Source organism: Populus trichocarpa, chromosome 1 (genome assembly GCF_000002775.5).
Source record: "Populus trichocarpa isolate Nisqually-1 chromosome 1, P.trichocarpa_v4.1, whole genome shotgun sequence".
Lineage (NCBI taxonomy): Eukaryota > Viridiplantae > Streptophyta > Magnoliopsida > Malpighiales > Salicaceae > Populus > Populus trichocarpa.
The window spans coordinates 29,439,893-29,561,788 of record NC_037285.2 but is presented as its reverse complement, the minus strand read 5'-3'; the positions used below and the strand labels follow the sequence as shown (position 1 = coordinate 29,561,788).

The following is a 121,896-nucleotide window of genomic DNA, read 5'->3' as shown; positions in this document are numbered from 1 at the left end:
TACTTGTGATTATAGAATATGAGAATATGTTGAGTTTAATTAGAATTTGTTAATTGGAGTTATTGTGGTTTTTTGCAGGTTTTTTATTGCGAGACAAAATATTGGGTATAGTTCTTATATATAGGATATTTTGTTTAAATTTTGATAAAATTGTAAAAATCTTAACTCTATAAAATCATAAAGTAAATAAAGTTTAAAATTAACGAAAACAATGATTTTATAAATTTTTTCAGGCTTCAAACACAAAAATGATCCAAAACCTTATAGTAGCTAAAATAATCTGATCGTTTTGGCTATTGTCCAACCGTTTTATTAAATACCCAGTTGTTTCTTGAAAAGGTCTCATTGATGATGTCACGATTCTGAACCGTGATATTGAGTCAAATATCACGATATAGAAACACGACATTTTAATAAGGTCGTGGTTCAAAAATACAAAATTTGATCAAATATGGCTTTTGTGAATCGCGATAACTAATGTCACGGTTCAAACCGCAACATTCTTAAATTATGTTGTTTTATTAAAAAAAAATCATTTCAATATTTATTTATATTTTGGGTGCTTATTGGCAAGTTTTTACACACACACACACAGATATATATATATATATATATATATAGCAGGTTATAATCTCCTTGGAATTCACCATCGTTGTTCTTATTATCCATTCATATCACGCCACATCAATTCCAAGCTAGTCCTTGCAGATCATACGTTTTCTCTCTGGTCTCCGCTCACTGCCCTCTATTTTTCAAATTTCAATTGGAGCTTTTAAAAATTCCCAAAGGTATCTCCAATGGAATATATATATATATATAAAAAAAAAAAGCAATTTAGCTTTTCTCTCGTAATTTTACAGCTTCAATAAAATAACTAAATGAAAAACAAAAATATTTTTTTTTGTCAATGAAATGTAATTATTTTGTACATATTAAAAGAGCAAAAAACATTAAAATAAATTATTATTTTTTTCATCTCCATTATTTTTTTAAATATTAATATCAAATATATTAAAATATTTTTTTTATTGAAATACACATAAAAAATTATATTTATATTATTTAAAAAAATTATATTAACAAATTAGCTCTAATAAATTAATATTTTTTCTTGCCTAACTAAGTACACAGTTCTCATTGCAGTCGGACAGAAGTTCTTGATCTAAAATTATATTAACAATTATATTTAAGTGTTAATTATCATTTAATTTTCTTGATCTAAAATTAAACACCACCTTATCTTCATGATAGTGCTTAATTGCTTATGAAACAAAAATATTCATGGAAGAATACTAATAGTTTTTATTTTTACTTTTCACCGAAGTATAAAGAAGACACAGCTTCTTCTTCTTTTTTTTCCTCATTTGAACTTATCAGTTAATTGAATGCTACAAACAAGTAGTTAGCACTTGATTCCTTACCTTGATCATGTTTCAGAGAGCATAATTCCATTGAACTCTGACAACATGACAAGCAATTTTTTCTAGTTGTGAATAAACTCGATCACTGGAAAATGATTACAGCATTCAAAAACTGTTCAGTGCCTGATGCCCAGTGAAATATCCCTAATAAATGCATCAAGGTTGGTCGTAGATGATCCGCCTTCAGCAATACCTTGTTGACAAATATTTCCAAGTTCTCTTGCTCTTCTCCTCATTTCTTTCCCTTCATTGCTTTCCAAATCCATAAACTTCTGCACAAGTTCTGCAATTTCCTCTCTGGTTAACAAATTTTCTTCTCTCACGCCTCGCTTAACCTTCCAACCAATCCTCCAACCTTCTAAAATTTGGTTACTATTTGGTTCTTGATCCAAAAATAGAGGGAAAGTAAGCATTGGAACACCAGCAAAAACTGCTTCTAGAGTAGAGTTCCATCCACAATGTGTCCAAAAGCCCCCTATGGAAGAATGGCACAGCACTTTCAACTGGTCACACCAAGGCAACACTAGCCCCATATCATCACTACATATGTCCTTTAACCGAGAAGCTTCTCCGCGTGCCACCCACAAGTATCGAACACCACTATCTTGAAGCCCAGCAATAATTTCATCCATTTGGGTGCTTGAAACAGAAAGGAAACTTCCCAAAGAGATGTATAAGACAGAGTCTTTAGGTTGAGAATCTAGCCATTGTAAGTAGTCTGGGGCCATATGACTATAATTAGTTCCTGACAAATTGCCTTCAAGCTCTAAGTAAGGTATGGCAGGTCCAATAGGATAGACAGGAAATTGAAGAGTATCTTTCATAGTGTCCATGACTTGGGGCTCAAGCTCATAGATAGAAGTGAACAGAAGATATTGTGCTTGCGGCACTTTTGAAATGCATTCCAGGGCTAGCTGCAATACTCTTCGATCATTCTTTTGGAAGACCTTTTGGAGTTCTGCTAAATGTGATGAAGAAATTCCAGGGATGTAATCCACTTGTCCTGTTATATGCAAGAAAAATACCCAGTTGCTACTATCACTTTCTGTTTTGAAATATCAACTAGCATGGAAATTCAGAAAGCGTCAATCAGGAAGACATGAACCATTTTAGTTGTGATCTCTACGAATTCTTCAAGTATTTGGCTTAAACGCCCAAGCAGCTAATATCTGATCTCATCTAAGATCATGCATTCTGCCATTTGTTTAAATCTTTTTACATTAGCTTAATCTATTTATCAAACAAAGCACAGCGCAAAAAGTTCCTTTCTGAATGTTATTACCGTAGTAAAAAACCGTAGCTTCACCATATTCTGTGAGGAAAATCCCAGTTCAAAACCCTAGCCTCACCATATTATTATGTGCTGAAAATCCCACTCCATTCCTCCAAGTTGCTCTTTCACACTTCAAACAGTTAAAAAAACTTAACATATTTTTTATTTTACAATATTTTCTTGTTCTCTTTTTTATCTTGTCAGAGTGCTTAATTGATTTCAAGCTCGGACAGAACCTACTAAGCCTATACCAAACACTAATATATACAATCACGCATGATGCTAAAAAGCATTGAAATTAAGTTTAGAGTAAGATAATATGGATAGCTAAACACTTAAGATAAGCTGCAGTTTACATACCTAACAAATTAGATGGTGATTTCTGGTTCTGTTTGAAGAGATCAAAATGATACAACATTGAAAGAAATGTTGCCGACATCGTCCAAAAAGCAGCCACTGGAATATTCCTTCTGTTTCCCAAGCTGATAGCCCACCGTACCTCAATATCCCCAATTATAGCAGTCACAGGAATCTCAAACTGATCAAGCAGCTGCTCAAAGGGAGCTTCCATCTTGGTCATAACAGCTTCATAAAATCCAGGAAAATCTACTGCTTTTAGACGCTCTGGTGGGATGACATTAGGTATTGTGACCAAGCGTACAGATTCTGGCCTTGGCTCAGAGCTGATGTAGCCAAGCCACTCTTCTGTGACAACAAAAGTAATCAAAATATCATGTTTTCTTGAAGCTAATAACTTGCAGAAATTCATCATGGGGTTGATGTGGCCTCTGCCGGGAAAAGGCATCGCCACCACATGGCATACTGCTGTTGATTCCAGGCCAACAGAATTCATGTCTGATGAAAGTAGAAAGATTGTTAAGTTATTGTGCTCCTGATGCACTTTTTAGTTCTCTGAAGAAAAGTTGCAAGGTCAACAAGAATTGAGATAAGATTTTAAGAATTAAAAAGTTATTAGCTATAGAAAATAGAGCTACTTGTGTGGAAATCTGGAATCATGAGTTGGAAAATTTTGTTCTTATCCTTCTTTTGCTGGTTGCTAGGTTAAAAAAAATGGTACCTAATCTTTAAGCACAAGCTGCCCCCGTCTTCATTCTTCTTTTCTTTTTTTTCTTTTCTTTTTAACTTGTTGCTACTTTTTCAAAAGATGACCACAATCGGGAAAAGTGCTTCTCTCAGATATTATCGTGTCAGTTTCTTGGGTCTTCGAGGTCTTCACCATATTTGTTTTGGCAGTTTATAGGCCACAATATAGATAGATTTTGCAAGCATTGATTTTAAATTAACACAAGAATTTGGTCTGAAGTTTTGCTTATATGTGAGAAACCAAGATTGCTGTAATTTTCTCTCCTTTAACCAAATGTTTAGGCCCCTCATCTTTCTTCATTTGCCAACGAATTATCCACTTTTCAACTATCTGCATACATTTGGGATCCTGATTGAAAAATAAAGGGAAAGCAACCATTGGTGTCGGAGTCGAATTCCATCCACAATGTGTCCAAAATCCCCCTACAGAAGAATGGCACAAGACCTTCAATTGGTTACACCATGACACTACACTATCTCCTTTTCACCGCAACTCCCTTTTAGCCGTAAGCTTCTCTACGAGCTATCCGCATTGATGTACCTGCTGGGGCTGAACCAGAATATTCTTTGGCTAACAGCTGGAGGACACGATTTCTGCTTCACTTAAATGCGGTGTGCGTGTGGCTCAGTCATCTTCTTTCTCTAGGCGCACTGTCTGGACGTGGGCTACAGTACCAAACTTTTAGACACACGTGTGGGCAACCTCTTCCTCTGATCAGGCTGATTTTTACACTGTTGAGTTCGTATTAATGAACTCTACACTGTGAAATGATCAAAAAGTGGTGTTGACAACTTTGAAAATTCAGATATATCTCAAAAACTTCTCTGTTTTTTTTTACGAACAAGGCTCTGATACTAAGTGTTGGTGGGAGAGGCTACTGGTGGTGGCTTTGAAACACTCAGAGGGGATAAAACACATTGTTTTATTTCATAGGCAAAAGGCTTACATATACTGTTAAGCTCTCAAACACACCCTCTCTTTCTTTCTAGTATTTCTCTCATATATTTCTCACTTACAATAGTATAAACTTAGTTACTTATTTATACATAAATTAAAAGTATAAGTGGTAGTGTGAAGGCGGCTGACGGCTACGGTTGGTGGTTGCAGTTGGTGGTTGCCTTCCTTGACCTTTTGGATTGAGTTTACTACAACAAATATCTCCTTTAAACTCAATCGAGAGATTTCCTACCAAGCATGAACTTCAATCTGATAAATGTCTTTCTCTTTAATGGCTTTGTAAAGATATGTGCAACTTGATCATTTGTTTTGTAAGATATCAGTTCAACTTCTTTGTTCTCCACATGCTCTCGGATAAAATGATGACGTGTATCGATGTGTTTACTTCTTTCATGATACACTGGGTTCTTTGCTAATGCAATAGCTGATCGATTATCAACATAAATCTTTATAGGATTTTCTTGAGGAAATCCCAAATGCTTCAACATATTCCTTAACCATATTAAATGGCATACAACTGAGTTAGCAGTAATATACTTGGCTTCAGAACTTGATAATGTTACTATCGATTGCTTCTTGGATGACTATGTGAAAGATGTATCTCCTATGAAAAAGAAAAATCTTGTTGTGCTTTTCATTTCATCGAGATCTCTACCCCAATCACTATCTGAGTAGCCAACAAGATTGAAGTTATTACTTGAAGTATAAAACATACCTTCATTTATCGTTCCTTTGATGTAGCAGAGTATTCTCTTGGCTGCATTCAAGTGAGACTGATCAGGTGTCTCCATATATCTGCTGATAAGTCCTACTGCATAGAGCATATCTGGTCTAGTACATGCCAAGTATCTCAAGCTTCTTACTAAGCTTTTAAAGTAGGTTGGATCAACATTTCCTACTTTACTCTTCCTCAATTCCACTATATTTTCAACTAGAGTTGATACGTGATTGCAGCTTTCCATCTTGAACTTTTCAAGAATATCTTTGGCGTAACTACTTTGGGATACAAAAATCCCTTTTTCTTTCTGCGTCATTTCTAAGCCAAGAAAATGTGCCATTAAACCAATATCTGTTATCTCAAACTCCTATACCATGCTTTTCTTAAAGTCTTCAAACATGGTAGGATTGTTGCTGGTAAATATCAAGTCATCAACATATAGGCATGCAAATAGTGTGCTTCCATCAACTTCTTTTTTCACATACATTGCATGTTCATATGGACATTTTTCAAATCCATTTTCTTGAAAATACATGTCAATTCTAGTATTCCAAGCACGTAGAGCTTGCTTTAAACCATAGAGGGCTTTCTTTAACTTGTATACTTTGCCTTCATTATCGACTTCAACGTATCCAAGTGGTTGTTTAATATAGATCTCTTCTTCTAGAAAGCCATTTAGAAATGTTGACTTCACATCGAGTTTTTAGATCTTCCATCTATGTTGTGCATCTAGTGAGATCATTAGTCTGATTGTCTCTAACCGAGCTACATGAGCAAATACTTCTCCATAGTCAATGCCTTCTCTCTATTTGTAGCCTTTTGTCACTAATTTTATTTTCTATCTTTATACTTCACCTTTTGTATTCTTCTTTGTCTTATAGACCCATTTGACACCTGTTGCTTTCTTGTTTTCTAGTTAAATTAGTTAGCTTCCAGGTATCATTCTTCTCAATTGCATCTATTTCTTCATCCATTGCTTCTATCCATTTTTTTTATGTGACAGCTTCATTGAAAAATGGATAGAAGCAATGGATGAAGAAATATATGTCATTAAGAAGAATGATACCTGGAAGCTAACTAATCTACCAGAAAGCAAGAAAACAATAGGTGTCAAATGGGTTTATAAGACGAAGAAGAATGCAAAAGGTGAGGTATAAAGATATAAAGCAATATTAGTGGCAAAAGGCTACAAATAGAGAGAAGGCATTGACTATGGAGAAGTATTTGCTCATGTAGCCCGAGTAGAGACAATCAGACTAATGATCTCATTAGATGCACAACATAGATGGAAGATCTAACAACTCGATGTGAAGTCAACATTTCTGAATGGCTTTCTAGAAGAAGAGATCTATATTAAACAATCACTTGGATACATTGAAGTCGATAATTAAGGCAAAGTATACAAGTTAAAGAAAGTCCTTTATGGTTTGAAGCAAGCTCTACGTGCTTGGAATACCAAAATTGACAGGTATTTTCAAGAAAATGGATTTGAAAAATGTCCATATGAACATGCAATGTATGTGAAAAAAGAAGTTGATGGAAGCACACTATTTGCATGCCTATATGTTGATGACTTGATATTTACCAGCAACAATCCTACCATGTTTGAAGACTTTTAAGAAAAGCATGGTATAGGAGTTTGAGATAACAGATATTGGTTTAATGGCACATTTTCTTGGCTTAGAAATGACGCAGAAAGAAGAAGGGATTTTTGTATCCCAAAGTAGTTACGCCAAAGATATTCTTGAAAAGTTCAAGATGGAAAGTTGCAATCACATATCAACTCTAGTTGAAAATATAGTGGAATTGAGGAAGAGTAAAGTAGGAAATGTTGATCCAACCTACTTTAAAAGCTTAGTATGAAGCTTGAGATACTTGGCATGTACTAGACCAGATATACTCTATGCAGTAGGACTTATCAGCAGATATATGGAGATACCTGATCAGTCTCACTTGAATGCAGCCAAGAGAATACTCTGCTACATCAAAGAAACGATAAATGAAAGTATGTTTTATACTTCAAGTAAAAACTTCAATCTTGTTGGCTACTCAGATAGTGATTGGGGTAGAAATCTTGATGAAATGAAAAGCACAACAAGATTTTTCTTTTTTATAGGAGATACATCTTTCACATAGTCATCCAAGAAGCAATCGATAGTAACATTATCAAGTTCTGAAGCCAAGTATATTACTGCTAACTCAGTTGTATGCCATTTAATATGGTTAAGGAATATGTTGAAGCATTTGGAATTTCCTCAAGAAAATCCTATAAAAATTTATGTTAATAATCGATCAGCTATTGCATTAGCAAAGAACCCAGTGTATCATGAAAGAAGTAAACACATCGATACACGTTATCATTTTATCTGAGAGCATGTGGAGAACAAAAAGGTTGAACTGATATCTTACAAAACAAATGATCAAGTTGCATATATTTTTACAAAGCCATTAAAGTTGAAGTTGATGCTTGGGATGACATCTCTTGACACCCATGAAATGCTTTCCAACGTGAGCTGCATATATAACTCTTGCCTCGTGTCCACGGAAGATTGTTCGAAGGTCAGCTACATACTTTGAAGAAATTCCCTGGATGTGGTAAACAATCTATTCTCCATCATCAAAACATAGGAAAGCATATAAAACATATACCAATTGCCATCAGTTATTTCTATTCGTCCAGTCTCAAAGGAATAAAAAATAAAATGACAGAGTCAGAAAGAATATATTGATGTCATTCATTTCAGCCTAATGAGAGAAAAATCAGTACGAGAAGAGGCAACAAGGAAGCAATTTATGTTAAGAAACCAGATTAATAATACCTAACAATTTGGCTAGTGTCGGCAGGTTTTTTATGCAAGCAAACTGTTGGAGCATTGAAAATACAGTTGCTGACACCGTGCATGGTGTTGCCACCGGGATATTCCTCTTGTTTGCAATGGTGTTTGCCCACGGTAGCTTAGCATCAGCTATTCAGCTATGATAGCAGTCACTAGCAGGTCAATTTGATCAGGTAGCTGTTCCAACGGACCTTCCATCTTCGTCATCACAGCCTCGTAGAATCCGCTCCTCGGACTAGTTCAGATGGGATAACATTCGGTATCGAGGCAAATTGTATGGTGCTATTTTTAGTATTAGAGTCAATGAGTCCAAGCCACTCTCCAGTAACAAAAAAAAAGTTAGGAGAATATCCCGTTTCTTTGAAGACAGTAAATAACTTGCAGAGATTCATCATGGGGTTGACGTGGCCTCTACCAGGATAGGGTACAGCCATCACATGACAGCTGGTTGTTGATTGCTGGTCGACGGCGTCAATGTTAGAGTCCTACTGTGTATCTCGAATGATTTGTACGAAACGTGTCTGTGTTGATAATTTGTATTAGATCTGGAACAGTCAAATCAAGCAAGACCAGGACTTGCATATGGTGTGCTTTTAAAAGAGATTTGGAAGATGAAAGCATCACGACTCTAGTTGATTATGACAATTCTGTTTTATCTGTATGCTGCCAGCATAGTTGAGGAAATGTGACCCGTGAATGCTGACAGCCTTTGGATCCATGCTCTTTCCAAATAAAAATACGCGAATTACTTGCAGAAGTCTTTGATAGGGTTATTGTGAGGCTAGAACAAAGCTGTTGCATACTCTTGTCCTTCTCTTGTTGGATTCATGCACCAAGAAACGAGCATCTCCAGATTCATGCTATGGATTTATGCACAAAGAGAGAAGAGATTTGGTTATGAAAAATGTAACCAGTCACCACTTGGCACTTCGTAAATACAAGAGGTCACAAATTCAACTTGAATTTGTGAATATATTGCCTTCGTCCATCAATGATGTTGCAGAGGAGAGGACGGGGCTAATTTTGTATTTATCAACAACCACTCTAGAAATCACTGTATATACTGATAAAAACAAATTATGATTTTAAATAAGTTGAAGTTATTGCAGTCTTTTTTTCATATCTGATTAGTCATTACATGATTGTTCATGAGTATACACATTATTTTATTTTATTTAAATAGTAAAACAACATCAAAAATTAGAATTGTTAGATGAAATGTATTTTTATCTTTTTATTTTTTAAAAAAAAAATAAAATAAACATTTTTTTCCATCGATTCAATAAAAAATAAGTCATATGCCAAATGACTTTTTCATCTTTTCACATTTTTTTTTTAATTCCATACCAATAGAGGATATTTTGGTCTTTTTACTTTGATTAATTAATAAAAATATTCAAAAAGCTATTGGTGCATGCTCTCTATGCACCAATGCTTGGGAGATGCCCGTGCCCTTTGTGTGACGTGTTTAGCACCTCCCGGTGACCAAACATGCCCTTTCACAGTGTCGTTAAAAGTGTTGTCACATCCTCTTCCTCATAGTGTGGCGTGTGTTGGTGGAGGTGGGACGGTTTATCGCTAGTATTTTTTTTTCTTCTTCTTTTCTCTCTCATTTCCTAAAAAATACAACTTAGTCCTTTATGTTTTTTGTGTTTCAATTTCAATCGTTATTCTTTTAATTTCTAATTTTTTTTCTTGATCTTTTTATAAAATTTTTATTGTTTTTTATTCAGTTCTTCAATTTGTCATGTATTATATTTTTCAATTTAGTCCTTTTCTTTTGATTTCTAACATTTTTTCTGTTTTTTTGTAAAAGTTTTATTGGTTTTCAGTTTTATCATTTAATCTAAGTTTATATTGTATTGTTTTTTTCAATTTAGTCTTCATTCTTTTAATTTTTTTTTGTTTGTTGAATTTTTTTTTAATTTAACTCTCCAATAAAAATTTTTGGTTTGCCCTCTAATTTATTTTTTATTTTAATTTCCACTCTTATTATTTTAATTGCTATTTTTTTATTTTAAATCCTTTTGTGTAATTGATTTTTTTTTTCAATTTTATCCTTCATCATTTGATTTGTTGAGGATTGGATTTCGTGATTCTTTCATTTATAGTTTTTTTGCTTTAATAACCCGGGTTACCGGTTTGAAAAGTTTATGCGAGTTGACATTCTTTTTCTTAGTCTAATTTTTTTTTTGTTTCATCGTTTGATATTATTTTTTTAAAAAAAAATGGTTGGCTTTATGGTTTACTTAAAAAATAATTATTAGATTATCTCAGTTTTATGACCTGAACCACAAGTTATGCGGGATAACTCAAGTTGGCTCATCTTTTATTACTCAAGTTACATATCTACCACACTAACTCGAGTTAACTTAGACTGATTTATTTTTGTTTAATTTTTATCCAATTTCATACTTTCAAGGGGGTTTTTTAAAGTTATCATGGTCTTTTTTATATAATATTTTTTTATATGTTTACTATCATTGTATATGTTTTTATTGTTTCTAATTTATTAAACTCAATCAAGGATGTAACCAAGTCACTTGTTTTTTCTTTTTCTTTTTTAATACACTTAGCATTGCTTCTTCTTTTTTAATCATAATTTTGGTTTTTATTTTAATTGATATCTTTTTTATATCTTTTTTTTATATATCTTTTTATTTATGTTTTGATTATTATCATCCCTCTATGATTTTAATGTGTCTTTAAATAGATGAATTTTATTTTTTAAAATAAAAAATATTTATTTTTAAATAATATTTATAATACGTGCGGTCTTGCATGATATTTTTTCCTTTTATTTTATTTAATAGATTTTATATGTGTATCTATTTCTATTATTATTTGATTGAATAAAAATTTAATTTTAATAAATAAATTCAATAAATATAACTAAGTAAATATTTCATGTTGTGAGATCAAATATCTTAATCTAATCTATCTTTAGATGTTTTTAATTTTATTTATTTATTTACAAAGATAATTATTAATTTATTTAATTAGATTCTTGTATAAATTTTTTGATTTATGCTTATAATTGTTTTATGGAAAAACATGTATATTCAATATAAGAATCACAGTGGAGCACAAGTAAAATAAGTAGTAGAGCCTACTCAAAGACTCTGTTATTATGCAAATTTCGTTAAGAAAGCTACAAAATCACATCCATTTTCAAAAATGCATTTCACATTCATTCCCAAAAATGCATGGTCGTAGGCCTCAAATTAGCTAGAAATTTAATGCATTATTCAAGGATGAAGATTGAAGACTACTTCGATTCATAATCAACCAGCTCACTTGGCCTGGCCTTGTGAAATATCCCTTATGAAAGATTCAAGATTGGTGTCAGATGATCCACCCTTTGCAATAGCTCCACGACAAGTCTCTTGAAGTTCTTTAGCTCTCTTCCGCATTGCTTTCACCTCAATGTTCTCTACATCCATAAAACTTTTCACAAGCTTTGAAATTTCTTCTCGTGTCACCAAAATTCCACTTCCCTCCTCCCTTTTCACTCTCCATCCTATCTGCCAGTCTTCCACAATTAATTTTCTGTTTGTAATTTGATCCCAAAATATAGGAGAAGTAAGCATCGGAACTCCAGCAAAAACAGCTTCAAGAGTGGAATTCCACCCACAATGTGTCCAAAAACCTCCAACAGCAGAATGGCACAGCACCCTTATTTGGTCGCACCATGGCACAACTAGCCCCATATTACCACCACCATCTTTAAAAGGAGTTGTTTCCCCTCGGGACACCCACAAGAATCGAACACCGCTATTATGAACCCCAGCAACAATTTCATCCATTTGGGAACTTGATACTGAAAGGAAACTTCCCATTGAAACATATAGCACGGAGCCTTCAGGTTGGGAATTTAGCCATTCAATGTAGCCAGGCACATTGTGATTACTGCCAATAACTGAAGAGTTGTCTTTGATTTTGAAATAGGGTATGCTAGGGCCAATAGGGTATACAGGAAAAGGAAACTTGGGTTTTAAAGCGCTGATTACTTGGGCTTCAAGATCGTAGAAAGAAGTGAACAGAAGATACTGAGCTTTCGACACCACTGAAACAGCCTCTAGAGATCGGGGCATGATTTGTCGACCATTTCCATGAAATATATTTGGAAAATCAACTAAACGCGTTGGAGGAATTCCAGGAATGTAGTCCACTCGTTCTTCACCTCGTTCTGAAAAACACAAGAAGATTTGCGAATGAAGTGAAATTGCAATGATGAATTTTGTGGATATTATAACCTTAGACTTTCTTTCTACAGCAATATTATTTCCAAACTGTCAGATCAGAGTAAGATGACATGCTCAGCAACAAGAACCAGAGACGCAGACCACTTAATTCCGTGTATTGTTTCTAACTTCGAGCTAAACAATATTTGTATTCCCCTTTGCCATTTCGTTTTTATGAATTTTGCCATGTACATTAGTGCTTGCAGCCTAATATATTGTTTAATTATATTTTTTAAATAAAATAATATTTTAAAAAATAATTTTTATCACACTAAATAGCATTCCTGATAAAGTTAGAATAATGCAAAACAATATTAATGTATGCAAAATAATATTAATTTTTATTTTTTTCGTTTTTACCAAAATGCAGACATCGGCTGGTGGGCAGTGAAAGACAACAAGGTACCATGCGTGTGATTCTATCTCGATATTCCCGAAAGCATCAGTAACGTGTTTGTGAAAAAAATTGATTTTGGTCAAATATCGAGACAACACTGGAATAAATTGTCTTTTGTTAATTGAGATTGTAATGTATAAAATTCTTGATTTAATAAGAATGAAAAGATTTTATTGAGAAATTATAAGACTTAATAAAAAGAAAAGCAAAAGAGAAAAGGAGTCTAAAGCTTCTCTCTTACATACCCGATAGCTCGACCGGAAAATGGCCATTTTGCTCGAGTAGCTCGAAATGACGGGACAGTGAAAAAACATAGGCTGACATGGTCCAAAGAGAAGCAACAGGAATATTCCTCCGATTCCCAACATGCACCACCCAGTCCAGGTAAGTATCAGCTATAATAACATCCACCGGCAGCTCAAGCCGATCAAGGAGCTGCTCAAAAGGAGCTTCCATTTTTGTCGCAACAGCCTCCAAGAATCCCAGGAAGTCTTTGGCACGGCCTACCTCAGACGGTATGCAGTTGGGGATGGTGGCAAAGTGGATGTTGGCTGGCTTCTTAGCATCTGAGTGGATGAGGTCATACCATTCCTCTGTTACAACAAAGGTGAAGAGGATGTCTGGTTTTCTGGAAGACATGAGTTCGCAAAGATTCATCATGGGATTTACGTGGCCTCTTCCAGGATATGGCATCGCCACCACGTGAAGGGTGGTGGTTGGTTCCGTTCTGAGGGTACCCATCTTTGGGCTGTGGTTGGTGCTTGTAATTGCGGAGGTAATTGATGTAGGATTTTATTTTTTCTTCATATAATGATGGACGGGGAAAGGTCCGGGGCTGCTTTTGGAATGACATATTTAAAAAAACAAAAAAAAAATTACTTTTTCAACATAAAATAAACTAGAATTGTTGGCACGGGGCTAAAAGCGGTCCAACCATGTCCTCTCCATTAGGTTTGCTAGATCTGACGCTTGTATTGCTTCTTGGCAGTTGGCATTTGTTTGAAAATGTGGGTCGATTGATATTTTTTAAATATTTTAAATTATTTTGATGTTAAAATAATTTTTTAAAAATAAAAAATTTATTTTAATTTATTTTAATATAAAAAATAATCACAACTACAAACCTAAACTTACAAACCGGACTAATACCAGTTTTGTCCCCGCTTTAAATTTCATGGTGACTGAGATCGGAGCCCTTGGCCCAACGACATAAAGATCTCGAAAACTGTAAAATTTTAGGCCCATCTCCTTCATAATTCTGTAGAGATCAAAAGGCCATTTGAGAACAAAATGGTTCTTTAACCAGAACGATTTTTATTGATTGGTGATCATAGGCCTTAATCTGTTCCTTGAATTTTTCAAGGATGATTTCTCAAAAAACAATTACACTTCTCCAGCTTATTGACACAATCTTGAAGGGAAGAATTGATACTAGTTTATTGTTAAAATATTAAAAATTATTTTAATATATTTTAAAAAATAAATATAATCATACACTAAAATCCCTTAGCAAAGAAGTTGGAATGGAATTGGAAACTATAAAATATTTCTTTATTTTTTCTCCCACGCGCAAAATCGGTGGTTCTCCTTCTTCACTTGTCAAAATCTGACATTGTTTGGAGCCAATTTTTTTATTTTATTTTTTTCAAATATTTAAATTTTTAACTATTTAAATTTTTTAACATGTTATTATTTTCAACACTGCAACTTAAAATTTTCAGCTAAATATATTATTTTGAAAAGCATAATTTTTATATGTTAAAAAAATATACAGTCAGAGGTGGAACCACTACAGGCAAGCAGGGCCGGGCCCTACAAAATATTTTAATTTTTTATTATTATTTAGTGTTTATATATAGAATAATATAATATTATTTTATTTTAAATAAATAAATTTTCTAATAATAAATTATATCTTAAGTTTTTATCCTTTCTATTAACTAATCCCGGCTCCGCCTTGTATACCATGTCATTTTAATAGAACAAGTATAAATACATGTTATTTTTTAAAATATTTTTTAAATTATTCTGGTTTTTCAAATTTTATTTTTATTGAGTGCTATTTTAAATTAAAAAAAAATCTGTTTAAATATATTTTCCCAAAATTAGGATGCCGTCGGTTGACCACATAGATGGTGAAATTATTTATTCCTTGTTTAAAGAAGAAAATGGACTTTTCCTCTTACAAGTCTCAATAGCCAACTGCCATGGCATATACGGCGTGACTAATGAAGTGTTCGGTATCATATTTATATTTAAAAGTATTTTTTATTTGAAAATATATTAAAATAATATTTTTATATTTAAAAAATTATTTTTAATATTATTATATCAAAATAATATAAAATACTAAAAAAATACTAATTTAAAAAAATAAAAAATACTTTTCCAATATAAAAACAACTACAATTATTGGCACTGGGCTAAAAGCGGTCCAACCATGTCCTCTCTATTAGGTTTGCTAGATTTGACGCTTGTATTGCTACTCGGTAGTTGGCACCTTATAAAATATTTGGAAATGCAGGTTAATTTGTGTTTTTAAAAAAATATAAATATTTTTTTATATATTTTAGATAATTTTAATGCATTGATTTTAAAAATTATTTTTAAAAAATAAAAAAATATATCATTTTAATATATTTTAATATAAAAAATATTTTAAAAAATAATTACAAATACACTTTAAAAAATGCGATAGCTGTTTGAATGCCGAGTTTTGACCCCGCTTTAAATTTCATGATGACTGAGATCGGAGCCCCTGGCCCAACGACATAAAGATCTCGAAAACTGTAAAATTTTAGGCCCATCTCCTTCATAATTCTGTAGAGATCAGAAGGCCATTTGAGAACAAAATGGTTCTTTAACCAGAACGATTTTTATTGATTGGTGATCATAGGCCTTAATCTGTTCCTTGAATTTTTCAAGGATGATTTCTCAAAAAAAAATTACACTGCTCCAGCTTATTGACACAATCTTGAAGGGAAGAATTGATACTAGTTTAGTCACAACAAAAAAAATATTCGCGTTCTCCTGAAACTCCTTGCAAACCAGATATTATAACGTACAAGCTTCAAGTAGCCTTAGGACTCGGAGAATCTCAGTGATCTGCTTGTTTTTCTAATGGAAAGATCAAGTTTTTATTGTAATCACGAAACGTCCGATACAAGAGCACTGAGTACAAAAGCTGGGGAATCAATGCAAGAACATTGACAATAGCAGAAATATCATTGATCAGTTATCAGCTTAATTCTTGTGGTGTTGCAGGATGTCATCAATAAAGGCATCGATACTGGTATCAGATGATCCACCTTTCCGAATGGCTCGTCGACAAATCTCACTAATTTCTCTTGCTCTTCTCCTCATTTCTTTCACCTCATCGCTTTCCGAATCCATAAACCTTTTTACGAGCCCTGCAATTTCATCTCTTTTTATCAACTTGTCCACATCCAATCCACTCTTCACTCTCCAACCAATCTTCCAATCATCAACAATTATCTTACTATTCGGGGCTTGATCCAAGTATAAAGGGAAGGTAAGCAGTGGAATACCAGAAAAAGCAGCTTCTGAGGTAGAACCCCATCCACAATGTGACCAGAACCCCCCAAGAGAAGGATGGCACAATACTCTTAATTGGTCACACCATGGCACTACCAAACCCATGCCACCACAACCCTCTTTGAACAAAGAAGCTTCTGCCCTTGCCACCCACAAGTACCTAACACCACTATCGCGCAAGCCAGCAGCAATCTCATCCAATTGGGCACTTGGAGCTGAATGAGTACTGCCCTGAGAAACATACAAGACAGATCCTCTCGGTTGCATGTCGAGCCATCGGAAATAGTTAGTCGTCTCACCTGGACCTGTAACAATCTCTTCTTGCTCTAGTTTGAAGTAAGGTATGGCAGGACCAATGTGATAGATAGGTAATGAAATGCTTGCTTTCAAAGCATCGATCGCCTGAGATTCAAGCTCGTAGACTGAGCAGAATAGAAGAAACTGTGCCTTGGACACACTTGCAATGGCTTCGAATCCTCGATGCAAGATATCTCGTCCATGCCCATACACACACGTTGGAAGGTCCACGACACGCGTTGAAGAAATCCCTGGTATGTATTCCACTAGTTCCTCTCCTCTTTCTGTGAAATGCCAAGGGCAGCCAAGAATTACTTAATTAGGCATTAATATACAGTGTGGGTGCTAATTACTAGTTTGAGTGATAGATAGATTTATTGGTCAGGACCAAAACCCCTCGAAGAGTGCGCGGAATTAATTAGTTAAATAAGATGAATTAATTAAAGAATTAAATGAAGATTAAGCAATAACATTGGTCACGGAAACACGTGAGTAAAATAATTAAACAAAATTTGAATAACGCAAGGTACTAGCTAAATAAATTTTTAAAAATAGTAAAATTAAATGAATGACGGAAACACGCGAGTAAAATAAGGGATTTTGCCTGGTATGGTTTTGAAATATCTGTTCTCGAAGGTACAAAGTCTAGGCAAATATAAGGGATAACATGGCCTGCACCATAAGAAATTTTTTTAATTTTTTTAATGTATTCATATTAAAAATTAAAAATATTTTAATTAAAAATTACTTAAAAAAACTTGTAATTACCAAAATTATAATTAAGGGGTGTTTGTGAATATAATTGTGGTTATTTTTTAAAGTATTTTTTACTTGAAAATATATTAAAATAATATTTTTTAAAAATTATTTTTAATTAAAAAAAACAATTGTTATCTTCCCGAGGCTTCTCAGCCGCAGCAGTTAGTCCATTCTCATGAATTTCAGATATTAAACTTTTGAATTTTTTTAAAATATTTTTGAAATATAAAAATAAAAAATTTTAAATATCTTAACATAAAAAATAATAAGCAAAAAAGACAGTTTGGCTTTCCTTCTAAAGCAGTACTGTTTAGATATCTTTTCCTGCTAAGTCACATGGGTGTTAGAAATGTAATCAGAGATAGACCAAAGCATTATCAATAAATTATTAAATTGGAGATTTGCAGCCAGATCTTAAATAAAGTAGCGCATGCATTATTACCCACTTTTTTTTTGTTTCTGAGAGGGCCACGACTCACGTTTTAGGTCAGTGAAAAGGTGGAATTCCTGGCATATTAAGCTCACTGTATTGGAGCAATTTTAAATGATTGACTTAAAGTATGGAGTGGAGGTGTATTGCTCAAACACGTAATTGGGAAACTCTACTGGTTTCTAAAGAGGAAAAAGAAGGGAGGGGGGGAACCCAAGAATACCAAAACCACACATACCTTTCAACTCAATTGGGAAATGTCCATTTTGGACAAGGAGATCGAAATGCTGAAACACAGAATATACCGGCACCGACATTGTCCACAGCGAGGCCACCGGAATATTGTTGCGATTTGCCATCTCAAAAGCCCACATCAAATACGTGTCCGCTACGATGGTGCTCACTGGTGGCTTAAGCTGACCAAGGAGCCTCTCAACCGGCGCTTCCATCTTGGTCAAAACTTCTTGTAAGAAGGCAGGAAATTTCCCAGCTCGAGCTCTCTCAGAAGTGAGCACGTTGGGAATGGTGCCAAAGCTTATGTTGTCAGGTTTTGGCTCCGAGCCTATCAAGCCCAGCCACTCCTCAGTGACAACAAATGTTATAAGAATATCAGGTCTTTTTGAAGCCAGTGACCTGCAAAGGTTCATCATGGGATTTATATGGCCACGACCTGGAAATGGTAAGGCCATAACATGGCAAATGGTGGTTGGCTCAAGGTTTCCTAGATGATCCATCTCAAGCAAGCAAGAAATAGATTATATGAAGCCTTGAAGCTAAGCAAGAAAGGGGCTATAAAAATGAAAAATATTTCCTCTTTCCAAGACGATATTGAGGAGAAATTGCCCTTTGTAGAGGTTCTCAGGAGAGAGCTCCTCCTCCACTGACTAGATAGAAATTAATTCATTCACAGAGAGGCACTGATGACTAAACTGAAGACGAGGAGTGTACAAGAGGCTTGACAAGTGATGGGCCAATTTGCGGGCAGTCATGGCCCATTACTGTAATATTTTATGATTAATTAATTATATTACACGAGCACGATTTCTTAGCTGAATATAAAAGGTTTTATTTTTTATATAGAAAAGGCCTATTTATGTAATAATTATATTACTTTCTCATAAAAATTCATTCTCTTCCTCCTCCTGCCTCGTCCTTCGCCTAGGAATACTATAACATCTGCTCAATAAATAATTTGCCATTTGAAAAGTAATTTAACGTAAGGGTCAAAGCTTGACCGTTAGTATTAACGTTCAAACTTGATGTTAGGCCTTAGTTTATTTAACAAGTATTAATTAAGAATTCAGTAGATTAAATTGATAATTTAGGTCTTTTTTTTCCTTCTAAATCCCAATAATTTGGGAATAAAATATGCCATTAAATCACAATTAATCATAAAAGAATAAATTTCTCATTCGTAATTTTGTTGATAATAACATTTTAATAGATGCTAAATTTCTTATTGTTTTTCTGGTCTAATATTAAATTTTTTATAAAGAAAAATATTTGTAACTAAATTCTCGCTTTTTAATTCAATTTTTTTCACTTTTTACATATATAATTATATTTTACAGGGGACGATCTTATAAATCTATGCACATATTTGTTACACATGTGATATGATTTAATGGAATTAAATAGAAGGGTGAAAATCTTATTAAAACACATGGTAGAAAATCAAAACATGCCATTAACTCAAAAAAAGAAAAAAAAAAAAAAAGGAAACATTGGAGCTTATCTATGCTTGAAGTGGAGAGCCCAAGTGTTTCCCTCCCTAAATGTGTAAAGGATCCCATGTTTTGTTGATGAGAGCCCTTCTGTGGACTCTGTTGTCATCCATCATTTTCATTTAGGGCCCAGGTATAGGTTCAAGCCAACCAGTGACAATGGCTACTGTTACTGCCATAGCCATTTCTCTTGGCATCGCAGGACCACCTTATATTGAAAGAGACAATTGAAGGGAAAACACCAAAAGACGATTAAAGAATTAATAAGAAAATCTCCTGGCAAATTATCGGGACTTTAGAGAAACCAACAGCTAATTTCTTCCCCTTTTTAATGGGAAGAATTAGGTTAATGAGAAAACTACAGCATCTCTGAATTATTCACAAGTAAGTGCTTATTTCTTTGTCTTAACAATCAAGTATTTTCTATGGGCGAATCAGAATGATACGTTAACTCAAACTGCTGGGCAAACAGGGAAAAAAAATCACTGGGCGTAACTATATTTCTGTCTTAATCTCGATTAAAAATAAAAATTTTATTTTTTTCGCAGATATTATCATCATTCCATGTGCTAATGTTCAAACAATTAGTATGGCCAGCAAGATGATGCCAGCCCTGTCTTTTTTAAGTGGGGCAGTTACATTCCATTCCTATTGAAGATTTCCTGAGCTGAAACTCCTTCTAGCACTCCAGAAAACAACTCCTGACATAAACAGGTCCCATAATAGTTGGAAAACCCTAAGCATTAAAATGAGAATTACTAGTGAAAACGAACACGGAGAAGGACCACTACAATTTGCGCTGCCCAGCCTGCTGATTCGCTATCATTTTACTGTTTGATTGCTGGATCTGATAAAAGTCCATCACTAAAAGCCAGATGGGGACCAAACCATGGTATGAACAATAGGTCAATCACGCATGATGGGATTTACAAAAGAAAGTGCCCGGAAAGTCTTTAGAAAGATTACTTCAGAGATATTTTTGAAATACGGGATTTACAGATATTTTCATTTGAGACAAGCAGAGAGCATGAGCAACAAAGGGCCCAAGAATTAAGATGTTTCTTCAGATATCTCAAACCCGTTTCGAGTTTATCTTATCAGGTAACTCTCTTCACAAATCGACCCTGCAAGCAAAAATAGAATATGTACAGAAAAATAATGGGTCTCTCTAAACATTCTTGAAGATATCCTTTTCAATTTTATTTTATTTTTTCTATAAAAAAATAAGAAGAAGAAGAAGGGTACAAACCTTGAGTCTAGGCCTTTTATCTGCATTGAGCTTGCGAACTTGATATCTTATCTTCTTAGAGAACAATCTGGTCTGGCGCTTCTCTTTGTATCTAAGGACACTTGCTTCCCTTCTTGTCCTATCTTCTTCCATCACTGGCACCTCTCCCATCTGATCAGTATTTAAACTAATTCTTCAACATTAATTTCACAGCTAAATTAAACACAAGTCAAATTTTAAGAATGCTAATACGTTTATATAGTACTGGCTTGGGCATAAAAAAGGAAAAAGAAGAAACTTAAATGCTCACAACAGAAAATAAAAGTTCCACTCAAAAAATGCATCAGTCTACCCTTTCTCTTCCCTTAAACTAGCAGCCATTCACAAACAACAGTTTCTAAGCTTGAAATCATAGCGATTGAATATGCAGGTGATGAGAGATTTTCCATTTTCAAGATACAATTCAAAAGGAAGAGCGCAAAGAAAAAGGGACAGGAATAATAAGTTTGTTGAGTACTGACATAATGGCCATTGCTTGCCGTGGAAAGAGAGTGATCATCGGCCAAAAGTGGCCCACGATCAGACCATGCCTCCAAGACCTCTTGGTAGTTCAAGTTCAAGTTCAAAGACACTCCTTTCTCATCTCCATCTCCATCCCCAAACCCAATACTCTCTTCCTTTATAACCTTACCAATACTGTAATGGCTTTCTTCAAACTCAAAGAAACTGCTTCTGCTGTCACCAAACTTAAACATTTCTGATCCTTCTTCATCTTCAGCAGCTGGATACTCCTCCAAGTCCATAAAATCCCAACCAAGTTGGCCGTACATGTTATCACTTGACAACATCTCATCATGTTCAATTCCAAAAATCCCTTCCAATTCATCCACAACATCAATCTCTCCATTGCCATAGGATTCTTCTTTGATGTTGGAGAGTTGAGGAACAACGGTATCTGGGACCTCTTGCTCTTCCTTCTTTGGGCTTTTTAAGAAAGAATTGTACTTCATCCTATCTCTCTTTCGTCTGAGTGTCTTTCTCTTTTTACTCGTGTACTACGTCTGCATAGCAGGTTTGAACACTATAAGATATCTGAGAGGAGGAGGCGATGTGGATATTCATGACCATTTCTTTCTTTATAAGAACTTGTTCCGACGTGGAATCTTATCTCCTTTCTATTGGTTGGTTTCACTTCCCTCTTTGTTTTGATTGGCCCATAGGCTCCAGCCTGGAGGAGTGTGGGGCCCATTATTACCTTTTCGCAGCCTGTGAGCTGGGACCCGGTGACATGTTGAAATGTTTTCTTTGCGTCAAGAAGCATGTGACTTATTGGTTGATTAATCAACTCAGGATCTCACTATTTCCTTCTCAAGCATCGTTGCAAACTTGCAGGTTGGGTAAATTAATGTACGTTGACGTGACTTGTGTATGAAAATTATAAAAATACTTTATATTAAAAGTTGTGTTTGACAAAATAACTTCAACTAATTTCCTTGAAAAACATGAAATAGATTAATTGATAAATTAGATGCATAAGCTTGATTTACTGTCCGTAAATTCGATATTTTTTCTTTCTCATGAGGTAAAGTTCGAGTTTCAGAAATTCTAGATAAAGATTCAAGATTTTAAGACTTCTTGATAAGTTGGAAAAAAATAAAAAATAAATGTTATAACCTCTTATTAAAACAAATAATTTTTTTTATTTAAATTTAACTTATGATTTTTGGCATTAGTGACAAAAGTAAAATACAACTTAATTGCAAAACTTATATCAAGTGTAATCTTATCTTAGTTTTCCAATTGAAGGAGTCAATTCATTGGACAATCTCATCAGTTCTTAGCTAACTAATATTATTAATTACGGCCAGGATCTGCAATAATTATTTTTTTTTTGAGGACCAGTTGATTATTTTTGTTAAACTATAGGGACTATGTTACAATTGACTCTAAAAACTATGTAATTTTTTTATTATTATTGTTTCTTTATGATGTTTTTGTGTTCTTCAAATAAATAATTCTTTTTTCAAGCATTTCATTTGGTTTTAAAAGAAAATATTTGATTTCTTAAAAACGTTATTTAATTTAAGCGATGTCTTTTATGATAATTTAGATTTAGATTATTTTAATAGCAACATATCACAATAATTCATTACCAAATAATTTGATATATTTAATCCTACGGTGTAGTAAAACAAAATATAACAAATACAATGGGTGCCAAACAGACTCTAAGATTTTAAATGATCAATATTATTCTTCCTTGGTAAATAACCATAAGCATGTTATAAGAGTATTTTAGAGATATATTATATTTTAAGATGAAATACTTCTTATTTCATTTAAAAGACAAAAGTAAAATTAGATATTTTAAAGTTAATCAACTTCAATCATTTTTATTTTATACATGATAATAAAATAATATTTGATTATTTCGTTAATAACCTTAAATATTTTCAAATTAAATAACTTAAATTATTTTATTTTAAGTATATTAGCTTCCAGTTTATATGGATCTTAATTAAATTATTTTTTAGTTCTATTTAATAAAAAACTACATAATATTTTGATTAATGTTTCCTTTTTACTTGTGTTTTTTATGATATTTGTTTTACTTTTCAAATAAATAATTTATTTTTAATCATTTAGTTTTTTTAAAACTATAATAATAATTCAAGTGACTTCACTAGCAACACACCACAATAATTTATTATTAAATAGTTTGATGTATTCAATTTTATAACGCAACATAGCATAATAAACATATGAATAGATACTATCAAGATGAGAGACGAGTTATGGAGTTTGAATCTCATCTTTTCCAATCCATTGCTAAAATTTCTTTTCTTTTTCTGGGTGGCTGGAGTGGAAATGCACAAATTAAGCCAAACTGGGTTAGAGGTCAATGAAGGATGGACTTTAACCCGATCACAGTTCTGCAACCAGCCCAAATTCGGCCTAGAATGAACCAGAAGATTCCAGGCCAGGGCTGGAAGCAGGCTCGCTTAACACATGTATACCCGTAACCCAGCCCAAGGTAAGAACAGAGGTCAAAGGAAAGGCAGAGAAAAATAAATTAAATGTAAAAACAACAACAATGATGGTGAACCTGTCCCCGACATGCCTCCTAAAAGAGTGAACCAAGTCTATTACCCGGCTTTATGATGGAACTCCAGTTCCAATCAGTCACTCTGCTCCAGTGTTATTAGATGGTCTTAAAAAATTTAACAGTAAATTTTTTAAAATATTATTTTTAATATTAGTATATTAAAATAATCTAAAAGAATAATTTGATTTTAATCGATTTTTATTCGGAATGCAATATCAAACGGGGGCTTCGTGCAAAGAGTCTAGATTTTAGGTTAATTTTAAATGGAAATTTATGATCAACTGATGACTCTTAACAGTTAAACGACAATATATCGATGAATCTTCAGGTTAACTTCTTCATAGATGACAAGCCCTCAACCCAATCTTGCAACTTTTTGTTGAAGGGACACTCTTTTAGAAGCTCTTCCATTCCGGGGGCTTTCGTCTCATCGCCACCCCCTGACTCCATCTCATATCAGCAAACTAATCCTACCAGCAGACTATGAAACCAAAAAACATGAAAAATAACAGTTAAATCAAGAAGCCAATGTTCGTTTATTTTCCCCAGAGAGCACGCAGACATGATTTAGCAATATTCCAACTAACCCCAATGGCCATAAACAGGATTATATCACTGCGAAGTGCAAATAATGGCAGATGATACGAAAAAACTTGTTCAAACTGGAGACGTCAAGTTCCCGGAAGGAAAATCAATGGGCATTTTCCAAAGGGGAACATGTTAAACTAATAGCTTCTAAATCTGACTTTGAAAAATACTGGAGATAAAAAAGATTAGGATATGTTGTAGCCTTGATTATTTAAACTGCTTCAAGTTCTAAACCTTCTTAGCTTTGATATATATAAACGTAGGAGAAAAATATTTACAGCAGGTAGAATTATTAAAAACTGATTTTTTTTTTCTTTTCTTTTATCAAAATGTAATATGAAAATGGGTTTTTCAAGATTCTTCTCACAAGAACTGCGCTGTTCGTAATTACTACTCTGTAATCCCTCACGGAAATAAAATTAAAAGCAATATCAGAAAATAGCAAACCACCGACAAAAATATTATTTTGTCGGTGTTTAAAGCATAATTCTGTCAAAAGCACAATAATTGATGGCATAACAAATGAAAAAATATCATCATAAAATATATCATTTGTGATTTTTATTTTATCAGGAATATAATAATAGATAGATTTATCAATAGAATTATACACCAAACAAAAAAATTTACCTACAACAATTCTATTGATTAATTTATTGGTGATTATAACATATTACCAACAAAATTAATTCGTTAAAGAATTACATTTATATGAATGTTACTGACAGAATACACTAATGGTAAATTTATCGGTAATTATATACATATTACCTATAGAATTAATCAGTAGAAGAATTACATCTTTATGTATGTTACCTGTGGAATAAACTGATGGTAATTCCATCGGTATTATTTGTAATTATTTAAAAAAATCAAAACAAACAATACAATTAAAAAAAGAATTAAAATAAAATAACAAAGCAAATTTAAACAAAATTAATTTAAAATAAAAAGCAAATTTGTATTATTAATTTTAAAAATATTATTAAATACAATTTATTTATCTAGGTAATAGAAGATGGAGGAGGTGAAAGAGACAGATCTTCACCAGAATCAAGGCAACGACGAAGTGGAGCAAAGGTACTAGTGAGAGTTACCAACAACCACTTATATACATTCAATTTATATCTTGCTTTGGCCATCTCAGCCTTAAGTTCGTTCATCTTGGCTTGAACCTGTTCTGATATGATGACCTGGACGATTGATGATTGCTGACTCAATCTGGATTTAAGGTCCAAATGATCGAAACACTATAACCCGCCTATATATCTTTGATCGTAGTGTTAAAGATATCGTAAACCTAATTTCTACTGGGTTCACCGGTAGATCCAGCCTCCAACTACAAATCTGGATCAAGTTTTGGATGAGTTAAAGGATCGTCCATGTACCTCTTATACAATCAGGTGTTATATGTTTCATGGAAAAAAAGTCATCAAATATAAAGAAAATAACTAAAAAAATATTCAAATTCTACTTACCATAAACTTCTTGGCTCGGCTGTTTACGAGTTGTTGCACCCCTTTCTATCTATTCTCTTTTCGTATGTGTGATTTTCAACAAAGAGTTTCATCGGTCTTGAATCGCGCCCAAGCACCATAACTTGTAAAAATAGCTATAGTTAGTTAAATATTTTCATATAATAAAACAATAAAAAAATTATCATATAAAACAAAATTTTACCATTTGTTTTGCATGTGAAATGAATGGAATGGATCCATCGGTGTGCGTGCTCATAAAACCATGAATCTCCTTGGTCTAGTTCTCCAAACCTGATTGTGACTACCTCATGAAACGCTTCGACATCACGTGCTAGAGATAAACATCCTAAATACCCTTTATGATGTGCGGATGTTTGAAATCCCTCTACATAGTCACGTCTTCCCAACCTAGAAGATCTTTTTTCTTTTGCATATGTATTTGTTTTTTTCAGGCATCATACTAGAAATCACGCAACCTGATTCATAAAAAAAATCAAATAAGATACGATAAAATAAAATCTTAATATTTTTTTAAGAAAAATATCATAATTTGAATTGAATCTTACCTAATGGCATTGTGATTCTCTCACACTCTCATGGTCACGCCGTTGTCAGCCTCCTCCTAATAAAATTTCTCCTTACATGTCAATTTCATAAAATAATTAGTTTATTAAAATTAAAAAACTAATTGTTTATGTATATACTAAACTTGAACTTTCCTAACCAGACATCAAATAAGCTTCCATTCAAACGAAAGCACTCCAATCGATGATTTCATCGCCAATGTTATCGTGCGAGTAACCTCAACATTTATAAACCTGAATTTCAATTCATTCATTAAAATTAATTATTCAAACTTCATTCATTGTTGTTTAATTTTTTTTCATGTAGTAAAGGAAAATAAATTTACATATTATAATCATGCTTCCACTTAGCAATATACTTCCCAGTGTAAACATCCCGCTTAGAAGGAACACCAGCTTTGTGAGCCATACTCACACTCGACGAGCCTGCATCGAGAAAGGATGTTTGAGGTGTCTCATCATATTCAGCACCTAGTGGCATTGTTGCTTATGTTCATCAAAAACGCTGCCAGAAGAACCAACAATGCTCCTATCCAACTTTGTCTCTACTAATCTTCTCTTCCTCATCTAAACCAATTTGATAAAAAAAAATAATAATATTATCACTATATCCTATTTAAAAAAATAGCAAAACCTCTCCTATATAAAAGTTTACCTAAAATTTTAAAACCTACAAATACACATTAATAACTCATGCCGCAAATTAGTTGATTTTATTTAGACAGCCCATTAGCTACACCTTTAAGAAATCATTTGGGAACGCAGTGCAAACCGCATTCCCAAAAAATTCAAAAATTTTTTTTTGCTAAAATTTAATAAAGTTTGTATGTTTTGGATCGTTTTGATGTGCTGATGTCAAAAATAATTTTTAAAAAATAAAAAAAAAATCATTGGCATGCATTTCAGCACGAAAAGTTATTTGAAAAGCAACCGCTACCACACTGCCAAACATACTCTAAGTATTTGATGTATTTATCAAATTATTTGATTGATTATGATTAGCATAAAAAAATTACTCCTGCCACCTTTCTAAACTAACTTTTCATCCAATTTAAATAAACTCATGATTAGTCATAATTTTCATAATTTATTTCTCAAACATACTAGTTTCCATACCAAAACACTTCACACAATCTATTTCAACATTTTTTCATACATCTTGGATAAGTTTCTTAACTTCTATAATTCATGCACGCTAAAAATATTAATCCATAATTTCACTCTAATCCATTACATAATTGCACATTTAAGGTTTTTCAATGTTTCATGTTTACATTTTTCCGACACGTATTTATAACATGAAATCTACATAACCAACCACAAACATAATCCTAAAACTCAATTTATATTCTGCTCCTCTTTCTTCCAATACTACAACACAATATATAACCCCCCTCATTAACATTATTTAAAACATTAAAATGAACTCAATTTAAACAAATCTCTGATTTTTTTAAAACACTTAACATGGTTGGCCACTTATAAGTCCAAATTTTATGGTTTTTAATCTAATATATACTTAAATTTGTTATCATTCATATCATTCTCATTCCAAGCAACTAACAATTCATCAAAACAACCATTCCCCTAAAAAGTTACATAAACCCTAGAATTGAATTTTTGGGATTTTCTTCATTCTTACACCTAAAACTACTAAAACAAAGAAAAATATTAAAAAGTCTTACCAACCGAATTTGCACCCAATTTATTGATTTATTTGCAAGTTTTTCCTCTTGATCTTCTTTGTCCTTCTCAAATCGTGTCTGTCTCCCTCTAACAATCTATTCTCTCTTGTTCTTTCCATCTTAAATCATTTTTTATACAAGTTGTTCCTTTAAAAACCTCACTTCCAACCTTCCTAACTTGTCTATGCATTTATAATTAACAAAAAAAGAAGAAGAAAGAATGAGAAAAACATCTCTCTCTCTCTCTCTGTTTCCAATTGCATCATTGGCTTAAAAAAATTAATAATTTTTACAGTTTGTTGGTAATTCCATCTGTAATTAACACTGAAATTTTTTTAGAACCCCCTAAAATTTTCTAACCCCCACCATTTTTTTTTCCCGATGATATTTTGTTCCGTTTATTATTCGAATGTTCAGTGGCAAAGTCCTGTAATGTTTTTCCATTCTCTAGAATTCTTTGAGGGACTAAGTCCATTGGTTCCTATTGGTATTTCACATGTTATCGGTATTATCGTTAGTATAAAGCAATGACAAAGTCTTTTAATTTTTTTTAACTCCCTGGAACTCTCCGATGAACTAAGTCAATTTATAATTTTGTTGGTATTTCACATGCCATTGGTGTTTCTGTCGGTATAAAATATTCTTTTTCCTAATAATTTTGTATTCCATATCTATCAAACCTGCAAATAAAGTAAAATCACAATATAATAACACCAATTCTATTTAAAAACAAACACTAAAATTACAACAATAAATGTTCCAATTATGTTAATAATAGTTCATTATAAAGCAAAAACATATAAAAAAATTACATTAATATCAATTTCATTACACATCGATGTAAACTTGTTGGCATTGCTTGGCAAAAACGAAAACAACATCAATGTTATAAAGTCTAGCCTTTGTATTAATTTTGACCAAATCATGATGGAAATCTACTCTAATTCCTGTATTAGTGATATCATACTTATAGCATTTGAATAAAAAAAATTAATTTTATTTTGCTCGCTATGATATTAATGTAATTTGCTTATCTCTTATAATTTTCTATAATAATCAACTTCAAACTCATTAGAAATTGATCCCTTAACACAAACTTTATTATTATAGGCCTTTCTCCATGATCATACTTTTCAATATGAAAAACATATTTATTGATAAAATATATGTTATAATACTTGATCTTTTTTTTTCAATACCTAAACATAATAAATTCAAACTACCAATAACATTACTTCTCATTTGATACAGAAACTCGTACATTCACACATGGATGTATCCAGTAGCCTCCAGCTGCATCATATATATGGTTTTCCAGGTGTTGCCTACCAAGCTCTCTAATTAATTACAATCGAAACACAACGACCATAATTGTATGCGTGTTATTAACGTTTTCTCTGTCATTTATTGAAGGTACTACGTACGCATTTGGACTTTGAGTAATTGCACAGGCCAGTGATGTGTCATGAGCTAGACAGAAATGATCAAAGGTTAATTTACAGGTTCAATTTTGAAATCATATATGCTGAAAGAAAACTAGCTAGCTAGGGGACAGCATACCCCATAATAAGCAACGTCTTAATGAAGAAAAGAGAATCTATGTAAACCCTACTGTGCTCCTATCTCACATGCAGGCCGGTGCCTAATGTTGACCCCTTAACTCAATATCCCACATGAAGTTTTTTTTTTTTTTTTTTGTTGGTCTCGCCTACTCCTAGAAGGCAAGAGCTAAATATTTATTCATCTCTCTCTTTCACATGGACACACACACGCAAACTGTTTATACGCAATCATGCATCTGTTTCCATGAGAAATACATTGCTAGCACCAGAAAGCTAGCTAGGCCATTAATATTCAACACGAAATTAATTAATTAGCTTGAGAGAACCTTGAAACAATAGGGTACTTCATTAACAACAAACATGATTGAGTGCCTAGGTCCAAAGAGACTCTCTCTTAAGAGGGTCTTGGATTACATTGCTTGAAGAGGCAAAGTTAAAATACTGAGGAATGCTGTTGAAGTTATTGCAGCTGGCTAAAAGAAGCGACTTGTCATCTTGATCTAGCTGGGTTGGTAAGTTAGGCTCTTGTTGCATCTGGATGCATAGTATCTCTGCTTGAGCTACTGCAAGTTGCATTTGTAACTGTGATACTTGATTTTGTAAGTAAGATATTGCACCAACACATCCATAGACCGGGTCTCGCACTCTTGCATTCGCTTCATAAACTAGACTACCCACAGCATCTGCTCTCTGATGAATTGGAATCTCCTGCAAGATCATAATATTCTCATCAGTTAAAGCATCATCATTACTGTTAAAAATTGCAAATAACAACATTCTTTTCCGTAGTAACACACACAAGACAGAATCGATAGATCATATATATAAATTAATAAGGGATCGAGAGAGGAAAAAACCTGCAACATTTTGCTGACATTACTTGCACCAAAAATCTTGTGAACAATGGCAAACTTATGGGGATCATCAGAAGGGAAGTAAGGGGCAAAGATGCAGTCTTTGGCGCACCGGCGCCTTAGTAGTTTGCAGGATGCACATGGTGAAGAACCCGCCATATTAATTTCTGTCTTAAAATAACTCAAAGAAAATTCCCTCTTGACGCAGATAGGTACAAAGAAAGATTAAAGGAAATACAAACGGGAGCTCAATGTAGAGCAAGATGAGCTTCAAAAAATGTGTATTTATAATAAGTTGAGGAAGTGGCACCCCTAGTGTAGATTGGATGCACGCTATAATTAAACAAATAATAAGAAATATATATTAAATGCATGGAGAGGGCTAGCTAGGATTCCTGAGTTCGGAGGAACCGTAATCTATCATGCACATAGCTAGTGTTTTACAGTTTTGGGCTTTAACAATTAGTCAATAGTGCTGAATAGAGCATGGAGGTCAATATTCTGTAGTGTAGAGAATAGAGATTGGTATCAAGATCAAATGGAGGAGGTTGACCACCGCCAGGCGCGTGATGGGTTGGCAACGCATTGGTGTAGCAGTAATCTTATCCACGTTCTTGTTTGACTATTCGTATATATATATTTTTATGTTCTAATTGTATTACGTATGTACAGTACTGATCATGTGAGTCTTTAAAAGAAATTAATACATAGTATGATGATTATGTTACTTTACTGTTAGGTTTCAAATGTCTAAACCTCTGTCATATAGAAATGAAAGTCTAAACCTCAGAAAGTGTGAGTCATTAATTAATGTTAAGCTGGTTTAGGGTTTACCAGCTTACCTAGCTAACCAGGATCAAGACACCAAGAAAAATGGGCTCGACGTGAATGTTTGTTTGCGAAATTAAATTCACATGGAAATTTCACTCTAAATTCTCTCCTCCTCTCTCGGTCCGCCCTCTACTGCTGTTGCAAATCAAAATGCATCCCTTTTCCTTTCCTTGAATAAATTAAAGAAGGCGAAGAAAAAATAGCATAAGAATACATCGCTACCAACTCCAATGTCTAGTGTTTGTGATCAATCAAAAAAACATATAGCGTACCAACTCGGTGGATTTTCTCCTTCCAATGCCACCCAATAACACCAAAATATTTCAACAAAAGTGATTATTGTGTTCAGAGATTAATGACAACCCTACAATGATGGAGGGAGAGGCACTTGACATGAGGAAATTCTAATAAATTTCCGTACAACTTTTTTCTTGAACACCGAGTGTATTTGGCTTAGCTTGTAGGTGTGATTATCTTTTTTTTATTTATTTATAAAAATATAAACTATATCTTATAAAAATATGCTTTTTAGGCGAGTTTTATAAACAAAACCACCCACACCTTCAAGCCAAACACTCTCTGATCTCTACAACAATCAATTATTTTAACACGAGATATATAGGTCAGTAGTTAATCGTAGTGACTAATACACTTCAAATTAATGTATGTTTTGCTGCTTTTTCCTTTTTAGTTTTTTAAAGTGTTTTTTATATAGAAATGTATTAAAATAATATATATATTTTTACTTTTTAATATTTATTTTTGACATCAGCACATCAAAACAATTTCAAAACACAAAAAAAATAATCAATTTGAAGCAAAGAAATAAAAATTTTTTAATTTTTTTAAAATCGCTTTTAAATACAAAAACAAAAGAAATAAAAATTTTTTAATTTTTTTAAAATCGCTTTTAAATACAAAAACAAAAAGGCTCTTAGCTAGCATTTCTAGCCTCGTTTTCTTTCTTTCACGGTTAAATTTAACCAAGCATAGGAACGCGGTTAACATCTAGCCTTGAGGGGGGTTGACGGGCATAATCAACCGTAAGAGGTTAACATTTGTCATTAATTTGCTGTTTTAATTATATAATTTGCTATTCTTTATTGTTTGACATACTTTGAATGCCTTACAAACATTGCATTCCACATGAATGTCATTGAACAATGTCTAGTTATGATTATGGTTCCACGGTAAAAAAAACTTATAACTCATATTGACTATAGTCGCATTATTCTAAGCCATCAAATCATCCAAAGACTGTCTCTTATGATAAACAGACATCAATTGAACTCCTAATTTACTCCATAAAATAATACGACGATGATAGATAACCCACCAAGTAATTAATGCGAACCATTAAATGAGATCCGACATAGAGCTAAGGTCGAGCTTCTAAGGCATTAAAAAAACCCCAATTCCAGAGACACTGAAACGGAAAACATAAGAGTTGTGGAACCCTAAGACCTATTCTTTTTCTCTTGCATTTAATGCTCACCACATGATTCCAATTCCAGGCTTCTAAGCTTCTCTTCCGAGAAAAACAAACTCTCGTTCCCTAGCTAGTTGTCATGGCGTTTCTATTACCTTTCCCCCCCCTTTATATCTATATATGTTATTTAACCAAGTATATATGTTATTTTAGACTCGTATCTCAACCATGGGGCCACCTGCGACATTTCTTTTTATTGAACTGCATCGAAAAACGCGTTTCACTTCTAAGTTTCAAACCCCTAGGCTCTAGGAAGAAGAAAAAGGAGCCATACTTCAGAAAGTGAGAACCTTGTATTCTGTTTTACTTAGGTATTTTTAAACACATGAATAAAATAGAGGAAAAACAGACATCTTTCCCCCCTTGGAGAAAAATAAAACATGCGAGCTCCAATGCAAGCATTTAATGTGCCTGGTGATAGGGAAGATTCGATTCTTGAAATTTGCATATGGTTTATTTTCAAATCTAAAGAGGTGAAGATTAGAGGCATTGTTTGACTTGAGCAACATGGACTTGAAATTCAGTTGCTTGAACAGGGTCCATGTTGGGTTTCCAAGGCCAAGGCGACCAATTCTATTCGAGCGGCAAGGTCTGCATTATAAATTCGGTGCAAAATTAAGAAAAATATAGGCCTGAACAAGAGGTAAGCACGTGAGCATGCACACGAACATGGGCCATGTTAATTTGTTACTGCAGAGCTACGTTTTGCCCTCAAAATGAAGTCGTTTATGGTTTAATACTTCAAAAATTGAGGTCATCTTCAATCTAGAGTTCAAATATCTATTCTAACGTGACGAGTACTTCCCATACCATGTGGTCATAAATGAATCTCTTTTGGCAACGCTGACAAGAGTACTCGAGAGGCGCCAGAAGAGTAGCCTTTCCTGACGACATACACTACAATAGATTGAAGAACGCACAAGTAGAAAGATAATTCATTTTTCTTGCAGGTTATCATGCCCTCTAAAATTATTCAATGATTAGTGAAAGCTCATTTTCATTATTGTCTTGTTATTCTACCGTAAAATACAATGATAATGCATTGACAGGAACATAAATGCTCTAGCCGTGCTAATTGTTTTTATTGGTTGGCACATATAATTTTTTTTTTTTATTTAACGTGGGTGTTCGGACCAGCTTTCGCGCAACTCGACTAATCCCACGGGCCCTGAAGTTAACGACCATGTAAACTTTCAGTGGCCATCATATGAGCAACCACAGGGCTCGAACCTGAGACCACAGAGGGAGCAAACCTCTTGGTCCCAAGCTCTTGCCACTGGGCCACCACCTAAATGGTTATGGGGACATACAATCTTGATATGGCTAATCCATGCCAAGCCAGCAGAGCATGTCATGCAGACCACTATCCTACCAGCCTGTCCTTTATTCAGATCCAGCACAGTAGTATCAGCCTCTATAGAACATGAATAAATAAATAAAAACTCCTAACCCATCATATTATTTCATATGAAAAGACCCAAAATGATCAGATAATCAGAGCATACCTTGATGTTCTTTCGATTGAATGGAATAGCAAAGCGTTCTCTTTGTCTTCAGTATCGTTACAGTTGAGGGGGGAAGTGATTTTAATTAACAAGGGGAGACTTCATACAACTTTCCAGTCATGTGAATGAATTCGGTGAGGGCAAATAAAATTGGCAACAAAGTTAAAATTCAATGTTCTGCTGCAAACTTTGGTGTTTGCGCAATTCACGCGCATGCCGCTTCTTGATTCCATTTCTAAACACAGTGCTAGCAGCACTCTTTGTTTCTGTACGAAATGAAGAACATGTTCTGCTCTTCTCGACAACTTTCCTTTTCAAATACTCTGCCGCCTGTGCCTGGACTGGAATGAGCAAACAGAATATGCAACCATAAAATGAAAAGGAGTGTTTGAAAGAGTTCAGCATGAATCTTATTTACCAATCCTTAGTCACTTGGAAAAACGAGAACCACATATAAACATTCAACAAAATAGTTGCACTAAATCCAAAGTAGCTAGTTCTGAGGTCCAACATTAATTAGTCTATATGCCAAAGATGATGAGGTTATAATATACAATTAGCTTCTATTTACAGAATGGAAGATATACAGTTCTTCAATATTTCCTCACGACTATTTATGGATTAAAGCAAACATCAGGTAAATAAAGTGATGGCTAACCCTGATATAATCAAAGCAAGGTCAGATTCGGATTTGGCATAAAATTTTATATCTTCCAGTTTTACGCTATTGAGCATAACTCCAAATCAAACCATTGGATCAAGCTAAAACTTTACCAGAAGATTCCATAGGTATTTTTCTATATTGAAATAAAATTTCAAGTGAATCGGAGTTTGGAAAGGCCTTGTAATATAGGTCAGAACAGACTATACAAATTTTTTTATTTACTTCATTTTGACTTATAGACTTTCTATTTGGCAAAGATCATTTTCCTACAAAGATGTGGTAGCTTGTTTTGAAAATTTTCTAGGTCTACAAGAATCTTTAATGAGCTGCAACATAATTTTCAAATGTGACAAGGATTCATTAATATTCCAAAATATTTTTTCTTACAAGGATTTCTTATTCATCTTAGCTATACAAAAAAAAAAAAAGAGCTAGTGGTATTTAATAACAGATTGGTTTCTATGATCATTGGGCGCATTGTAGGCTATAAATAAGCCTTATATCAGACTTGTATTGTTTTCTTTCCTTTTCTTCTCACAGCAACATAAGGAATTAACTTGTGGGTTTTATTTTTATTATTTTAGCTATAGCTCAAGGCTTGTTTCAGCTTAATTAATATTTTGTTTTTAGCTAGGATCTAAAGCTTGTTTGGATCAGGGCTTAGGCTTTACTAGAATAGGTATTGGGTCAGTTTTGTAAGTGGATCAATTCAGCCCACAAGGGTAGATCCATTAGAGTTAATTTTTCAGAAGTACTTCAATTCTTGCAAGCCTAAGTTTCGGCAACCTTTTAATCAATAATAATTCTGAAGTTTTCTCAACTTAACATGTAAGAGTGATTCTTGCATCCTTTGATTCTTGAAAAAACTAAAACTGACTTATTGAAGATTAATTGGCTTCATGGTATCATTCGATTCAATTCCAATAATGTTTGTGCATTAGGACATGTTTAAATTGTGTCACAGTTCTATCAGTCCTCTTTCGGCTTTTCATGATCAAATTTCAATCTTAATTGTGGATTGCGTGACCACGAGGTTCGCATCAGTTGGTATCAGAGCTTGGATCCATTAATCAGGTTATATCCTTTTGTTAATTTTGTTTTTTTTCTCTTGTTTTGCGTCAAATCTACTTGTTTCTATCAATGTTTTTGTTTCGGGTTTGTTTTCTCTAATCCTAAGTGTCTTCTTACTTTCTTTATTATCATTAGCATTGTTTTAGGGTCTGTTATAAAAAAATAAAAAGGATTGGTTGAATTTTTTGTTTTTTGTCCAGTTTGAAAACTTATAGTAGAAAAAAAATGCAAAATGAGTATTACAATCAAGATTACATGTATTTTGATGAGGTATTATGATAAAGAAAAATGAGGTATCAAAAAGAAAAGTGGCATAAAAAAGAGAGGAACAAACAAATTGGTGTTTTTGATGAAGAATGCAAAAATCTATCCCGTAAGTTTAAGGTTTTAATGAAAGAATTTGATAAGTTAAACGAACTATTCTATGAATGACAAGCTTCAGAGAGAGGAGCAACAACGCAGAAAGGATAAAAGACAAAAGATAAAGGCTGCTACTTTCATATAAAATTGTTAGAGGTGAGTGTTGACAAGAAAAGAGCTTTGAAGGCTTAAACAAGGCCTTATAAAACATCCATTATACCTATTGGTGATTCAAGAATGAATCATCTTGAAGAGAGAGGGAATAATACAATCCAAAAAATGGCTGAATAAGAAAATTCGGATTCTAGCATAATTGTGTCTGTTGTCCAGTTTTACAATAGCAATCATTCTTTAAAATCCAATTGTTGGATTAAGTTGAAAATTTACCTAGAGTTTCCCAGAATATTGTTCTATATTGGGGTAAAATTTCAGGTCAATCGGAGTTTGGGAAGGCCTTGGGATATACGTCAGAATAGGCTATATGGATTTTGTTATTTATTTCTTTTTGACTTATGGACTTCTTATTTGGCAATGATCCTTTTCTAACAAGGACATGACAACTTGTTTTGAGAATTTCCTAATTCTACAAAAATCTTTAATGAAATGCAATATAATTTTCAAGGGTGGCAAAGATTCATTAATGTTCCAAAATCCTTTTTTCACAAGGATTCATTATTCATCCTAACTACACAAGGAAAGAAAAGCTTGTGGTATTTAATGACAGATTAGTTAGCTTATTTTAGGGAATTTCCTAATCCTAAAATGAAGGTTAAAGGAAGGCAATGAGAATTTCTATGTTTTGAGAGGATTCTTTAACGTTACAGTTAATTATCCTAGACAAACAAGGAAACTAAAAGAAAAGCAACTTTAGCAAACAATTGTTTAGCTTATTTTGGATATCTAAAGGTGGTAACAAAAACCCTAGTGTTTCTAGCATGAGAATTTCGTTCATGATATGATTTAAATTAGAAAGATTATCTATCTTAGGTTATTTTGTTTAATTAGGTACAACTTTAATTCTTATGTTAGATATGTTATTTTCATTATTTTATTCATGTTTGGGCTTAGTTAATATACTTTGAATTTATTTTAAGTGGTTAAATATTAGCCCACGAGTTTTGGGTCCATTAGGGTTACTTTTTGAAATATTATTAAGATTTTATAAGCTAAGATTTTCAGCAGCCATGAATTTATAAAATAAACTTGTGTTTTGCGTGATGCGACACATTTTCTTTGCTGGGACAAAAAATGAATTGACTTATCCTGACCTTGTGATGTCTTCCTTGTACTTCTCGTTCGCAAATTAGTATTCATTGAGTGAAGGTTTCTTATTCCAATAGTGTTGATGCCTTGAAACAGGTTTTCATTGTGTCACAATCCTACCAAACCTAATTTATTGGCTTTCCAAGAATTATATCATCTTCGTTGTGGGTTACTTGACCACGTGATCAAGAAGCATGCATTCACCATAAATCTTATTTACCAATCCTTAGTCACTTGGAGAAATGAGAACCAAATATAAACATTCAACAAAATAGTTGCACTAAATCCAAAGTGTCTAGTTCTGATGTCCAACATTAATTAGTCTATATGCCAAAGATGATGAGGTTATCATAAACAATTAGCATCTATTTACAGAATGGAAGATATATAGTTCTTCAATATTTCCTCACGGCTAAAACGAGTATTAGAAAGATTTATGGATTAAAGCAAACATCAGGTAAATAAAGTAATGACTAACCACATGTAGAATCTGAGATTATAGGTACATGAAAAGTAAAAGAACCATATATAACCTAGAAACATCATTTGCAGCCTTGAGTGGCAATTGCTAATGTAGATCATTTAGTCTTAAAATTTTCAATCCATCTGAATGACCCACAGGCGTGAATTCTGCTAAATTGAGAATATGAGACACCAAATTAGCAGAATATACTACACCAGAAATGGCGAAACTTCTTTGATCACTTATATCCTTGCCTTTTGAACTAAAAAAACACAAAAAGAAATGCTGCATGCCACGCCCTACTTATTATCTATCTTAAAGCAATCTCGTAGCTTATGTTAAGTACCCTTCATTCACTGAATAATGAAACTCCACGAAAAACCTTTAAACAAGGATATAACGATATATAAAGAGTTGTTCTGTATACTCCTATAAAAAGCTAAGTTAAAGCCAACAAAGACATCTTGGAAGAACTCCTTCAGATGGTTGCAGCCTATCTTCCTAAGTCATTCTTAAACTCTGTGGCGCAGCACAAATTATCATAAAGTTTCACCAATATATGCATAAAAAACTGGCAAAACATAAATGAAGGTCTCTTTTCACATGAATTAGCTTTTGAAGTGAGAACTTGCAATCTCATCATCGGCGTCAAAATAAATTTTATCAATCTATTACATCCACGACCTCTACAAGCTTGATTTTCATTTCACTGCAGCTCATGAATTTCGAACATCTATTTTGACGAACGAAAAGGGCCGGTGTGCTTTCTTCCATATAACAACGATTAAAGTGTCCAACAGAACACTTTATGCTTTGCTTTCTTATTCTTTTTCTTCTTCTTTTTTTTGTTAACAATACCAGGCTAGCTTATGCGTATTTTAACTAATCTCCCAAGATCCTAAAGTTAATGATTATGTAAGCTTCCAGTGGCTCTTTAAAGTTTTGCGGCATTCAAACTATAATTTCTGGAAACAAATCCAGAATCCGAACAATTGAGCTAACTCTTTTCTGCTTTGCTTTCTTGTTAACATCATTTCGTGCACAAATTCATATCCCAACTCTGTTGTCTTTAGCAATAAAGTATAGCCATTTGAGATTATATAATTAATAACCATCGTGAAAGCTAAAATATAAGTCGTACAACACAACACACGATATATCACCGAAGTTTGCATTAGCTGATCAGATACTGTACATGCATATTAAAGGATTAAAAACATACCAGAGCCTGAAGCTGCAGACCTCATGGCACGGTCCTTAAGCCTCTTTATATCTTCAATAACGCGCGCATTTTCGAAGAAGTCGCCTGTTTTGGCATCTGCGACATCCTTCTTTTGAAAGCATGCTAGGGCTTTTTCACTTGCCTGCATGAGCAAAAACAATGAAAGTGAAGGCTTGGACCAGAGATGATGATGGTGATGATGATGATGATGAAAAAAAACTTAACCTGTGTAGCAATAGAATAGAAGCCCTGATCGAGCGAATGGTGAGCAAAATTTAGCCATTCCAAATACGAAACATGTAGTGATTGGTCACTGCTAGACTTGACATCACGAAAAAGCAATGCCTCGTATTTCAGCGCCAAACAACTCTGCACATATAGAAGACACAATAAGAAGGCACAGATTGCTAGTTTAAATTTAATTGATTGAAGGAGAAGATTTTGGGGCTGCCTCGGTGTCGCCTATGAGAGCGAAAGCGCGAACGAAGAATTGGAGAATGAAAAGCTTCTGATAAACTGTTTTATATTTGATTTCGTGGAAAATAGAGAGAGATTCGAGTCTCAAGAACTGTTTCAAGTCCGATCGAGTCTCGATCTGCGACTTCACGTCTTTGAAGACCAGAAGTGATTCGAGAATTCGCAACGATTCGTCGTTGAATCTGCAAGAGAAAGAAAGAGAGAAGAGATTGAGTGAGTGAGTGATTATTCTCATTAGAATATATGTGAGGGCTGAAAATTGGAACCTTCTGGTTGTGATTTGAGAGCGGAAGAGGGAGATCTGGTGAGGAGCTCCTGTGTCTCCTGCCATTTTGGGAGGGAAATCGCCGTGGGCGGGAGGGAGCTTATGAGGTGAGTCTGGGCTTGGGTTTTCCTTTGGTTTAAAAGATTTCTATAGGTTGGATGTTAGACCCGGTCCAATAGTGACCACATCCACATATGTGAATTCCTACTAGGATTGTACGAGCTAGGCCTTGTTTTAATTTTTTGTTTTGTTTTACTTTTTCTTATGTTTTGATAAACTTTTTAACCCTTGCCGTTAAAATTGTCACACGGGTTTCTGCGAGGCTCCCCTGCCCACGACTTGGCTGGAAACTTTCCTACCGGGGGCAACCAACCCCCCCTTGATGCTCCGCCCTTGAAATCTTTCCAGTCGCACCTCCATCTGACACTCCAGCAAATTATTGAAAAAAAAAACGCCTATCGCGCGGAACCAAAAGAAAAGGAACAATGGCAGGACGCAACCATCTCCAACTCCGAGAAATCCCTTTATCTCGAGCCGCCCTCCTTCCACACCCAACCACCGACCCACACCGCCTCCATGCCCGCCCTCACCACCTCCTCCTCGAAGACCGTATAACAATCCAGCACCGTGAGATCCAATCCCTTCTTTTAGAAAATGAACGACTCGCAGCCGCACACTTTGCATTAAAACAAGAACTCTCTTTATCACAACAAGACCTTCGTCACTTATCAACACTTGCTGCTGATGTCAAAGCCGAGAGAGACAATCAAGTTCGTGAAGTCTATGAAAGATCGTTGAAATCGGACGCTGAGTTACGGTCTATTGATGCTATGAGTGCTGAGCTTGTTCAGGTGAGGACGAATGTACAGAAACTTACTGCGCAACGCCAGGATATGACTGCACAATTGAAGGGGATGAATAATGAAATTGTTAAAGCTAAAACGGAAACGCAGCAGGTGGGTGTTCTTAAAGCGGAGATTGAGACTGTACAGCAAGAGATTCAAAGAGGAAGGTAAGACAAAAAAAAAAAAAAAAAAAAGAGCTTTATAATTAAGGGACAATTCGAGGTTAGAATTTAAAAAGTGAAGAAAAATGCGATGTTGATTTTTTTTCTTGGGTGTGATTAGGGCTGCTATTGCATATGAGAAGAAGACACGGGCGATTAATCTTGAGCAAGAAAAGGTATTGGAGAAAAATATGAATCTTGTGATTCGAGAAATTGAGAAACTTCGCGGTGAGTTTGCTAATGCAGAGAAAAGAGCAAGGGCAGCAGCTGCAGCAGCAAACCCAAGTAACTTACTATTGTGCCTGCCAAATGCAACATATTCTTGAAGTTTTGTGAAATTTAGATATTGACCTTTTGACCCGTGTGTATAGGTCCTGGATATGGTGGAAACTATGGCAGTGCTGAAGTGGGATGTGGAGGAAGTTCATATCCTGATCCTTATGGCTTGCAGCAGGTGTGTGCTCACTATCCTTGTGTCTTTTTAATATGTTGAACTTCAGTGTGCCGTTTCTGACAGATGTGGATCCGATAACAATATGTTGGCTGTATCAATAGGTGCCTTAGCACATATGTTTGCAGAATCGTGATTGTTGTAAAACACAGAGAAAAAATCGTGAATTAATAGCAGAAAGTTGCATTGGTTAACAAGTTACAAAATTCTCCATAAAGAATTCACCTTCTTTATCGATTAGTTCTAAGTAACCAAAACGTCATAGCTCAAGTGGGTAGGGGGTGGGGGACAGAGAGAACCCATGTTCAAACCCGGGTGCTCTTCAGAAATATGACTCATCACTTATAGTTGAAAACCAGTTTTATACAGTGTCACGATGTATTCATGGAAAGGCATCGGTGCTCAGTACCATCGCTTAACCTAAGCAAATGCCGATTGATCCATGTAGAGACTATATATAAAACTTACTGTGTTTTTGTAATGCAATTGATATTAGAATGTTACTTCTGAGCTCCGTTTTGAAGACATTTTGAATTTGATATTAATCAAAATTAATACTGTATGGATTCCACTTGAACTCATTACAGGGTGAACCTCGAAATTTGAGAGAAACAACCCATCTTCTCTATGCATAAAAAACCATACAAGTCAATTTTATACTGAGCACTCGCCATTGGAAACAGAGCTCTCACTGAACTGCCTGCTTGTATAAGAAATGACACCTGCTTGGACCTCATACAATTTGTGATCTTTGACCTCCAAGAAAAGATGGGCACACGAATAACTTGTAAATATGCTTTATGTTTCAGGTTCAGGTTGGTAGTGATTCTGGTCCTACCTTTGCATCTGGAGTAATGTCTAATGGTCCCTATGACACTGCACATGGATGAGGTTCTCTCACCATGATCATCCAAAATGTTGAAATCATAATGTTGTTTCACTGTGTGAAGCGTTATAAATTCTGTAGGAAATTTTCTTCTGTCAAGGATACAGGTGTTTTGCCTTCATTTATGAATCTGGTATTCTGTTCACTTCGTGGTATTTTTTTCTCCGAGGAATGCCTCATCATGCAATGAATGATGAATGAACAGGATCGCTTTACCAGGCCAGAGGAAACTGTGAACGATTTCTCTTTCAATTGCCCCTCCCAACAGCATTTTACATGTGCCTGTTGTGAATTTCTGCGTAAACAGGTGAAGAAAAGTAGCTTGTATGATACAAGTACGTAGCTCTTTTATACATCGACGAAGAAAAAAAAAGGAACAAAGAAGGTTAGCTTATTCACCACTAAACATTAAGGTGAAGAAGGTTGCATCAAATCCTATTATTATCCACGTCTTTGAATGCAATAAAGAAGATGTCCAAGAACCATATATTCCAGATAGAAACAATAAAGAAAAAGCTTATATTTTAGTCTTTGAAAGATCAGGTGAGGATTCACATGTTTTAGTGTTTGAAAGACTAGGTGACCAAATATCCACTTCTACCAAACTATAGAGCTCGAGGCAGAAAGCTTATATTTTCTCCAGATTTGGCCTTAAAGTGATAAAGGAGACGATCCTGATTAAGAAAGCAAAAGCTTTAAAAAGGTGAAAAAACACCAGAAAAGGTAGAGATTCAATCGCCCAAACCAAAGATTATACAACAGTAAACCGTATCACCATTGAGGAAGCATTAAAGAACAACTCAAATCCATTAAGGATGAGTCAGCTCTAGAAACCTTTGAAGAATAAGGGGCAAATAATAGAGCATACAAGATTATTGACAATGATGAAAATCATATCCATTAATGGGAAGTTCCTGAAGCAATTTTATTCTTGAAGGTCTTTTAAGCTCCACATCACATGATCTTAAATTATTACACATAAAACAATGTAATACTCCTAGCCCACAAGAGTATAAATTGTGAATATAAGAAAAAATTTATTTTAAAATACGTCATGACTTGATCCTTTAATTATTTATGGAGATATGTAGATAACCTAAGATTCATCCTAAGTTCAATCATAAAAAAAAAAAAATCAAATTAAATCAAGAACAAGTTATGTTCTATTGTACTACTACTGGTATGCAATAGTATTAATTATAAACAACTAAATAAAAAAATCATTTTTTTCATATTTTATTTTATATCCTTGATATTAAAATGCTTTCAAGTCTAATTCAAGATACAAAAAAATAAATGAAAAGAAACATTCATCTAGGTGCTTATAATCATTTTTATCCAAAAACAATTCTTAAAAAATAAAAAAAACTAAATATTTTATCAAACCAAATGTAAAGTGAATAAAAGAATAAAAATAATACTAAATCAAAGGTAACTACACAATCTTTGTCCAACTTGTAATTGTCATTCCAAGCAAAGTTTTCTCTAAGTGCTGCCTGGTTTGGTCTATATTTTTCCATATTATTGGCACTTTGAGTCCTGGATGCTTCTAACTTTAAAAGTTCTTCCTTTTTAAACTTAATTTCATCATTTGTCTTCCATTACTAATCATAAATCAAGTTAATCAAGGATGCTAACACTATTTTATGTTGTTGCAACCTTAAAATTTGCTTCTCTATGGATTTTATTTGATTGGTGGTCTAATATAATTTAAGTTGCAATGAGTTACTTCTACCTTTAAATAAGGTTACGTGATTTTGACAAGTAATGATTTTGTCATTCTTTTGTGCATCACTTATACATTAGCTAATTTCATAATGATATGATAAATAAGAGTACACATCCCTTACAAAATCTTCATCACATCCATTAAAGGTGGAGGATCAACATAAAAGCACTTTAAGTTTTCAATAAGTTTGGATGACTTAAATGGCCAATAACCTCTAAAAGAGGAGAACCTACTCAATAAAACATGTTTGAATTCTTTCTCCAAAAACTTTGATAGTCCAGCTAACATGATAGATCTTATAATATCATCATAAATAAAAAAAGATAGAGGTTGGCCAAACATGGAAGAAAAATAGGTATTGACTTGGGTTTAGAAACATATGTAGACCTTTGAGATAAAATATCATGTGTATAAAGCTCAGAAGTCACCTCTTCTTCACCATCATCTTTGTCATAACCTAATTTTAGGTGAAAGAAAAAATAGGTATTGATTTAGGTTTAGAAACATATGTAAACCTTTGAGACACAATATCACGTGTATGAAGCTTATAAGTCACCTCTTCTTCACCATCATCTTTGTCATAACCCAATTTTGGGTTCCCTAAAATTATCATTTTCTTTTATAAAAAATAATAATATAAAAGAAAGAATGTTGAAAAATCAAAAATAAATGTAAGAGGACAAGCGATTTAGCTGGTAAGAACAGGCTGAAGAGAGATCTAAATGCATAAATGAGAGATAGAGGTACCAAACTAGATCTTTGACAATATTGGAAACTCAATTGCACCTTTGAATGACCTAAATATGAAAGATAATGCAAATTTAAGGTTAACTTAAGTGAATATTTGATGAATTTGATAAAAATTAAGTTTCGGGACTTAATTAGAGTTTTAATAAGCTGATTTGATTTAATCATGAGCTTAATTAAATATGTAACTAAGTTTTAAAAATTTAGGCCAAAAATTAAAAGAATTAATTAAGTGTAAGAATTTAATTAGACGTTTAATAGGTCAAATTAATTGTATAAAAGAATTAATTGGTGAAAATTAAGTTTGAAAGCCTAATTTGGACTTAATTGAGAATATTAGAATTTTGAAGAACCAAATTTAATTTTTACAAGCTTAATCGGATAAAATCATGGATGAAATTCCAATAAAATCAAAATTTATGGGTTAATTAAGGGTCAAACTGAAGAAACTCGAGATCAAGGATCTTTCTTCAAAATGTGAGCAACATTGGAGGTTGTACCGAACATTTTCAGGGACTAAATTGAAAAAAATCAAATATTAAGATTTAATTAGGGGCTAAATTAAACAAATTAAAAACCAAGGACTACTTTGAAAAAGGTGTTGGACTTGAGAGATCTCAATTGATGTTCAATAAGGGCCTAATTACATAATAATAATCAATTTTATCTCAATTAAGGACATTTGAACTTAAATCAAAAGATTATAGACTAAATTGGAGATTGCCTAATCCCAATTACCAAAACCGTAATTCTAATTCTAAGGGTTTAAGGAAAATGACATCATTTTGGTAAGGGTTCTCCCATTTTGGCTGATCGTGAACCACTTTCCTGGGCAATAATCATGGCAACTGTGACCACCATTGAATGAACAGCAACCATCATTCAATAGATGAGCATCCTCTTTACAAGGCTATACCCCTCTTTTTTTTATGTTTGTGCTCTACTTACCACGTGTAAACCCCCAACATCTTGTCACAAGGCAACTTTGTCTGGTTCAATAAGATTTGATAATGTTACACCTAAATTTGGATCAATGGTGGGAAGGCTACATGCCATTGAATCAAACATGGTTTGATCCTAGTTGAAGACTAGCATCCCCTCTACAAGATTTATGGTTTGGTTGGCTTCAATGACCTTCTATTTGCCACGATTAATTCATGAAAGGTGCACCCTCAATCAACCATTTTCGGTCAAGTTTCAGCTATAAAGTCCCCAACTTGTTTTAGAAGTTCCAAGAGTTTGTTAGACATTCAGGAAGAGAAGAAACAAAAGAAAAAGAGGGAGAGTGGTCCCCTAATATATCAAAGGCAAAATGGGAAGAAATCCCTTATTATCTAGTTTTAGAAAACTACCTTCAAACCCATAAATGGTTTTACAACCACCTTCCTTTTAGGTTATAAAAGAGGTGTCTTTTGAGGTTTGAAAAGGAGATCGAAGAGGATAAAAAGCCATGAAAAAAAAAAAGGGAGAAAGGAAAAAGATATTGTGAAAAAGAAGATCAAAAGTTGCTTGGAATGGGTCACTAGTATCTGTTTAAATCAAGAAAAAAAGGCAAAAACTAGTTACAATCGTCTCTTGAAATTATATTACTCAACTTGATGAAGGGGTAGAACTCATTGAGAATGCCCCTCCCCTCTGCATTTTAAGCTTTGATTTATTTATTCAAGTGTTGTTCATGATTTTTTTGAATTGATTCGACAATGTTTTAAGTTGTTTTTGCATATATGTTCAAGTTGCTTTGAATGCAAGTTATAATATGATTGTTTGTTCTTGTTGTTAATTTGGTATTTTATGATGTTTAATATATTGTTAATGATATGTTTTTTATGTTTGAATACTTGTTCTTGATGCATGGAAAGTATGTGTTATGGTTTGATGATTGTATGCAAAAATATGACATATTGTAATGTTTGGCCATTCTGGAGTTTTCATTCAATATTGAAAGTTCATATAGATCATTTTGATGTTGTTTTTTTTTATGTTGAATGAGCTTTTGGATTGATAAAAACAATATATATATATATATATTCATGCTTGTATGTTAATAGTAGGTTATAAGTTTTGAATCCTATATATTTTAAGGTTTACATGTTTATTATTGTTTCTGAAGGTTTAAGCATGTGTACATGAGTGAATGTGACTTGTATGAATAGGCCTTAAGCCTTTGTTCTGGGTTTGGTGCATTTTCTGGATTAACATACTCTAGGTTTCTAAGTTTATTGTTTTTGGTCCATGATTTTCATGTTATTTTAATCAATTGTTGATTCTTACAATTGCATATAAGCTTGTTGATCATTAGTTTAGGATTTTTAAGTTCTCAATGATCCTCTAAAAAGATTTATCAAAGTTTCAAGTCTTCAAGGGATTCTCTTTTAAAAGGTTTCTGTGTCAGCAAAGATTATCTAAAAAATCACCACCTAATCTTTAAGTTTTCAAGGATCATTTTTAAGAAGGTTCAACGAATCTCCAAACCTTGCCTAAATCTTTAAGTTCATTAGCCGTGAAGTGTCACAAGATACTTTCAAATCTTTGAATCCTATAAAATACATAAATGTAAAAGTAAAAAATTAAGAGAGAAAAAGATTTTTAAAAAAATGAGAAAAAGCTTTAAAGAGAAAGGAGTGAAATAATAATTCTCCCTGAAAAAACAAACTAAACTTTTCTTCTCAGTCATCGTACCATTACTCACTTTGTTTTTGTCTATGTATTAATAGGGAGACAAGAAAGTGAAGCACTAAAACATTGGGAGTTCAAAGTCTATCTAATTTGGTTCGTGATGCTAGCTGCTGGCAGCGTGAGCATGAATGGCGACAGGATATAGTAAGTAGTTGCTAAATGGCTATCTGGTGTCTCTCCATATAGGTGGCTTTCATCAAAGTCCAGTACTGCCACAAACTAAGAATCATGGTACCAAATCAAACCCAGGTACTGTCAAACTTTCGGTGCGTGGACATGCTTATATTTGCAATAAAAAAAGAGAGAAAAGTTCCCTTCCAACCCTTGGCCAAAAACAATTGAGAGAGATTATACCTGATTTTCTTTTTAAAGCTACGGTAGTTGTTGCTACGATCTCTCCAAACTAATAAAACAGTGTTTTCAGCACAATTTAGACACATTGATGAGATATATATAAAAGAAGTGTCCTGGGAAATAAACTTCTTTTTTGAAGTAATTATATGAATTGGACACACTTTTAATCTCATCACAATTCCAAATCCAAAAGGATAATTATTGGATGGAATTTTCTGCATTATAGAAGTTCAAGTCTATGCAAATCACGTTCATTATTGCATAATTTAAGCTTCCAACAAGAACCGATCGTCGTGAGTCTTGAAAAGACTCGAGACATATAGACACTGATGGTATAGTCCAGCTAAAGGGAAGAGCAATCTGCTTAATAGACACAGGAGATGAATTACTTGTTACAGAACTAATGTTCAACGGTTCTTTTAACAATCTTGATCATCAACAAGCTGTTGTCCAAGCTGTGGGTGAAGGTCAATTTAGAGAGTAAAGTTGCAACTGCGAGTGAAAGCCTTCGTCGAGATCCACTATAGACAAGATTGGGCATGAAAAAATATATCCAGAGTTAAATATTTTTGACAAGGGCGTTTGGTAACGAGATTGCGTCTTCGTTTTAAACAAAACGCAGATGCAACCCGTTTGGTGAAGGAAAAAAACAGTTTACTATTTATAGATCCCACAGTATTTTTGCGTCTGAAACGCAGGGAAAAGAAAAGCAGAATGCGCAGCTTCCTGCGCACTGTTCATGCTAATTAATTAGCATGAACAGTGGAGTTGGATACACTGTCCACGCTTAATTAATCAGCATGAACAGTGTAGCATGGCTACACTGTTAACGTGAACAATGTAGCCAGCTCCACTGTTACGGTCGGACCGGTTCCGGTTCAAAGCCCAAAATGCATTAAACCAGGTCCGACTCAGTAAAATAAAAAATATTTTTTATTTTTTAATTGTGTTTTATTCAAAAAAAACTAGTGTTTAACTTTATTCAATGCACTACATAAATTAAACAGAGATCGCTTGATGACGTAGCATTTGCAGAATTTGATCGCAATCCCAATTTTGTTCCAGATTATATTTTACCTGATGTTGTTGCGCGCTTAAGAAACTAAAAAAACTATAATCCTTGTCGGATGTATTTCATTCGTGATGGAATTGTAGATAGTTTAATGGAACAATAAAAAATATTTTATATAAAATATTATTTATTTTATGATGTAATAACAATAGTTAAATCTACAATATTTAAATTAAAAACCATCAATATTAATATATATTTTTTAAAATTATTTTATAACCTCAATTTCAAAAGCATTATTAACCAAACACATTAAATTACTTTTTATTCGACCTCAATTTCAACCACAGTTTTAACTAAATATATATTTTTTCAAACCAACCTCAACTAAAAATAATTTTTATAAAATAATTTTTTTCAAATTATAACCACAAGAACAACTGGAATACCAAGGATAACAGAGGAGGTTGCGTCCATGCTAAAGTTAAAAGGTACAAGATATTCTAGCGCATCTGAAAGCCTTCAGAGAACTATCGTTGCATTTAACAGTTTGTGGCGTGTATAAAATTTAACAGTTCTGGTGTTCTTGTTGATGACACCATTGAACCATGTTAGGTTTCACGTGCTAACATTGAAATATAAAAAATATGAGAATTTGCTTCCATGTATGGCGAGGCTGCAGGTTGGTCCATACAAAATCCACGTGAACTATTGCTCATTTTCATTAACAAAAATTCAAGATAAATTTAATTACTGCACTAAAATTGTAAAAGTAAATTAATCTTGAGGAGCATTTGTAAATGTTAAAATTTCTACAAGTCCAACTCATTACTCAAGTTTTCTATAACAAAATAAATTAAATTTATTGAAGTTTGAATCTAAATTAAATTTGTTGAGTTTGGGCTCAAATTAAATTAAAAAAACTCAATTTAAATACATTTCATCATTTTTACTTTAATATCCTTCTAACTAAGGATATTTTAAGTATTTTTCACATCAATTTTTCTAAAATATTCTTTAGGTAAAAAATATTTAAAGTAAATTGCATCTCATCTGTTTATAAATAGACAATAAAACTATCAAATTAAAAAAACAAGAAAAGAAACATCAAGCATATATGCAGAGAAGACACATAACACATGAGAGAGAGAAAGAGAGAGAGAGAGAGAGAGAATTCAAGTCTATCAAGAAAGAAAATTATTAAAGTTTTTTCTTTTATCAAATCAAACCAAGAAATAAAGGTTTGCGATCCTTTCCTTCATTAAATCAAATGAAGTTAAGATTTCATACAATTAAAGCTTTTAGACTCGTGTAAATACTTTTATTTTCATCAAATGAAATCAAGTTAAGATCTCACATGGTTAAAGGTTTCAAGATCGTGTAAATAATTTTTATCTTCATCGAATCAAATCAAATTAAAATCTCACATGGTTAAAACTTTCAAACTCATATAATAATTCTTATTTTTATCAAATCAAATCGAGTTAAAATCTCATACAATAAAAACTTTCAAACTCGTGTAAATATCTTCTCATCCAAAGTAAAATCTAGATCTACCCATTAATTAGATGATTGGTACATATAAAAAGCTCTAAGAGATACTTTTTTATATAATCAAATTCATTATTTTAATTCTAACACTATTTTTAATGTTTTAATATGAGATTTTATGTGTACATTAACTTCAAAATTTATATACTATATTGTTTTTTAAAATAAAACCTAATATGTTATTTGAAATAATCTAATGGTAATCAATGAGGAACTAAAACCACGGAAAAACCTATTTTTTACCTTCATAAAATTTATTTTTTAAAATATTTTTTAATTAAAAATAGATGGAAATAATATTTTTAAAATAATTTAAAAATAAATAAATCTATAAAAAAATTCAAAAATTTTAAAAAACACAATTGGATAAAACAAACAGGGCCTTTGCCCATTGAAAACGTGCAACTACGGTTTCAATTCCTAGAGTAGCGCTACATCCAACGGTTTACAACCAGTTGATCAAATATATTTGCAGTGTTATAATTTATTGTCATTTTGAACTTCACAATCATTCGATTACGATTCGAGAATCCACTTCGCATAACAAGAGCAACAAATAAATCAACTCACCCAAAATCCATACAACATGATTTGGAACCTCATTAGTTTTACATGAATAACAACAATTTGTCAATGAAACACAACTCTAAACCAGTCAATCTACTTGCAATGCAATAACAATGTCTAATACTGCCTAAACTTTTGCTTTGTGAAACACCGAAATGGTAGAAGACTAATGCCAGGAACAGCAAAGATATCCGATTGCCAGAGGTCGCGTGGGAACACTAACGAAGCAGTCAATTTTGTCTCAGATAAACAATGGCAATTGTCTCAATAACAAGCCACCAGCGGCCACACACGCCAAAAACAGGGAGTTTCTTTGCAGAATTCGAGCGGCTTCCATGTTACTGCAGGTTAACGATTTGGAAGCCGAGACACTAGAGATGAACAGTTTCAAGATGCAGGACGCCACCCTTTGATGGCATGTGGTCAGTCGAACTGATTTGCTCTCTCGAACACTGGCGGACCCAAGAGACCCAGAAATTATTCAATGATCTCTCGTGTTATAGAAACAAGATACAAAGTGCATCTAACCAGCATTCCTATACAATTACTATAACCCAACTAACAAGAAAATTTCCATAGATTATAGCCCTTTGAGATCTTGAAATCAACATGTTCATGGTTTGTTTGAGGTGATACTGTGCTCATACTAACCGCTAATATATATCCCTATGAAATACAATATATGGAGAGAGAAAAAAGGCAGATGCGAAACAATAATGCAAGTAATTTCTACATACACGCGAGCATATTCTTTCAAGCATAAAAAGATTTAGGTGAACAACTAGGGTAGGTATATCATATAAACCTAGTTTAACTCTGGAAATTAACAAAAATACATGAATAGAAATGGGATTCTCCTTCATGGCACTACCGCCCTGACCAGATTTTGAACATTGCCTAATTCTATTTTGTATGTAAAGTATAAACTACCAACAACAAACTAGAGCAGAAAAAGGGGAAAGGCTACAAAACAGATTGTTGTGGAATTGCTATCTACCAACCGGTATGACAAACCAGGCTTGAAATGCTCTTCAATGATCAACCGTTTTTTAACTTATTTGCCATGTTAGCTAGGGCGGATGCATGCACCAAATCCAAATTCCCATGCCACATTAAAGAGGTAGTTCTATAATGCACCACGATGTGCATCCTAAAACAAGTATAAAGCGTGATTTTGAAAGAGGTGCGACTCACCTGAAAATATCAACCTACCTTAGCAGCAAGCAATTTGGAGATTATCCACTTGCCTCTATAAAAACATTCACACAATTAAATCAATCCGATGCCTAAAGCAGAAACCCCTCCAGGTACCAACAGATAACAAGTAAAGGAGAAAAAGGGGTACTGCTCAGTGCAAGTGAACAACCTACCTCTTAGTCTCCAGTTCAAGAACAACCCCAGGAAAAGGAATATAATTAAATCCCTCAGATCATAATTCTTAGTACATAAACAGCTCAGATGACACTCTCAGTAAGGACGTGATCGATTTCCACCATGTTGATGCCTGTCTGGACCAGAATTCCCACCATCTCGGTAATTATCCCTGCGTCGACCTCCACCACCATAGCCACCTCTACCACCACTGTTACACGGTGAATAATTAAAAATTGCAGCCTCTACATAACCACTAATACATGCCACATTACATTTAACAAAATGAGATGTCATAATTAAAAATTTGTTCCAGCATTGGGGAAAGTACTCGTGAAAAGCTAAAATAGATACAAATTCAATAAAAGAACAGCTAATATAAACCACTTCCAAAAAAACAAGCTTTCAAACTCTCAACCTATTTGAAAATAAACTGTCGACAAACATGACAAACTTTGCAGTTCACAGCCATAATAAGAGCTAAAAGATTTATTTAATTAAAAATTTAATCCTATATGTGCCGAATATGAAAAGCATCAAAGAGTCAATACAGAAATACATTATGCATAAAAATAAAGCACCAAGTGCAAATGAATACTTAATAAATATATATATATATGGGTTTTAATGACCTGGGGGCATTGTTGTTGCAATAAAAAATGTGTCAAATGGAAGTCCCCCCAACCAAAAAAAACGAAGAAGAAAAGATAGTCAATTTTGTAAGGTTTACAATGTCAGAGTTTCAAAGAGTTATAGCTGAGATCACAGAAATGAAAATCTAAAAGATAACAGAGAAGTAACTACCAAACAAGTTGTTTATAACTTTGAAGGGCCGAAGCTAATTTCACTACGATTATTTCAGCTTTGTTTTGTTTCATAATCCCATTTAAAAAGCTCAAAAAAGGAAGCACTGAATATTTAACCAGGAAAAGAAGGAGAAAACTTCTAAAGAAGAGTAAATAATTGACAGAAACTAGTTGATATGTACAAGCTGACACTAAGGCCTATTAAAATAGGTCAACTCAATAGATACCACCTAGATTGCTATTGCTAATTGTAGTTAACGGTTCAACAAACACAATATAAACTTTGAAGTATCGCAAGGCATTAAACCTTCCTATCCATGTGGTAAGCATGTTGAACAATATCAGTTTTGTTTTATTACTATTTACAGGGAAATGACGAGTTAAAAGAGCTAGATAAACCCTGGGAATGTATAGAAACCCCAATAAGAAATAAAAATGCACGTGCAATTTCAAAGTACCACCACTCGGATTAGAAATAATAGGGACACGCCTCAGAACCTCCGCAAATCACAGCTGAAAAGAACTTTTGCTAGTCAAAACAGAGGCAGTATAGTTAGTGGAGATACCCATGGTCATGTGCAGGTTGCCTCGGAGCTGACTTTTCTGCCATTGCAACATTGATTTTATAGCCCCTGAAATCATAATCTGGAAAACCAACACAAAAATACAAAGTAAAACAAAAGTTCTCCACAGCATTTACCAGGTAACTTATTTAAGAATACAGTACTAAACAGAAAACTGAGAAACAGTTGCATGATCAATACTGTTGTAAAAACCGCCAGCAGAGTGAGCAGCAGATGGGTCTTCATATGCCAAACAGGCATCACCTTTGTTGTTTCCATTCTCATCAGTGTATATCTTTATATTCCAGGGCCATTGATCTTTATAGCCCCGCTTCTGCTTAATCCTTCCAACCTGCAATGACAGAGTTTTCACATTAATTTGAGCACTTTAAGCACAACAAAGGCATAATACATAAGCAGTTTAGGGCATCTCCAGATTTTGTCCTTAATGAAATCCTTCAACACTATATCAAGGGAATGAGCTTCAAGGATTGTTCGCATAGGTACACGAGATGGAATTTTATACAATGAAGTTTGGTAAGCACTATGAACATAGCACATGAGTTCTAGGAGCATAATTCCCCACACCAAAAGAAAAAGCTATTACAAAAGCAACACCAAATTGAAATTCTTTCCCAGAAACAATGGCATTAAATAATTTGTTTTCATTCATTTCGGGTAAAAATCAGAATGCACACCCTTTGAAAGATAAAACTCATAAAATTTAACAGTAATTAGATAAAGAAGAAAAATAACTAACTCAATCACAGCAGTTAAATGTCATTTACAGCAAAGACAGGCAATTATGTTGTCGATACAAAATCAAAATTTTCTGCCAAACAACATGCATCTTCAGCACAATTCCCCAATCCGAAATTCATAAATATAAATCAAAAGAAAAGGTATGGAATTACTTGTCCAATGCCGCCAAAAAGTTCTCTCAGTTCTTCAATGGTCACATCAGGTGGCAAATTAGATATATATATTCTTGCATTGTCACAAGTATCGCCACAATTATCATCGCACTGCTTAATTTTAGCCGGGGCATCAGCAGGAGCAGCCCCATAACCACTACCTCCCTGATTTCGAGAACCACCACCACCACGTCCACCTTCATACCCACCAGGTTGACCACCTCGTCCACCACTCCTCACCTCACCTGTAGCATCACCCCCATAACCACTAGCAGGACCACCATAAGATGGAGGGTATGATGTGGGTCCACCAGTATAGCTTGTAGGTGGAGGAACTGCTTCCATTCCGTAGTTAGCATTCCCACCATATGAGTTCGGAGCCGGTGGATAATTACCTCCACCACCACCATATGAAGGGAGAGATGGTGGTGGAGCTTGATTGTATCCACTATCATCTCTTCCTTGATTACCACTGTAAGACCCACCTCTATTCCCACTTCTATTATCATAACCACCTCCTCTGCTTCCATCGTTATAATTACTACTTCTATTACCATCATAACTATCACCACCTCTTCCTCCTCTATTACCACCATATCCTCCACCACTTCCTCCTCTATAACCACCATCACCATCACTGCGATCATTTTGGCCAGCAGCAGGAGCAGGAGTACCGCATTTATTACAAGCAACTCTTCTTGCAAAGTTCAAATTCCCACAACTACATCCACATATATACCAGTTTCCATTACAAAATCTCACACATGCTATAACACAGCAATTGAATTTTAAATATAATGATTTTCAATTATTAGTCATAAAAAAGCACTAAAACCTAACTAAATCACAGATCAGAGAGATTACCCTGGTTTAGGGCAAGGCCAATCACCTTCCCTGCCGCTTCCACCTCGGCCACCACCTCTTCCGCCGCCTCCTCTGCCTCCCCGATCTCCTCCTTGGTATCCACCTCCTACAGATCAGATCCAATAACAATTAACAATTAAACACTCAAAATCACAAGAACGGATCTCAAGACCCTGACAATTATCGGTTAAAACTAATAAAAAAACATTTAATTACTTAATTACCTCGACTTTGCGAAGGACCACCATATCCTCCTCCTCCGCCTCTTCCCCCGCCTCCACCACCACCTCGACCACCATATCCACCACGTCCGCCACCATCGCCTCCGTAACCTCCATATCCACCTCCGCCGCCGTAAGACGGAGGACCAGAATCACCGTCTTGACCATACATACCAGACATGACCTAGTTCCTGTATAGCTCCTTTTACTTGTATTTTCGTTTCTCTCGGTTCTTGCTTTGTTTCTCACCGAGACGCGGTGTAGACAGAGAGATTAGGGTAACGATATTATCTATTGTGTTTCCGTGAGTGTAACTTGATTATATAGGGTCTGGCCTTGACTTGACTCTTGAGACGCAGATATTTTCCTCGACTATACTATGGATTTACCTTATTTACACATTAGTACTTAAACAATTAGATTCCTCAATTTAGTGCCCATTATTTAAACTCTCCAGTGACTTGCTGATACGAAACGTCAAATTATATTAAAAAATGGGTTCTTTTATTTCATAAAATAAAAAAACTCGAAATATTAATAGAAATGGATGGAAATGACCGGTTCAGGAATACCTAAGACTTTAGAGATTCAATTGAAACGGTTTTAGTTTAGGAGTCCAATTGAGAATTGGTGGATATGCTGAGGACTAATTTAATGTTTTCACCGACTGGGAGATGTACAAGTGGCAAGTGCTGATTCGAATGATTAATTTGATTTAACTGCTACAGAAAATGTTACCGCTTGGTCGTTGGATGGGCGGAGTGGTCTGATTAATCAGATTTGATTGATTAAACTAAAAATATTTACAAAAACCAAAGCTTGTTATTGGATATTACTTGTTAAGGAAAAGGTACGGAATTACTTGTCCAGTGCCGCAAAAAAGTTCTCTCAGTTCTTCAATGGTCACATCAGGTGGCAAATTAGATATATTTATTCTTTTAAATGTTAATATATGTTTTTTAATTCATGTACTCATAAGTTTTGTGTCGTAGCATGAATAATTAATGCATGAAACGTCAAGGGTTTGAAGTCTAGGAGTGCATGTTTTTTTCTCTAACTAAAAGAGTGATTAATATATTATTTTAAACGTTTTAGAATAAAGTGATATCTTATCTCATTTGATTGAAGAACCTACAAGATTGCGGATTTTAGCGACGCTAGGCATGATATTATACAATATTCGGAGGAAATTAGTGTTTCACTGTTATAATCCATAAGATGCAGATTATTATGGATTATAACAGTATGATGATATAATTATTCTTATTAAAAAAACTTGTTAATCATGCAGTTAGAGTGAAATTGTCTTTTTCATATGATACATTTGTTATTAAAAGAATGATTGGGAATATTATAGTTTTGGGTTTTTTAGGCTACAGTATAGATATTGAATAGCCCTTCAAGACATAAAAATATTACCTTTAGGTTAGGGGCATAGTAAAGATACATTCATACCTCTGAGGAGAGGGGAAATATATGTTTTTGTTGAGAGGATTCACCATCTTTTTATTTTATTGAAACAGTTCAAATACAAAATTATCTTTGGGTTTTAACAAAAACAAGGCTGCATGTAGAGACATTTTCGTTGTTTTCATTTGGTTGCCACACCCAAACGCCTTAGGGCAATAGCAGACATTGGGGCGTGGCAAGGTTGTCAGACCCCAGGTGTTGAGGCATGACATGGTTGTCAAACACTTGATACTAGAGTCAAGCATGTCTGCCAGACCCAGAGTGCTCGGGTCAAGCATGGTTTCCAGACCCCAACATCTTGGGTCTGGAAATGTTGGCAGACCCAAGCGTCATGGGTCTAGTAGGGGCGTCAAACCCATGTTAATTGAGTCTGGCCAAAGAATATAGGTCTGACACCAATAGATCAAAGTAACTTGGGTCTGGAAGGTGATGTCATATTCAAGGAACTTGGGTCTAACTCGGTCAAAGGCTAAAAACTTGGGTGTGGCACGACTAAACCCCAGGAGCTAGGGTCTGGCAAGGACGTTATACCCAAGTTACTTGGGTTTGAAAGGGGATGTCATATCTAAGAAACGTATGTCTTATTATTATTATTATTATTATTATTATTATTAAAAATATATATATTATTAATATTGAAGAAAAATCATAGATTTGATTTGAAAGGTAAAAATATCATGGTTGTTAGACATCTGGCACTAGGGTCAGACATGTCTGCTAAACCCCAAGTACTCGGGTTTAGCAAGGCAGCTAGACCTCGGACGCTCGGGTCAAGCATGATTGTCAGATCGTAGTGCCTGGGGTCTAGAAAGACTGTCAGACTCATGCATCATGGTTCTGGTAGGGGCATCAAGCCCATGTTAATTGGGTCTGATAAGGGATGTCATACCCAAGGAATTTAGGTTTGGTTCCAACAAACTCAAGTTACTTGGGTCTATAATGGATGTCATACCTAAGAAAACATGGGTCTTATTGTTATTATTATTATTATTATTAAATTTTAAAAAATATATATGTTATTACTATTAAAGAAAAACTATACATTTGATTCGAATGGTAAAATTAAAAATTATTGTTGTTGTTGTTGTTGTTTTTTTGTTGTTGTTATTGTTATTATTATTATTATTTTCATTATTGTTAATATTATTTATATAATTATTGATAAATTTGAAAAAAATATTATTATTATTAAAAAATAGTAATAAGATCACACTTGGGGTTAACACAGCCACATCCCAAGAACTAGGGTCAAGCAGGGGCACCAGGCCCAAAAAACTTAGGTCTTGCAGGGCATGTCATACCCAAGTAACTTGAATCTAGTAGGTGATGCCAGATCTGGATCTGGTAGGGGATGCCATACCCAAAGAATATGGATTTGACACCAATAGACCCAAGTAATTTGGGTTTGCAAAGTGATGTCAGACCCAAGGAACTTTGGTGTGGCACGACCGAACCCCATGAGTTAGGGTCTGGCACCCCTGCCAGACCCAAGTAACTTGAGTTTGGAAGGAAATGTTATATCCAAGGAACGTAAGTTTTATCATTGTTATTTTTTATATTATTATTATTATTAAATTTGAAAAAAAAGTATTATTACTATTGAAGAAAAACCATAGATTTGATTTGAATGGTGAAATTGTTGTTGTTGTTGTTATTCTTTTCATTATTATTAATATTATTTATATAATTATTAAGTATTACTATTGGAAAAAAATAGTAATAAGGTCACGCCTAGGGTGATTGACATGTCCACACCCCAAGAACTAGAGTATGGCATGACCTCTAGACCCATGGCTTTTGAGTCTGGCATTTTGGTCAAGCCCAAGTTGCTTGGGTCTAGCATGACCGACAGCCCCAAGTTGTTTGAATCTAGCATGACCGCCAGACTCAATAGGCTTAAAACATTCTCTATACTTTTAATATTTTTTTAAAAAAATTTATATTGACCCGCTGCGGAGCATAGACCAATATACTAGTTTTATTTAAAATGAGTTGTTTTTTTTTTTTTTTGAAAAAAAGGTGGACAACCCTTATACAAGACAAAAAAAAATATTTTTTATACAATATTAATGAAGAGACATCACTTACACAATATTAATGTTGATGAAAACATGATAGATTCTTATAAGACTTTTATATATATAGAGGCATGGAGAGATAATTATTCTTGACTTTTAACTTTTTTATATAAAGAGCCGTAAAAATGAACAAACAAAACCTCGTAAGCAAACATTGGGCCTATAGTGATCTCGAGGCTCATACCTAATTGGATCTGGAAAGTTGTCAAGCTCAAAGGTGATGGGTCTGGTGGATTATCATACCCATGTCTATTTGGGCTCAACGCGTAACTAGACCAAGGATGTTGGGTTTGACAGTTTGGCAGACCTATATCTGTTTGGGTTCAACGCATAGCTGAACCCAATAATATTAGGTCTGACCATTTACCAGACGTATACGTACCTAAGCTTAGTATGTAATTGACCTCAAGAATGTTAGGTCTTGTGGCTTGCTAGATTTATGTCTGTTTGGGCTTAGCACACAACTGATTCTAAGAATATCAGGTCTGACAGCTTGCCAGATCCATATATACCTAAACTTAGTACATAGCTGAACCAAAAAAATATTAAACATGAAAGCAAGCCAGATCTTTATTAGACTTAACATTTTACCAAACTTAAATATAGTAGCTTATTACCATGTTTTTGTCTCTATCAAATATGTAATTAGGCTAAAAATAAAAATTTGAAAATGCGCTGATGCATCCATCAGGTACATAGGTTAATTAATTAATAGTTGATATTACCTTAATATAAGTAAAATTGGTCCATGGTTTTAATATCTGTTTAAAAAAATTGGGGTTGTGGCACACTGTCGAGCATAGGTACCAAACTTGAATTAGCATGGTGGGTTGATTTAGTGGCTAGACTGGTCCAAGTAAGATAAAGGATCAGGATAAGCAAAAACTCGACAAAATCTGGTTGATTCGTGACCCGGATGACCTGGCAAAACACGGTTGAGATTTTTTTTTCAAATGTGTTTTTTCCTCCCAACCAAAGATTTTTTTTAATATTTTTTAGTTGATTATTAAACATTTTTAAAGTTCACTATATAGATCCTAGAAGAATGTTTTATTTTTTCAATGTAGGATTTGAAGTCTTTTAGTATGTATACTCTATGTTCACAAGAAAAAAATTATGTTTTTTTTAATATAGGATAAAAAATATTTTTGATTTAAATACTTTAATTTAGAAGAATAACATCCTAACATTGCATTTAATGTGAGATAAAAAAAATATTTTAAAATAATCTTTTAAATTTTATTATTAATAATATGTATAATTCACATAAATTATTTTTTAATTTTTTTATATAAAATATTAAAATTTCATATATTTTTAAATTAATTTAGGTTAATGCACGTAAATCCGTACAACTCTACGCGTAGCTTCTTATCTAGATCAACTTCCAAATTGGATCTGATAAATATATTGTCGAGGTTTTTTTTTTTGTTTTTTTTACCACGAAACAGAAATATTCCAATCGAAAGTCATTTTGCTAAAGCACGCCTGACGGTGAGTTACAACCTCACACAAGGTATACACCTAAGCAATTTCTTGCAGCCAACGAATAAACCTCGGAACTTTCCTCTTCCTGTGGCTTCCCTAAAACCTCAGCTGAACCCAACACCGTTCATTAAATGGCCGCTAAGCCCCAAACCCATTTTAACCTCCATGATATATAAATTTTAATTATTTTTTAGCCTTTAATTTTTTTTTTTCACTTTGGTGGGTTCTTGTTTGTATGATTTTTTATCCATGGCTAGCAATGAGAATCCAGGAAGTGAATCCAATAATAATGGCGGTGCTGCTTCTTCTTCTTCGACTTCAAAAGATGGAGAAACACCCACGCAAATTCAACCTTTTAGAATGCCTACAATAGAAGAGGTTCGTGCCCAAGACGTTTGGAATAACTGTGCTGTTCGCAGTGTTGCTAGTGGAGTCATGGGTGAGGATTGATTGGTTAAATTACCTTCCTTCTTGTTTTTTCAAGACATTGAAATTAATGGGTTTTGTTTTGTTCGTGCTTTCGATAATCAGCTCTTATATGGTTATAGTGGTAATAGATGAATTGAATATCTAACAATTCTAGCCTCTGAATGAGAAATTTTAAATTTTTTTGGGTGGCTTTATGATTGATTGGGTCGAGATACTTTCGGTAGTATAGCAATTATTAGGAAATAATTGAGTTTGCACCGTAGCTTTGAATTCAACAGTGGTGATTGACACAGGAGCTCCCCTAAGTTTTCCAGTCGGCGGGGCGACTCTAGGATGAATTTTCAAGGGGCTTGGAGAACCTATTATTCTGTTACAAAAATTCATTTTTTTGCTAATGATCCAATCAAGGAACAACTGAACTGTTATAACTGGTTTCCGTAGTACGATTTTTTTATCATTTGACTCCATACCACCAAAAGGTTTAGTTGTACATTTGAGCTTGAAAGATAGCCTAATAAGGGGAAGGAATCATCCTTTTAGAAACTTCACCTTCAATAAAAGTAGAGTGTTTTCAAATCCGTGGTTTCAAGTAATATGATAATGTGTTTTGTGTAATGGAAATGTTTATTTGTAGGAGGTGGGCTGGGGTTGTTCATGGGACTGTTTCTAGGTGCATTGGATAATCCTATCATGCAAGATGAGATGACAGGAAGGCAGCAATTTATTTATACTGCGAAGCAAATGGGACGGAGGAGTTGGAGTTCTTGTAAAACATTTGCAATTATGGGCTTGGTTTTCTCAGCTGCTGAGTGTGTCACTGAGAAGGTAGTATACCAAGGAGACTTTATTAATAAAAACGTTGATTTTTATGTACCTTTGAAATTTAAAAATCCATAGGAGTTTAATTTGTTGATTGTTTTTAGGCCCGGGCAAAACATGACACCACTAATACGGTTGTTGCTGGGTGTGTCACTGGAGGTACAATGTCAGCAAAAGGTGATCTCTTACTTTGCTGCTGTTCAATGCTTTTTTCATATTAACTGCATTCAGTTTGAGATTAGTAGTCAAGATGATGGGTTAATTTATAAAACTCAGCACTTGCTTGTCGTAGAGCTTTCAAATATGTCAGCTCATGGTTCCTGATACCATCCTATCAATCCACTTCCTCCTCACAGCTTATAAAAGATGTTCCTTAAATCTCCTTTGTGCTAACTTTTTTGAATCCATGTGCTTTATCATAGCTTGCAATTCATGTGGCCAAAAGGATAAAATCACATGTCATATTAAAGTTTGATGAAATTAACCTATTTTGCATATGAAAATCCTGACTAAATTTGCCTATAGTTTCTTGTTAGTGAAACTGAACAACATCTGCGGTGAACATGCATACACTTTCAAACCAATTTCAAAGAAACAAAGGAAATTTATCTGTTAGGAAACCAGAGGGACAAGTTCAGGAAAATGTGGAAAATTTTATACCAGTGCAATAGTAGTGATGACATATTCTAGGTATTTTGACCATTCACTATGTTCATTAGGGTGGAAATGAAGGAGAGTGGATGGGGTGTATACTGTTGAGGGAGGGAAGAGGTGCTCACCTTGTTTGGTAGGATAGATGCATTCTTGAGAAAGGAACAGAAGAATACCTTCCTTCCATCAATCTTCAGTTTTCCAATCCTTCCAAATTGGAAATATTGAAAAAGAGACACGAGTGAGATGAAATTTTTTCCTGATTTTACATCATTTGGATCTTTTTGATTACCTTTTTCCCGCATTTAAACTACTAGAAGGATGGATTCGTTTTCATTCTTCACCTATCCAATGTTTCCTTATGCACCGTATTGTCCCTATACTCCCGACTAAGTAGTGTTTTAATATGGCGGTAGAAGGGCATAACCTCATGATGCGGACAACAAAAGAAGCAAGATTGGTGACTTTTTATAGACAAGGGTATCTCTGTAATTTCTCTATTTGCTGGAAATTCTGGGAAAACTTCGATGATGCACGAAAAAAGAATAAGATTTATGTGGTCTATTTCAACTATAGAATACAAGGGTGTTTTAGTAATTTTCAGATGTGGAAAATCTGAAAATTATAGTTATTTATATCTATTCATTGTTTCAAAATATGTTCCAAATATCTAAGAAAACAAGAAATTAAAAAAATATGTTTTTGATGCATTTCATCTATTCACACGTCCTTTTTGTAATTCTCAATTATTCTCTCTTGTTGATGTCTTATAAAAAAAAATCAAATTCAAAGAAATATGTTTTTGACGCGTTCGTGTTCATTTCGTATTTCTTGATTACTTTTCTTATCAAATTAACATTAATGTTGTTTTTTTTTAAAAAAAAACTAAAATGAGAAAAAAAAAAATAGGGAGCAAAATAGACAAGGGACTAAAGTGCAAAAAAAATAAGGCATCAAGATATAATGGAGTTGCTTGGGGGACCAAGTAATTAAAAAAGCTATAAAACAAGAGAAATGAGAGACCAAAACAAAATAAATTGGGTTATGTGCATTTTCCGTGTCGTGTCAAAAAAAGGTTTTTGACAGCCTTTCCCATCTCCCTCTTCATCATTTTCCAGCACCACTTCCTCCATTTTCCAGCCCTGAAACCAGCCTCCAAACCTCACCATACAACCTAAAAAACTATAGCTGTAACCCCCACGTAACAGCCTTGAAAACTCCATCCAAATCATTGCTTGGTTTCTGGATTATAATTGGAGCTACACTCCTCGATTTTAGATGTTTTTTGGCTTGATGGAAAGATAAGACATAGGCCTAAACTCTTATGATGAGTTTAAGACTCAATCCTGCTGTTTTGATGCTCAAAACATGGACGAAACAGAAAAGTCAGAATCTGTCAAGAAGTTCATTTCAGCTTAGACTTTGTTTGGGTTTTTGGCCTCTATCTAGAGTTATAGATGTCAGGAAAAAGCAAACTTAGATGTGTTGAAAAGCTTAGAAGAAGATCTAAAACTTTTGTGAGGTGTACAACTCCAAATTGTGTAGTTTCGATACTCTAAATCCAGCGGAATATTGTGGAAGAAACAACAATAGTACTACGTAGCAACAACAACAACATCAACAACAACAACACTATCTAGCACCACCCCTGACTATTCTAGCAGCTTTTCAAACCTCATCCCATTCCTTGAAGATCAATTTCAAATTCCAAAGATCTTTTGAATGACTATTTTGATTTATGTTGATTTTGATATGTATCAATGAGGTTTTTAATTGAATAATTTTCACTATCGGGTTGATATTTTTGTTTGCATTTCAGTCAAATCCTTGAAGTTGTGTCTTGCTAGTTTATGTGTATTGGTCATATCATAGTCATCTCAAACATTCTAGTATCATTTTCTTTATGTGTGAGAAGCATATTCACATTGTTATTCGATTCAAATAACATAATTTTTTTTTCTTATTCATGCATGTATATTCATATCCGATGAGTTTTGTATCTTGGTTACAAAATTCATTAAAGGTTTCAGCCTACATTAAAAGGCTGACATTCCAATATTTTCATAAATACTTCTTTTCCAAAATCATTTGTTTAATCTTCAATAAAAAAATTCAATGTTATTCACCTATAATGTTTTAGGCAAATGAACTTATAATAAGTCATACTTTGAATGTTGATTGGGAGTAGCACCTTCAACTTATAATTTAATTTTCAAAAATAAAAATCTTTTTTTAAAATGCATTAAAATTTTTAGATCAGTCATCCATCAACGATTCCTAATATAATGAACTCTTAAAGGTTGTTACTCTCAGGTGTCAATTGGAGATGACAAGGTGATTCATTAATGTGTGATGTGAATATCTTGATTTTGAATAAATTGTCTACTTGTTGTGGTTGTACATACACGAGTCATAACACAGATGTATGCTGACATTGATGAGGGGCAACCAATAAAAAACTGAAAATAACACATCGCATGAAAAATAAACCCCAAAAGGGTTATTGTCAAAACAATTTAGTCCACAAGGGATCTTCTTATTAGTAGATCCTATTCCAAATAAATATACCCATGATAGTCATTGCTTAGGTAGAACTGAGGCGTACAATCTTTCATTCATTTAACAAATATTGCGAATGAATCTTAACAAAGCATTATCCATGGATCATTTTTAAGATTTGGGTTGGGTTCTATGAGTCTAACATAAGCCCATTGGTTATTATTCATTGGCACAAATTGATAGACTATTGGTCATAGGTCATGATTAAAAGTCACCAACTGTAGACATGTCAATTCACCAAGTATTATTAAAATATTATAAATGAGAATGACAAAGATGTATCGGGCTTGTGAATGATTAGGCTTAAACCAACCACTCAAGGTTTAACTCATTACAATAGATTCACTATCACCTATATATATATATATACACACCACTAGTAGATTAGGCATGACAAACTGTTAGGAATAAAAAACAAGAGTAACAATGCAACTTATCTTAGGTGGAATGTTTTAGGATGATAGCATCTTCCCTATAGCATATCTAATCCTTTACCTTAAAACTTTGTAAACTAGTTGAGGTTTTCTATAATCATAATACTAGGCGATACTTTTTTTTTAACATAAAATCTTTTCCCCCTCTATAACAAAAAATCCTTCCTCATCCTTGAGAAAGAAGGTCATGGTTGCCGCAATATTGGGTGCGGAAAGTGTTTTATTTTATTAGTCCTAAAGTTATTAGGTTTTCCTACTCTAAAGAGGAATACTTATGTTAGGGGCTTAGCAATCCATGTCCTTGATGGAACTGGCTGCTCTCTTTCAATAAGCAGCAATTTTGCTTTGATTGCGGGACTGAATCAGAACCTTAGGCGTGACTCTTAAGAACCTTAGGTGCAACTCCTAGCATCTATCAAAATCCTTCTTCATATTCCATCACAAATCAACATTAGTACAGTTTTAACAGCCCTAAAACAGCATTTAAAAGTCAGATTTGGAACATCCCCTAGGCTGTCCTGCATCACCTCACTGTCTTTTTTTGTTGTTACATGGTTAATGAAAGGAGCTGCTTCGCCTTTTGCTGTTCCTGCTAGGAGCTTTCCTCTTTTATTCATTGATTTCGAACTTCTGTTAATTTGTTATGTTTTGATGGCTTCAGTTAATTACCCATGCAAGAGCCTGGTTGTTTTGGTCTTTGTTAGTCTCTTAGAGTGTGAACGGACTAATTAGAGTGGCCATACAGTTTTAATTTCATCATCAATTATTATCATAGTTTTGGTTTATTTTGAGTCATGCGTATTAATCAACTTAATCCTGGCAGTGTGACTACCTGCTGATAACAAACATATTTTAGGTTCAGAATTACATGTTAGAACCTTTCAATCATCTGCTTTTCATTCTCTTCAACTATTTTATGATATCCAGTGCCAGTTCCTTTTAGTTTTCTGAGATGGAGTTGGAATATCAATATATAAAAGCTTCTCTGTTTTGGCATCACCGGACTATCCAACTATGCTATCCTTGAATAAATTGAAGGCATGGATAATTAAACTGTGGAAGTTTCTGCTTGTGGATTTTGAGTTTTATTAGCTTTGGCAATGACATTCGGTGATGTTGAGAAATTATCAATCTTGCACTGACACTGTTTAGTTGTGCCCTCTACTGTTCCAGTTGCAGTTTGGTGTTGAATTATTTAGGGAAACGGTGTGAGTTTTGAGTTTTCAAGCTGCTAATTTTGCAACCATCTCTAAAATGGTCTGCCAATGGCTACTTGGCTTTAAGCTATCCACTTCTGCTCTAAAAACCAATAATGTGATTTCGCTGTGTTCTTGCCTTTTTCTGTTTAATTCATGTAGAGACTGTCGTTCCTTACCTGACCTAATGGCAGTTTGCCTTGCTCAACCTGACCTATCTTACCCTTCTGCCATGTTTTTTAGGTGGCCCGAAAGCAGCATGTGTTGGCTGTGCTGGGTTTGCTGCATTCTCAGTTTTGATAGAGAAGTTCCTAGACAGACATACTTGAGTGGACAAGTACCCGGTTCCAGTTTTGCAGACCTTAGATCATCTGGATTTGGATTAGAGAACTAGCAGTCTAGCAGCTTGCAGTGAAATTGTAGTTTTTCCTTGCATTCGTTTTCAATCGATTTTAATTTGCCCCCGCTATGAAGCGGAACGACATTGAATATACATACATGTCTCGTATAATCGTTTCATTTTTCCATTTAGCCGATGCATCACATATAGAATATCCAGTGCGATCGTATAAATTCCATATCTGCTACAGTTTCTAATAACGAGTGACTAGTGCTCACTTGTCTTGTCTAGACTTGAGAGATTATCCTTCAAGAGCATGTATTCAACTCTGTCAGTGTGTAGACTTTTGCTGGTTCAATTATGGGTGCTGTTATCTTTATAACTCTGATTTGAATTGCTAAAATTACCCTTAAAAGAAAATGTAGCAGAGGACTTGGCTTCTCTCCCTTCCAAACTATTAAGCTTTTCATTTCGGTGAAATCACAATGTTTCAAAGCGGCCACCAATATTCACGCCATCATGCATCAAGCATCAACATCAGTTCGAAGACGTAAATTAGGTCACCAATCTTCATCACAAATTGGACAAGGTGAAACATAGAATTACAAAAAAAAAAGTGTCAGTCGAAGAGTTTTTGGGAACAAAATGTGAATTCGGGGAAAAAAAAGAGATGTTGATTCAAATTAGTAGTGCTTGCTTGATTGGTCTCTGGTGTTTTCTTCTCTTATGAGTGCAGCTAGCAGCTCCTTTCAAATATCTGTGCTCTGTGTTGTCATGTCGAGTTATTACCCTCTTTTTCTTAACAAAACCAAGTTATTACTTCAAACTCTTTCTTTAATCCAATGGGATTTTGATAAAAAAACAAAAAAACTTTTTCTTTCATTGATTTAGAACTGAACAGAGCAATCTTTAAGCAAGGAATTACAATGTTACTGCTTTGTTCAATATAAAAGAAAAAAAAAACAAGGAATTTACTAGTGATGACATAAAAAAAAAAATTCTTTTTATATTTGAGTGGGGAATTTGGGAGTACCCTCCTGTTCATACTTTGCAATATATTGACTTCTCAAATGAACTAGATTATAACAGTGTAAATTAGATTTTACAAACAAACAATCAAGTAAAACACATACATCAATCACAAAAGTACAATTACAAAAAATACTAATTCTTAAACAATCCATTATATCAAGAAAATAATAGTGGTAGACAATATATTGGTAAATACGTTTTACTCAAGTTTAACAATAATTTGATAAATTAAAAAAATATTGGTAGTGATATAAGTTATGCATATTGCTAAATATGTTTTACCATCATAATCCAAGAATTTCCAAATTCTCCATACATATGCAAAGTGATGAGGCCCAGGGAGTCTAGTAGCTTAGAAATATAATTTATATATTGAATAATCGGTTAATTTTTTAGTTTTAGTAATCTGATCATTTTTTCTAGTCAAGGTGACTGATAGTTTATACCTGATAACTAGTATGTTAAGGTGGTTGGTACCTGCAAAAGGTCTTCTTTTGTAAATTTTAGAACTCTTAGATGCTTTAGTAAATATCTTCTTAAAGAGATAAAGTAAAATGATATTTTAGAGAGATAGACTTTAAAAATATATATACTAAAAATATCGAGAATAAAGAGATTGTGAACCTTGGATTTGAAGGATTTATGGTGTATTTATAACTCATGAGTCTCCTTCTATGGAGGAAAAGGGCTGGAGTGTAATTTCACTCTTGTAATATCTTGAGTTGTATTCAAATCAAAATAATATATATTGAATCAATATAAAATATTGAGGGATCTGTGTGGGGTCCTAGAAAAATTCTCAATGGAGTGTTGGGCTCGGACAAAGTGTTTGAGTCCATTAAAGGTGAAAAATAAATCCAAGCGTGTTGTCTGAACCCAAACATGTTAAAATTGAACGTGATAACTGGAGCCCATGTGGATGTTGGGGTGTTAGGCAGCATGAGCATGCCACGCCTTGCTGGGCTTGCGCCTAGCATGGGAGTGGGCTACCATGCCCAAGCCCATGTAACTTGGGCCCAAATAGTTTTCATGTTTTTAGGCATTTTGAATGTTTTTTTTTTTTTGGTATTTTAGAGGGTTTTGTGGGCATTTTAAATTTCAATTTATCACAAAGTATATTATAATTGTGAGAGTTTACCTTAAATGTCACCTTTTGTAATAATTATAATGCCGAAGAATAATCCCAAGAGAACATTTGACGTCCACAAACCTTGCTTTTTTTCTTTTACTACTAAGAATACAACAGTAAAATAGAACCAAGAAAGAATTTTCCCCTTTTCTTTCTTTCTCCCATCACGCTATCGGGTGATCAACACATGAAAGAAAGACCAACTCTCGCTAACAGTAACCATTTTCATGAAGAGAGTATTTGATACTGTCATTGTTTTTTAAAATTATTTTTTAGAAATGTATTAAAATATTATTTTTATTTTTTAAAATTTATTTTTTATATTAACATATCAAAACAATCCAAAAATAAAAATAAATAAATTTTAAACAAAAAAATAAATAAATTTTAGCTCAACTCAATTTAACCCAACAACTTTATATCAAACACCACCCAGAAAGTGGATCAAGCATGGATATTTAACCCATATAGAAGGTGTGGGTCATTCCATGCATAAGATCGGAGGTTAGAATGAAGTGTGTGTTTAGTAATACATTATATAATATTTTTTTAAAGTATTTTTTAATTAAAAATATATTAAAATAAATATTTTTTTATTTTTAATATCAACATATCAAAATCATAAAAAAATCTAAAAATATTAATATATATTTTTTAAAAGTAAAAAACAATTTGAATAGCTAGTTAAACCACATTACCAAATACATTCTAAATTAACTTAAATCAACCTAATCTTTTTTCTTTTAAAAAAATAAAAAATATTATTTTAAAATAAAAATGTTTTGAAAAATAATCCATACAAACGACTGATTAGATATATTGTGAATTCAGCAGCCAGGCCGGGTCTTAAAAAAACATTGAATCTTCGTCGGATAACATAAATGGACCGTTTTGACTAATGGCAGGGATAGCCAACAAAAACTTGTAAATTCCATCATTCTTGTCACCGAAAAAAATCTCGTGGCACTGCTCCAGCTTCACATCCAAAAACGTCGTAACTGTCTCATTTCTCTTCCTCTTCTTCGAATTAAAGCAAACAATAAAGCAGCAAATATCAAAAGCTTTCAGTGATGGTTTCTCGTCTAACAACAACCCTCTCTTTCCTCACTTACCTCTTGGTTCTCTTCATCTTCTACAACAATTCTCCCTTCAAATTCTGATAAACTCTTCCTGGCACTGTACTATGAATCTCTATGTCCATATAGCGCTAATTCCATAGTGAGTTACCTTAACAAGCTCGTTGAAGATGACGAGCTTCTCTCAATCGTTGATCTTTACCTCTCTCCTTGGGGTAATGCCAAAATCAGAGGAAACGACACCTTTGTTTGCCAGGTTCTTTTTAAAAAAACTTTTGAGCTTTTACTTCATTGACTATTATCCTATTGAAAAACCAAATCTTTTTATCAGTAAGGAATTGCTAAGCTAATAAAGTTTGTTTCTTTGATGTTTAAATCGCAGCATGGTCCATATGAATGCTTATTGAGTACAGTGGAAGCTTGTGCAATTCATCCCTGGCCTAAATTGGTTAGACTCGTTAGCTTCTTCAAGTGTGTTTTGATTTGGTTTCGAATAAGTTCATGTGATAATTAAGGTGCCCAGCATTTCTAATTGTGTGTTTCGCTTGTCTTTGTCTTAAAACTGTGATGTTTATGATGCAGGAAGACCATTTTCCTTTTGTTTATTGTGTCGAGAGATTGGTTTATGAGAGGAAGTACCCAGAATGGGAGTCTTGCTTCGAGGATTTGGGTTTGGATCCAAAGGCTGTTTCTGAGTGCTATACTGGTGGATATGGCGATGAGGTTAGTTTACTGTTAGATTTACTTTGCTTTTGTAGTCGGTTAATTCAAGTCGTGGGAGGTGATTTTCTGAAACCGTTTTCTCTACGAACTAACAAATGAAGTTTCCAAGAACAGATCTCTAAATGTGGTGATTACTCTTAGTTTACAGTAACCAACAGCTGGTGTTTTTAATAGATCATTGAAATGTACTGACTTCGTATCTGGTTGATGAAGCTGATATTGTATATTGCGTATTAACTGAAGGTGTTTTATATAGACATGATGAAGTTAAGGCTTTGATTTCATGACTGTCAGATGTTAGGAAGCTCCAATAAAGTGTTGACTGTGATTTGTTATAGATGCTGATTAGGATTAAGATTTGTTACTGATTATTTGTCTTAACTTTCTATTTTCTGGGGCACTATTAGGGAAAGACCTTTGATTGAAGCAAATGTATTAAGAAGGTAGATTTAATCTTGTGATTCTTGCTACTGTGAGTTTATCTCCTGAATTGATTTTATGTGGGTAAGGAAATCGTTTCTGTTTTCTTTACCCTGCTAGGAATATATTGCCTATAGATTATAGGCCTACTAAACCCGGAAGCTTGGATAAGAGAAGTTAAAATCATGCTCATTAGATATCAGAAGAACAGTTATACTGTTTAAAAGAAAGGATAATTAGGCTAGACAGGAAACAGACAGCGAGGCGAAAGTGAACTGGAACAGAAGTACTGAAAATGCTGTGGTGATTTTAATTGCTTTAGAACTCTTTAAAGTTTGTCTGGCAACAGCGAGGAAAGCCTGAAGCAATGCTTACTTGAATGAAATGGTCTTGAGAGAAAAGATCATGCAACTAGAAACCTATAGCTCAGGTTCTGAAATTTAAGTGTATGGTGATGATGCCATCTTTGGTGTGTTTCTCCCACTTGTTGCGTGGTTCTCTGTATTTCAGTTTGGCCCTCCACCTAAATGTTCGATGTCTTATGTTCTGCTGACTTCCTAATGTTTCTTTTCCTCGTGTTATTATGGTATTTTTTGGTGGGACAAAAATTGTGATCCATGCATAACTGATTGGATCTATACTTGGTACCTCTGTGCAGCTTGAAAAATATGCAACTGAAACAAATGCCCTTCAGCCTCCACATAAATATGTGCCATGGGTGGTGGTTGATGGGCAGCCACTTTATGAGGTTTGTTCTTTTAACTGTGACCTTAAGAAATGGTTATTGATTGTGGACTTCGTATTTTTGCCACCAGGACTTTCTGCGATTTTACATGCAATTTTGCTATTTGTGATGATCCCAACTTATGAACAATTGATGGTTGTTCACAAGTTATTTATTTCTTTCCATTTCTTTTTCTACTTTTAAAAGATTACTTGGTGCAATTCAGGAATTACTCTGTTGTTTTTTGGATTATGAAGACTTCATAACATACATCTGCAAGGCCTACAAAGGCACTGCCACACCCAAAGCTTGCAGCAAACCATCTGGTTATTCCATCCAAAGGCCAAAAGCAAAATCAATCCCTCCAGTTTGCTATAGGGATACGATTATATCAACGCTATTGGAACAAATTTAATCAGCAATATCATTGTGGATGCTGTAGAAGGAGATCAGAGCTGCTTCAGCATGGATGCATCTCAACTCCAAATACTTTCTAGTTTGATTGCTTTGCTGTCGGCACGCTATTTATGTTGTCAAGTCAGCAGTACTCAGCTAAGTGCATGTCTGAAGTTGCCACCCCCTTTTCTCGACTGAAAACAATTAATGTTGTCATTTACTACCAGATAACGTTGTTTTGTGATTGGGGGATTGGGGTTCTGTTAGATAATATGTTGTCTGTGTATATTTATCAATTCAGCAACAAGTATGTGTCTCGATGAATACTTGTAGTAGCCTGTATTGTGCTTGATAATAGGCGGTCCTGTGGTTTGTTGCAGTGATCTAATATGACACCTAATAGAGATGTACCCACTTGAGCAGAACAGTGGATAGCTGATGCTAAGAACGGTGCTGATAGACTAGATGACCTGCACGGCATACATCAGGTGGAGATGTATCCACCTGAGTGGGATGGTCCAGCGGTTTAGTTTTCATCCTCGGGATCCTATCCTCCGCTAGAAAGACTCGGTTGTCACCAGGGGCGGAGCTAGAATTATTTGTTAGAGGGGGTCATAATTAATATAATAAAATATAATATTTATTTTACTTTATTGTACATGAGTTGTAAAAAAAACATGTATAATGTAGTTTTATTCAAATAACTTATTATAAACATATAATGATCTTTGTATAAGGTAAAAGGTTCGAAGAAATACCAAATTGAGTCAAAGTAACGAAGTTAATTTCATCTTCATAATATATTCATCACTTTAATGTTGTTGGTCTTTATAAACATACAAAGTATATAAGAAACATTAGCTAAAACGAAGCATTATTTATGTTCGATAAACTTTGAAATAAAGCAAAAAATAATAAAGAACTATTCTCACTAATCAACGCGGGTTCTTTGTAAACTGAGGCGCATTGGAGTTGCTCAACCATAACTTTATCATTACACATTGGAGTTGGTTCACTAGGCTGCGAGTTATCAATATTTTTTTTGAAAAAAAATCAAATTCTTCTTATTTTGTTCATGGTTCAACCTAAAATCAAAACATATATCGTGAGAAAAAGTTGATAATTTTGGTGATTCTGCTAAAAACAAAACATAAAAAAATCAAAGTATAATCAAAACAAACCAATAAAATATATCTAATTAATTAAAAAAAAGCACTATAACAAGAATTCAAAAAACAATTGGTAAAATTAGCAGATCTAAGAAAACAATGAAGCAAAAATGGTAGAATTATAAAAAAAAACCTCATCAAATTATTAACAAACATCTCAAAACAAAATAAAAATAGATTTTAAATTTAAGTGACCTTGTTTTGTTTGATGAAAAATAAATTAATTGATGGCTATGCTTCAATCTTTCCGTTGAAAAATTTTACTTATGATTTATATTTATATTTTTGTTTTTGACCGGTTGCAGAATTTATTGCGCAAAATAATAATTTTATATTTATAGGATTTATATTAGGGCTACGTAAATTAATTTTAAAAAAATCAAATTGAAAAATCACACTTAATTACAGTAAAAAAACTCATTTTTGTAGAATAAAAAACCTCCTACACACTTAATTACCTAATATATATATATATGGCGGAATATTTTAGGAGGAGCCCGGGCCCTGCTTGCCTTCCCTTCATTCCGCCCCTGGTTGTCACTGTTATGGAGGATAGATTAATTTAAAACTGAGAACCTTTGTCTGGGTGTCCTATCACACCTCAATCATGCTAGAGCTAAATTTTACCTGAAGCAATTATCAACTAAACTATTTAATCTCCTAGAATATTAGCTAGGTTTTAAAAATGAGGGAAGCAATGACAGCGATTTCAGGAATACATGTGGGCAAATGTCTAAAAAGGGATGAACAATTGGAATCACAAAAAGGCTACCGAGTACTAAAATGAATATTCTGAGTAATTTAAGGAACGCAATTCTTTCCCGCACCATATAAGTCCTCTCTTAGAGGGGCCCAAATTTAAGGTGGGCCCCGTTATTTTTTATTTCATCAATATATATTTTTTTTGGTAACACGGTAAAGGCTAGTCGATATGTCCGAGTGGTTAAGGAGACAGACTCGAAATCTGTTGGGCTATGCCTGCGCAGGTTCGAATCCTGCTGTCGACGATTTTTTAGCTTTTAATTAATCATTCTATTTCGTTATCACTCCGGCTATTGTTTGATATTTGATTGGTTTTTAAATTTTTTATTTAAAAAAATATTAAAATAATTTTTTTATATTTTTTACATTAATACAAAAAAACGATAAAAACACAAAAAAAAATTATATTTTTAAAAAATCACGTGTGATGTAAGTAAACAAAACACCCTAAGTTTTTTAATTTACAAATGACAAATATTATCTTTTATAGATAAATAAATATTTTATATTAATTGTTTGAGCCAACCCTTCTTAAAAAACAGCGATATTAAGTGCTTAACAACTAGATCACTGACTAATTATTGATCTCAATAATTTATTTATTTAATATTGTAATACCTGTGATTACAAGACATTTGTTCAATTTAATGCTCAGTTTATTTATTGTTTATTTATTTATAAGAGATAATATGATATATATATATATATATATATATATATATATATAGATATATATATATATTGCATGATAATTAACATGTTTTAAATTTGACAAAGTACGAATAAAAAATATAATCATCTTGGAACAACAATATTTGACTTTCAATTAAAAAAATAATTATGTTCTTATTATAATTACCACGTCTATTTTTTACTGAGGTATACAAATAAAGCATTGTTTTTTTTAACTAAATTATAAGAAAAGATATTATCATCAATAATTATATAATTTAATATATAATTATAGAATATAATTACATTTTATATATATTCTTATATTCTTACTATAATTAATATTCTTATATTTTATCATCAAATATAAGAAAAGATATTTATTGCAAAATATATCATATATATTACATTTAATAAATAAATAAAGCATTGAGATCAATAATAGGGTACAGCAATTGTTATTTTATTGCTAAAAGTTAAGGGGTCGACGACAACAATTGCCATCGATATTGTATGTAGTTTTAAACTGGAATAAAGCTAGACTCATCAACAGAAAAGGCTTGGCTTTTATGAAATCAAAATTATCCGTGCGATTACAAATTATATTATCATAGTTGCTAACACGTTGGAAATACCTGAATCGATAATTTTTTAAAAATAAAAAAAATTTTATTTTAATATATTTTTAAATAAAAAATACTTTAAATCATTACATTAAATTCCAAACACACTCGAAAAAATAATATTAACGGTGGAGGCTGTGGAGCCACTCCAATAAAAGTTCAACAGTCCTTTCCCGGCAAGGCAGACCGCTCAAAGGGTACTCTCATATGGACATGGTCCCACCCAAGCCTATCAATACAGAGATTTTCATGTCCCCCAGTGGATTCACATTTGGATCTTAACTCTCTCAAGTCTCTAGCACGAGCCAGAAGAGGTGAAGGCAATTTCGAAGTTGGAAAATGATAGGTGGCGGTGGCTGTGGCTGTGGCTGTGGCTGTGGGCTAATATTCTTTCGGAGGAAGGGTTTCGATACGAAAGTGAGAGGAGAAGAAGACCACCAGGCACCGTCTGTCAGTAAATTTTACCATCCAGTTATCATGTCGGCGACCAAAACTACAGATTGTCAAACTATACAGGACCCACCATATTGCGACATATCAAAGAGAGAAAAAACAGTGATGTCCGGGCATTGTTCTTCTCCCTCGGCCCTCTGTTTTTACCAAAACCACCTTGTCTCTCCACTTCTGGGGGCCACCGACTATTTCTTACTCTCTACTCTCTAGCCAGTGAAAAACCCTAGCCAATCGATTTCTGAGATTTAAAGAGTTCATGGCAAAAAGAAAAACAATTCGAACTGCAGGTTGCACTGCTCGGAGCTAAACAATTCAAAGAGCTAGGTTGCACTGCTCGCAGCTTATACGTAAGAGTTCCATACTGCTTGCTTCTCCTTTGAGATTTTATAGCATAGAAATACGCCATGGACAACGAGTCTTAATGATCAGTCCTTTCATCTCTTTACTGTATAAAAAATCATATCAAGAGAAGCAATTTTAATTGAAATCATTTAAATATCAGAGTTAATGTGTGTGATATGTGGATTGCATTGACTAGTTTTTTATATTATTAACATGATTAAATCCTATAAATAAATAAATAAAAGTATCGTAAATTAATGAAGAGCGCAAAAAAAAGAAAAAGATAATAAATATAAATTCAACAAATCCAAAAAAGAAGAAGAAATAAATATATTAATGGTTAAAAAATTGGGTTTTTTTTCCTACATTGCATGCGGACTATTTGAGTAATTAAGGATATAACATATACGGTCATCATAATTAAATCTTACCAAAAAGAGATGAAAATACCATCAGGAAAAAGAGCACACAAAAACATGAAATAATAAATTTGAATTTAACAAATTAAAAAAATATTAACTGACAATAATTTGTGGGTTGCGAGATCAATAAAATAAAATATTATTAAATTTTCAGCATATATTATTTCCTTATTTTTTTGACAAACGTTGTATTGTTTTCAAAATATTGTTTGTTGTATTTTTAAGAAAATATAATTTTCTAAAACAATAAAAAAATATATAACACAAGCCCCGCGTAACAACAGGACATCGGTATTGTATAAATTAAATGCATGAATTGTAAAATTTCGAGGCTATATCGCATTATGTTTCAACTTGTGCTTTAAAAATGTCTTTATCATTAAATTATTGGACATTTATATTTGTGATTTTTTTGGTTTTTTGTTTGATTTATCTTGAATACAAGATAATCAAGTTAATTATAATTAATTAACTCGGTTTTGTGTAATATTTCTTTATTTAAATTTAGTGAGCATTTTACCATATTATCTTGTTAGCTGTAAACCTTTAATATATATATTAAAAAAATTAAGTTTTTTTAACTTTAAATTATTATTATTATTGTATTTTATATAGTTTTGATATGCTAATATAAAAATAAATTTAAAATAATTATATTTTAATATATTTCTACATAAAAAAAACTTTTAAAAAAATCTCTACCCACAGTTATTCACCATCGATTTATTTATTTTAAATGCAGGAAACAAGCAGAGAAATTAAACGACACTGTCGTTGTTTTTGTTTACAAACGTAAACTGTTTTTTGTCTGTTCGGTATCTTCGCATTATATTGGTGGTTTGGGATTTTTCATTTTCTACGTTTAGGTTAAAATATTTATTTTATTTTTAATTAATTAGTAGTTGTCACTGTGCATAAGTTTTGAGAGATTAAATAGATTAAATAAAAACTGAGGAGATAAATTAAAAGTGTGGCAGTGTACGTACGTAATACCATGTGTTTAATTAAAAAAGAAAAAAAGTTATCAGTAAAACATTGTCGCCATATATACTTTTTACTAACAGTGAAATGACATTTACGCTCCTAGATAAAAAAAAACTTAAGAAACTTGTATTTAGGGGTAATATTGTTTTTTTTTTTTTAATTTATTAGTTATTATAAAATTAATTGGGACAAATTGGTCATGATATTTTTTTAATCAAGAGTAAAATAACTATTTTGTCCTTAAAGCAAAAAAACAATGTTAAGCATATGTTATCAGCTGGATATGAACTCTTTTGTCTTTCAAAGTAAACGTGCACAGATGAAATTCTTTATTTTTTTTTATTTTTTAAATAGTTAAATTACAAAATTATCCATGAATTAAAAAAAATAAGGCTGGTTTCAAGAGTGTTTAAGTCTTTTCATTCTATTTTTTTTTTCATTTTTTGCATTTGATTAGGGGTTATTTGGTAATTTTAAGTAATTAAATATTATTTTTTAAAAACAATTGACGTGTCAGTGCGTGACAACTCTCGCATTATTTGGGCAGCTCGTGCAGGCCATACAATTGCCAAAATCCTTTATTTGCAGCGGAGAATCATCTTTTTCTAACAATGTGGCTTGTGCTCGCGGCGAAAGTCAATTTGAACTATGATGAATTTTTTTTCTTTCCTTTTTTTTTCTCTTCCATGTCTTTGAAATTCATATCAACTCTATTAAAAAATAATTGTATCTTTCAATTTGTAATTTTATCTATTTTGGTTCTTATTCTCTTAATCACTATTTATTTTGCTTTTGAAGCTTTTTAAAGTTTAGGTTTATTTTTTTCAATTTCATCCTTGGATATTTTATTCCATTTGATTTTTATTTTCACTTGGTCCTCCTAATTTTAATTGCTCTTCTATGTTTTATATATTTTTCTTGATTTTTTTTTCAATTTTTTTCTCTTGCTATTTTATTGCATTTGTTTTTTCAATCCAATTTTGATCCTCATTCTTTTGATTATATTTTCTTATCCTTTTCTTGATTTATCTTTTTTTTTTGTCCCTCGATATTTTATTTCATTTTTTTATCCAATTTTGGTCCTCATTCTTTCAATTATGTTTTTTTATTCTCTTAATTTATTTTATTTTTCAATTAGCCCCTAATTATTTTCTTTCACTTTGTTTTTATACCATATTTGGTCCATATTGTTTAATTTTTAAAATTTTCTACGGTTAGATATTCTACTTTGTTATTTTTTTATGATTGTCTTCCTATTGAGTAATCCTTATCTCATGACCTAACCCAATTAAGTTTGACTCTTTTTGTGGGTTGTTTATTAAAAGTTAATTTTTTTTCAAATTCATCATTTAACATTTGATTATTAGGCCATTGACTTCATTGTTTGTTCTACTTTTTTTTTTGTTAAGTTATCTTGATCTCATATCTCAAGTAACAGGTTAGTCGAGTTAACTCAAGTTAACTCAGATTCTTTTTCCTAGATTTTTTATGAGGTTGATTTTTTTAAAAAATTTCATTATTTAGCATTAAATTACTAACTCTTGAGCTTTATGATTTTTTTAGTTTTCTTTTAGTTGGGTTATCGTGAGAGCAAGTTAGTCAAGTTAGTTAGGGTTAGATTGACCTTTCTTTTTCAATATTTTTTTTATTTAAATTTGGTTTTTTTTCTAGGTCTTTATTTGGAAGTTCTTTTTTTTTATCTTGATCTCATATCGTGGGTGACGGGTTAGTCGAGTTAAGTCGGGTTGACTCAGGTTTTTTTCCCTTGACCTTTTTTTATGACATTGATTGTTTTTTCAATTTTTACATTTGGCATTAAATTATTGTTCCTTGACCTTTTTCATTTTTAGCTTTTTTTTTATTAGGCTATCCTGAGATAGAGTAAATTAATAAAGTTAATTCGAATTAGCTCGAGTTTTTTTTTTATTATTATTGAACTTGGGCTTTTACTGGGCTCTTCTTTTGAATTTTTTTTTAATCTCAATCTCAGATCATGAAGCATGGGTTAGTTAAGTGGATAGGGTTGATTCAAGTTTTTTTTTCAATATTATATTTATTTTTTAATTTTTAATATTTGGTTATTAGAACTTGAATTTTTAATTTATTTTTATATAATTATTTTAATTTCATATCCTAAATCGTGTATTGGTAAAATTAACTTGAAATTACTAGAATTATCGCCATCCGGCCACATATCTAATTTTATCTTCGAGAATGAGATTTCACCAAATAACAGATAATAACTTAAGCTAACAGCCAGTCGCCTGCTTGAGCTTGGGCCACATTTTTATTTTTTTTATGTCTCCATTTCTTTTATTTTCTATTATAAATTCCTAATTGGAACATGCAAGTTCCAAATTATTATTATTATTATTATTAATAAATGATAGTTTTTTTTTTAAGTTGCAATTATTTTGTTTAGCTGATACAGATTTTTTATCACTTGTAAATTTCTTTGATATTATATTTTTTTAATTGTTTTTTTTATTCTTTAGTATTTGATTATTATAACTTGAACTTTATAATTTTTTTTTATATGATTATTTAAATTTTATATCCCAAATCGCATATCGGTAAAATTAACTTGAATTTGCTTGCCATCGGGCCAGATATCTAATTTTATCTTCGAGAATGAGACTTCACCAAATAACAGATAAAATCTTAAGCTAACAGCCAGTCCCCTTCTTGAGCTTGGGCCACATTTTTATTTTTTTATGTCTCCATTTCTTTTATTTTCTAATATAAATGCCTAATTGGAACATGCAAGTTCCAAACTATTATTATTATTATTATTAAATGATAGTCTATTTTTTAAGTTGCAATTATTTTGTTTAGCTGATACAGATTTTTTATCACTTGTAAATTTCTTGGTTTTTTTTCATTGAAAACTAACCACCGGCTATAGAGTGAAAGGTAAAAACGTCTCACTTGTACTTTCTTATTCTTGATTCAATTAAGCAACATTTCGCATTGAACTTTTATATAGATTTAGTGAATAAATCAGCACATCACAAAATTTTGAATTGTATAATAATCAAATATTAAAGAATTAAAAGCGTAACTCGACTAATCCCACGGGCCCTGAAGTTAACGACCATGTAAGCCTTCAATGACCATCATATGAGCAATCACAGGGCTCGAACCTGAGACCATAAGGGAAGCAAACCTCTTGGTCCCAAACTTTTACCACTGGGCCACCATCTAGATGGTTAAGCTTCTCACATTTTCTTTTGACATGAAAGCGATAACTGATCCAAGCTATTAGCGTTATATGGTCATTACTGGGCACATGACATTCCAAGTATGAAAGAATTTTTTTTATTTCACTGTATTGTGTATTTTTAAGGATATAAACTTATCTCATGTTCAGCTACGAACTGAGTGTAATTTATCGTGAATCTGGTAAGATATTAGATTTAATATAATTAAATTCAGTTATAAGTTGAATCTAAATTATCTTAAATCTGATAATTTATTAAATCTCATTGTACCTATAACATTAAATTTTTAAATTTTTATGTTTTATATAAAAAGGTGGACACCGGGCCTAATTGCAACACTACTTGGAAAGAGCACGTTGGTGCCACGACGGGCCACCAGTAGTGCGGTTCGAAAATGGTTGATTCCTCTTTTTTGGATAGTCCAACTATCTATTTCCGACCAAATTTCCAAGGTGGATCCAGCACACTACTCCATCGATGCCTTCGTTGCTCGGTATATTTCTCTCAGCATCCCATGCATCATGTCATTTGCACTCTATAGATATGGGAACTAGACAGGCTTTAAACTAGAACGGAAATTGTAAATGTTGTTTTTAAACAGTCTCTGTGGCTGTATCGCAGACATTGCTAAAAAAGCAATCCCAATATCACCAAATGACCATCGCGTTTATGATATTCTATCGTGCTAGCATGTTTAGAAATATAATTACGGTTGTTTTTTAAAGTATTTTTTATTTATAAATATATTAAAATGATATTTTTTTTTATTTTTTAAAAATTATTTTTAATGTATCAAAATAATCTAAAAATATTAAAAAAATATTAATTTAATATAAAAAAATAAAAACATTTTAATTTTTTTAAAAAATACTTTTAAAAACAAACATGCCATCGAAGTGCAGGAAAGAAGGTCTGGACCCTCAGAAAATTGGGCTCCGAACATCCACACGTGTGACGACCTGTATATTACTCTCAAACCAAAATCAACCACTACTGTAAATACATGGTGCATCGCCTCATGGGCGACTGCTTTGTCCATTATTTTCGTGCCTCTGAGTAGAGGGCACGTGGTGCCTCCTTTGGATGCAAATATTAAGTAATAATATATTCCTCACAGCAATGCATACGTCAATATTAACACTGGCTGTGGAGTGAGACAAGACTAGTCGTCGATATAAGGTGTTTTTGCCTTAGCAAATCCACCCCCTCCCAAGCCCTCACCTCCCCTGCTCCTCTATTACTCCTTAAATGAGGTACTCCTTAGGCCCCAACGACAACCATAAATGCTAGTGTTACGACAAAAAAAAAAAAAAAAAGTCTCCTAACATTTTGCTCCTTTTTGCACCTAACTTCCCCGTTAGGCCATAACCCTCCTCCTTACGGAGTATGAACCGTTCTAACTAGATCCAAAGATGACCACATAAAGGGATTTAGCGTCCGGTTCGTATCGGATTGTGATATTCTCGGGTTGGAGGAAACATTTTCTATACGAGGAGAACGGCATTGATGAATTAATTACACTTTCTTTGAACTTTGTCCCCGGGAATCCACAGCAGCGATGAAATTAATATACAGATCAGTACTGTCCTCTTTTTTTTGTAGTTATTTGTCTTGGCAGGAATAATTATGGATCAAACTAGAAGAAGAAGCGATGTGTTAAAGCAGGGACAGATCTATCTTATGACTTCTTAAGGACTCGATCGCTTCGGTTGAAGTTACAGAGCAACAGAAAGAAAAAAATAAAGTATATATTGTAATCAAAATGATTTGATTCTACAAAAAAGACAGAAAGAGGAGGAAAAGTTCTGCTGCTATATCAAAAACGATTTGGAATATATTAAGATTTAAAAGCTAATAGTAATAGTAACAATAAAAGAAAATGAAAACCAGGAAAGGAAGAATAATACAGGAAAAAACAGTATATTATACTAGATTTCCAAATTATTTAAGAATTTGAGAACATCAAGAGTAGAGAAATACGTGCTGCATCATTTTAATATCGGATAGGGGAAGAAATGGGGTTTGTTTGCGGGTCTGTGGTAATAATTAACAAAATATATAGAATACCATATGGTATATATAGTAAGATATGCATTAATTAATGATATAACAATGAAATGGAAACTAAAGGTTGGCTCCTGGTCATTTTCACACTGAGGTAGTAGTGGTTACCAAAATAAAATAAGAGCAGTAATCACAAGGACTACTCTTATTCCATTTCATTGATAAATGCTTGTAGCTTTAGCCTATTATCTTTTTTTGGTGTAGCTGTGGTTATCATAGGAAAGAGATGTTGTTTACATCGGGATCCGGAGAAGGATAGAAACGAGCACTCCCTTGAAAGCCCGGAACCAGAGACCTTAAAAATCTCTGGAAAAAAATCTAAGATCAAGATGGATAGCTAGATAGCATAGTGAAGAAAGCACCTGAAACTGTAAGTACAAAATGGGGTGTAAATTAGTAGTGCACGTGCGCATCACCATAGAAACATTACCCCATGGTGGGGAGCCCGAGCCTGGATCATGAAGCCACAGTGGTTGCTAGGGAATTAAAAGATTGGGTAAAAACTGATGTTGTCCTTCTTGCCAACATGCCCACAACCTCCCGAAATTCGAGTAGTTTGATGCTAGCTAGAAACAAATCACAAAAAACAGTGCAGCTATACAAAACAAAGAAAATAAGATAGGAACAAAGAATCTATACCAGGTAATTATATTAATATTAACCAATAGCAATCAGTAGAGTAATCAAATTGTTTAAGCAGACTAGTTTAATTAAGATATAATGGTCAATCTTATCAGCAAGTGGGGAAGTAGGGAGAGATAATTATGATCTTAGTAAGCAATAAGATACCATGGAATTCTTTCTCTTGCATTTTCTTCCTCGCAATAAATTTCTTATTAACAGGTCAAAACAAGAAAGAACCTCGAACTGAAATAGAAACTGAAACTGAAATAACGCGGTCGTAATTAAGACATATTAATTGGTCTGTTTCCTAGAGAGTAGATAGTACAAGTGAGTTAGACTAGCTAGCTAGGTAGGTACTTTTGGTTCCAGAAAAACAAGGGTTTTAGGCCTCTTCGTTCTTGCTGAACGCTACCTTTCTTTCTTCAAATATGGCCAAGAAGGAGAATAGAAATATGGTCACACTAAGGATTTATACTTCTCAACCAACCTCATTCTCTATGTTGTAGCAAATTTTCAAATAATTGAATTATTGATCAGTCACTATAATAATCTCACAAGTAAATACTACAATGCTGAGATAGTTTAGTACTAGCTATAGCTACCATTGAAGAAGCAGCATAGGAAGAAGAACCGATTTTTTTAAACTAGATTTCTAGCTATATTTTGCTCAATGGCTCGACAGTCGACCCGTTTATAAAATCGTCAGAGATCATATATATCTCTTAATAATCACAATTAAGATAGGACATTGAAATTAGAAGAGAGAAAAAATTACACTATACGGTAGTTGTAGCAGCAGCCGCAGCAGCACTTGTAGCGGCGGCACTACTATCACCACCACCACCACTTTCTTCTCCACCGCCACTATTAGAGCCACCAGCAGCTGCCTTCACCGACACACTCGCTACGGAAACAGCAACATTAGGCCTTTTTCGCTTCTTCTTCTTCTCATAAGGAATCCCTCTGGCTTTAGCTTGACCTTCTCGAACTTCCCTCAAATAAATCCTAACAGCTCTAGCCCCAAAAGGGTTTGATTCTGGCAGTCCACCGTTTTCTTCATAAGCAGCTCTAAGCCGTCCGATTAGCGCATCAAGACTACCCCAAGCCTGCTTTAGTGGACAAGAACAAGGTGCTGGCGGGTTCGGGTGCCCAAAATAAGGACAACCCGTTATGTGGACTTTAGTCTTACCAAATGGATCCAAGTATTTCAAGAACTCAATCACATGTGCACCACTGCAACGAGCTAGGGTTAAAGGTGGCTTGTGGTTCTTTATGTACTGTAAGAAAGTGTTCCAGTCTCTCCTCTTCTGTGACTCGTATCTACTTGGTGGTGCTGGCGGTGATGATCCCTCCGGTTGCTGTTGTGGCTGCGATGCTGAAGACGATCCTGCTGTTGCTGCTGATGGACAAGGTTCTCCACTATTCGGGCCGGGTGCAGTGGCTCCTCCAGATGTCGAGTCCATGAGAGTGATGATTGGTAGTATTTTTGCCAATTATTTGACCGAGTAATCAGAAGGGTTCTTACCTTGAAAACTTCCTACGGCACGGTTTTTTATTGGGCTGATAAGAGTGTAGTAGCGATAGTAGTACAAATTGGTGTTACGTTTCTTGTCAAAAAGAGAGGGCGGTGCTGAGTTATTGTTATTGTATGAGTTTGTGAATATCTTTTCATGGGAAATAGATTGCGTGCTGAGTTTCTTTATTCGTGAGAATGAGAGGGTTTTCAGGAGGAAGAAAGGAGAGAGAAGAGAGAGAGTTTGTGTTTGATGATGGGACGTAAAAAGAGATGAACAAATGAATGAGACTCTTCTTACTTAGGGAGATATAGAGTAGAAATAGATAGAGAGAGAGAATAAAAATAAAAATAAAAATAAGTTCAAAAAAGAAAGAAAGGAAATACTGTACGAGAAAAATAAAAAGAGAATAAATAAGTATAGAGATTAGAGAGAGTTATGGAGCTATGGTGGTGGTCTTTTGAGGATTTTATTCACAATTTCACATGGTGGCCCCAATAGACAAGACATGTTTACTATTCGCCACGGCGGCCCCTCCACCCTCCCTCCCTCCCTCCTTCCTTTCTCTCTCTCTCTCTCTCTACTAGAAGTATTTCAATTCTTTTAAACTAAATATATACCACGACTCACGTGCTAATCAGGTGCGTGGAGCTTACATGTACACCGACGGACCCACAAAGCAACGTGACTGAAGGGGACTAAACTAGAAGAGAGAGCGTGGTGGCCACTGTAGCTGTAAGGAGCGTTGATTCGGTTGTTGTAAGGTAGTGGTGGATCGGATGGGGCAATTAATGAGGTCTCATGAAGGTCAGGCGAATATTTCTGGAGGCCAAGGCAGTGTTATAGCACTGGTCACGGTGGAATGTAGACGACTGCTGCATTGGATTTTGTATACTGTTTTGTTTCCTCCACCTCAAAATGGAATTCTTGCTTCGATATCCAGAAATTCTTGTCATTAATTAATGATTAATTTACCCTTTCAATATATTGAATAGTGTGCTATTCACTGATTATGATAAAAGTGAGTGTTAATGACCCTCCTAGATTACTGTCTGTGTCTTCCTTTTCTCGCATCCCAACAGAATTACCAGGATTTTATATATATATATATATATATATATATATATATATATATATAAAAGCGTGTTCTTCTAAATCCATGTTGACGGCATTTCAAGTGATCGCTTTTATTACACATACGGTGACGTTTATTTCAAAATTGAGGAATCCAAGTATTAATTTTATAATTTGAATAATATATGGAGGAAAAGTTGTTTTTTAAAATATTTTTTATTTAAAAATATATTAAAATAATATTTTTTTATTTTTTAAAATTAATTTTTAATATGAATATAATATTAAAACGATTAGAAACATAAAAAAAATTAATTTGAAAAAAAAATCAAAATTTAATTTTTTTAAAACTGTAATCCCAAACAAGACGTTATATTGTAATTGATATTTATTAATATTATATTCAACAAACTCAAGCTCCCCATCAAAAAAAAAAAAAAAAAAAACAACATCCAGCTACATTTCACTGGATTTTAATGGAGTTTAACATGAATGTAACGCAGTCATAGAATTCCCAACAAGATTAACATAAATACGGTTCAATTTATAAAACAGTGGCAGTTATGAGATATATTTACCATAGCATTTTTTTTAAATACAAATATTGGGAAATTAATGCTATTAAATATCAATTTTGCTGTACCGGAAAGAGTTAAACTATACACTCCAGTTATGATAGTGCTCAATTAATTTGACTAATCATCCTCGATCGATACTCTTTGAATTTACTCAAGATGAACCCCTTTTTCTTTCAATTGTTGATGGAAAAGAAAAGGGAATGCGGTTAAAAAATAAGCCATACCTTCGAACTATATCTTGATAATTTCTCGTACAATGACATTTTTAATGATATAATTCTAAACCTTTTCTTTCTATTTCAACGAAACCATGTAAAAGTATGTCATTAGAACCATCTAATAGGTGGTCCAATGGTAAAAATTTGAGATTAAATGATTTGCTCTCATGTGATCTCAAGTTCAAGTCTTGTAGTTGCTAATATGATGGCCACATGAGACTTACATGATCGTTAATTTTAGAGTCCGTGAAATTAGTTGAGGTACGCCCAAACTAACCCGGACACCCACGTTAAAAAAAAAAAGAGTATGTTATTAATCAAAATCTAATTTGATTTTTTTTTCAAAAAAAATATGGCTCTAGCATTTTTTTAAAAAATCTTAAAATAATAATATATTAAATTAATGTTAATTAACTATCAAATCTGAACCTAGGATGCATGTACATCTCATGTGTTGAATTTGAAACTGTCATGTTGAGAGTTCTGAATGTTGAATTTTCACTTGAAAACATCGGATTCTGTCTCTTTCGAAACTTCTTCAGCTAGTTTATTAATTTTCTTGCCTCTTGAATTTTCTCGACATGATTGCACAAATTGTTTCATGACGTACGTGAGTGAACTTTTTTGCACGAGTTTCTATTTGTTTACGGCGTTTCAAAATGATTTTTAAATCAAAAGGTGTTTTTTTTATATATATATATTTTTTTTACTTGCATTGTAGATTCCGGGTAAATCTAACTATCTAGACCGTAGATTTTTTTTATTTTTTTTCTGACTTGTAGCAAGAAAGATTCGGAGATGAAAAACCGATGGGCAATCCGATACTTAAAAAATGAATTAGAACTTCTAGAAAAATAAACTATAAAAACGGGTCCGCGTGTGAATATATCATTGGTGATGATGTTCTTTTTCTTTAACATGCTAGTCCAGTGGTCCTGCCTTTCCCTTGCTTGCTCTCCTAACATCTCCCTTGTATCAAGGATATATTCTCTTACAAATGCTGAGGTAAATTAATTACGTTTTTTTTTCTTTGTCGGAAGGAAAATGCTCAAATTCAAGATTTCTCCAGGATCAGCCATTGATTCACAAGGCTCCCGAGCTACACAAATTAATTGTTGAATGCCATACATATCGTGTTTCGAGGGATCATTTCAAGTTCATAACTCTGAAAAATAACGTCTTCGGTTTCAGAAACTCTGAAAAATAACGTATTCTTGAACCCAAAGGGATTTATTATCTCCTAATAATCTCCGCCACGGCTACCCATCTAAATATAGAAAACCATCTGTCCCTAACCTTCTAGCTACAACCTACAATCTACATGGTCTAAATTGATAAAAAAAAAAAAAATCCCACATTTCTCATTCGTGAGCGTCACGGTGAAGTTAGCTAGGGGAAGAGGGAGCCAGTGTATTTGCGTGGGGATCTTGCCATGCGTGCTTGACACACACTCTCTCTCCTCTCCTGTATATATTTTTGCCATAAAACATCCTCTCAGTTATAAGACCAGCATCCTGTTGTTTTCCTACGAGCTTTGCGTCTGAGTTGTGTGGATTCGGAAACTGACTAGGCAGAGTACTGGGGGGTCCAAAAATTTGAGAATTTATAGCCTATAAAGCAATTACACATATTTAGCCAGAGACCTTGTGTGCACGACTATGCATGCCCAGGCCCTGGCATCAGTTTTACAGCCTCGATTGCTTAGCCAGGTAAATGAAAGCCAGATCGGTCCTTGTACATTACGTATCATGGTTCTTATGCTTCCGCGATATGTCAAAAAATATTATAGCTAGTACGTTCCAAAGGCAGTATTTTTTTAATATATAAATGAATAATAATAGAATCTAAAGGATTATATTATTTTCAATAAAAGAAAAGGATATTTAAAACGTGTAATCAGGCCCAAACCCAACAAACTCCAAGTCTAAAAAAGATGACCAAAATCCAGAGGGCCTTCGTTAAATCTTTTTTTTTTTTTTGGTCCTAAATGAAGGGCCTAATTAAACTCAAAATAAAGAGACAGTAACAACGAAAATAATGATCTTGTGGGAAGCATATGTCATTGTAGCGTTCTTGTAGCTAAGCTACAGATCGAGTTTGATCATTTTACATCAAGGACATAGGAGTGTGTGAGAGAGTAGGCAGATCACCGAAAACCAAAAGGGGAGAAAAGAGCATTTTCTACATCCATCATGTGGCTTAAAACCATCCAGAACGCCAGATGATCAAAGCATTCCCCACGTATCCGAAGGCATTTCACGGCAGATATCAGTGGGAGATAATTTGACTGCAGACTGCTTAGGATTCTGAATAATGTTTCACAAGTTGGGCTTATTGGTTATTATAATATGATTCCGAGGTACGAATCCATTTTCAATCAACTTGATTCAAGGCGTCCACAGGTGGCTCAGTGCATGATTCCCGTGATACATTGTCGAGAATGAAATTGCTCATAATCCCTTGCTCTCCGTGATTATATTCCATTTTTTGGTCTGGTAGTAATATCCATGTGTTCGTCTTTTGTTTTTGTTTTCATGTGGGTAGGATTAGCTCACATGATGGAGCAGATATGTCATCTATATATATAATGAAGGATATGATTTCTTTAATTTAATTTTTTTTTTTTTTTGCATTTTCTCCCTTCAATTCTCATCATTCTTTTCTCAATTTATCCTTCCATTTTTTCTTGGTTTTGAATTTATCTTCATGAATTGTTTTAATTTACTTTCTATAAAGTTATCACGGTCTCAACAAATATTTTGATATTTTGTATCTATTTGATTTTACGAATATCTATTATTTTGTTATTGTATACTTGAGTAAAAAATAGTTTTTTAAAAATAAATTAAACACAATGAAGTTTATTATCTAAATCATGAATTTGGCAAATTAAGCCGTGAAAACTTGATCAATCTAATATGTCGACGTCTCAATATTTTTTTAAAAAAGGTTATATTGAGTGGTTTTTTTTAAGTCAAACCATGTTTTTTTACTGAATGCTCAAGTTATTTTTGGATTCATTAAGTCAACCGGGTTATATTAGTGTAACTTTTACATATTTAATTTTAAACCTAAATTAAACAAAAGAGTTAGATAAAAAAATTTCAAAATTAACCTACTAAGCAAGGTTTAATGAATAATGTTAAATACTTTTTTATTATTTAAATAATGTTTTTTGTTTGAGTCTCAATATAGCGCTGCCATGTAAACTAACATAATTATAGAAAAATATTCATGATTCTTTCAAAAATAAATAGTGTAACAGAGCACCCTCAACGCTATATATATAGCTTTAAGTTCATGTAACCTATTGTCATTTCTATGGATGTTTAAAAAACTGAGTATATGTAATATTTATATTAATTGGCCTGACCTACCTGACCTGACCTGATGAAGTTAATTAATATAGATATTATAAATAATATGTAAAAAAACCAAATAAATTGATATTATAAGTCAAATACAAGTTGAGATTTTTAAAAATTATTTAACCCACGTAACCTATTTAATTAGTGAATAACCCCAATACTCAATATAAATATTTCTTTGCCATTCTATCTTTTTATTTTATTTTATTTTTATATATCATTTTTTTATATATTTAGCGCTAACTATACTTACACTGGATTTATGTAAAAATGTTCTTGAGAGATTTGTCTCCTATCAATAATAATTTGTATCTTGATAATGCTGAAAAGTCATAACTTTTGTATATTATGATCTATAATCTAAACCATTTGAAAAAACATATTGTGCAAGAACACAATGTTTTCCCCATTTTTCCTTTTATATATAATCTAAAGCATATTTTACTGCAGACAACCCTGGTTATTATTTTTTTTTTTAATATTTTGCTATAAATTTAAAGAGAAAATATATGAAACGAACATTGTGCAGCCCACAAGTTTTATTGTGGACAACACTGTTTATTTTTATTTTTTAAAAAAAAAATATTTTATTTTTTTTCTATATTTTTTAAATTAATTTTAATCTTATTTTTATTTTTATTTATAATATTTAGATTAATATGCCTTTTCTCTTTTATGTTATTTAGAAAGCCTATTTGAAATGATGATTATTTTTTAATTGTGTATTTAATTTTTGAGGAGATTTTTATGATTAATCTATATTTTTTTAATCTTTTGTATAGACAAACTTTATTTTTAAAAATAAAAATAAATTTATTTTCAAATAATATTTCCAATATGAGCAGTCTTACATATATTTTTTTTTATTCAATCAATTTAATATGTGTGTCTATTTTTATTATCGTTTGATTGAATAAAAAAATTATTTTAATTAAAAAATTAAACAAATATAACCGTGTAAATGTCAAGTCATACAAAATTAAATATTTTAATCTACATTCATCTCTCTTAATTTTTCCAGTTTTTATTTTTAGTCATTGTTTATGGTTTTTTTTCACTTATTAATACACATAGTTTTCAATTTATTTGATTAAATTATTGCATATATTTTTTTATTTTCACTTAGAATTTTTTAAATATAAAAACTTGTTAAAAAAATCTATATATAAATTATGTTTTGTTAAAAAAAAATATGTCTGACCTGCGATACATACATCTAGTAGATGTTTATTACATGTGATATTTGTTTTTGATAGGTGGCAACCAACAAGTCTTGACTGACCGCTGCTAGAAGACGTTTCATGATCAGAAAAAACAGATTTAGATGGTCGAGTAAATTTTTTAACTCCTATCAAAAGTGAAATTTTTTATTTTTATGGTTGAAATTGAGGTTTGTGTATAGAATTTCTAAAAAAAAAAAAACTAGAAAAAATAAGAAAAATTAATTTTTATAGTTAAATTTTATACATAATTAATTTGTATCCAACCCCAACATCAATTTTAACCACAAAAACATACATTGTATTGTCATTTAATTGTCACTATCTTGTCTGATTGGAGGGTCAAAAAATAGTGAAAACATTTTTTTCATTTAATGGCATCAATGTCATTTTACTATACAATTAAAAAGTAAAATAATCATCTTGTCCTTGATCAATTTTAAAATGCCAAAATGATCCTATTAATTGCAAAAATAATTCTACCCTCAACCATTATCCTGTCAATATTTTTCTTTTAAAGCACAATATAATAAAAATAATATTCCCATCCAAAATACTTTGTATCCAGAGGAACAATGTTTTTACCATCCCTTCAGTGTTTACCACTTTACCCTATTGCAAAGTTAAATTTCAGTTTCTCTTCTTTTCCTCCAAGTTTTAACTTGTAGCTATTTAAAAATATAAAATTTATTTAATATCATGTTTTTTTATATATTTAATTTTAAAACTGTGATAAATATAAACTATATTATTTTACCCAAAAACATTTACAACTATATTATTAATTTCACTAAAAATTTAAATTTTCTATGCTAGCAAAAAAGAAAAAAGAAAAAAGAAGCCAATATTGTTTCAAAGGCAAGATAAATCTTTGAACTTTTATTTTTCTCAAAATAATAGTGAACTTTTGAGGAAAAAGTAAACAGATGGCGACAGGTTACACGTTACACTGCTGTTAGAATCTGTGTCCACCATGCAGAGAGTTAAGATCTTAGACTATTTGTCATTACTTTGGAGAAATCCCTTCTCCTTCTTGGCTGGCAGTGGGATTCCCAGTGTCAGTGGCGAGCAAGAATTCATGCGAGAGAGAGAGAGGAAAGGGTCAGCAAAATTGATTTTTTGAGTGACAACAACGGGAATACGTACGAGGGCGGCTTCTTTTCTTTCCAGCCTACTGCACACGTAAGGGATCTGTTTTTATGAGAACTGGACATGATGTATTTTTGGATGCCTCAGATTAGGAGTGCATGTCGAGCGATTTTGTTTTCCGTGATGTTATTTATTTTATATTGAGATTATGATATCTTTCCTATAATATTTAATAGTTTTATTGACAGAATTTTTTTATCAACATAAAACATATATTCTATCGGTAATTAATTTACCAACGAAATCACCAATGAAAATGCTCCGTCGTTGAATTTTTCATCAGTAATTTTTTGTCCGTCGGTAATAAAAAAATATTATTACCAACGGATTTACTGACGGAACAGTCGTGTCGGTAATAATATTTTTTTATCAACTAAAAATTGACCTCATATGAAGAAAAAATCTCACAACAACATTTATACAATTATTAAGAACAAAAACAATTAAAAATAAAATAAAAAACAAATATAGTGAAAACAATCATGAAAAAAGAAGGAAAAAAAAAATCTTACCTTAATGTAGTTGCAAGTGAAGCTAAGGAGAGAGAAATTTTTTTTGTAAAGCATATTAATTAAAAAAAAGCTAAGAGGATAAAAGAAGAAAGAAGAAGAAGACATAGTCGAGCATGGAGAAAAAAAAAAGGAGATGAGAAGAAAAAATAAGAGAAAGAAATAGATATTGATGTTTTTTACATATTGTGAAGAAGAAGATATTAATAAGCAATGAGTCTGTCTTTTGTAAAATAAGGAGATTCAGGCTTTTTATTAGGGCGTGTTAGCGACGGATTTACCGACAGATAATTGAATATTAATATTTTTTAATTATTCCGTCGGTAAATCCATCGGTAATTTTTAATTTAAATTTTCAATTTCGTAAAAAGTTTTCAGAAACCGCCAACAATTACCGACGATTTTTCAATCCGTCGGTGATTCCGTCTATAATATTTAAATGAAAATTTTAAATTAATTGAATTTTTTCAGAAAACCGCCAAATAACACCGACGACTTTTCAATCCGTCAGTGATTTTGTTCGTAAAGAACAACAATTAACAGTGCAATTGGAAAGTGAACAGTCCTGGAGCTCTCTGGAAAATACCGACGGAAAATTCTGTCGGTAATTCCCTTTGTAATTGACATGATGAACAGTGTTCACAGTTTACCAACGAATTTACCGATGGATTTTATTCCGTTGGTAACATCATTTTTTTTTGCTTTGTTTTAATTTTGTTTCCCACGGTAATTCTCTCGGTATATACCGAGAGAATATTTCCGTCCGTAAAATATCTCGAAAATTTACCGACGGAAATATTCTCTCGGTATTTCCGTTTATATTTATCGATTTTCTGATAGTGTTTGTATTATTAGCCTATATATACAACTATATATCCCATATTAATTCTTTACTAGATGATGTTAGTGTATCATTAATACATTAATTCGATATACATTTAAAATTTGTTACTAGCAACCTCCCTCCCTTTCCTTGCTCATCTGCTGGTAATTAATTTTAAATTACCACATAATAGGAATTAGATTATTCTCCTATGTACCTTTTTAAATAAAAGTTTTTTGAACTTGAAACTCAAATTTGTATAAGCTTATATTATTTTATATTATTAATTAGATTTTAATTTTTAAAAAGAAAGGAGGTGATGAGATTCTAACTCTTAACCGCTTTTTAATCATTAAAACTCTGATATTATGTCAAAACCATCTCAACCCAAATATTAAAGTTATTAAGTGAAATCCTGATATATAATTTATATTATTATTCAACATAATGAAAATATTATATGTTTATATGGAAAGGCATATATATAGTAATTAAAAAGGCCATGGTTCTAATCCATATCTCTTGATGAAACAAAAATAGGGTCAAATTCTACAGACGGTTTTATTGCGTTGATGGTATTAGTTACATGCGGGTTATCTTCTATCTGGAGTGCACACGTCTTTGTTTTATATATATATATATATATATATATATATGTGTGTGTGTGTGTGTGTGGATCCTTGTAGACTACAACAGCTAGTGCAAAGACTTGACCCTATGATGGCCTTCACAACAGAATGGCTTCTTAGAAATCATTCTATGGCATTTTTCTGGAAGCCATGCATCTGATCATAGCCATTGCAGCCATGGTGAAGGAAATTGTGAGAATCCACCAAGAAAGCATTAGCCTAAGAACAATAATTGCAACGCCAAATAAAATTCACATTACTCCATTGATAAAATTCAAAAGAATTATGGATATTGAATCAATACAAGCAAGAACAGGTAATATGCACAACATAAAATGTTTAGTCACACGAGGTAACAGAAAGCGCTACATGAAGATCATCTAGGTTCCACATATATACATCCGATATGTCTCTAGTTCTTGATGAAAACCTCTTGGATTGTGAGCTGCATGATGATTATTGCTCAAGCTATCACGCACTGAAAATATAATCTCCCTGACAATAGGTTCATATGACCATTTAGAAGATTGCTCGTGCTCAACAATTTTCTCCATGACTGATTCTTAGAAGTAGGTGGGGAGATCATATTCGACACACTGTTTCTCACGTGTCATTACTTGATGTTTGATATCAGGTGAAGACACCAGATCCACACCATATCAGTCCAAGTTAAAATTAAACCACCAGGGTGCCTACATTATAAAAGTCCACGGCCATTTTATCGCCGAGGATCTTGATCCCAGTCAATAAAATACAAGATACTCGCTGTAGACAATTCCACAGTGGTTCCATTTTAAGTCTATCATGTGTAAGCATCTACTTCAAGCCTATACGATATGGTCAGTATTTTCCCATTCCACAACGATTCCATATCACACATGATAGCCTGGGCCAAATCAAAATCATTTTGTAGGGTGCATTACCAATACTGCTAGATATTCAAATATACTTTCATTTCAGTTTTAACTCGTTTCATAATTCGAAGCCAACTCTACCAAATCAGATTGATGCATTAACAGGAAACAGGTTTTAATGGCAAGAAGACAGTTTTACCTTTTCATCAACATCAAGCAAGCCTGTTGATCCTGTTCCCATTCTTGGAAGATAAAAGTTGTGGTAGTCAGTGAAAATTGCTTCAGAAAGGCATGGAGCCTGCATGAACTTCCGATGAAGAGAAACTGCAAGAGTAAGCAACTTCTCAACATGTTCAAAGATGACACACAGGCGTCTAAGGTCTTCAGTGGTCTCGCTGTTGCCAGATATATGATTTGCTGCTACAAAGACAAGATTCGCAAACTTCTAAGCACTCACATGCCAAGATGAGCAAGAAAAAGGCAAGATGAGCAAGAAAAAGGAAGATAAGATATACTTTGCAGAGGCTTCAATGTGGAAGCAATAGTATGGTACAGTTGCTCCTCCATTTTTGTTGTCATCAGCTACAAGCCTCCAAAATTAGGCTGGTGTAATGTATCTGCTGATGCTCTGAAGGCTGTACAAACCATCTGCTCAAGCAGTTGATGAGGCCGCAATGTCTCCAAGTAATGAAGGATCTATGGAATTCAAGTATCTTTTAATTGGTCATAACAATAAAGGAGATAATAGAGTAACTAGAAAGACACAAGAAAGCACCCTGACCAAGATATAAGATATCAGTCAAGACATTGATCTTTGTTTTATTCTTATTTTTTCCTGAAAGAGCCAAAGAGGCCCGTGAATTTGCAATCTGCTTCCTCATTTACTAAAAAAATGCAATGATCTTGCATGTAAGCAACCTCTTCATTGACTAGCCGATCAGATCACTGTTTGCAATTAGTAGAGCTAGTGAAGTGGATTGTGGAGATAATTAGCAAAAAATTCAAACAAATCACGGGTATGAATCAACTGACCTGATCACAAAATTAAAATTTAGTAAAATTTCAAATAACTGGCTTTGCAGCTTCAGCGATTTGAACCGTCTTCTGTTCAAAAGCTGGGTCATGTGACCCATGACATAAGTGTCAAAAGGTTTGAATGTAAACATCATAACTTCTGATTCCGTTTAGTTAAATGAAAGTAACAAGTTCGTAGTACAATCAGAATAATAAGACACAAAGTTAGAGATGAATGTTTTTGGTGAACTTCTACTAGTCCTTTAATCGACTAAGTTTAATTTCCCTAATCTTTTCAGGACAGAAACGATACACATACACAAACCACAAACATAGCATAACATAGAAGTTAGGCTTGATGGTACAAGGTACAAGTGAACATAACATTAAGATTGCAATAAAAAGTTTATCGGACCTTCTATCCTTTCCGAAAGGGGTCTAGTAGAGGTTTCTGCTCATATGCTGGCAAAGCAGGAGCATCATTCCAAATCTTTTGCCATAAATTCCCTTGCTCAGACATCTGTTGTGAAAGTCGGCCTCGTGGTGGCAAATCATCCTTCAAACCCTTTTTCCCTGGACTTTTAGATGGTCTACTTTCCTTGCTATCATCATTCTCCCAATCCCCCCGGTGAATGCCACCGAATAAAATCTTCAAAAACAGCATCTGGATTTGCTGCTTTGAATGCTGACATGTCCAGTTCAAATTTTTCCAAAGATTGCAATATAAAATCTTCGGAAATTCAAAAGGAAAATGTGCTTGCATTTGAAAATGAAAGCATTTGGCAACAAACAAAATAGAGATGGTGAATAAAATAGGCTTCTCTTCTATTACAATGTAAACCATTGTTGTTTTCTATAATTCTTAAGAAGAAGAAAAAAACGTTTTGCTTGTTATTCAAGCCCCTCCCCTGATTTAATTTTGTTATGTTATTGAAATAATATTTTGGATGTGGATACAGAAAGGCAACAATAAATGAACAGCAAAAGTAGCTGACAATACCAAGGACTTAAAAAGAATAAAACGGAAGCTTATTTAGTGCCTGATGATAAGATATCCTTCCTAACTGAGCAGAGAAGTTCTGCAATAAAATAGTATAAAGCTTCCTCGTTAAATAAATTTACACAAAATAAAAAAATTACACCCCCTTGATTAATAAACAGAAAATTTTGGAAAAATTACTCTGCTCGTCACATGTTAGATTCCATAATCCAGATTATAAGATGATCTTTCAAGAGTAACAAGGATACTCATTTTAAAATTGCATATGGAGGTGTTTGAAATCTGTTTCACTTCTTGAGGCAGATAATATTTGAAAAACTTGCTCAGTTTTACTGAACAGAACTAGGGTTTAGCACTTCCTTTTTCCTCTCTAATGATGGTGAACTAAGGGATAGTCAATACCCGTGCTTTATTGAACAGGTTGAATCCCAACTAGGATCAGCCAGTGCTGCCTGTCCTACCGTGATGAAAATTTTTAGTTGAATCAGGGACAACACCACTATCAGATATTAAGAAAAACTTCTGTACATCTTTTGAGACTTAACTACCTGGTGCCAAAGAAATCCTTCCCACTCAAAAACTAGTGGAAAGTTTTTAGATTAGATCATTGATCATCCCATTCACAAGACACAGCTCCTCGTGACTGATGTGATAAGTAATATATGGATACAGCCACAGCAATAATCAACTGACCAGGGAAAAAGGTCGTGGATAAATAAATAATTTGAGCTTACAAAAGAATTCCCAGAAGCTTCAACTGCCTGCAGTCTTTCTTCATGCATGTCTTCTGTAATAAGTGGAGCTTCCTATAATATTTAACAAACAAATATAAATAATCTTTATCCATTGAAGTTAGTTTATAACAATCATGTGATAAGAATGTCAGTCTAGACACAAAGATATAGAAAAACCTGTGTGAAAGGGGCATGCATGCTCTGATACGACTTCAGAAGCTTCATAGAACCCACAACACCAGCTGAGCCCCTCCTGTTATGATCAGAAGATTTCAAAAGATCAGATACAGTGTCCACATGCTTCATGCTAGGCCTTGATGTCGTCGTTCCAGTCCCATGCAAACCATCCTGTGTCAAAGGGCTGCCACATAGACAACAAAGTCATGTGCCAGTGATATGCATGGGATAAAATGAATCATATTCTTGAAGGAAGAAGGTCAAAGGTTGTACTGTCCAATGGTGTATTCTTCATTTCAAAGTAATGTAAATACATTTCTAACAAAAAGAAAAAACAGTCCAGTTCAAACTACACATCCATCAGATACCATTTCTATACTAACAACTTTTGAGCTCTAGAAATTTACTTCATTAACATTTTTAAGAGTAGTAAACCATATATTCCAAAAAAAAGAAAAACTTTGAAGGTTCTTCAAGTACTGGAAAATTAAGCATCCAAACTCTCTTATCTTATCTACGTAAAATTTCACATAACCAACAGCACAATGAGCAAACAACTATGTATCATATGTAATTTAAAAGGCACAAAAGCATAATACAATAGAACAAATCATGGCAGGAAAAGGATTGATGAAGATGAATGCCAACATTCTAATAAGCGAGTTATTTTTTATTCTAACTGAAATATATATTACTGAACATTAATCCATGAGATCCATTGGGCAGCTCTTCTCCTAACACACACACAAAAAGGCATGCAAACAACCTTGGCACAATTATAAGGAAGAAACACAGTTGGAATATGTTGTCACATGAATATGATGCCCATATTGGTTGTTTACAGGAACCTATCTACCAATATGATCAGCCTCGCATCTTCTAGTAAAAACAGTTCCCATATTTTGAATTCCAATAGAAGCCTTCCTAGAAGGATCATGAACTGGAACAAAAGCTGGCCACAAGCTGCATTTTCCAAGTACAAGGCATTAGAAGCCAATTCAATGTGCTCACATTCTAAATTCTAATGCAACAGAGTTACAGAAATTAGTTATTTAGTGTGGGCAATCCTTCGTGGCAAACCTATTGAAACTTCAGTTTTATTTTAATAAGAAAGGAAACAAGACTGGTATTACATTAGCCCAAACAACAAACGTGATGTTGCTACTAATAAAATGTAAGCCTATAAACCAACACATTAAACTAACATCTAGAATCTTTGATTTGAAACTCACCTGGAGCAATATGTCAAAGCAATTGCAAACGCACTTCAGAGTTTACAAGCCTTAGGTGAATCAAGAACCACACCACTAGCACTTTGAGGAGCAATAACCTGGTGATCCAAAAACATATTAGCTATGACTACAACAAAACATCAAATAGAGCAGAGCAAACTGCAACACAGCGACTTTGCAAATACCAAAAAAATCTCCCTCCAAAGCATAACTGCAAACCATGCAACATACTATTCCCATCCATAATTTTTCCTGCATCATCTAAAAATTAAATAAACAAAAAAGATTCCATAAAAATCTACCGCGATAAGTAATACAATTTTAGAACAAAATGCTTCAAGTACCACCGCCGTTGGTTTCAAAATAGTACTCCATGTTATAGCTTTTCGTCGTGTGTTTCGGGTCGAATTTAACCTTATATAGCTTCTGCGAAAAATTCAACTTAACTGCACCCTTTTCCTACAGTCAAATAATCAACAAAATCCATAATGGACCACCCTATTTGCCGCCTCATTCATTCCCATAAACCAGTAAATTTACTTGTAAATTGAGCAAAATTACTCGTAAATTTTTTGGACCATCGGCAAGCCACTGCCTACAAACTGCCTCTGTTTCAGAAATAAACCTACAAATTAAAGAACCGAAAAGGAAAATAAAACAGTAATCATCCCCCTTGCATTTGCTTCTTATATAAAAAATCCATATAGTAAACGTATTATCATAATAATAGTAAAAGTACCTTTCCCAAGCAGAGGCGAGTGTAAAATCATCAAATCTTTCGAGCTGCATATCCAGTAAATGAAACACGATTAATCAATTGAGATAAATAAGGAGGATTGATCGTATGAATTTGAAAATTCGAAATTATAACTGTACCTCCTCTTCGTCATCTCCAGATAGGCCCATTTTGCTGGTCGATGCCATTAAAGATGACGGCATGTTATGCTGGAAATGTAGTTCCAATTATTTTTTAAAGTATATTTTATGTTAAAATGTATTAATTAATTAAGATAAATAAGGAGCATTTTAGTTATTATTAGTTTAATTTTATGTGTTAAGTTAAAATTTATGTTAAAGTAGCTATTAAATAGAAAGCAATTCAAAAATGTTGGGTTAAAATTATTTTTAAAGATAAAATAACTAGAAATTAATATATAAAAAAATGTGTTTTTTGTTGCTAGCGTGAAGTACACAATAAGATCCTTCTATAAAAAGTCTTTAAACCTTATAGGGATGATTTGTGTAGATTCAATAGAGTGTTTGTTGTAGGCAAAATCAAATTTTTGTTTCTTCAGGCACACGTTGGAGTGTTTAAATTGCAAAAGTTAAAATGATCCTTAAATTTTTCAATGATAAAAAAAAAAAATTATAGTAAAGGAGAAGAACGAAAAAATAGCTTTACCATAAATGAGGTTAGACCTCATTTATAAACCACACTTTTATTCGATAATTAAACATTATAGAATCCGTTTGTTTTTGTGGTTGCTTCCATGTTTTGGGTGAACCCTATATACTACTTGTTTGGTTACAAACTTTCAGCAGTGTTGGTAGGCCCCACAAATTAAACCACACTTTTATTCGATAATTAAACATTATAGAATCCGTTTGTTTTTGTGGTTGCTTCCATGTTTTGGGTGAACCTTAAATACTACTTGTTTGGTTACAAACTTTCAGCAGTGTTTTTATTAATAGGACCCATCAACTAAGGTCCAACCTTGGTTCACCTTTAACCTTTTTTTTTTTTTAATCGTGTTCATATAAGTGTGTAGTACCATTATTTTTTTGTTAACCATTGAAAACATAAACAAACTATTATAACATTCTTCTCTTCCTTCTCTTTAACTGCAACACCAGAACAAATCAAGCTAACAATTACTCTAACAAACCATCCATATTACTGCGACAAAAAACCCTGGTACATAAATCAAACTCTAGCATTTTATTGATTGTAAATTGTGCTTCGTGCCAGCAGCAAAGTTGCAATTTCTTTCCAGATAGTTTCAATTAATTTATAACTGATGTGATTCCACGTTCACAAACCCATAAAAACTAGAGGCTTTTCTGTATGGATTATACTCGTGATAGGATTGTAGCAAGTGTAATGAGACAATGAAGCCGATGTTATAATTCACATGACTATTTTTACATTGTATTGGTAGTGAAATGCATATCAATGTAATTGTAAAATAAGAAATTGATCCATGTACTTTTAGGTCACTTAATTACCAACATCAATTTCAACCACAATTTTAACTAAGCACATTGAACTTGTTTTTTTTTTTTTTTCTAAGTAGCAACTTCAACCATAGTTTGATGCAAATCAGGAAGATGAAGGTGTCATTTAATTCATAGAGTCTGTTAGACAAATCTATTAGGCAAAGAAGATGTGTCATGGAATCTACTGGACAAAAGAGACATGCAGAACAAAGAAGTTCTTGGAAGCATTTATAATTTATTAGATGTTAGTTATTTTATTCTAGCTAGTTGTTAGTTTCCTAGTCAAGTTAGTATTTGTTTCTTAATTATCTCCTAGATTGTAATCCTTTAGATCAACAATATATAAGGGATTGAAAAAAAAAACAAAGAATGAGAGTTTTTTTGTTTGCAATTATTGTTTTTTTTTTAAACCATAATATATAGCTTGGAGTGATTCCTTTGTAGAGAGATTCTGTATTTATTAGTTAATTGTTACTCTTCATAGATCAACATGAGGTTAAACCTAGAATTATTACATCAATTTGGTATCAAAGCCTTCCATAACCGTAACCCGGAATGGTAACTCAGATAATATGCCGAACACTCATATTCCTAATAATTCCACTCGTGAACAGACCGACCTACAACAGTAGATCACCCATATCACTACTGTGTTGGAACAACTTTCTCACCGAATGGATGTTATAAATGAACGTTGGGCTCAATAAAGGCTAAGATAACCTAATAAGAAGGGATGTGGTCAATTTCATAAGGAGTCACTTAATGAAAATCACAAGGCTAGCGAAGATGATTTAGAAACTGAGTTTGCCAGGGATTTTAAACCTCATCACCACCAATCTCGGCATCACAGAGATTAATTTCCTCATAACCGTGATGGGCGTGGTTTGGAGAATCAATCTCTTGATGAACTCACCAGGAGAATGAAGATAGATGTGTCTGATTTTTATGGCAAATTAAAACCATATGCTTTTGAGGATTGGTTAATAGCCATTAAGGGTTATTTCGATTTATTCGCTGTCTAAAAGGACCGAAAAGTTTGTTATGCTAAAATAAAATTGAAGGGGCATGCACGTAGAAACTGAGTTTGCCAGGGATTTCAAATCTCATCACCACCAATCTCGGCATCACAGAGATTAATTTCCTCATAACCATGATGGGCGTGGTTTGGAGAATCAATCTCTTGATGAACTCACCAGGAGAATGAAGGTAGATGTGCTTGATTTTTATGGCAAATTAGAACCACATGCTTTTGAGGATTGGTTAATAGCCATTAAGGGTGATTTCGATTTATTCGTTGTTTAAAAAGACCAAAAATTTTGTTATGCTAAAATAAAATTGAAGGGGCATGCACGTATTTGGTGGGGAAGTATAAAAGAACATTTACATTGTACTCGGCGCCCATCAATTTCAAACTAGGAGGAAATGAATGACATAAAGATTGATGGAAAAATATTTACCTATTAATTATGAGCAAATGATGTTCGAAGAAATGCTATAATTGAGGCATAGGTCCTTAACAATGGATCAATACACAGACCGCTTCTATGAATTGACTATTTGTAATAGAATTGTAGAGATTAACCAACAAACATTAGCCCGATACTGCAATGGCTTGCATGGTAAGCTACGCAAGGAAATGTTGATTGCACATTTAATAAATGTGAAGGAAGCATATCAACTAGTATTGCGTATTAAAAAATATATGGAATATGAGTGGAAATAATACCATGTCAATGGATTTGAAGTCAGGACATACAATAAGTTTTTCTATACAAAGGTCATAATTGATGCATGACAAACTAGGGGGTTCATTGATAGGAGATCATAAAAGAAAACCAAAAGTTACAAGTGATGGTCCATAATGTTATAAATACAATGAGTTTGGACACTATGTTGTAGTGTGTCCCACTAAAGATAAGAAACTTACCTTTATATGTGAAAAGAAATTGACAGTAATGGATGAAACAGAGGGAAAAGAAACCGAAAGGTCAGCAACTGATAGGAGGAACACTTGAATGTTTTACTACCAAGTTGTGTTATTCATTGAGTATCTTTAAAATAATAGTAAAATGATTGGGCTTATAAATTAAAAAACATTCATCTCCTTATCGAAAAAGCTAGGTCAATGAAGATAATTCAATCTTAGTGAAGCATTGGTCTTTAGTGAGGTTTTTATTAGGAAAGGAATATATGGATGAGGCATGGTGCGATATCATCCACATGATTGTTTGTCATTTATTATTGGGACGATCTTGGCTATATGACCAAAGAATCTCCTATGATGATTACATCTATACGTATTCTTTTATGTTTAAGGGCAAGAAGCTTGTTTTCTCAAAACAGTTCCAGTATTGAACATAATTTAAAATTTGAGGCAACCAAAAACAATTCCAATATTGAACATGCATTAGTTTTCTCAAGATTTAAATGGAAAACAAATGTTGCTATTTATAGTAAGACATGGAGTAAAGTAAAATGACGGCATAATACCCAAAGAACTGGCAGCAATACTCAAGAAATTCCAAGATGAAATACCATACTAACTTTCACCAATATAATATGTACAATATGTTATTGATCTCATTCCAGAATCATCCTTACTCAGCCTACCTCATTATCGAATGGGTCCTACTGATAATGAGGAGCTTAACTGGCAGGTTTAATAGTTATTGGATATGAGTTTCATCCAATAAAACATTGGTCCTTGTGCTGTTCTAATATTACTTATAAAAAAAAGATGGGAGCTAAAAGATGTGCATAGACAGCCGAGCAATTAATAAGATAACAGTGAAATACTGATTTCCAATCTTATGGCTTGATGACACGTTGGATTTGCTAAGTGTTGCCTCTATTTTTACAAACATTGATCTTCACAGCGGGTATTATCAAATTCATATTTGTCCTGGTGATGAATGAAAGATGGCTTTTAAAACAAATGAAAGTTTATTTGAATGGCTAGTTATGCCATTTTGATTAACTAACACACTAGGTACTTTCATGCGTGTTATAACATAAATTCTCAAACAAATCTTGAGTAAATATGTTATTGTGTATTTAGATAACATATTAATTTTCAGTTACTGTTTCTAGGACAATTTAGCTCACGTTGAACAGTTGTTGACAACCTTAAAGGCTGAACAACTTTATATTAATCATCCCACATGTTTATTCTTGAAGAAGAAAGTCTAATTTTTAGGCTTTATAATCTCTAATCAAGGTGTTGAATTTGATCACGCTAAAGTGCAAGCTATTTAGAATTAGCCTACACCTCAAACTTTTTTTAAGGTCTAAACCTTTCATGGTATAGCTGTATTTTATTAGCAATTTATTTGAAATTTCAACATTGTAATAGCCCTAATAACCAAATGTTTAAAGGGAAAACACTTCTCTTGGATTGCAACATCCACCAAGGCTTTGGAATTTAGGAGAAGCTGGGGTAAACACCGGTTCTAAAGTTGCCATACTTTTTCTAAAGTTTTTGAAGTGGCTTATGATGCTTTACATGTAGGAATTTAAGGTGTCTTAATCCAAGAAGATCATCTTATTACTTTTAATAGTGAGAAGCGAAATGATACTCGTTGAAGTATTTAATGTATGATATATAATTTTATGTTTTAATTCAAACTATTAAACATTGACGTCCCTACTTGATCTATAGAGAGTTTATTTCTTATATTGATCATGACTTTTTAAAACACCTTGGCTCTCAGAGTAAACTCAATACTAAGCATTCTCGTTGGATGAATTATTTACAGCAATTTGAATTTGTTATTAACCACAAGCTAGGAACTAAGAATAAAGTGGTTGGCGCCTTAAATCGACAACCTCACTCAATACTAAGCATTCTCGTTGCACCTTTTCTCAGTTCATTCTACTGGGTTTAAAGACATTAAAATGCAGTATGTTGGTGATAACAACTTTAGCAACATACGAGGTAACTTCAATTCCAAAATTACATAATTGGTGGTAAATGCTCTATGAAGGACGAGTACTTATTTTATGGTACTAGGATGTGCATTCCCAAGGGTTCTCTCCATAAATTCATCATAACAGAACTATATAATGACGGGTTAGCCATATATTTTAGTTCTGACAAAACTTATACCATGGTTATTGATTGGTTTTATTGGCCTCGGATGTGTAAATATGTGTATAAGATAGTCAATCATTGTAAAGTCTCACAACTAAATAAGGGAACTAAAAGCCAAGTTGGACTCTATACACCTCTTCCAATTCTAGATAAGTTGTGGCAGCATATTAGCATGGATTTTGTTTTGGGACTACCCAGGACTATTCGACAGTATGATTCAATTATGGTGGTAGTAGATCAATTTTCAAAAATGTATCATTTCATTCCCTGTAACAAAACCTTTGATGCTTTTAAGGTAGCTATTTTATTTTTACATGGTGTGCCACTCTTTATTATCTCTGACAGGGATGTCAAATTTGTAAGTTATTTATGAAATACCGTATGGATAAAAATGAGGACAAAATTAATATTTTCTAGTGCATTCCATCCTTAAATGGATGGTTAGACCGAAGTGCTCAATTAGAGTTTGGAAAATTTATTATACTGATTTGTCGCTAATCATGCAACCAGTTGGGATCTTATACTTTCACAAGTAGAATTTGCTATCAATAATTCTGCAAACAGGTCCACAGGGCGGACACCTTTTGATGTGGTATATAAGAGTCAATCTTACACTCTCTTGGATCTTAAATCTTTGCCAATACCTCCCAAACCAAGTGAAGTTAGTCTTGATTTTTCAGAATATATGAAAGATATACATGCAGAGGTTAAACGATGTCTATCTCTTAATACTGAATCATATGCAGCTTTTGCCAATGCTAAATGCAAGGATAGATAATTTAACATTGGTGATATGGTCCTTATTCATTTAAGACCATAATGTTTTCCTTTAGGGAATTTCAACATGATATATGCACGACGCGCTGATCCTTTTCAAATCACCAATAAGTTGGGTAGCAGTGCATATGTCATAGACTTGCCTTCATAATTTCGTAGTAGTCTAGTTTTTAATATTGAAGATATTACTGCGTTTAAAGGTGATGCAAATGATCAAATTTCTATTTCAAGTACAAATGACATGGCAGCCTCTCTACCTCAAGTCTCTGCACCCGTTACATCACATTATAAAGTTGCCTCAATCATTGATCAGTAGTTTGTTTCTATTTAACGTGGGGGATATTACAAATTTTTAGTCCAATAGAAACATCGACCGACATTAGATTCAACTTGGATAAAGGGTATTGAACTCCAGCGACTGCATCCAAATTTATTTGTTGCATGTGTTTATCATAACTTGTTGGGGTCAAGTTTTTCAAGGAGCCGATAATTAATGCAAATCAGGAAGATGAAGGTGTCCTTTAATTCATGGAGTCTGGTGGCTGCTGGGCAAAGAAAACGGGCTATGGAATATACTAGACAAATAAGATGAGTCGGACAAAGAAGCTCTTTGAAGCATTTATATTTTATTAGTTGTAAGTTATTTTATTAGTTGTAAGTTATTTTATTCTAGTTAGCTGATAGTTTTCTAATCAAGTTAGTATTCGTTTCTTAATTATAGCATAGATTGTAGTCCTTTAGTTGGACAATATATAAAAGATGAAAAAAATAAAATAAAAAAAGATGTTTTTATGTTTGCAATTGATTTTAAAAAAAAACATAGTGTATAGCTTAAAGTGATTCCTCTGCAGAGAGATTTTGTATTTATTAGTTAACTGTCACTCTTCTTATATTCAAAGTGAGGTTGAAACTAGGAGTATTATATTATAATTTTAACCAAACACATATTTTAATCAAATCAACCACAACTAAAAGTGATTTTTTAATTTTATTTTTTCATACCACAACCACAAAAGCTACTACAATACCAAATACACTCTATATTGTTGTGGTTGGGAAATCTCAATTCCAAACAAGCTTTTGCCTCGGGAACTTGGGCTTTTGAGATAATGAGGTCAGAGGTCCTTTTAATTTTGATTTTTTTTCATGACAATCTCTTTACAAAAATAATTTTTAATACAATCCTTATGTTTGTTCCTCCATCGCATTCATGTGATTTGGCTATTAACTTTGAAATATATTTTTTATGCTTTAAATAACATAAAAAAATTGGATAAAATATAAATATTTTAAAAAAACAAAAAAATAAGTCTTATCAATGTCAATTTCCACTCACATATAATTAACCATTTTTAAATTTAAGAAATTGAAAAAAGAAAGTAATAAAATTATAAAACTAACGGGATTATCAATTCCCATTAAAAAAAAAATTAATAACAAAACTAAAATCAAACAGATAAAAAATAAATACCCATGTTTTCTCTATCTTAATTTTAATAATAAAAAAAATCGACTCCATTCAAACCACGGATATTTTCTTCATGGACAGGGCCAGGCAGAAAAGCGCCTAGACACTCTGTTCGAGAGATCCTCTTCATGGAATGGGCCTGGGCTATTTAAAAAGGGGACCAAGGGGCCCAACCAGAAAGGACAAACTTCGTTAGGTAGTGATGAATATATTATAATAAAACATTCCGTACAAATTTTATACTTCGTGTAGGAACCATAAAGATTAAAGATTCTCTTCCTTTTTCTTTTTTTGTTAAAAAAAAAAGATTCTCTTCGTTTTAAAGAGAAGCAAACATGAGTACGTGGGCCCTCCACGTAATGTAAAGTAGCCACTAGCGTCACCATTCATAAGTATCGTAGCTGGTACGGTTCCCACCAGTTTTGCCAAGAAAAACGGCCCATGCATCACCGTTTCACGTGATTTTGCTTTGTAGGGTCACTTTGCTGACCGTTAGATCAACATTGGACCCCACCAAACCCGTCAAATCGACCCCTCTTGGTCCTATCATCAAATGCTCGATCCACACCAAGTTGCGGATGGTATACTTGGAAAATGGATGTCTGGCGGCTTAAGAATATGAGAAATTTTATGATATTCATATAGTGATTATTAGTTGTTTTTTTTTAAATAATAAATATGGGTGAAATAAAAGAAATTTTAGATGAATTTATTTTTATTAATTTTTATGGGTTTTATTTTATTTTTTATTTTTATGTTTGTCTTTTTTTTTCAATACATGTCTAAATAATAATTATTAGTATATCACCCGTTATTTATTAAGTTCCGTAAGAAAATTTCAGTAGTAGTTGGAACAACTATTAAAATATAAATTAATTTGAAAAACCTTCAAAATGAAGAGCTTCCCAAGTTTTTTTATTTTATTTTCTTGAGTTTTAAGACATGACACATGCATGAACTTTGCAACCATTCTTTAATTATAAAAAGAGTTTGCATTGGTTTACTATTCAAGACACACAATAAAAAAAAAAACCAGCCTCCCCGGAACAAATTGTAAGTATATTTGTTATTGATATTATCATCTGACTTTTATTTGAAATAGAAATTTATGATATTTTTATCGTGCACTATGTTGCAGATTAAGTTAAATTTTTCTTGAATATAAAAAAAATATTTAGATATTACTAATGTCTTTTTAGTTGAGAAAAAATTTAAATCATGTGGGGGGTTGACCCGATATAACCCGGTTAACTATATTGTCAAAAAAAACCTCGGACGACCCGTAAAAATATAGTTTGGCTAAAAAACATTTCAAGATAACATCTTTCTTTAATATTAAGATAACAACATATTGGGTTGACTTTGATCAACCTGGGTTAATATGTCAAATATATAACTCGGGTTATGAAACTATAATAATCTCACAGAAAGTAAATCAAAATAAATTATAAAATCTAATTTTCAATTAATTCAATGTTGAAGGATGAAATTGAAAAAAATATCAATTAAAGAAAGCATTTAGAAAAGCAACTTGAGTTAACCTGTCAAACTCGCAACTCGAGTTATAAGATCGAGATAACTCTATAGAAAGAATATCAAAATAAATTACGAAGTTTAATTCCCTATCAGTTCAATATTGAAGTATGAGACTAAAAAAGAAATCAAATAGAAAAATAACATAAAAAAATGACTCAAGCTAAATCCGTGATTCTAATCATGAAATCAAGATAACTCCGTAAAGAGTGAATTAAAATAAATTATAAAACTCAATTCTAAATCGATCCTATTAGACCCAATGCTAAACAATGAAATCTAAAAAAAAAAATTAAAAATGACATAAAAAATAAACAAAGTCAATATGGTTTAACCCGTTAAGTATTATTCTTGAGTTATGAGATCGGAATAATCTCATAAAAATCAAATCAAAATAAATCATGAAATATAATTCTCAATCAAACACAAGATTAAATTATGAAATTGGGGAAAGTCAATTAGAAAAAAAACAAATTGAGTCAACTGGATTAACCTGTCAAACCCACAACCCGAGTCATGAAACGAGGATAACTTAATAAAAAAAAATCAATGTTGAATGACACGAGACCGAGATAACCTTTTAGAAAAAAAAAGACCTGATTTAACCAGGGTTAAAATACCAAAACTCAAGCCCTAATCATGAGACCAATATATCCTTATAAAAAACAAAGCAAAACAGATTACGAAGCTCAATTCTCAACTAACCCAATATTAAATGATAAAATTTGAAAAACTCTCATTTAAAAAAACAAAAAACAATAACTCAGGTTAATTCAGGTGAACTCGTTGAATATTATTCCCAAATTATGAGACTAGAATAACTCAATAGAAACAAATAAAACAAATCATGAAGTCTAATTATCAATTAACTCAATATTAAAGGATAAAATTGAGAAAAGAACAAAAAAATCCCAACCAACTAGGTTAACCTGTCGAACCCGCAATTCATGTCATGAGAGTGAGATAACCCAATAAAAAACAAATCTAATATTAGAAGATAATTGAAAAAAAATAATTGAAAAAAAATCAAAGAACAAAAAAAAAAACAAAGAAAAATGTTTTTTTTTGTAGGGTCACACTAAAACATGTGGGGAAAGAATTATTCATTATTAGAGTACTTTCCCCGTTTGTTTTAATGTATTGTTAACTATTCTTAGTGCTTGCGCTTCACCCCTGGCTTATGTTTTTTTGTATAAAATTTTATGTTTAGATGTTTAAATGGGGTAAAAAAAGGGCATAAAAAACCAATAATAAAATACATATCACCACACTAATTAGAGCTGACTAACCTGGAATACCCTATCAAACTAGCGGCTCAAATCATGTGATTTGAATAACCCGGTAAAAACAAAAAAAAGAATTATAAATCTCTTTTGTTTTTTGTATAAAACATGTTAACTTTTCAAACTCGTGACCTAATTCATTGGACCCAAAACACCCAATATAGAAAAATCATGAAGTTCAATTCTCAATCAATTAAATATTGAATGATGAAATTGAAAAAAGAATTTTGATTATACAAAAGATTTTTTAAAAATAGCAATTAAAAAAATATAAATCAAAATTAAAATACAAATAAATTTAATATTTAATTGAAGGGTGCGATTGAGAAAAAGAAATTTAGTAGAAGGACAAAAAAAATAAAAATAACAAGGATTGAAATCAACATAATAAATAAAAACAATGTTGTAGTTAAATAATAAAATAAAAAAGGAGTAATAACTTTTACAAAATAGTTGAGAAAAATATAAAAACAAAAAACAACTAGAACTAAGTTAGAAAACATAATACCATCAATTTGAATTGAATGATGAAGTTGAAAACCTTTAAAACTTTTACAAAAAGGAAAATCAAAAAATCAAAAATCAAAAGAACAAGGATAACATTAGAGAATATAATATTTGATAAATTGAGATTAAATGATGAAACTAAAAATAAATAAAAGGGTTAAGATAAAAAAAATATAAATCAAAAGAACAAGAACTGAAGTTGAAATACTAACAACCAATAAGGTCAAGTTCTAATCTATAGGGGAGGAGAGAGAGAATAATGAAAAAAGGCCAATCGACGCCGAATTGGATCACTATCAGTGATGCACATTGCACCAACAGGAAGAGAAAATAATGACGCTTCTAATAACACGATGAAAAGATATTTATAGATGCCGGGAAGCGCCATACGTGCCTCTGGGTACGCAACACATATGCTCGTTTTTTTTTCCAGATACAAAATTGCTCCTGGGCTGATTTTGCTATTAAAAAAAAACATTGTGAAAAGATAGAAACACCCTGGGTATTTTGTTCATTTCACTGTGCATTTTAATTGTTTATTTATATATATATATATATATATATATATATATGCAAATACCAAATTGCCCTTCATCTTAAATTTTAATAACCAAAAAAATATTTTGAAAAATACGAAAATAAGATTAACTAGATTAAAAAAATTGGATGCTAGATTAAATTAATTTGTTATAGAATAATGAGATTAAAAACAGGGACCAGATTGAAAATACAAAAAAAATTAAATGCTTTTTTAAATTTAGGTGAGATGCTCATTGTAGACCTAAACTCTCCAAATTATATATATTAGATCCCTTCAATTTTTAAATTATAAATATTGGGATCTTGATTATAAAATCTAAAATCCATTTCTCATGGGCTTATGGTACAAAAGTTTAAAAAACTCAAAGAATCCAAACACATTGTTTTACAAATTATATTGGAGCCTCGATTCAATTATTTATTCCTTAATTTCAATTTTACGTTGCCATGTAGATCATTGAAATGGATAAACTTCAGTGCCATGTAGATAAGGAAAAAAAAGTTGTAGTTCAGGGTACTGTAATCACTAACAAGACTATGTTTACAATGCAACAAGTATAGATATGTATTATTTCATAATAAATTATGTTTTTTCTATAATCCCTGTATATAATTTGAAAACTAATATCTAAATAACATATCAATTTTAGGGCTTTATAGTTCCAAGTTTTTAAAATCATGTAACCACCTAATAACTTAAAAATGGTGTCTTTATAATTTAAATAGTATTTTTATTTTATTTTATTCTTCAAGGTAATAATAAACTTTTATTTGATTGAAGCTATACTTAATTGTTTATACCTATTACACTCACAAAATAATTAGCTAAATTATAAAAAGATGATGATGTTATAAAATAAAAAATATGTAAATAATAGGTTATTTAGTGTTCTGAGTAGTAGTTAATCAACATGTTAAAGTATTTGGATTTCATCTCTTTAATTTTAAGAATTCTAGACTTATGATAAAAAACACTTAAGTACTTGTAAAGATAGTCCCACTCAAAATGATTTAAAACCCTCTATTAATAAAGTTAGTATATATGAGAAATGAAATAAATATCTTAAAAAAACATTAAATTCAAGGAACAAAAATATTTGTTTTTGAGTTTTAAGTGAATTAATGCTCTGAAATCTATAAGTGTTCATCTTATGGAATAAAAAGTTATCTATCCTTACCTGGATGGTTTAGGGGGTATTTATACCCTCTAAAACTTATCGTTTTTAGTGAAGGAAAGAACTGGAAAATCATTTGTTTTTGGCGACATTAATGAGCGACCAATATTTTTTACATATATTAATAAAACAACAAGTATGGTAGATCCTTTAAGAGACATTGTATACACATGTGAGTATAAAAAAATCATTACATCAATATGAATAATTATTTTAGATGGAGAGACATAGTAGTTTATCATACCTTCAATACTTTTATTTTAGGGGAATCATTTAGGATCAGATACATAGTCTTAAAACTTAGTAGTGGTCGATCCAAATGCTTTGGGTGTGATATATTTGCTAGACCCATGTTTTCTTGGGCTTGACTGTCTGCGAAACCCAAGCTCTTTGAGCTTGACATGTTTGCTAGACTCACACTACCTTGAGGTTGGTTAAATGCCAAGTCCAGGCTCTTTAAATCTGATATGTTTACTAGATGCATGCTGTCTTGGACTTGACTGACTATCAAATCCAATTTTTTTTTTATTTTACATGCTTGCCAGATTTACACTGCCTTGAATTTAGCTGACTATCAAACCCATATTTCTTTATATTTATCATGGTTAACAGATCTATTTGATGTTGCTAAGATTTTTTCTATTTATAAAAATTTTAATAAAATATTTTAACTTATCAAAAAATAAGTTTTTTTTTAATAAATAAAGTGGATCTATATAGCCGTTCACAATCATTTGTTACGAAATGAATAGTATTTATTTATTTAAATAACAATGTACATGCATCTTAATCGTACTTGTACAATAATACCAATAACTAAGTACAATCATGAGATAATCAATCAATTGAATGATAAAATAAATAAAAAATACTAAATAGTTTGTAACTTGAAACATCACAATTACAATGTCTTTAAATAACTGTAGCAATTCACATAATTAATACGAATAGATGCACTAAAAGGGAAGTCCCTTTCTAATTAAAACATCCAATCCATACACAATTATCTCTAATATACGTGTTTTTTTTTTAATTAAAACATCCAGACACGATTTTCTTTAATATATCTGTTACTGATTTTTTAAGGAAAAAAAGTTTTGTTTTTCAAAACCAAGCACAGTGGAGAATCTTTCTTTTTCTAAACCAGTACAATTAAAAAAATAATTTTAAATTAGTACAATCTGACTGGTTACACAAATGTGCTATGAGCAACGTCGACTCTGTTTGGGATTATTAATTTTTTTTTATATATAAAAATTAATTATTATTTTTGTGTTTTGAATTGTTTTGATGCGTTGATCTTAAAAATAATTTTTTAAAAATAAAAAAATATTATTTTAATTTATTTTAATATGAAAAACATTTTGAAAAAAACTATAAAATACCATCGATGTCTCACATTAATTTTTTTTTAACAATTTGATAATTATTTCCCTTTTTATTTTCTATTCAAAACGCATACGATGCCTCAATTTTTATTTCTAAGTTAACTTTAGTTCCATTATCATGATCATTTTATCCATTGTTTTTTGCATAAAAAAAACTTGTTTTTATTTAAGACGAGCAAGAAATAACTATTTCTTATTTTTTTTAGAAGATTATTCCATTATTTTTAGCAAAATCTGTTTAACTCACAATAATAAAACTAAAGTTAATTAAATAAAAGAATTGAGGCGCCAAATGAAATCTGTAAAGAAGAAGAAATGAGTTGGCACAGTAATTGAATTAGAAGATAGAAAAATAGAAAAGAAATAGAAATAGAAAGAAAATAAAATAACATGCTAGGGAAATAAAAAATTACAATAATAACACTTCTAAAATCATTAAAAGATTTTGATGAGATAAATTTATAAAATAAAATTAATTTTAAAATTAAAGGTGAGTCAAATGCATTATTTAAAAACAACAATATATTCATTTGCGCACATATAATATATGTTAAACATATTTTTTTGTTTTTACGTATAATATCTATGTGTCTCAATTAATTAAATTGTAATAGTTTGAAAATTAATTTTTTATTTATATTAGTTGATTTTTTTTTCATTTCAAGAGAAAAAAAAAGTAAAGATAATTATCTAGTAGGGGATCCAGTAGTAAGAACTTGAGACTAAGGGGTTTGCTTTCCCTATAGTCTCAGGTTCGAGCTATATGATTATTAATATAATGGCCACTGGAGACTTACATGGTCATTAACTTTAGAACCCGTAGGATTAGTTGAGATACGCGCAATCTGACCCATACAATTATTTTAATAATAATAATAAAAACCAATGGTTTAATTACACATCACCTGCCCTCTTAAAAGTTAAAAAACAATGTCTTTCGGTGGAGTCCGTCAGAGTTAAAATTAAAACATTATTTTTCTATATTAAAGCCTATGTGTTTCTTAAAAAGGAAAAGAAAGAAAGAAAGAATAAATGAAAGCCCGTGCCAACACTAACACACCTAGTTTGAATTTGAGATTGAATCTATTTTTTAAAAAAAATTGATTTTTTTTATTTTAAATTGATTTTTTAAATATTTTTGGATTGTTTTTGATATATTAATATTAAAAATAAATTTTAAAAAATAAAAAAATATATTATAAGAAATCTCTACGCTACCAAACACGACTGTTATTTTCATGATACCCCCCTCCCATTATTTATTGCACTTCACCCTCTAAACAAACCACCCCAACAGCCCCCACGCCTCTCCATTTTCCTGCAGCCAGTACTTATACAATGACCAAACTTCGAATCTGAACCCAAACACAAAACAACCCTTCATTTTCTCCCTCTATAACCTTAACTAATCACCCTGGTCTTGTCTCAAGACCGACCAGCAAGAACCCATGGCAGCGGCACTAGAGTGCTGGTCGAGCAGAGCCAGCACAGACGAGGACATGGTAGAACAAGTCTTGATGAGAACACAAGACAGATCAGAAACCTCATCATCTTCAATCACCACAACAGCAACATCCTTACAATTATCTGATAAAATCACAAATCTTTCACAAAAAGACACTATTTCGTCGTCATCTGCAATGCAAAAAAGGCTTCAAAGATTGAGTCGAAATGTGTCTGAAGCCATTGCTTCACTTAAAAACTCATTGAATCTTGATTCACCACGTGACTCACTAGTGCAGCTAACGAGCTCCCAACAGGGTAATGCAAATGGTAATAAGAGCGAGAGATGTAGAAAGGTTGTGTGGGCGAGTGTTGTAAGGAACCTCACTCAGCTGTATCCGGGGAGCCAGTTGCCCGAGAAGCTTGTGTCCAATATCAGGAAGCACTATGATTCTTTGCCACTCAGGTTTGGTTTTTATTGGTGATCCAATCTTGCTTTACTTTATAATTTTGCACTGGGTTTTGTTTGATTGCCACGAAAATGGAGGAAAATTAGACAAAGACACTTTTTTTGAGGAGTAACACTGCCACTCTATTTTGCAAAGAAAGCGCACCATTTTGATTTTTTTTTGGTGGTCCACTAATAGAAAGATAACATTAGTGCTAGAATTTGAGATTTAATACTGAAAAAAGCTAAAAGCTTTTACAGGAATTTACCTTTTGTCTACAAAGTTTCCGGTTGTTCTTGCGTTATATGCATAATTGTTGCCCTTTCTTCTTTTTGGTAAATTTGGGTGTTTTTGACAGTTATGCTCAGGCAGGGTTTGATATGAAAGAAGTGTTTTTGCACATTAAGTTGATAGAGCAGACATCAGTTGACGAGCAACCAGCAATAATGATACAAGAAGTGTCTGATGATGAGGTACAGGGCTGTGTATACAAACTCACATTTGCTTGCAACTCGTCCATTTCGTGGCCCGCAATGTCTGGTGCATTGGATAGCGCTTCCATTTGTTGCAAGAAGATTCAGATCTTTGAAAAGAAAGGGTTTACTCTTGGGGTTGTTCTTCTTTTAGTCCAAGCTGGACAAGAGAAATCATTTAGAGCTCGGATAGAAAGCGCTTTAAAATCTTCTGTAAAGAAGTCCAAATCCACCACTGTGAAGCTTCCCTTCGGGCTTTGTGGGTGTCAAGAAGAGAATACTAAAGGAAACTTTGGTGAAATTGAAGAGGATTCTTGTGAACAGAATTGTAGGAATGCCATTGAGAATTCAAATGTGAATATTCAGCTTGAGATGCCCTTACCCACTTCGTCGATTGTTGTATCCGTCGATGAGTGGCAAACAGTTAATTCTGGCAGGGATGAGATAGGAAAATGGCTTTTGAACTCTGATAATCTTGAGTTCATTGATCAGATTGGACCAAATTCCTTTAAGGGAGTTCACAAGGGCAAAAGGGTGGGAATTGAGAAGCTTAAAGGGTGTGATAAAGGGAATTCTTATGAGTTCGAGCTCCGTAAAGATCTTTTGGAACTGATGACTTGCGGGCATAAGAACATTCTTCAATTTTATGGAATTTGTGTTGATGAAAATCATGGATTGTGTGTGGTGACCAAATTGATGGAAGGTGGATCTGTTAATGAGCTAATGCTAAAGAATAAAAAGCTTCAAACTAAGGAAATAGTAAGAATTGCTACAGATGTAGCAGAAGGGATAAAGTTTATGAATGATCATGGTGTTGCATATAGAGACCTTAACACGCAACGAATTATGTTGGACCGGCACGGGAATGCTTGCTTAGGAGACATGGGCATAGTTACTGCTTGCAAGAGCATGGGTGAGGCGATGGAGTATGAAACAGATGGTTATCGTTGGCTAGCTCCAGAGGTTTGTTCCCTATCTTTCTTCACAAGTTTCAAAATTCATGTCTTTGAAAGAAGTCAATTCTGATCACAACTATCCATTGGATAAGCACTTGTCACGGTCATGAACCTAGCAATGATCAAAGCGTGTTTTACATAGATGGACAATGAAACCAGTCGATTAGCATGCATTTGAAATTTTGTTTTGATTATCATAATTTTTGGTACGTAATCGCAATTCCATGCCATGCATCAATGCCCTGTAGGATATCGAGTTATTGTGTTGTTTTGATGTTGGGATATTTTAGTTCTTAAGGGATCTTTGGTGTATTTTGAGCTAGTTTGCATAGAGGTGCTGCACCTTTTGTTGTGTAGCTGGGTTCAAAGTTAATTATTTGGCTACGAATACATTTAAGCACCTTTTAACTGTCACCGTGAAATATTATGCCATTCTTATCTTTAATTGCCTACCTGTTACTGTAAATTTAACCAGGAGAATACTGTAAATTTAATTGCCTATCTTTAGTAGGAGTATCTTTTTGTGATAAACGATGTTACCCGTGTTCAAGAACATTGCTTAGAATCAATGTATGAAGGCACTATCTGGTTCACTCAAATATGCTTAAAGAGACTTTATACCACTCATCCCAACATAATTGCTTGAGCATGCGCAACATGTCTTCATAATTGTTCTTGCTTTACATCTCAACATAACATTTATCTTTGCATAAACACCCTTATATTCTCCATTAGACAAATCATCCCAGCCATTACAATATTGTTTTGGTGCCACTTTTAGCAAAATGGTTTAGTTAGTGGAGCCCGCTGATTTGATCTCATGAACTTTAAGCATGATTAGCGGTCCTTTTCAATACCTAATTTGTAAGCCAATACGTGGGCACAAACTTTTTTCAATTCCATTTGCCTATAGGAGCAATATACATATGATGATAATATTCAACTCGATGTAACTCCTGAAAGGAGATTCAACTAGGTAAGTTGCAGCTATCCAATCCAAGTGCTGTGGCCATAATGATACATAAATTTCCCTCCCTAAACAGGAACACAGATAAATTGATGATCCACCATTTCTGGTTGAAAACAGATTATTGCAGGTGATCCAGAGAATATTACCGAGACATGGATGAGTAATGCATATAGTTTCGGGATGGTGGTTTGGGAGATGGTGACTGGCGAGGCTGCTTATGCTGCATATTCACCTGTGCAGGCAGCAGTTGGTATAGCTGCTTGTGGCCTAAGACCTGAGATCCCTAAGGACTGCCCGCAACTCCTGAAATCTCTGATGACCAAGTGCTGGAACAATTCCCCATCAAAGCGCCCTAAGTTCTCTGAAATTCTATCAATTTTGTTGCGGCCTAGCAACAATATCAATAGGTAAAATGTCTTCAAGCCCGTGGTATGCAGTCGGATTATTGCTGAGTTTTGTGCTAAAAAAAGTCCCATATCAAGTTAGTAGGAACAGGGTCCTATCATGCATAGTTGAAGATTTTGGAAGTTGATATAGCAGAAACGAAGGTATATTTCTTCTTGTACCTTGTGGAATCAATCTCGCAAATCAGAGAAAAGAAGATGAAAAACGTGCCTTGATTGGCCGATTGCATTTTTTAGATTGTCTGCCATGGTATATATTTATTCCATATCTCATCATGTTTGCAGCGTGAGTGATGGAAATATCAAGTAACTTTCTCTATGTGCGCGTCATGAATAACTATGCATCGGCCATTGATTGCGAAATGCTAGGGTTATTAGATCAGAGAAAAGATGGAAGAAAACAAAAGGAAACCAAGATCATGTGGTCCTTTGGGCGTACAAATTTTGAGTGATACTAGGAATTTTGAGTGTCCCATGTTCTCTTTTCGTTTATGTGGTGGCCATCGGAGGGACCTGAAAGAGGCCTCTCATGTTTTTATGTCTCCCGGGAAATTAGAGTTGTAAAACACCCTTCTTTTAAGGGTCTAATAGCATAGTTTAACTTTTGAACATATAACCAGTCCCAAGGGGCCACGTATTGGAAAATGGATTTGGCTGTAGAAATTTCTGCATCTATTGCTTAATGCTCCCATGTTGTCGTTTTGTTTGTCTAATCCATTGACCAGTGATACAAAGAATCCCTAGAGACTTGTGAAACTAGAAAAAAGGCAGCTTCAGGCATTACTCCTGATCTAGACCTGCCGTGGTCAAGAATAAGAGAGACCGTTCTCTCCTCTCCAGCTCTCTAGCATGCTGGAGGAAACGTGGCTATGGACAAAATCTAATAATGTACTGTGTAGACGTTGAAGGATGCTGGGGTTTCCGGTGATACTATAGCAATCGAATCCCATCGCTAGGAACTAATCATGTCATCTGAAAAGAGCACATGCATAGCATGTGCATCTGTTATTCAGGCCTGAGAAAAACTCCAAAGGACACGTTCTGTAGAGTTTCAAGATCTCACTTCCAACAACTCTAGCTACATTAATTAATCGAATCCTTAACTGGTTACACTGCTCTCGGTTCATACATGATCAGTCAAGGACTCCGATATAATATACTACTTCACATGTAAAGCCTGCAGCACTGTAACCATACACAGCAGCATTGAGTTTTTCTCAGGAGAGGGATTAGCCAGTCATTAACGGGGTGCTAGCTGTCTTAATCTAAAGAACAACATGGCATAGCATCTAGGATCAAACTTTAGGTGCCGCTGTTATAGGATGAATCTCAATGAACCAGAAGAGCTACATAAGTTGTCTGGCAGAAACAAAGAGTGTGTGTCTGGGGACCAAAATCAAGGCACCCACTTGTTTGTGCCTCCGGGAAGCAGAGAAGCAGACTGTTCAATGCCACCATAATAATCTTCGTAATGAAGCGTGAAAGCATGATGTCCCGCAGGTGCAATAATGACACATCAACTTTGTTCCTTCTACCTGCTAATTCCGATCAATGTTTGCATTTAAGCCCGTCACTAGTCACTGCTAGCCCGTGACGAGCATGAATGCACTAGAGGCTGGTTCTTGTTCATATATAAACGGGGAAGTATGCCTATAAGTTGCTCAACGGCTGTTCTGGGCTTTGTTTGTTTTCTGGTTAAA

General features: G+C 33.1%; 12 protein-coding genes, 1 long non-coding RNA gene, 1 other non-coding gene and 1 pseudogene across 21 annotated transcripts; 5 read left to right on the top strand and 10 right to left on the bottom strand.

The window, feature by feature from the left end:
- Window positions 1–1,278: 1,278 nt before the first annotated feature.
- On the bottom strand, window positions 1,279–4,164 carry LOC7496805 (UDP-glycosyltransferase 87A1). The gene is made up of 2 exons (XM_024593989.2): window positions 3,055–4,164; window positions 1,279–2,424 (listed from the first exon to the last, which is right to left on the bottom strand). Exons 1-2 carry the CDS (start codon window positions 3,545–3,547, stop codon window positions 1,538–1,540), a joined length of 1,380 nt encoding a protein of 459 aa, XP_024449757.1. The 5' UTR covers window positions 3,548–4,164; the 3' UTR covers window positions 1,279–1,537.
- Window positions 4,165–7,796: 3,632 nt separating this feature from the next.
- On the bottom strand, window positions 7,797–9,223 carry LOC7496804 (uncharacterized). Its single transcript, XR_002979944.2, has 2 exons — window positions 8,294–9,223; window positions 7,797–8,060 (listed from the first exon to the last, which is right to left on the bottom strand). It is a non-coding gene; the product is annotated as an uncharacterized LOC7496804 (long non-coding RNA).
- A 2,179-nt stretch (window positions 9,224–11,402) lies between these two features.
- LOC7496803 (UDP-glycosyltransferase 87A1) lies at window positions 11,403–13,812 on the bottom strand. The gene is made up of 2 exons (XM_002298465.4): window positions 13,198–13,812; window positions 11,403–12,500 (listed from the first exon to the last, which is right to left on the bottom strand). The coding sequence occupies exons 1-2, from the start codon at window positions 13,691–13,693 to the stop codon at window positions 11,605–11,607; spliced, it is 1,392 nt and encodes a 463-aa protein (XP_002298501.4). The 5' UTR covers window positions 13,694–13,812; the 3' UTR covers window positions 11,403–11,604.
- A 2,114-nt stretch (window positions 13,813–15,926) lies between these two features.
- LOC18095137 (UDP-glycosyltransferase 87A1) lies at window positions 15,927–18,927 on the bottom strand. Its single transcript, XM_006369615.3, has 2 exons — window positions 18,232–18,927; window positions 15,927–17,088 (listed from the first exon to the last, which is right to left on the bottom strand). The coding sequence occupies exons 1-2, from the start codon at window positions 18,725–18,727 to the stop codon at window positions 16,196–16,198; spliced, it is 1,389 nt and encodes a 462-aa protein (XP_006369677.1). The 5' UTR covers window positions 18,728–18,927; the 3' UTR covers window positions 15,927–16,195.
- Window positions 18,928–20,231: 1,304 nt separating this feature from the next.
- On the bottom strand, window positions 20,232–22,061 carry LOC7496802 (zinc finger protein CONSTANS-LIKE 16). The gene is made up of 3 exons (XM_024593620.2): window positions 21,467–22,061; window positions 20,967–21,116; window positions 20,232–20,841 (listed from the first exon to the last, which is right to left on the bottom strand). Exons 1-3 carry the CDS (start codon window positions 21,953–21,955, stop codon window positions 20,815–20,817), a joined length of 666 nt encoding a protein of 221 aa, XP_024449388.1. The 5' UTR covers window positions 21,956–22,061; the 3' UTR covers window positions 20,232–20,814.
- An 8,214-nt stretch (window positions 22,062–30,275) lies between these two features.
- Window positions 30,276–31,258, bottom strand: LOC7496801 (LOB domain-containing protein 12). Its single transcript, XM_002298463.3, has 2 exons — window positions 30,806–31,258; window positions 30,276–30,656 (listed from the first exon to the last, which is right to left on the bottom strand). Exons 1-2 carry the CDS (start codon window positions 30,959–30,961, stop codon window positions 30,321–30,323), a joined length of 492 nt encoding a protein of 163 aa, XP_002298499.1. The 5' UTR covers window positions 30,962–31,258; the 3' UTR covers window positions 30,276–30,320.
- Window positions 31,259–34,605: 3,347 nt separating this feature from the next.
- LOC7487823 (protein DOUBLE-STRAND BREAK FORMATION) lies at window positions 34,606–40,601 on the bottom strand. 2 transcript variants are annotated; one of them, XM_024593843.2, is made up of 5 exons: window positions 40,414–40,601; window positions 40,122–40,329; window positions 39,896–40,039; window positions 39,671–39,812; window positions 34,606–34,968 (listed from the first exon to the last, which is right to left on the bottom strand). In XM_024593843.2, exons 1-5 carry the CDS (start codon window positions 40,476–40,478, stop codon window positions 34,790–34,792), a joined length of 738 nt encoding a protein of 245 aa, XP_024449611.2. In that variant the 5' UTR covers window positions 40,479–40,601; the 3' UTR covers window positions 34,606–34,789. The 2 variants fall into 2 exon arrangements, with proteins under 2 accessions (XP_024449611.2, XP_024449612.2); XM_024593844.2 differs by having other exon boundaries at window positions 34,606–34,963.
- Window positions 40,602–40,709: 108 nt separating this feature from the next.
- LOC7496800 (protein FLC EXPRESSOR) lies at window positions 40,710–42,900 on the top strand. Its single transcript, XM_002299968.4, has 4 exons — window positions 40,710–41,424; window positions 41,540–41,703; window positions 41,790–41,872; window positions 42,679–42,900. The coding sequence occupies exons 1-4, from the start codon at window positions 40,898–40,900 to the stop codon at window positions 42,757–42,759; spliced, it is 855 nt and encodes a 284-aa protein (XP_002300004.3). The 5' UTR covers window positions 40,710–40,897; the 3' UTR covers window positions 42,760–42,900.
- An 8,459-nt stretch (window positions 42,901–51,359) lies between these two features.
- LOC18095136 (transcription initiation factor TFIID subunit 15b) lies at window positions 51,360–56,433 on the bottom strand. Of its 6 annotated transcripts, none has more exons than XR_002977131.2 (8): window positions 56,134–56,433; window positions 55,910–56,015; window positions 55,046–55,766; window positions 54,333–54,483; window positions 54,135–54,213; window positions 52,762–52,973; window positions 52,586–52,640; window positions 51,360–51,843 (listed from the first exon to the last, which is right to left on the bottom strand). XR_002977131.2 is itself a non-coding variant. In XM_024582684.2 (6 exons), the coding sequence occupies exons 1-6, from the start codon at window positions 56,309–56,311 to the stop codon at window positions 52,859–52,861; spliced, it is 1,350 nt and encodes a 449-aa protein (XP_024438452.1). In that variant the 5' UTR covers window positions 56,312–56,433; the 3' UTR covers window positions 51,360–52,858. The 6 variants fall into 6 exon arrangements, 1 of the variants encoding a protein (XP_024438452.1); XR_002977132.2 differs by having other exon boundaries at window positions 52,604–52,640; XR_002977127.2 differs by having other exon boundaries at window positions 52,586–52,973.
- Window positions 56,434–61,125: 4,692 nt separating this feature from the next.
- LOC18095134 (mitochondrial import inner membrane translocase subunit TIM22-4) lies at window positions 61,126–67,976 on the top strand. Of its 2 annotated transcripts, none has more exons than XM_024600484.2 (4): window positions 61,126–61,605; window positions 62,230–62,420; window positions 62,519–62,591; window positions 63,134–67,057. In XM_024600484.2, exons 1-4 carry the CDS (start codon window positions 61,416–61,418, stop codon window positions 63,142–63,144), a joined length of 465 nt encoding a protein of 154 aa, XP_024456252.1. In that variant the 5' UTR covers window positions 61,126–61,415; the 3' UTR covers window positions 63,145–67,057. The 2 variants fall into 2 exon arrangements, with proteins under 2 accessions (XP_024456252.1, XP_024456246.1); XM_024600478.2 differs by lacking the exon at window positions 63,134–67,057 and adding an exon at window positions 67,498–67,976 and having other exon boundaries at window positions 61,129–61,605.
- Window positions 67,977–70,841: 2,865 nt separating this feature from the next.
- Window positions 70,842–73,519, top strand: LOC7496799 (gamma-interferon-responsive lysosomal thiol protein; the record flags this gene model as incomplete). Its single annotated transcript, XM_024583574.2, has 5 exons — window positions 70,842–71,087; window positions 71,214–71,279; window positions 71,414–71,554; window positions 72,633–72,722; window positions 72,925–73,519. Coding segments are annotated over 5 exons (732 nt in total), but the record flags the coding sequence as incomplete, so codon positions are not given.
- Window positions 73,520–75,188: 1,669 nt separating this feature from the next.
- Window positions 75,189–75,270, top strand: TRNAS-CGA (transfer RNA serine (anticodon CGA)). The gene has a single exon. It is a non-coding gene; the product is annotated as a tRNA-Ser (tRNA).
- Window positions 75,271–84,948: 9,678 nt separating this feature from the next.
- Window positions 84,949–86,330, bottom strand: LOC7496798 (protein LIGHT-DEPENDENT SHORT HYPOCOTYLS 6). Its single transcript, XM_024609091.2, has one exon. It carries the CDS (start codon window positions 85,891–85,893, stop codon window positions 85,207–85,209), a length of 687 nt encoding a protein of 228 aa, XP_024464859.2. The 5' UTR covers window positions 85,894–86,330; the 3' UTR covers window positions 84,949–85,206.
- A 9,427-nt stretch (window positions 86,331–95,757) lies between these two features.
- On the bottom strand, window positions 95,758–101,470 carry LOC18095133 (uncharacterized; annotated as a pseudogene).
- A 15,301-nt stretch (window positions 101,471–116,771) lies between these two features.
- Window positions 116,772–120,432, top strand: LOC7487819 (uncharacterized). The gene is made up of 3 exons (XM_002299965.4): window positions 116,772–117,410; window positions 117,752–118,829; window positions 119,910–120,432. The coding sequence occupies exons 1-3, from the start codon at window positions 116,950–116,952 to the stop codon at window positions 120,201–120,203; spliced, it is 1,833 nt and encodes a 610-aa protein (XP_002300001.2). The 5' UTR covers window positions 116,772–116,949; the 3' UTR covers window positions 120,204–120,432.
- The last annotated feature ends 1,464 nt before the right edge of the window (window positions 120,433–121,896 follow it).

Bases quoted from the DNA above. Each gene is read 5' to 3' on its own strand.
- LOC7496805 (XM_024593989.2), bottom strand. From the start codon at position 3,547: ATGAATTCTGTTGGCCTGGAATCAACAGCAGTATGCCATGTGGTGGCG. The intron at 2,425-3,054 runs GTATGTAAACTG...TGCATATAACAG, and splicing joins ATCACCATCTAATTTGTTAG to GACAAGTGGATTACATCCCT.
- LOC7496803 (XM_002298465.4), bottom strand. From the start codon at position 13,693: ATGGGTACCCTCAGAACGGAACCAACCACCACCCTTCACGTGGTGGCG. The intron at 12,501-13,197 runs GTATGTAAGAGA...TGTGTTTTTCAG, and splicing joins TTTTCCGGTCGAGCTATCGG to AACGAGGTGAAGAACGAGTG.
- LOC18095137 (XM_006369615.3), bottom strand. From the start codon at position 18,727: ATGGATCATCTAGGAAACCTTGAGCCAACCACCATTTGCCATGTTATG. The intron at 17,089-18,231 runs GTATGTGTGGTT...GGCATTTCACAG, and splicing joins TTTCCCAATTGAGTTGAAAG to AAAGAGGAGAGGAACTAGTG.
- LOC7496802 (XM_024593620.2), bottom strand. From the start codon at position 21,955: ATGAAGTACAATTCTTTCTTAAAAAGCCCAAAGAAGGAAGAGCAAGAG. The intron at 21,117-21,466 runs GTCAGTACTCAA...AATACTGATCAG, and splicing joins CGGCAAGCAATGGCCATTAT to ATGGGAGAGGTGCCAGTGAT. The intron at 20,842-20,966 runs GTTTGTACCCTT...TTTTGCTTGCAG, and splicing joins ATAAAAGGCCTAGACTCAAG to GGTCGATTTGTGAAGAGAGT.
- LOC7496801 (XM_002298463.3), bottom strand. From the start codon at position 30,961: ATGGCGGGTTCTTCACCATGTGCATCCTGCAAACTACTAAGGCGCCGG. The intron at 30,657-30,805 runs GTTTTTTCCTCT...ATGATCTTGCAG, and splicing joins ATGTCAGCAAAATGTTGCAG to GAGATTCCAATTCATCAGAG.
- LOC7487823 (XM_024593843.2), bottom strand. From the start codon at position 40,478: ATGGCAGGAGACACAGGAGCTCCTCACCAGATCTCCCTCTTCCGCTCT. The intron at 39,813-39,895 runs GTTAAGTTTTTT...TTGCTCATGCAG, and splicing joins TCTATTCTATTGCTACACAG to GCAAGTGAAAAAGCCCTAGC. The intron at 34,969-39,670 runs GTATGTTTTTAA...TGCTCATTCCAG, and splicing joins GTCTGCAGCTTCAGGCTCTG to TCCAGGCACAGGCGGCAGAG.
- LOC7496800 (XM_002299968.4), top strand. From the start codon at position 40,898: ATGGCAGGACGCAACCATCTCCAACTCCGAGAAATCCCTTTATCTCGA. The intron at 41,704-41,789 runs GTAACTTACTAT...CCGTGTGTATAG, and splicing joins AGCTGCAGCAGCAAACCCAA to GTCCTGGATATGGTGGAAAC. The intron at 41,873-42,678 runs GTGTGTGCTCAC...TTTATGTTTCAG, and splicing joins ATCCTTATGGCTTGCAGCAG to GTTCAGGTTGGTAGTGATTC.
- LOC18095136 (XM_024582684.2), bottom strand. From the start codon at position 56,311: ATGTCTGGTATGTATGGTCAAGACGGTGATTCTGGTCCTCCGTCTTAC. The intron at 56,016-56,133 runs GTAATTAAGTAA...TCTGATCTGTAG, and splicing joins TGGTCCTTCGCAAAGTCGAG to GAGGTGGATACCAAGGAGGA. The intron at 54,484-55,045 runs GTAATTCCATAC...CTGTCATTGCAG, and splicing joins TTTTTGGCGGCATTGGACAA to GTTGGAAGGATTAAGCAGAA.
- LOC18095134 (XM_024600478.2), top strand. From the start codon at position 61,416: ATGGCTAGCAATGAGAATCCAGGAAGTGAATCCAATAATAATGGCGGT. The intron at 62,421-62,518 runs GTAGTATACCAA...GATTGTTTTTAG, and splicing joins CTGAGTGTGTCACTGAGAAG to GCCCGGGCAAAACATGACAC. The intron at 62,592-67,497 runs GTGATCTCTTAC...CATGTTTTTTAG, and splicing joins AGGTACAATGTCAGCAAAAG to GTGGCCCGAAAGCAGCATGT.
- LOC7496798 (XM_024609091.2), bottom strand. From the start codon at position 85,893: ATGGACTCGACATCTGGAGGAGCCACTGCACCCGGCCCGAATAGTGGA.
- LOC7487819 (XM_002299965.4), top strand. From the start codon at position 116,950: ATGGCAGCGGCACTAGAGTGCTGGTCGAGCAGAGCCAGCACAGACGAG. The intron at 117,411-117,751 runs GTTTGGTTTTTA...TGTTTTTGACAG, and splicing joins TATGATTCTTTGCCACTCAG to TTATGCTCAGGCAGGGTTTG. The intron at 118,830-119,909 runs GTTTGTTCCCTA...GGTTGAAAACAG, and splicing joins ATCGTTGGCTAGCTCCAGAG to ATTATTGCAGGTGATCCAGA.